This window comes from Mugil cephalus, chromosome 14 (assembly GCF_022458985.1).
Source record: "Mugil cephalus isolate CIBA_MC_2020 chromosome 14, CIBA_Mcephalus_1.1, whole genome shotgun sequence".
Taxonomy (NCBI): Eukaryota; Metazoa; Chordata; class Actinopteri; order Mugiliformes; family Mugilidae; genus Mugil; species Mugil cephalus.
The window spans coordinates 15,535,036-15,660,255 of record NC_061783.1 but is presented as its reverse complement, the minus strand read 5'-3'; the positions used below and the strand labels follow the sequence as shown (position 1 = coordinate 15,660,255).

At 44.8% G+C, this 125,220-nt stretch overlaps 3 protein-coding genes across 3 annotated transcripts; 1 reads left to right on the top strand and 2 right to left on the bottom strand.

The window, feature by feature from the left end:
* Window positions 1–5,612: 5,612 nt before the first annotated feature.
* Window positions 5,613–6,647, top strand: dpm3 (dolichyl-phosphate mannosyltransferase subunit 3, regulatory). The gene has a single exon (XM_047605134.1). The coding sequence runs from the start codon at window positions 5,613–5,615 to the stop codon at window positions 5,889–5,891; it is 279 nt and encodes a 92-aa protein (XP_047461090.1). The 3' UTR covers window positions 5,892–6,647.
* Window positions 6,648–13,832: 7,185 nt separating this feature from the next.
* efna1a (ephrin-A1a) lies at window positions 13,833–28,119 on the bottom strand. The gene is made up of 5 exons (XM_047605852.1): window positions 27,619–28,119; window positions 16,607–16,902; window positions 15,807–15,872; window positions 15,596–15,691; window positions 13,833–15,503 (listed from the first exon to the last, which is right to left on the bottom strand). The coding sequence occupies exons 1-5, from the start codon at window positions 27,714–27,716 to the stop codon at window positions 15,376–15,378; spliced, it is 684 nt and encodes a 227-aa protein (XP_047461808.1). The 5' UTR covers window positions 27,717–28,119; the 3' UTR covers window positions 13,833–15,375.
* Window positions 28,120–66,528: 38,409 nt separating this feature from the next.
* Window positions 66,529–122,235, bottom strand: efna3a (ephrin-A3a). Its single transcript, XM_047605920.1, has 5 exons — window positions 121,586–122,235; window positions 76,684–76,985; window positions 76,333–76,398; window positions 74,673–74,750; window positions 66,529–68,961 (listed from the first exon to the last, which is right to left on the bottom strand). The coding sequence occupies exons 1-5, from the start codon at window positions 121,693–121,695 to the stop codon at window positions 68,843–68,845; spliced, it is 675 nt and encodes a 224-aa protein (XP_047461876.1). The 5' UTR covers window positions 121,696–122,235; the 3' UTR covers window positions 66,529–68,842.
* Between the last annotated feature and the right edge of the window lie 2,985 nt (window positions 122,236–125,220).

Genomic DNA, 125,220 nt, shown 5'->3' with positions numbered 1-125,220 from the left:
TTAAGTTAAACTACATGTCCATGGTTATATTCAAAGACACAGATATGAAGGCAAATCCACTGCCTCCACTGCATTCCAGTGACAGACGAGCCTAGAGGCATTATGTTATCAGGTTGTCTGCTCTCATGTTCTTGTGGACGCAATATCTAAAGGACAACTTGATGAAATTACTTCAAATTTGGGGGTAAAAAAAAACAACCATGCACTAGGACTCAAGGACAAACTAATTTGATTTTGGTGGTAACGTGTCAGCATGACCTCTTTTTGGCAATAACCCAAGAACTTACATATGCTAATTATGACAACATTTCACAGAAACGTCTAGTGGGATAAAAGTGATCATATTTTATATCCAGAAGGATAACTATTGGTCCCAACAGTGTAAACATCTAACAACCAGTTAACTTAATATGGAAATCGCAAAGGTACAATGAAGGATGTTGGGAATATAAACATTTTAATTAGACTATACAACTAAATTACTCTATAAGTTGTGGCTATTTGTTCAAACTTCCACCTGAAAAAAATCCTCAAGTTCCAGTTCCACTACTCTGAGAACAAACTAGGCCAGATTAAAATTTGAATAACAATTAATGTCTGATTAAAATGTGTAGTATGTGATGCTGACGTTGCTGGACCTGGCCTAAAAGTCTAACGCAACAGAAGCAGTGGTGCATCCATGTGAAGTCATAACATTGTACGACATGGTCTGGGTCTGGTTCAGGGGCCTGCGGGGATTTAACTTTATCCTCCACCTCCGTCATTCCTGAAAGTGTCAGCAGATGAGAACTTGTAAACTCTGACCTTATCAAAAATGGCCACAATTTAATACGTTAATAAGACCCGAAGGGGCCATCACTGGTCCATTCTTCATGTATTTACACTACATAGCCTCCTTCACAGTTTGGAGACAGTGTGACGTTTTTTGATGGGCGGGGCTTAGGTTATCTCAAACTTCTCAAACACTGTAGCCTGTAAACGGTGGTTAGCATATTTCAACAGGCAAGAATGGATGAGGAAAACGCATATTTCAGAGAATATACTATACACTCACTCCCCAAGACCATGAGTGTAATTTTAAAAAGTTGCCTTATGTGACTATATTCACCGACCCCTACACTCTCACTCACTGGATGGACAATTTGACCATCCAGTGTCTGTCTTTATCAAGTGAAACATCCCCAATAAAGATATTCCAAGGAGTAAGTGGAACCACTGTGGTTGGGTAACGTAGTAAATGCAGCTTCAGGTTGCACTGGAAACAGAACTAACGTTACGTTAGCTCACAGTTAGCATTAGCATGTATCAAGAATCCACCAAATAATGATTAACATTATTTCAGTCACAATTCAGTCTAACTCGCAACGTTATCCAGGCTAAAAAAATATTATGTATTGGATATTAATCTTGCCTAATATCAAATGTGCGCTGCAAACAGAGAGTTGTTGATGATCGTCTCACTCCAATCCTTTCTTTTCTTAGTTGTCTATGAATGGCAGCGGCTGGTCTGCAATAAAACTTCAAGTTAGTGTTTTTGGCACCAAAAATACAGCAAGATGTCAATTTTCACAGTTGACAGTGACAATGTTTGGCTCAAGCTTCTCTCTGTTCTGCCTCCAGCTAACATTGTGAGGTCACAGTGACATAGGCCATGAAAGGACCTATATGAAAGTACGGATTTTGTGGTAAAAATTAATGCCTGAATAGGACAGAGGTCCTAATGCAAGGCTTTCACTTTCACCAACTCGACGTAAATTGACTTTGACTGAGTGTGGAGTTTGCTGATTGTCCCGGTATTTAGCTGCCAGACTCATTCAACGTGAGCTCATTCCTTCCAGAAGTTCCGAGCAAATTGTGAACTTGAAGGGTTTTGGCAGTTGTTTCCACCTTGTTTGGGGACTCGAACACGAATCAGTTCTCTCTGAAACCTGGGAACGATGACGCATTAAAAGTCACCCTTTCCTGTTCCCAAACACATCTAAACTTACATCTAATGACAACATAACACACAGCTACGGTCTCCAGCTCAGGAAACAGAGGGTTCCTGTTTTCGAATCCAAGCACTATTGTTATCTTAAAGAGTATTTTGACAGTCTCTCTCTCCCTCTCTCTCCCTCTGTCTCTCTCTCTCCAGCTCTTGCTTAACTAACTTGAGACATTACACAATAATTATTTAGTCAAATCTCGATCCCTATATAGCCCTTTAGCAGCACACATTCTTATCTGGACCTTTCACTCTACTAATATTGACAAAGTCAGAGAGATAGAGTCAACACAAATCCCCATTACGACTTTTCCTGTTTTATCTGTACTTCTTATCTTTTGTTCTCCGGTTCGAGTCACACAGTCACTCCTACTTCTACGCTTCAGGATCAAGTGTCTCCTCTGCCATCGCTCGGTCTCTGTCAATCCCCTCTCACTCATGTTCCCCCACCCCCCCTTCATTCCTTCTGCATGCACATATATTCTTCGGTCTCCCTGTCGTCGCTCCCCATTGTGGGAACCCGAGGTGCTGTGCAGCTGAAGGTGTTAGGTGGATTGAAGAAAAGTCTGGATAAGCAACAGCTGGATTTAATGCACCATTAAGGTCATTGGTTGTTCAAGCTGCACCTGCAAATCCCCTGATTTCACCCCCCTGCCTAAACCTCTCTCCCCTGTCTGCTCCCTCCCTCCCATCATTTCTTTGTGGCCCTCTCCTCTTTCCTCCACGTGCTTGGTCACCACTTCTTTTCATTCCTGGTCCTTTATCAAAAACAGCTTCCACTGCTTCCCTCCTCACTCCTTTAATTTTGTATTTATTACACTCTGCATGTCCCTCTTTGTCTCTCTATCTGTTATTCTCAGTTTCAGTGTCTCTCCCTCTTTCATTCTCTCAGTTTCATGCCCCTCCTGCTCGCAGGCTGTTGTGTTGTGTCTGCCAGGCCTTCTCGGCTGGAGCACAGGTTTCCTGAGTACTGGAACGGAACAGGAGCTGGCAGGGAGACACACTGAGAAAAGCCAGCTCGGCCGTTCCCACTGAGCGTTGCACGCTGCTGCTCACACTGCTGCTCATACTGATGCATTTCAGTCGGGAAAAAAAAAAAAAAAAAAAAAAAACAGAGAGCACACATTATGATGTATGCAATGATGTGGCATGTTATGGGTAATCCCACCTGGATTCGGTTAACTGTATCAGTGCAGTGGAGTAACCTGACCTTAATGTTTTCATCATAAAACATCCAAGCTAACAGTGGGCCCATGTATGACAGGGCTAATAGCTGATTTTTGGCTATTTGCTATCAGTTTGACCCTGACGCCGTAGCTAACATGCACCTCCCCAGAAATGTAACTAGGCACTGCGGCGATGCAGATCACGAGAGCTGTGATTGATCCGCTTGGTGGTAGCGTGTTCCCGCTTTAGTATTTCCAGCTGTTTCTCCATATCTCAATTTCCTAATTGATTGTTTCAGATCAATAACCTTCTGAGACTCTGTGTCCTCGTATGTGGACATCACATTTTACCTTTGTTCACTTATTCTGCTTCATTTAGACTAATCCTCAAACGTGGATGCTTCAGTCTACCATCTACAATAGGAAAGGGTCAGTTCACTAGTCGGTGTAAATAAAATTATTGCGTTAACTTCAGCGAATTCATTCTGCAAGGACAAAAATGTACAAAACCTCATTAAATTTTACGGTTCTAACTTGTTCATTTATGCTTATTAACCCTTCTAGTTTGATATGATGCACAAATTTAACAAATTCTATCAATAGTAATGAGCCACAACGTCAAGTACTCATTTGAGGACATTGGGATTTCGTTGTTTGTAATAATGTACGAAAAGTAATTTCCCCCGGGGATCAATACCAATCATTCTGATCCTGAATTCTGCTTTTTCTCCATCACATGTTACTGTATATGTTTTTACACACTGGAGACTTTCTTATAATATATAGTGAAATAATCCCCAAACAAACAAAAGCTTGGTTCTCAGGAGAAGGAATGAGGGTGAATTACATTTGAGGGATTTTATCATTAGAACATTAAAAGGTTAGTGAAATGATTAAATTTAGCCTGATTTGCCTTCTTGTGGATACATATTGCGGCCTTAAAATAGCACTGGCTGTTTTCCAAAACCAAAAATGTTCCCTAAAGCAAACATAGGACAATAGAAATTGCTGATTTTCTTGACTATTTTCCATTTTCCAGTCTGGCATATTACTGCCTCCATAAACAGAAGAAGCAGAGTTTAGCCCTCTGGCAGAAGCGCAGATCGTCACTCACACTATTAACACTAATGCAGACAAACATAAACACCACCGTTCCAAGAATAACTCTCCATTTTTCCCCAAAGAATGATGTTTATTTCTCAGTGGCTCTTTAGCGTATCCCACTCCCTAGCTAAGTGAATAATGTTTACATCTCCTCCCACAGCTGATTTCACCCTGGAGAGATCACTGCAATCTGCACCTGGACAGTTCACCACCCCGAATGAAATGGACATGGCCCATAGCACCTAGGGAGAGACTAGGATCAAACATCAGCGAGCTCCCGGTGGCCCCTAATGAAACTGTTTCTGGATTCCTCACTTCGGAAAAAAAAAACATTAGTATTTATGGATCGCTTTTAGCTAGTGCTAATGGTAATCTAATTTTCAAAATGGCTTAGCTAAATTAAGAGGTTGGCACAGAGAAATAGAGGTCTAATGTGAGTTAAAAGCCTGACTCTGGGCCTTATTAAAGACTCAGTTGAAACTAATTGTTTTCTCACTCTCAGCTGACAGGGCGCTGATGTTGCTAATTCATCTGACAATAGTCTGGTGAAGTGTTTCAATGACTAACAACAGTGAGATAAGTATAAAAACAACGAGGAGTTATAGTAATTACCTTTCTGACTGATGTCTTCTCATTCCTCTCTGGCTCCTCTCTAACTGCTGCTAACTGCTACATTACTGCTGGGAATTATAAAATATAATAAGAATGAAATGTAAAATTACATGAGGAGTGTGAAATTTTTTGATAATTACAGAAGTAATAGTGAAAATAATTATTAACACATAAACACATAAAGCATACGAATTATATTATATTATATTATATTATATTATATTATATTATATTATATTATATTATATTATATTATATTATATTATATTATAACATTGAATTTGAGTGAAAAGAAAGTAGCCAAATTTATTATTGAAATTTCTTAGTAATAAAACCATTGCCTATGAAATTCTTTGGATTTATTGAAAATGCTTTGTCGGAATTTCTGGAGAAACATACTATTTCCTCGATTTCCCATAAGGCACCCGGCTTTCTACGTCATAAATCGGCGCAGAGCTGAGGTGTCGTTAGAAGGAACAGGAGGTAAATATGTCATATTATTGTAATAAAAAAACGCGTTGGACTGAATGCCTTTTAATGTAGTACTTATTTTCATTGAATGTTGTTTTCGTATCACTTATCTGCCGTTAATATTTTGTTTTTCGTGTGTTTTAGCTCCACAGCTAACGCGCTGCTACGTTATATGCTAAAGCTAAGCTAGTTGAATGACGAGCTTCTCACCTGTTGGTTTCTCTGTCAGGTTGTTTTCCGGCTTCTTCCCTGTTCTCCCGTCAGCGGCTTTCATCATGACGAAGCTCCTGCAGTGGCTGCTCGGTGTGTCGGTACTGGGCTCAGTTTGGGCTCTGGTCACTTTCGACCTGTTGGACCTGAGCCTGCCGCAGACTTACAGAGAGGTGGCGTGGCCGATGCCTCTCTATCTGCTGGTTTCCTTCGGCTGCTACTCCCTGGCCACGGTGGGATACAGGGTGGCCACCTTCAATGACTGTGACGAGGCGGCGAAAGAGCTCCAGGAGCAGATAAAAGAAGCCAAAGAGGACTTGAGGAAAAAGGGATTAAAGATGTAGAAGAAAGACTATGTAGAGACATTTGAAATGAAAGCATGGACCACTGTCACACACACAAACACAACTCATTGTCTGCGCCCGTGATGTTCAAGTTACTGAACGAGGAAATATGTGAAATGTGCTGGATTAAAAGTCACTCAGTGAACACAATCTGAACATCAGTCATAGTAACGCGTCATACAGTCTTATCCACCAGTCGATATTGATCGGCTGTGTTCAGTGTTTTCTTTTTAGGTTATTTATAACATAAGTCAGTATGAACCTTTTACATTTGTTACCCACTTCTGTGTAAAAAGCAACTGAAACATAGTCACCATAAGTTTCTGTTTGTAACGCTTGGGTCAATGATCACATCTTTAACTAGATAAAGAAGCTAAACCTTGAACGCACGCCGGGGTGTGTCTGAAAACTACACCCAGTTCGTGTCTCTGTGGAGCTAAACTCTCATCTGCAACCAGTTGCCATTCACCGAAATGCCAACAAATGAAACCTAAAGGTCACATTGTTGCAATCTGACTAAAGACTGTTTCTGCTGGGAATTCTCAGATGCTTTCAATCTGACTGCGCTCCAAAGAAGTAACTTCACAGGCTGGACCTTGTTGTTGTTGTTGTTGTGTGTGTGTCTGGAGATTGTTGCTTGTCAGTGTAGGTGGACTAGATTTTATCTGTAAAGAAGTGTACATTCCAGTGCCCAATTTCAGACTTGCACCCTGCAGGTATTGCTGAGAATTAATTAAATGGGAATCTATTTCTTCATTTTTTCTGTGTGTGTGTGTGTGTTTTTTGAGACGTGCGTCTGTGGTTTGGGAGTTCAGATGGGACCGGGAGTTATGTGAGTATGTGCGTGAGTGTCTGCATATACGACGCATTCCTTCTCCATGCATACCCCCCGACAGCCCGAGGGCTTTATATCAACTTCTCAATGCCCCCCTCTGTGCAAAAGACAGATCTCTATTGTCTGATGTTGTAGTTAACGACACGAAATACACATTACGCCGCATTTCCCTCTCTACCCTCGTAGAGATTCGTTTCAGAAAACCTGCGCTAAGCATGTAGCCCTGAAGTAATGTGATGCTGGCAGTTGCAGTTCTTTTGTGTGAGCCTTTTAGCTTCATTTTCCGTGAGTCCCTGCTGTGCATAAACAAAGCGTAGCCTGGCCAAAGGCATCATTATAGGGCTTCAAAAGCTCCCATAACTTCTGAACAAATGCAAAAAAGAGTTGGCCGCTCTCTGCGTGAAAGCTCTGCCTGTTGTGCTGTTTGGCTTCAGCCTCATCGCTCCTTGCAACGTCACCCGCCTCCCCCCACCACCACGAATGTCTGCAAGCTGTTGCCTGAGCAGACTGGATGAAAGACAACCTGTTATTTACCAGAAAATGTTCTCTGCTTTGGCGATTACACCAAAGGCATCCCTCTGCAGGCAGTTATGTTCTTACTCGCAGCCACATGCAAAATACTTAATCACTTTTCTTTGTCTCCATCCCCCCAAAATGTAGTTTTGATCTGTTCTTTAAGACAAAAGTACACATCGGATTAGGGAACACATTTTATAGGTCATACATTTATTAATAGCGCGAGCATTTATGTGCATCTTGTTAATTCCTGGTTTCGAACATAGCCACTGAACATATGCTTCATCCCAGACTGGTCCATTTACATAACAGTCAGTGTAAGTAGGCGTAATCTGATGAGATGTTTATGAAAGCTCCATATATCAAGTGACCTAACACACTGACTTTTTTTTTCCTTTTTCATACATTATGTTGTGACATCCTTGAAGCGACACCACTGTCGCAATTTTGGCGGATGAGCGGCAATATTCACGAGACAAAATGGCCCAGCGCATTAACACAAAGCACCGAGCAAAATCCACAATAATGACTGCACGGTAACTCAGCTGAGTATCTTTGCCTGCATACTCCTTTTTACTTTGTGGTGGGAGGCTCGCTCCTCTCGTGAGAAAAGCCGCACAGAGAGCTGCCTTTGCATTTCAAATGACTCCTTAAAGATTTGGCCTTGTCAACTTTGGAGAGCCGTTATTAGGGAGCAGCAGCATCTCAGATGAGTGGAAGCAAAAGAGACCTTGAATTGTTACCTGAGCTCTGCAGCTGCGAGATGAGGGGAAGGAGCAAAGCTAAGTCAGGGCGCATTGTCTGTTGTTGGTTCGAAGACTCAAGGTTTTTCTTCGCTGATGTAGGGTGAGCGCTCGCGGATAAGGATTCAGCGAAACGTTGTAGGCAATGGGTGTAACTGCACAACCCTTTGTGTGGAAAACCATTCATAGCTTAAAACTTATGCAAAATGAAAATATCAAATCTGCATGGTGCATCTAACTGATCTCTGCCTGGGTTTTCTCCAGGTGCTTAATGGCTTTTTCCTAAAGGCATGCGTGTCACGTTATCAAAATTTCCAGCATCTCAGTGTGAGTGCTTGTTTGTGTCTTTGCACCGGACCTGTGATGGACTGGTGACCCCGTCGACGTCTCTCACACACGGCGGAAACGGGGATAAACCTCAGTTCCTCGTGACCCCGTGCAGGATGAACCGTAAAACACAATGGATGGATGTCAGACTTATGACATGCTAACAATGCGACAAGGTGCTTTTGTGTTGCTTCAGTGGATACATGACACGCAGTCCAGGAATTCCCTTTGAATGCAGATCCAAGAGGCCGAGACTTCTCAGACGTCATAACACCGCACAGGGGGTTACAATGCACACATTCTTGTTAAGACCTTTCATCTATTGTTGTGAGCACTGCGAGATAGAAATGCTGTGTTCCCTTTACTTTCATGCATGTGGCGGACCGTGTCTTAGTGCTTGGTAAGCTGAACCAGTGCGATCTTTTGTCGGGGTAAAGTCAGCCTGAACGTGGCTTGAGTGAGTTTAGATTTAGAGTCACTCTGATTGTTCATATGTTTGCGCATCAATTTCACTTTGGTGCTGTCAATTAGCAAACTTTCTCATATAAATTAAACCTCTGGTCTTTCAAGTGAAACATTATTTATTCAGTCATGTGGCAGAGTGGTAAGTAATGAACACCCGTTCGTGTAACAGGTAACATGTAAGCACTGAATCTTCTTGCTGCGGATTCTGGGCAGGTGTTTTGTCCTTTGGGTGGTTTTGTGGTAACACCGCCACTCACAAGCATTTTATAACTGCTCTGTGTGCCTTCTGCAGAGGGGGGCGTTTGACACTGAGGGAGGCTGGGAAAGAGGAAGCACAGATCATTCTTCAACCTCTACTCCGAAGTGGCAAGGTGAGAGGCGTCAACTAAATTGGTAGAGGAGGTGCAGAACATGAGGAAGCCTAAAGGGGATTAGGGCTGTGAGAGGGGCAGGCTGCAGGGTTGTGCCCGCAGCGTGGCCCCACTGAGACCTTGAGACACTATAAAAAAAAAAAAAAACATTTCTAGAGACACTCAGTGACACCGCCGGGAGCAAATCCATCTCGACAGGCTGAGAACCAAGACTGAAAAATGATAGGTTATCATTTTTCTGCACAGAAAAGACTTCTTTTTCCCCACCCACACATTTCACAGCAAAACCTCAAACCCATCGAGAGGCGGACGGAAAGGGAGATGGAGTCAGTAATCGAGTCCCGGAGCCGAGAGAGATGAAGATTTGATACATTTGATGGAGAAACGGTGGGACGAGAGACTGACGCGTGGACAAACAGAAACGGGGGGACAGATGCAGAAAAAGGGGAGCGAACTAGAGAGCGAACAGAACAAAAGGAGCGTGGAGTGAGAGAGAATGAATAAAAAAAAGAAAAAAAAAAGGAAAGTGACTAAGTGACGCAGACAGGAAACCAAAGCATGAGCTGGAACGAGACAGATGACCCTGGCGGCGGTGGTGCCAGAGAGAGAGAGTGACAGGACTTTTCGGGAAGAGGAGACCACACCCCGACCGCCACCGATGGCGGGGGACCAAAATGTGCCCCGATTGTTCCCAAGGGTCCTGTTAATTCAGTATAACTAAGGTGTTTCATTCCCATCTGCCCCGTCTAACCCCGCTGTCACGTAATGCTTCAATGGGCACTAATGCAGAAGAGGTATTAAAGGCTCTTCCGAGCATGCCGCTATAATAAAGCTACATTTAATCCCAGCATGCATCATCGCCACATAAAACTGATGTGAAAAAGGCTAAAAAGTCACACACGGGTCAGCCTATTGTTCTTATGCTGAGGAACAGCTGCTTCGATACTTATAGGACACCGGGTTCCTATTCCCGGGCAGCATGGAAGCTTATAAATGCTACAAATAGCTTCAATAACATTAGGTAACCTCCCAGAGGCCCCGTAGTCCTTGCTCTTCTGAGGAGAAACATACGCTAGCAGGCAGACAGGGACTGGTCATCGTGTGCCCTGCAGATAGGAGGTTTGATGCAGAGATACACAAGCTGCTCACGCCAAACTCACTCCGATTGGGGGCTTTGATGGCTTCCTGTCAGGTTGTAGTGTCACACAGTGTTGGTACAGCTTTTGTTCTGTTACGCTCAGACAAATGATAAACTGACAAATCCGGTCATTTGGCTGGACAGCCCCAGTTTATGCTTCTTGTTTTGCATCTGAATCGTCTAGCCAAGCTGCAATTCAGCATTAAGCCTCTGTGACTATATGACATTGTTGTGTGTGAACAGGCTAACATTTGCAGCGTAATGCGTGGTTTTTAATTCTGCGTCAACTTGGGGCTGTAGTGACGGCATCAGACCCTAACGACGTAGCCTGATGTGCACCTCCCAAGAAAAGAGCTGATTGGTCCGCTGGGTAGAAGGGTATTTCCGCTTTGATATTTCTGGATCAATTAAGATGGAACATAAGAAAAACTGAGAAGGTTCGCAGATACAAACCTTTGCGGCAAAATTTCTGCAAAGGTTTCAGTCGCCATTGTTGAAAGTGAATCAGGAAGTAGAAACAAAAATGACCTCGACTGGCAAAAAAAGAAACAGCGCCAACTAGAGTTGCAGAGTGAGACAAACTGATGAGTCAATATGTAATTGAGGGATTTTTGAAGTCCATGGGATATACTTTGTATACATTTTTATTAAAAGAAAAAAAAAATGTTTTTACGAAATTAGTTATTTATTATGGAAACGATCAATTATCAATAAAAAATTACTAAATATCTCTAAAATGTCACCTTCTAATTAGCTAAACAGTAATAAAATTAGCTTATTCAAAATTGGCTTTGTTGTTTTTGTGAAGTTGAACTACTCGTGACAGATATTTCTTTCTTGGCAATATATCAAATTTATATGGAAAATTACATCCGTGTCCGAGAAATCACTTACAACAAATAAGTTACATATTACAAGCACATTACATTCCACCTCTCAAGGAAGTGTGTTAAATCCAAGTCACATGACCTGCTCTTAGGTATGTTCTTCCTCCTCTTTCTTAGTTATATCAGTCTAGCATGGATTTATTGCGTGTCAACGGTGTTACTACAATATAAATAACTTTCCTTAAAAATGCATGTGTTGATTTTGGGCCTGAAAACAGCCAGAATGTGATCAACTATGATACCTATCGACTACGTTGAACTCAAAAAGTCCCACAATTATATATTGACCCAAATGGCTGGCACTGGCGTAGGCTACGTCCATAGATTGCGCCTCCTGCAGAAGTGTGAACTGAAGAATCTGTGCAGGATTTTGTTGCAAACCAAAGCACAAATAAAAGGAGGATCAAAGGAGTAAAAGCCCATCATCTGGGTAGATGTGAACAATGTGACATGCTAATCAAAATATTATTTGCTGCAGCCATGCTGCTGGCTTTCATAAAAAATACAACTTGGATTTATTCCAAACTGAATTACATGTTTTTGTCTTGATGATTAGGGGAGTTTTTGAAGATGCTGCAGGTACAGAAAGATACCTGTACATAATGATATACTTCTTTGGTTGTAATCTCAACCTGCAAAGACCTGATCATCGTGCCCTGGCTTCTGCTCGGAACGATCTACGAATGTCTCTTCCCAGAAAGCCTGTTAAGACCTCGTCCCTGTCCTCTTTGCTCCGTGTTTGTGCTGGCCCTCCCCCTGACCGACCTTCACATTTACTGCGGCGTTAAAGGTTTCACACTCGCCGTTTACATTTACTGAAAGCTGGTACGTGGAACGAGCGAGTAAATAAAAAGAATTGTTTCCCCTGGATGAGCTTCTACTCAGTGGAGCCTCTGCCAGGGGTCGGGCGGTTAAGGGGCCTGTCCGACAGTTTTAATTTACAGCCTTCTCTTTGAAAACATCGGGGAGCTGCGAGGCTGTGGCACCAGTTTTTTGGTGCTACAGCTGTTTTTACTGTCACGGCCGTAAAGCTCCCCTGGGAAGGGTGAGACAGGAGGAGTCGGGAGGAGGAGAGAACAATGGCTTGTCATGCGGCTCAAGAAAACCATCATGGCTGAAGAAAGGAGGAGGTGTTCAAACTGGGGGTGAGTGTGGAAAAGCAGCGTAAGGTTGAAATGAAGATAGCACCGAGATCCTTAATCCTCCTGACAAAAGCCTGTGCTAATGGTTATAATAAACATAGCCTACACCTAGTTTCTTCCTTTATCTCTCCCTTTATAAGTCTTCCTGTATCTGGCCACCTTGGCCTTGATTCTATCTGCCTCCTGTCACATTAGTGCGTGCGAGCCATTATCTGTGATACTGGCTGGAGATCTTTCCGGCGTAATCAAAAGGAGAGAGGGGTTGGGCTTCCTGAAAACTTTTTTAGAATAAAATCACCCTAATTCCAAGGGGAAAGTGATTTTTCATTTGGGTTGATGCGTGAACATTTAATTGTTGGTTTTCTTTAAAAGGTTTATATGAATATGTGCCCCATTACCCTTTAAGAGTCTAACTAAAGTTAATGTGCTGTTGCTGGATGCTGAGAATATGTTCTGTACACTTACTCCGGGGAAAGGAGTTCACTCGGGGAGAAAGCTTCAAGTCACTACAACTTTCTCCAAAATGTGGTAATGTGGTTTTCTAATGGGGCACGAGGAGTCGACACACACCGATCAGCCACAACTTTAAAACCACAGGAGAAGTGAATGACGTTGAGCGTCTTGTGACGATTCAGTGTTCTGCTGGGAAACTTTTGGAGCTGGCATTTGTGTGGATGTTACTTAGACAGGTACCCCCACCCCATAGCGACGGCGCTCCTTGATGGCAGCAGCCATCCCCAGTAGGAGGCAGCCTGACCCTGACGCACACACAAAAACTTTTTAGGAGAAACTCCAAGAACAGCACAAGGTGTTGACCTGGCCTCCACATTCACTAGATCCCAAACTGATCAAATATCTGCAGGATGCACTGAAACAAGCCTGATCCACAGAGACCTCTTCCCTCAAACCATCGGACCCAAAGGCCCCCACTAACAGTAGACACCCTCAGAAGGCCCACGTCCATTCTCTGATGAGCCAAGATTGTTTTGAAGGCACAAGGGAGACCTGTGTGAATACCATTCATTTTCAAGAGTTACTGCACGTAGCACAGTAGCACATCCACTTCATGTGAGCTTTTTGGTACAGGACCTTACGGAAGTCTGGTACATGCAGCAATAGCATCTCCTAACAGGGCGAGCAGCTGAACAACTACCTGTTAAGGTCGGTCTGTAACGGGTTTGTGGCATTGTGTTGCACCGGGTGTACTTTACAGGTCTCTGTTTGGATGGTGATGAGGTGGCGTCCACAGCCGATTTATAATTTTGTGTTTTAACGGTTTACTCCTGCTTGTTATTGTGGTGGTGACATGAAAAGTGGATTTCAGTGTGCCTAAATAAATAATTAAAGATATGTGGTCACAAATCAAAGATCTGAAGACGTTAATATTTGGACCTAATGATGCGACTTCGACCACAATAGGCTTGAGGTTGACGTCAAATATAAAGTTACTGATGGCATTTGTGATTAGGTAACTGTTTTTCTAGGACTCGCTCAGAATAACCAGACAAAAGCTCCTCTACTTTTCCAAAAATATCTTTTTTTATTTCACATGAAAATCTTTCACATTTATCATATTTATCAAACAGGTTTTTATATAATCTATATATATATAATATATACATATTATACACTTCTTACTTACACATGTACAAAATTAGGCAACCATTCAGATTTTCTTTTCTTTTTTTTCTTTTTTTAAAAAAAAGGATCGACTTCAATGGTAGTCATACACTGTTGTGCTTTGTTGATCAAGCCAGCCTGTCGGGTGAAGATGTGCTTGGCAACACGGTTTGATGCTGTGTCGTTTTGTCTGCTGTGAACCGGTGACTATAACATTTTCTAACGATTAACAAATAAAAAGAAAAGAAAAAAAAAAAAAAGAGGTTGAGAAGTTTGTTTTCAACATGATGGAAAAAAAAAGCACCATGGCACACAGGGTTGAGTCCTGCACCGTCAAAGAGACGTCACCGTCTCTTTGTGTCGCACTGTCGAACCGATACAGGGGCAAGATCGGACAAAACAGAGAAGTCCAGCCTCTCTGCGCTACACACAACATCTCAGTGTTCGCTTTTGGCAGAAAAAAAAAACAAAAAAAACAACAACCTCCAAAACATTTTCGTCTCAACACTCTTTCAATCAAACGCTCGACAGCTCACACGCAGTCTGTTCAACACACACGTCTTTCACGCGGCTCCTACCTCCGGGAGAGGGAGGGAAAAGCCCTCTCCTCCGCCAACAGTAAACATTTCATCTCGCGAGCACATGGTATATACAGTAAAACTTCTCAGCTGCAAATGTCATAAATTATCTTCACAGAATGTACACGTAACATAATTCATTTCTCATGTGTGTGGTACTGCGGTGGAGTGTGTCTGTAGTGTGTCTGTTGTAGTGCTACAGTATATAAGCACATGGTCTGCAAAGGAATGGTTATCATGAGAACAGCTCCCGTGTCTGTCAATGCTACATTTAGAGAAAGTAATCACTTGGGACATTAATGTCACTCAATACCATTACAATAACAATACAAGAAATAGTACACGATACTCAAGGGTGGAATAGTGTACAAGTCGGAGAGATGATTGATCTTTGGCTCAAACGGTCGGAGAATCGTTTTTCTTTAAACGCCGATTAATTTCATCGGAACACGAAGTCCAAATATGGTTGCATTGGTGCCTCTGCTTCTGATTGTTCTTCAGCCATTTTACGTTCCTCCTCGGTTTCTTCATATTTTCTCGTAGGGATGTCCTCCAAAGAGGTTTCAACCAATCAAGGAGAGCTTTGTCTTTCAAAAACGCACACACACACACACAAAAAAAAATAAAAAATCTTCCGAAAAATAAGACAAAGCAAAATTGCTTGTCTCAAATCCTCAACGTTACTCAGCACGTGTTGTGCAATCGAGTCCGTGTGTACTTTTTCCAGCTCCAAAAGTCTCTCCCTGTGGCCAGCACTGGGCATCGATTTCTGAGTCAGTGGTTTTCCGAACCCCACGGACCGTCTTCATTGTAGTCCCTGAAAGAAAAGCGTCTCCCAACAGAACTCCTCTCTGGTGCGCTCTCAATGCAGCAGCAGCAGTAATGAGAAGGGCACTAGCAGTGAGAGGATTGAGAGGGACGTGGCTGCCGCCGCGGAGTTCGTCCGTACGCTCTTCTGGACGTCTGGCAGGATTACCACCGGGTCGTCCGCTTTATGACGGGACACAAAGAGGACACACGTTAGCGCCGCAATCTTGAATATCCCTGCATTGCTCGAAAGGAGGCACGATTGGTCAACATACCTGCAGGCAGTCTGTTGGACGGGTTGTGAACCCCTCCTCCAGCTCCGACTTCAGCCCCACCCGTGCCTCCCTTGGCCACTCTGGCCTCTTGAGAGCCTGAGAGAAAAAAAAAAGCCATCAATCACTCCGCTCATGTCTTGCAATAGCCTAACAGGGCCATTCCAGGTGATTGCGACGGTCTCTTTTCATGCAGGTGTGTGGTTAAACTCACCATCGGCGGCTACGACGTCCACCCTGAGCCTGAGGCACTCCTGGCCATGGTGGTGCAAAGGTTTGGCTGCAGGGAAGAGGAAAGAAACATCACAGGCGTTAACATCCTAACTAATGCACTTATCCTCTTCTGACCCCTTAATCCACCTTCATGCATGGGCGCATATAAACACACACACACACACACACACACACACACACACACACACACACACAAATACTTGGCAACAGGAAGACGCAGGGACAAATCCTTAGGAGGCCATCTGCGACCGGGCAAAGTGTGTCTTGTCCCGCCGTTTATCTAATTACAACCGCGGTCAGGGTGACAACATTGCTTGTGCCCGTGTGGTCACATTCTAGCAGGGGTAGCGTTCCGCAAACTTGGCGAGCTGAGCCGACGCCCCCGGTTTACGCACGCGTCGAGCTCGGCAGGGGTGGCCAACCGGAGAGCTCCAGCGCGTCGCGGCTGGTGCACAAATACGCATCGAAAACTTCCCCTGCTCGCACTTTTTTGTGAAAGGGACTTTCAGCCGTGGCAGCAATTACACGCGATGAATCACAGTGAGTTCTAGTTAAGCTCTGGTTAGCTCTTCCAGTAAGGCAACCACAAAGTTAACACTTGAGTATATGACTGAAATATCTCCATAACTATCGCATGGGTTGCCATTAAATCTGGCGCAGATGTTCGTGTTTGCTGTGGGATAACTTGCTTTGCTGATCAATAGACTGAAAAGCTAATGACGTCCCCTTAATTCCCTAATTCCCTAGACGGGTGTTAAATAAAGTCAGAGTGACACTTACAGATATAATAGTAGCTTTCTCCTTGGCGAAACTCCTTTCCCAGCGTGAACGGCGTGAAGCGCTGGAACTTTTCGGAGAACTTCTCAGGAGCGTGAGGCGCGAAGGGGTGGCCGCACTCCCAGCGCATCTGGTCGTACGACTGGGGCTTGCAAGACTCGTAGTCCTCGCGCTCCACCATGTAGAGCACGTATCGCTCGGCGTCCAGCATGGCCTTCTCACCCTGAGGGTAATGGGGGCAGACGATGTCCAAGTAGTCGTTGAGCCTCACCTCTACGGCGTAGTTGTGCCCTAGAAACCTGCAGCGGAGAAGCAGAGGAGGGAGGTTAGGCACGTGGCGGGAGACTGATAACTGTGGTTATAGCAGTGGAGCAGTAATAAATACAAGCCTCAAAACCTGTGATTATATATCGATTGGCTACACGCCGGCGTACGACAGGGAAATCAGAGGAGCGGCTGAGAGGCCCGGAAAAGGGAGATAGAGAGGTTGTTTGCGCGAGAAAATTTGTGTGTGCGCTGAAGTGGAATGAAGAGGGGAAGGCGCAATGAGAGAAAAAGCGATCTGCAGAGAACATGCGCATAAATATGGATGAACGTGCGGTCGGAGTAGCTGCCGCGGCGCGCTGCTGCGCTGCGAGTTAGCTCCGAGTGCACATTGATCTGGCGTCCCCCGGGATTGGAATGATGTTTACAGAGAAACATTAGCAGTCAGTTAGCCCGTCAAGACGGGAGATGAGTATCGACATCTGCAGGGCGACACGCACCCACACAGACAAGAGCAGCAGAATGCATAATGACCGAATTCACCTCGAGCGAAGCAGAAATACACCTGAGTTTAAAAGAGAGTCAGGCAAGGTTAAAAATAAAGGACATATATATATGTATATGAGTGTTTTAACCCTTTCATTAGCGTCAGATAGACGGGCGCACATACAACACGAGTCTGGTGACAGTCTGTAACTGTCTTCCACCACACTCCCTCTCATTACAAACACAGAGAGAGACAGTCAGACTGTCTGCAGGCCTCCCTTCCATTCCTCCCTTCGCTCCTCCGCCCTCTTTACGATGCTCTTTAAGTAAACTAAACTTACACCCTCTCCTCTTGGACGCGGCTCAAGGAGCACTGGTGCAAAAGGAGTACTTTAAATGGCCACGCATAAACAATCCAATTATTACCAAAAGTTTTGACAAGTTAGATACCAGCTTAGCATTATTTTAAATTGACTTTATCTCAACTGTCCATGATTCTTTCCCCCTTCCAGATTCACTTCCAGAGATATTATGAGTTTATCTCCAGGGAATTGTATTTCGGCTCTCGCCCCCTTCCTCCCTAACTGAGTGAGTGCTCCTGGGGCGGCTCACGGCTAATGCTCTCTCCTCGGCCAAAGCCATCTATCACCAGCCAGGAGCGGTAGCTGACCGCTAGAAACACACATAAAGTCACACACACTTCCCAGTAATTCCCATCTATCAACAACCTAAAGCTGTTGCTACCTACTATTCGCACCCACTGAATCCCCACACAGACACACACAGACACAGACACACACAGAGACAAGACAGACACACATGTCCTCCCCTGGTACTGTGCTCCCAAAGCGATGCCAGATCAGTTTACCGTCTCCTACTGTTCTGGATCAGCGGGTGTTCCCCGAGAATGGATGAAATTTGACAGACTTTAAATATTTTCACAACACACGAGGAGAATGTGTATCTAATATAGGGTTCTGTTGCTCTTGTAATCAATATGCAAGTCGTTCGTCGGTCTTTCAACAGCTCCTCCCAAAAGAAAAAAGAAAAGAAAAAGAAAAAATGAGCCGTCCAAGTGACTGCTACTTAATCAGATCTACACATCTCAAGGAGTTATGAGTTCTCTAAAGCCTGCCGGGTGTTAAGCTGACACCTTTAGCGTGAGGCAAAACTCTCCACTCAAGACACTTCTTTCTATAAGTAGATTTTTCTTTGGGAACTCTGACATTTCTCATAAAACCCTCCGAATGCAACAAGTAGCATTTGGGGGGAGTCTGTGTTCGTTCGACAGGGCCCATATGTGTGACTAACGATCAAAGCGAAACAGACGCGGGGCCCCGGTCGCTCTTTAGCTGGTGTTGTTGTTTGTTGCCAGGGGTCTCCCTGGCACCCCCTGGTAGAAGGACAGACGCAGTGGCTCCAAACTGCAGTGGCCCTGACTCCTGCTTCCCCCGACCGGCCCCCTTCCCCCATCCTTTTACTCCTCTCTGCCTCACTGCATTCCCTCAATAGTGATGACCAGATAAGCCAGCAACACAGGCCCCCGTCAGAAAACAAGCATCTTTTTGGTGTACCGACGAAGCCTCCATCTAACCGTGCTAATAACAGTGTGTTTCAGCCAACTTTCATGGGGTAGAACAATAATTATCGTTTTGCCGCGGTCCAGACAGCTTAGTGCTTATCTCCAGTTTGCCTGCCACGCTCTGTTTACCAGATTGGAGCTAAAGTGTTTTTTTCCCCCTGCCACTTTCAATTCCAGTCGAATCGATAACACTATTGAGCAAACACCGTTGTCTGCTTTAGCCCGGCAGAGCTATCATGGCCCCTGCAAACACCGAAGACGCACACAAACAAACTCCCCGCGCCCCAAGCCCCCCCCTCCCCCGAGGCCTGATTGCAAACTGGTCGTGGTATGGTCCCAATGTGTTCATCAAAAGGGGGGTGGAGGGGATGGGGTGGGGGCGCAATTAAAACACAAAAAGGGGTATTAAAGTTGCCCCGGAGGGGGGTAATTATGCCCTCCTGCTCCCCACTTCCCAGCCCCTTTAGGATCAGGCTGGAGGGAGGGGGTGGGCAGGGAACATGAATAGGCGTGGGTAAGGGAGGGGGGCGGGTCAAAGGGCTCGAGTTGGGAACGGCTTTTGAAGTTTCCTCTGAGTAAGTGTTTCTACGCGAGTGCTACAGTTGCTTCATCAATGCCACCATTTCATACGGTGCCCGTTCGTGCTGATGGAGTGCCTCGCTTAGCGGGGGGAGCATTTGCTGAATACGCACCGGGGGGGGGAGCCTGGCTACCGCCTTTTATTAATGGCAAATACTTTTAATTATCCCGCTGCCTTTTGTTCCCCCCTCTAACGCCTCAGCATTGAAACGTCCCGCATCATCAGCTTAATTATCCGATTGGAGTTAACGCGCTTCAAAGAGAGAGGGCTTTGGCCTCGGCGTGAAAAAAAAAAAAGTTTAGCTAACAAAGTCAAATCATGCCGCATTCACTTTAACGGACATAATTCACTCTCTTTCACTCTCCCCCAGTGTGAGTCCTTTGTTCTTTCCCTCTCCCAGACTGTTTCTCCCTCTGTGTCAATAATGTCCACACTCACCCCCATTGTTTACCCCCGGATGCTGTCTTTGGACGACAGCGAAGCTTGAGGCTTTGGCAAACGGCACCACAGCATACATCGTTGAGGCCGCGGCAGATGTGCACCGTGGACTGTGCGCGTGTGTGTGTTCCTCGGCCTGATATCTTCAGCCGATTGTTTATGTCTCGGTAGGTGCGTATCTGTTGCCTCCCTCAGGCCCTGAGGAATCTGGGAGGGTTTCAGCCACGATAAGGTGGATAACGCACGGCAGTAATGAGCAGCAATGATAGCAGCACGGGAATGTCAAGTGGTCAAAATGTATGAGCGCAACATCTGGCTTAAAAAAAAACAAACAAAAAAAGAAAACACTACAAACCGTTCCTGACCACTCTCCCTCTTTTCCTAAGAAGGAATTCCTGATTTATTGGGAGGCTCTTCGGTAGTAAGAGTCTAATCTCTTTTCTTTAATCTCTCCCTGGCCGGCGTTTTGCTTTCTTCTCCTCCACCTCCGTACCCTCCTTTCATCCATCCATCACCCTCTCATCTCTACTCTTTATCACCCTTGCGGAATGCCGGACCTCTGAGGCTAAAGGGATGCGGATCAAAGGTCGGACAATCGGCATAACCTGTCACCCTAAAACAAGAGCGATCGTCTTCCTCCCGAAGCTGTATACATGCCACAAATGTGACCCAAAAGTTGACTGGTCAACGTCACGGATGAATGAACCTGAATGCGGGGAACCGCCTAATCGGCTCGTCCAAGCCTGGATTACTGGGTGGAGCAGAGGCTGAGCTGGGGTCCATTCACCAGCACCAGACCCTGCTTAATACAGGGGCTTAGGGTGGACGACGAGGCCCAGAGCAGGGGCTGACGGTTGGGGACAGAGTAATGGGTGAGACAGGCAGGGTGGAGCTTTATTTTTCTCCACCTGCATTGTTCTCACATTGAGAAGGGGTATTACTCCTTTACACAGGGTTCAAAAGAGACTGTGTATGTATATGTGTGTGCCTGTGCGTGTAAGTGTGTCTGTAGCTGGGAGGTGTTAATGGAATAATGAAAGTCACTGGACTCAAGGGAGCTGGATAAATCTGCAAAAACCTCATGACTTTGCAAAGCAGAGGCGCCGCACCGGGGGAAAGGTGAAGCCTTTTAGGGACGCACCACGAGCTCAGTTCAGCAGGAATGTTTGATGTTATTGCACGAATTCTTCTTCTTGTTTCATCCGTCTATGTATTCATCAATCAACGCCGGCCGTCCCCTCCCACTCCCTGTCCGTCTTTCATCACTCAATAAGCAAACCAGATCCTCGTGTCAACTCAGTCCTTCCCCCCACCCAGACTTGCCGAGCCAATCACGACCTGTCCTGGTGGCATTCCAAATATGCGACTCCCTGACCCGCCGTTTGCCGAGCCAAGCACAATGCGTTGCGGGCGACGCCGGGCGTCACCATAGAAACAAATATGGTCCAACTCATTCGGCTCCTCCCCATTAACATAATATTCCAGCCTTTCATTCTTCGCACCATGTGACTTTTCGCCATCCATCTCCATCAGCTTTCCCTTGTCCGTCGTCCAGCCTTTGTCACTGGTCATTCAGCTGGCGTCATTGGCTGAACTGCCCCGACTCGTTTAGCCATACCGCAAAATGACAAAACTTTAAGTCCAGCAGAGGAATAACTGGCCGACTCTACTGCACTAAGGCGGGTTAGATTAATACGTATGCTCTTTCCGACTGTCTCAAGCCTCCCCCTGAGCCATTTGTATCTTGTAACGGCCTAGAGCAGAAAGGTCACCACTGACATTACATTTCCCAGGAGGCAAATATCTGTACAAGAAGATCGATTTTGCTGGTTTGCTCTCCAAAGAAGGTACTCAGTATTATTATTTTCTTGCTGCAAACACGATCTTGGAATGTAGCTTAATTAATTCTGGCGGGGATTAACTTTGTCCAGGGCTACATTTGTTAAAAAAAAAAGACTTTTCGGATTTAGTGGCACCCTTTGCTTACTGACATCTAGCAGTACAGGGGTCTTCAAAGTTTTTTCAAGGAACCCCAAACTGTCGGAGAGATGCAGTAGGGATCTCCTACCTACTTACATACTTATAAATATACATTATTATTAACATTTTGCATTAATGTTAAGCTGTAAAACTAATACATGGGTTCATATATTCACATATGTATATATATAGCGCTGCACTGTTAGCTTCTCTTCTGCTAATATTGCAGCATTGTTCTAGGATTTCACCTGGGGGCTGAATAGGCTCTCGTGCAATTGCCGGGGAACCTGACAGAGTCAGCGTGTAATATGCTGCCTTGTGATTGGCTCAGCAGCGATAGGGGCGGGGCCTACTGTGTACAGGAGGCTTAGATTGACAGGTGTAGCGTGACGCACTGTGAGAGAGTCGCTGACTGAACGATAACATCTTCTGCCTCCATTTATCCCTTTACTAAACTGTGTTGGTTTCATGTTAATGTGTATTTAAATATATGTTTATATGAAAAATGTCTAATCAACCAAAGATTTTGCAACCCCGCTGCAGTACCTCCCCTCCCGGGGGGGGGGACAGTGGTTTACCGGTAGTAATACAACTTGGCCTCAAGGGGTGACAGCAATTGCCGTGTTGCTGACATGTTGCTACACCAACATCTTGACTTTCAACAAACAGGACAAAAGGAGGGAAGAAAAAAAACAAAAGTTACACAATAGCCCGTATTTACGCAACAAAACAAACACAATGGAACATTTGATAGATAATATCTGACTCTTGCAGACTAATTCTTCCTCATACAGACACATATACAGTGAATGTCACCAAGACCTGACAAACAAGTCTGGGGGACAAACGTACACACTATCTCTGGCTCACACATTAGGGCGAAAAACAGAAACGTTAACTTGTCCATAAATCTGTGTACTAATAGAGCCTTTCTTCCGCTCTGTGACTTTTGCGCAGGACCAAACACTTGGAAGGTAGCACAGAGTGGAGGAGCATAGTGGGAAAGATCAGGGGAAGTCTGCTGTGTAGATAAAGGGGAGGCAAAAAGTATGGGCAGGGGGCAAAGAAACTTGTGGCGGGTTCGACCGGGATGACACAAATCAGAGGAGCATCCGCAATGGAGACGTACAGAGATTTGACAGTGGGGCAGGCACAGTGGGCGGCCCCCGAGTCACCATTAAAGCCAGCCACTCGAAAAACAATTAATCACCGCTAATCTCCGCGCCTTCGCCCTTCCAGAGTATTAATTTCTCGTACGAGCCTGGGAAATTCAATCAACTCCCGCGTCCACACTTTTACCGCCTCGCGTGTGTTGCTGTGTGAGAAATGTATTGTTTATTGTGTGGACAGGATACGCTGTTTTCCCGGGAAAAGCTGTAACCAGGAAGCGCAGCAGCTCACAGGAGACACACAGCAGACAGCGTGCAGACTTCGGTAACACCGACAGCACGCCTGTGGGAAGTTGAGACCTTTGCCCTGATTCACTATCTAGTGCAGTCAATAAAACAGGCCCTTACTGCCTCCGACAAGAACAAGTGGGAATATTGAACGAGGGAGAAAATCTGATTTTGGAAGAGAAAAAATTAATATGGTCACAGAGGTACAGTGTTCTTAGGGTTGCAGACAGTAAAGATAGGATATGTCAACAAACCCCAGTGATCGCTGAGCCTATAAGAAGCGATTACATTCCTCTGGACAATCTCTCAGAGTATTTTCCCCAGATTTAATTCACCAGACAGATTAGCGGGTCAGATTAAGAGTGGGGTGGCGGGGAGGGGGGGGCGGACGGTTTAAGAGAAATGTGGAGACAGACGTAGGAATGTTTCTGAAGGGACTCCTGACCAAATGAAGGTAGGGAATTTGTGGCAGGGTTTTAAAAGCCGAGCCCGGATTAGGAAGCGAAGTGGGAAACCTGGATATTTTTCGAAGAAAGTGGCATTGGGTCAGATTACTTGGAAACTGCAAAAATCCCTTATCTACTGCACCCAACTAATCACACCCGCTGATGTCTTATCTATCATGTCTCGCGTTGCACATGTATGAGGGACAAGCGGTACAACTTGTACACTTGTTTCATATATTTCCTCATTCCGTTAATTGGCTCTGATGGGGGCTCTGCCACTTCCAAGGCCTCAGCGAGACACTCAAGAGGGGACGGGCATGTGAAAATCTCGGGAAGATGGTAAAAAAAATAAAAAAAGTAAAATAAAGAAGGTTTGCTGGGAAGATTGGAGAAGCTTTTCATGAGGAGGCAGAAGGAGGAAGCGTTAAAGGAGGGAGTGAAGGGGGGAAAAGGCGTGAAGAAAAGGGCAAAGTGCCTTGTGACGGATCGCCATGGGTGCCAAGAACGATAAAAAAATTCCACACCTCTTAGCATGCTTCCCTTCTTTCTCCCTTCTCTGAGACCCGGAGTTGGAGGTGAGGAAATAATAGACTGAAAAGGGACAGCTTGTAAAGTTGAGATAAAAGCTGGTGAAGGAGCGAAGGGGACTCAAAAAACAGGAGGTGGGGGGGGGGAGAAAGAAAGTTTCCCAGAGGCAGAGCCACGGCCGTGTGAAGAGAGGCTGGCCTGAGTGGCAGCCAGTATTCAGGGACCACCGCCGTGACAGGATGACTGACAGACTGATAGAGGCCGTGCCACTTCATCACATGGCGAACTCCGACCCCCGATCGGTCACACCAGTTACTATTCTCTTTCTGTGGCCCACCGTGAAGACCATTCCCCCAATTTGTATGGGGCACATCACAAAACAGCCACATTGACTGGATAAATACCAAGAAAAATCCTTCGTGTGGGTGAAACATACCTTAAATCACTCCCTGTTTGAGCCAGCGCGGCACAAAAGCATATTCAGTTAAATGAACTAAAGCCGGGCTGCGTTAAGCTAAAAAACAACCCCGGAGACGCTTGCGGTTTCATCAAAATCAAACAAGCTCATCAGAAAGGAAAAATCAAAACAGAATCAGGGCGGATTAGCTCGAACATGTGTCGCGATAGGCGACGGAAAAGGGGAGATGACAGAGATGCGGGAACAAGTTTGCTCAAACAGATGTGAACGAGCGAGCCATGAAACAGTTAACAGACGCACAGGGCTGGAGACCACAGAACCAAGCTGAAAAGGGAACCTGGCCAAGAAGAGGGGGAGGGAGGTGCTGGAGAGAGGGAGAGACAGGTACAAAGCAGAAGAGGGGGAGGAGGAGGAGGGGAGGTGGAGGTGCTGGAGGTCCACTCATGCTCTCTTAGCAGGGAAAAAAAGCAGAGAAGGGAGAAAGAAGCAGTGAAAGAGCAGATTATTGCCTCACATTCGAGTTGTAGAGTCCAGAGGACTCCTGGGACCATGTTAACATCAGTCACAGCTATGTGTGTGTGTGTGTGTGTGTGTGTGTGTGTGTGTGTGTGTGTGTGTGCGTGCGTGTGCGACTGGGTTAATGTGTATGAGACTGCGTGAGTCACTTGAATCCGGTGATGCTGTGTATGTGAGTGAGCTCATACGCAGACACTCCCTTAACAAAAAAAAAATGCACTGGCATGCAGGGACTGAAGCCGACTGGGAACACCGATGTGCCTCTTTCTGGGAATCTCGCCGGTGATTAAGCTGTTACTAATCAGAAACAAAGGTTGGAGCTAAAGCAACAAGCAGAAGGTCAGAAAGCGCTCGGATGCACGCTGCGTCGGAAACAGACAAAGTAGTCGGTAAAGCGCAGGCAGATACAAAGTCTGCGGGCCCCAAGGCGTGTTCGCGCACATGCTGAAATTAGAGTTGAGCAGGGAAGCTGTGCATGTATATGTATGAGCGAGTGTGTTGCTAAATCCCTCAACAAAACACACAGAGAAAGAGGAAATGAGCCTCTACCACATGGACCGAAGCGATCAATCTGAGATCAATTTGATTAACGGCAGCTTCCTGACCAATGTGATGGAACAATATTAATCCAGACCCCCACCATTCCCCTCCATCTCCTCCTCAATAAGAGGAAAACACATCTCAGGAGGTCAAGGTGGACATCGGTCACACCGTATCAAGTATCGGGTCAAATGGGAGCAGAGATTTCTGGGAGTGATGAAAAGTACCAAATGAAAACATCTCAGAAACCCGTGCTTTTTCTATGAATGCGGGATTAAGAGCAGCCAAAGGCAGAGATTTAGCACGGTCATCTGGAAAAAAGATAGCAAGTGCAAAAAGGAAGGATTACCAGTATATATATACGAGAGCGATCGCTGTCATTGCACTGCGGGGACACAACAAAACGCCCTTCCATCTGGGACTTCATCCTCATTTTCAGTGAAAAGCCTTTGTCGCTGTAATTATGGACTTTTCTGAGAACAGTAAATGCTGCAGTTTTAACCACAGGGGAGATCAGGAGGAGGAGGGGGGGTGGTTTAGCTTGTGGGTGAAGATTTGGATATTGGCGCACTGGAGAGTTCGAGCCCTACGCTGATTGATTTCGCTGGCGTCAGGTGCTGTGATTGAGTGACTGTGTGCCAGGAGTCTCCTGTTTGCGCTTGCCCGTCCATGTGTGTCAGACAGAGGGTGCGTTTGTGTAAGGGTGCGTGTGGAAGTTTGTTTGTGGAGCGCAAAAAGAAAAAAAAAACCAACCCTCTCGTCGGCCATTTCGCCCCAGCCATCATCAACCATACTTCTAATTGACCCCCCACTTATTCCAAATGGCCCCTAACCCCCGACAATTTCGAGATCCAATTTCTCCTCCTTGAGCAATCCATCTCTCTCCCGCGGAGTGACCTACTGGGCAGGCCTCGAGTTACCTCCTCTGTCTCTGTCACACACCATTATTACTCGTCTTACCACCTGAAATATGAACGGCCCTATGTCTCCCTGACAGTCACGTAAAAACCCCATGCGATATCACTTGATTTAGGGGGATGCAGCAGCCTCCCACTCCACACGGAGTCTCTCCGTCAGATAGGGAGGATATTGCAACAGATATTTCAACACGTCCTACGGAGACAGAGTCAAGCCTATAAAATCAACACAAAATATATGACCCATGGGAGGGGAAGAACTTGAGCACTGCTTTATTAGATTTCAGCACATGAAAGAACGGAGACTTTTTTTAAAAAAAAAAAAAGTAAAAATGTATTTTTTGCTGCAAACAAATCTATAGAAAAGATTCACACGTGCACGCATGAGATGATGAAGAGGTTTAAACTCATGGGTGCCAATATGAAAACGGTGCTGCCCTCTGTCTACAAAATTTACACTAAATGTGGGTTAATTCCCTCCAGAGCATGAGCCTGATAAACTACCTGTGCGTGAATCCACAAAGATAAATAGGTGACAAGCAACTAATCCTGCAGCTCAGGTTGCCACGCGGATTACATCTGAACAGGTTCGACAAAGAATTACAGGTAAACAGCGCTATAATAACAGGTTCGAGTCCAGAAAGCACACGATGAGGGGGGAGGGAGGAGGGAGGGAGAGAAGGAGAGAGAGAGAGACTCCCAAATGTCTTGCATTATCATGACAACAGCAGCCAGTTGCTGCCATCACAAATTCATCACAACGAGCTCGCTGAATATGCATGAGCAGCAAATATTCATGTGCATGTGAATATGACTCGTAATGACTGCGCCTGAAACTCTATTCAATGCCAAAAAGAAACATTTTTTCTCTCCCTTTGATGTAAGGAGAAACTTAGATAGTACAAATTTAAAGAGATATTTACTTTGGGTTTGTGCTGTTCCAGTAGACGCTGTGCCGCTCCGCAGACGCAAACCAGGCGCAGACGCTCGCAACGACGCCCAAAATCCAAACCAAATCCATGGCGGGGAGGAGTGGGAGGCGTGCAGAGTGGAAACACAACTCAGGTAGGTTGTGCAAAAATGAACGGGGGAAAAAAAAGAAAAAAAAAAGGGAAAAAGTTTAACGACGAAGAGCTCGTTTGCGCGACTGAAGGCAGTGCGGTCAAAGGAACACTTTACGCATGCGGTTAATAAGAAAGAAATAAACGATACGGTTCGCAGATAGAATGAAAAAAAAAACAACAACTGTGGAGAGTCCGATTCAACTCGACAAATCCGTAGTGAATGAAAGGTTGAGCTGCGTGGAGGCTGGTTTTGTGAAACGCCCACCGCCATAGGCCACGCCCCGTGTGCAAGTGGCAACCAATCAGAAGGCTGTCCGACGGACGGACGGACGGTGGGGGTCTTTGCAGGTTTCTCTACATGTACGTGTGTATTGATCATACTCTAACAACACAACATTTAGCTCTTATATCACAAGCCGTCCCATGGAGTTCAACTGAGATGAATCTGTGTCCACAGTAACCTTATCAAGAGTCATGACATTTTTCAGTAGGATTAAATGTCACATCTTGCTGATTTCATGGTTTTCTTGCTCTAATATGGCGGCTTAACCTTTAAAGCGTTTCCTACATGGTTATAATAAATCTAGAGAGGGAAGCAGGCCATGCTTTTAGGGCTGGTCACAATCGCACAAGAGAAGCTGCTGTTTTTGAAAAACATAAATGTTGTTTTTCTCATGTGTAAAAAAGTTTTTTTGGAAACTTTCAACACACTAATTCACTTGCAAACAAAAGCAATACATACTGCTCATTAAAAGCCATACATTACTATCTTTTACAGGTGTCAACCCGTGTTTTATACCGATCAGCCACAACATTAAAACCACTTACAGGAGAACATTGACCATCTGCTGGGAGATTTTTGGGCCAAGATGTTGGCTAGGTCCCAAACTGATATGAAATATCTGTGGCATGCACGGCAGTTTTGGAGGGTGACCTACACACTATTAGGCAGCTGGTCATGATGTTATGCCTGATCGGCTTATGCAGCCATTCCAGTCACTATGTTAAGCAAAGTTTTTCTCCCGAGCACCTTATCTCTCCCCGCAGTACACCACCCATGCTTGAGTGCTTGTTGGGCAACATCTGGTTTGTTTGCATAGTGATTTCTCAAACTGAAGGTGGTGTTTTATCTTATGATCCTTTTGTACAATGACAGGCATTAGCAGACCTTATCTTTGTGTCAATCTGGCAGTGTAGATGTGAAGTATTACCACAGGAAAAAAACAAAATCCACCATAACTGTTTATGAGCTTCAAGGCTTTGAATCAGGTTTAAATGTCAAAGACGCAAAGATTTTAGCTTCAACTTGAACCTCGGTGCTGTCTGACACACTGCAAATCCTGATTTTCATTTTTTCGGACCCCGAGCTGCTTCTTCAGCGTGGTGAGCCATCTGCCAGAGAGGCTTTACGGGCCTGTTTCTGCTTGACTTACCACTTTATTTTCTGGGCCTGCTTAGCATCGTAACAACTTTCAAAGGTGTCATTAGTAAACGTGGGAAAAGTAAAAACAAAAAAGTATTCTGGATGAAGAACCTGTTTCTAGACACACATATGAGGGATGTAATCACATAAACTGTGCGGTCGACATTTAAGGAAGCGGTGTAGGAATGCAGAAGACACACCTGATGTAATCAGAGCATAACATTTAATCTGAAAGTTTGTCCTACTCCACAGAAAAGAGTGAAATAAATCACTGGATCCTTGGCGTATATTATTCACCGAGCAGAAAGGTAAACCTTTCAAGGTCTTATATGTTTATGTGTTGTTGTTTTTTTATGAAGATTGCCTTAGCCATGAGAAAATACATGAAATTTAGAAGGCTGCAGCTCACAGTTTCACAGGATAATTAAACTCTCAAGTAGACTGTTGATTTATGCGACGGTTTAATTGTCACAGTGTGGTTAAATCCCACTGCCCCAAGTGGATTAAAGCAACTACTGATATATATATTTGCATCTCCCGATGAATCTTTTTATTTATTTTTTTTTACTGTGTCTTTGACTTGTTGAATAATCACCTCTATGAGACATCCACACTAACCCTTTGTCAAGTGGTTTACATAACTCTTTTTATTTACTTTCCGCAGCCAAACTTGCAGGCTGAAGGCTTTTGTATATCACAGACAATGCAGTCTAGGTTCAGTGTTTGCGAATATTCACCGTGCAGTCTGCATTTTAGAATTCTGTCCAACATGACAAACAGTTCTTCAGCACAAACATGGGAAGGCATATATACATGGTAATTGTGTGCTAGTCGGTGTCAAGCAGGTCACCTAAAATAATGTGGTTTATATTCATGAAAAATGCTCATCCCAGTGGATCTGTTTTTTTCTTTTACCAATTGTTTCTTCTGGCTTGGTGCAGTTGAGAAGGTGAGAGGGACCGGGCGACGCAATTGTGATTTGCATTGCAATCAAAATTTGTTGTGAAAATCCTTTCGCCACGCCGACATCGATGTCAAAACTCCATCAGGAGTCAAATGGATAGACCTTTAATTTCATACCGGCCTGAATTTCTGAAGGAGTAAACAGAAAAACAGACTGGAGCAAAAAAATGAGCCCAGATGTATGGTTTATTTATTTTTATTTTTTTTATTTTTTTCATTTTATTTTTTGAAACGGCAGACAGACACACACGCACGGACCTCTGAAGGGCCTCCACGTCCGCGCAGACACCAAGGCGGACGCACACACACACATAAACACAACCCTTTTTGCCTCAAATCCTGACGGAATTTGCGCTGAGCCTGTTCTGCGGCATGAAAATAAGATATAGGAAAATGATAGGGAGAACCGTTGCATGTAGGCATGGGAACTCGACTTGTCCATAATTTGTTTTTCTTCAGCCGGTTCAACCAAAGTAATTAGATGATGTCATAACGATGCACTTTCCGTGATCCTGAAAAGAGAAACCAAAACATGGGAGACTTTTTCTCTAAACTCTACAGAAAGAATAAAAGTAATCTGTGTTGGGAGAAGTTCTAATAACCCGTTGCATGATTTAATTCCGTGCTCCCATCTGCTGCTCTTCTCCTCCTAAACCTGAGCTGGATAGTTATGCAGTGAGTTGCCTCCTGATGTTCTCCCGCGCATAACCATTAAAGGAGAAGTGTTTGTTCTCCTTGCTGCGAATACAAATGAGGGGTTTAATGATAGACTGTCATCATGTTTCCATCACCAAACAACTCTCGCTCTCATCTATTTACATAAGTGGACTGCGCCGGTGTGAACTGCGGAGCAGCCCGGCCATGCTCAGTCCAGGGTGTTGCGCTGCATTGGCCTCTTTGGCTTTTGTCCTCCATTGTCAGTCAACGCAACTCCTCTGCTGGAGTCGCTCCCGAACCTATGAGCTCTTCCCTCGCAAACAATGAAGGCGAAGTGTTTCCTGTAATTAGCATTGCGCAGGTTTACCTCGCCTCGCGAAATAGAGCCCGTGTAAAGATAGCACAGCCTGTGAAGAAGTTTGCCCATGTTCTTGTTTTTGCCTGCTCCAGCACAAATGATTCGCCTTCGACTTTCCTTCAGGCAGTCGAAGGCAACGTTACTTGCCAGGTGGAGCAATTTTAAAAACGAAATCTTAAAGCAAAGCGGCGAGTAAGCCTAGCGTTGCAGCAAAGAGGTGAAGTGGTAGGTGCCGGTTTCCAGTTAGCCAAGGTTAACTATCAGAGGTAAACAAAGAGGTGATAGATTGCACGCAACCGTGTCCAGAGATCAGCACATCTAGTTCAGGTAACGCAGTCACAGACAACATCTCTCCCATCTCAGTGTCTTAGCCGCTAGCTGGACAGTCGCTGTGCTCGGACTCTAATAAGGAAAGCACACACACTCACTCAGGCGCACCCACGCTCACAGACACACAAATACGCACGCCTGCATACCCACCATGCGAGCCAAGCCGAGAGACAAAGAGCAGCTGAGAAGGAGGCGGACGAAGAGGAGGAGGACTGGGGAGAAATGCAAACACAATCTTAGATAACAAGAGCGTACGACCAAGAATGAAAGCAAAAGTGAGGAGGCGTGCGAGATGAGAGTGAAGAGCTTAAAAAACAAAAAAAACAGACATTGTTAAAAGGGACAACATGCAAAGTAAAAGTATCCAGGAGGAATGAAGCGGGGATGGGATAGAATTAGGTGGGGGGGTTATATACCGTAAGGCAGCAGTAAACATGTTGCACCGATAAATGATGCAGGGAGACCTTTGGGCCTGTAATTAGCCAACACGTTACGTTTACTGACCTGTAATTATGCCTGCTTCCCCTGAGCGAATTGAAATTTTAGACTGCAATGCATCATTTCCCTAAAACTGTCAAAACCTAGCAAGTGGCGCCGGAGACATTGCAGGTGACTCACAGACAAACAAATTAACAATGCAGGGTCCTCTCTGGGGAGAAGACAGAGGCATGTGAAAACAGTGGAGACGGAGTCCACCTCATCCTCATCCTCATCCCATTCAGTTTGGGCAGCGCACAAAAAAAAAAAAAAAAAAAAATCCTACAAGTGAGACAGAAATTTACAGGAAACTCAATAAGGAGGAGGAGATATGAAGGAGGAAGGACAGGAGTCAAGGTGAAAATAGAATTAATGTGTACACAAATATATCTGAGGAGTAGGGAAGCGGCAAAGAAGCGGAAGGAGGGACGGGTGCCAAATGAACAAGTGGGGGCTGGCGAGAGGGTGAGAAAGATAGAAATAGACGGGGAAAACGAATGAGGACGGAGGGAGCGAGGAGAGGCACGGGATGTAATAAGATGTTCGGATGAGGCACAACATACAAATGCAGGGGGGGGAGATGGAGGCGGGATGCAAGAGCGAGGCTGGAATGATGGAACAAAATAATGAATAGGAAGTGAGGAGAAGTACGAGTATGATTTCGAAGAGCAGAAATAGATTATTACTGTATTTACTGGAGGAAATTTGGAGCGGAGTGGAGACCGGGCAAGAAAAAATGACTCACAGATCGGAAGGGAATGGCTTGAGAGATGCATGAAAGGTATCATTCTGAAGGCAACAGTGAGAAAGAGGTAAGTAAACATATGGAGAGAGGAGAGAGCGTGAGTTACTGTAAGGTAGAGAGGCTTTTTAATCAACAACACAAAGGCCAGAAATATTTGGGCAGTGGAAAGATTCGGAGCTGAGGCTGAGTGGTGTGAGAAAGGAAGGTGAGGGGGAGGGGAAGGGGGGCGTTAGAGTGGGCAGGTGGAAAAGAGCGAGAAAAAAGGGAAACTGAATAGAGGAATGCAAAAAGTACTAGAGAGATACAGACAGAAGCAGAGAGAGAGAGAGAGAGAGAGAAGGAGGGAGAGGCTGACACTCAAATGTAAATAGGGAGAGGAGTATGAAAAAGGCGCACACTGGTGGATTCCTCAAAAGCCCCTTCAATATGTATGAGGGCAGCTCCATAGACAGCCACAAACAAGCGAGGGAAACAGAAAAGGAGAGGAGAGCGGCGACGCAGGTTGTGCTGAAAAGGGAGCGCTCTTCGCTCCTGTCAGCAGACTTTACAGTGTGTCCGGGGAGTCTGAGTCCACAGAAAGGAGACCACCCAGAGGCTCTGTTTACCGTCGCCTGCTTTTTCCTTGACACAACAACACAACAGCCCGGGAGTGCAATGGGAGTAGGGGGGGTGTGGTGTGGGGGGGGGGGGGGGGGTCCCGTGCGAAAGAGCTTCAGACTAACTTACAGCGGTACGCCAAAGCACGATCACGTCACTACGAATGGTACAAGGCCGCGGGGAGGTGGAGGCTGAAATCATATCGCTTCCCCACATTACAGTCTCGCGGGGGCCAGCTGAGCACCTTTCTCCGGAGGAAATGGATAGAAGGGAGGCTAAACAGCAATGGCAAGTTCTTTTTAATGGGAGAAGCTGCAGGCTACGCGCACCTGATCCCAGAGAACAGTAACCGAATTTTAAACCGGGAACGGCACGTCAGTCCAGAAGACGCCCAAGCCATCCACGTTTGCTCGTTACGCCCCTGAAACATGTTGAACTGAAAGTGACAAGCTCTGCTCTCCCCCCAAAGAGGAGCGATCTGTCTGAAGCGCCCGGGCCTTCCCCGGCACCACAGCGCCGATTGGCCCCGGGGAGCCTTGAGGGAGGAAGTGAGGAGACATCGGCAGTTGGCGTGCCCAGAATAGTGCCATCCTGCCCGTCACACTGATAGCAACAGCAAGTGACACCGCAGCTAACGAGAGGTTATGCTACACATGCACGTTCGGGCTGCGATGACACCGCTGCTGACTGCAGCTGACAGATGGGGAGGAGCAGCGTTGATGCAACTTTCCAACTCTGAAGTTGCCTTTTGCAACTTGTTTTGCCGCTAGTGAGAATGTGGAGAGGAGGCGGGAGTGGGGGGAGATGCACTGACAGAGTGTTATACAATTGAAGATGGCTCGGGGTTTTGCAGCTGAAACATAGAAATAGATGGCGTGAAAAAAATATGCGGCGCAGAGGTCGGAACGTACACACTCTGAGAGACAGTGCGGTAAATAGATGGCTCTGGGCTTTTCAGCTCAAACGAGACAGTGTGGAATAAAAGAAAAAAAACAACAAAGAAAGAGAGAGAGAGAGAGAAAGAAAAAGAGCTGCTGCTCGGAAGTCTGGAAGAGCACGGAGGCAGCGGTAAATCCGACTGACATGGATGGCGCGCCCGTGTGCATGCTGAAGATGTGTTTACATAAGTCTGTTTATGAATGGCCGAAGAGCACGCATGTGTGGTCCACTGCCGTAAACAGCAGACGGCGGCTGTGTCTCAGTGCAAGTGTGCCACTTCTAAAAATCAGATTAATACCAATTACTCCGCCCTCCATTCAACGGGCACATGCTGCCATTCTGCTTTATTACTCGAGGCAATAAGAGAGAGACTTTTACGGCCTCTGACCTCCTTCCCCTTTTTTCCATATGAACAGCCGCCCCGCTGCCACGGCACACTCCGCTAATCAAACCTCTCTCCCTCTTAAGAAAATACAGAATAAAGACTGAGGAAATGAATTTTATTACCCCATTTCCCTCCTCCTGCATATTGACAAAGACCCCGCGCTCACCCTCAGCGACGTCGGCTTTGCCATTACTTAAACAGCGGAAGGGAAAATGAATTTTACAACGTTTGGTCCTATCTGTCTGCCCATAACCCTCCCTCTCCATATGCCTCCCACCTGAAGTGGCACACTCCACCATTCCCCCTCTCTCTCTCATTACTTAACACATAGAATGGAAATGAATTTTACAACCCACGCCCTTTCTTCTCTCCTCGGCGCTGTCCTGCGTTCGCTCATCCACGCTGCTCTTATTGTCTCTTTGCTTCTCGGCTTAAAAGGACGAGGAAATCAATTTTACAGCGCCGTCTCCCCCGTAAAGTGGCACACTTCACACTTTCCTTGTTTCTTACCTTTTCTGTTTCCAAAATCAATTTCTGGCCTCTGCTTCCACTTTTACGGCCCCGGGTCTTCCTCTAAAGGAAGCGGCACACTTCGCCCCCTTCTGCTCCTGCGCGGCCGCCCTCCCTGAAAGCCGCGCGGCCGCATTAGCATACAGGTGCCGCCTTTTGTCTCCTTCTGTGGCACACTTGTGTGCAGCGCCGTCTATTGCCCATGTGTCCACTTTGAACGCCCGCCAGTGGAGGCATTGTGAAAGGGCTGAGGGTATTAAAAGGTCACTTAAGATAACTGGCCCTTCTGTTGCCACACCTCCTTCGACACCTCCCTTAGATAAGATGAAGTCATTAGTCTGGGGCTGCCTTTCACCCCCAACCTCAAGCCCATTTCTGCACCAGAGCACCAGCCTCTCCATTCAGCGCAGAGGGGAGGGTGACTGTGGGGGTTACTGGGTTTATTTGGCTTTTTGATCTTGGTACATAATGGTAAATGTTCAGACCTAAGATGTGAGCGCTCACGTTCGACCTTCCGCAGAGCCTCTTTTTACAAAGATCATTATTATGATTACGGGTATTTACATTTGATACACTCGTACAGTGCATTTGCAAGCAGGCAGGTCACAGAGAGCAGTGGCTTCAAAACAGATCTTTTGAATCCTTGCCTCCCCCCAAGACGTGCACTGCTACCGCAATCTCTTTTACATGACTACACACATATCTGCTGCCCAGATGCTGCCCACCCCTTATCCTCTCAGCCTTTCCCCCTCCCCCTCCTCTCCCTCTTCCAGCTGCCTTGCTCCACTTGTGGCTTCTGCTCCAGCACCCTATTCATTAACAGCTTCTTAATGCTCCCAGATGGGATGACTGTAATTTACAGTGGCCTCAGTGTGTTTACACATGTGTGTGTGTGTGTGTGCAAAGGTGTGTTTATCCTTAAAATCTATGCACGGCCAGCGAGATTTGTTTACGCGCGCGACTGATTAGAACCAACGGAAAAAAGCGTCATCTTAATTGGACCTGCACCTACGGTTGTGTTTGATCCGCACGACGTTCGCCCTCGCCCTAGAGTAAACTGGGAGCACATGCAAATCTGTTTGCGCAGATCTCGCTCCTCGTCCTTTGTTTGACATGGGCAGGAGCACGTATCGCTGGAGGGCAGCGCGAGGACAGCGATTAAGGCACATATTTCAGGTTTCTACTTTGCTCGCTCGACACGAGGCTCGTCTCCAGGACTGACCTCAGCCTCAGCAGTACGGTTTTTCCATTCCATTTTGCTGTGTACCACTTTGCACTTTGGTGGCGCGGGATTAAGATGTCACGAGCCCCCGGGGTGGGAAGTCCCTACATTCGCGCAAACATTAACATGTGTGTGCGCGTGCACGCTTTAGTATGTGTGTGTTTATGTGTCATTGTTGGAGCTTTCAAGCATCTGACTGATGTTCGGCGCCCAAACCTCAGCTTACGGATGCTGGCACGCTCGCTGCAGATCCTGGAGTATCAATTCCCAGCTTCTCTCCTGGAGGGTTGGTGGAGGTGGTGGTGTTGGTGGTAGTGGGTGGGGGTTAGAGAGGTTGCAGCAGATTTGTTGGCTGCCTGCTTTGCCAAGGAAAGCCTGTTTCCTAGAAATGGGGAAGCAAACACACACATGCACACACACACACAAAGCCGCACAAACAAACACACGGACGGTCCTCTTCGCCTGAACGCACGCACACTGTACAAGCCCACCCGCGTCTGGTTACGGTGCAGTGTACACGCACACACACACACAAGAAAGACACAAACACAAAGCACGTCTGTACAAACACTCTGACTGATGCACGGACATGACAAACGCTGTCTTAAGAGGGAACTTTCCCACTTGTCTCTTTAACCATGTCGCACTTCCTCCACTTCTCCCCTCTCCTGCCCGTCCGAAGGAACTCCACACATGGCAAAAATAACCGCGTCGAGGGCCAGTCAGCATTTGCCGGGGCCCGCTCTGAAAACACAGGATGCCCGCATCGCCTGTTAGCCGGGCCGTTTCTATTTGCGGAGACGTGCGCGTTGGGCAACAGTCAGAATCAGCGGTGGGAACAGCGACCTCAGAATGCAGCAAAGGATTGTGGGAGGGGATCTTTACGGTGGGGCGGGGGCAGTTGCGGGGTCCAACGGTTGCACCTTTGAGCACTTATTCCTAATTACTCAGTTTGCGCTCGACGTCGCTAATGGTTTGCAGACGTGACACACATGTGGGGACGCGACGAAGGGGCAGGGATGACGGAGTGCCGCGCGGGGGGGGGCACACACACAATACGCACCAACATCCTGCCCGCTCGTGCGCCCGTGCAAGAAAAACAGATGGAAATGAGTGGCGGCACACTCCAGCAGACATGTAAATACACACGCAGATGGGCACGCAGGTGAGCGCAAAGGTAACACAAACGCTGGAGGGCAATGCAAATGCAGACGGTAGGATTTTCGGTAGCCTCTGCACTCCCTTAAGCGCGCGCGAATAGGCTTGTCACATCCAAACACACACATATTCACACAGGCCAAGTATGTCCTCATCGCCAGCATGCGTAGATAAGTATATGTGTGTGCGAGTGTGTCCTCTCTCGAGTCGACCACAACGCACAGCTGGCAAGAAGAGAGGGACCCGAGTGTGTCAGTGTGGTCAGGTCAGAGGCCCCGTCTCGATCCACTTTCTCCACAGTCCCTGTTCCCTCTGCCTTTTCTTCCTCTTGTCCTCCCTTGTTTTTCGACATTGCCTTCCTCTCTTTTGGTCACATTTTGGCATGTTCGCCTGTCTGTCTGCCCATTCCGTCCAGACGCTGGCCCTTCCGAGGTTTTTCCCATCGCGAATACACAAACACTTGGGGATGGAAATTTAAGAGAAAGAAAGGAGAGAAAGAAAGCACGACAAGCACTTCCTAGAACTCCAGAGACACATGCATTTAGAAATGTGGATATATATATGTGTGTGTGTGTGTGTGTGTTTTTGACAGATCTCAACACCAAAAATGCAGATGAATTCATTTCGCCCGGCCCGAGTTCTCACACACACTCCCAAACGCCCGCCCGTTCCCACTCCGCTGCTGGACATAGCTTTCGTGTGAGTGCTCACCACATTACAAATGCTGAAACAAAACACTCACTGTGCAATACCAAACACAAACGACCACAAAACACTGAAAACCAACTTATCTAAATACAATCATGGGTCAGAAAAAAATAGTTGGGTATATCTTCAATAACAAAAAGACGTGGGGGTGTCACTAGGAGACGAAACACAAACTCAATCTCCTGAAATGTCAGTGGAGCTTTGGAAACATGTGTGGAGGGGTGAGTGGTGGTGGGGTGGGGGGGGTTCTCTGGACAAATCTTTTGTTTTCGCACAGGCTTCCTGGGATCTGGGATTTATTCTTTGAACCCTTTAAAAAGTTTATTGACATGGTGGAGTGTATTCTGATCAGATTAAAAGTGTTAAGCGGCGCCGGTGTCAGAGGGTCCGCGAAAGCAGAATCGATGGAAATGAGTGTTTCCGGGAGAACGGGTTCAATTCAGTCGTCAATTTTGATTCATGTGAGTGTTCGTGGAAGTGACCGGTGCCAACATTCACTTGCAGCGGGGACCGAATCGGGACACAAATGACGTGACCTTTGAGCACAGTTTTGGACGCATTGCGTTCGTGTACTACAGAGAGATGAGTTGCGCTCCTTCGCTAAGAATAATCCATTTTCACCGGCTGCACAGTTTTGGGGCATGAATATTAAGTGAATATGAGGAGTGTGTTTATTGGACCGTAATTCTTGAATTCCATGCGGGCACGTATATGAACACGTGAGGACAATAAACGTTGCTTGGTCGGCTCGCGTGCGCCTTTTGATTTGCGTGAATTCCCTGCAGCACCTTTACAGGCAGAGCAAACACACCTGAGCACATTCGGCTTTATGATAACAATCTCTCATCAAGACAGGGTTTTTAAGAGGTCCTGGAAACGTGCGATGATGGGATCCCCAGATCAAATGTAATTATCCTGGACATTTGGCTCAAAGCTGCATGAAAGCCACGAAAAAGATTGCGACTGTCAGCGTGCGTGATTATAATGATTTATTCACATCCCAGCGTGGTTCAGGGCTTGCCAAAAACGTCTTAATTTCTGGAGTGAAGAGCAAAATGACCTTGGGAACCGAAATAATTGGTTGTGTATGTGGGATTTGTATTGACTCAAGTACAAAATGTCACTGCGTGTACAGACAGCAAAAAACGATGCGGTCGAATCTACGCAAAAAGAACTGGAAACAAAAGGGTCCTCCGCAACAATTTAGGTACATATCACGACTATTAAATGCACAACATTGCCTGGATGACTAACAGAAAGCCAGCACATCATTCAGCTTACCCATTGCATCCCCTTGCCGATTTTGGTGTCTTGGCAAAAGAGCAATCAACACAAAAATGCAGAACCAAATAGGAAAAAAAAGAATAAAAACGCACATCTGTTTTATTTTTTATCCACCAGCGTTTTGGCTGATGATGTCCCGCACGTTTTGCTTAACAATGCCATCAAAACCCGTCTCCATGATTCGCCAAGACAACCGCGGCTGCCTCCTCCAGACGCGGAGTGCGCCCTCCAGCTTGTTCTCTGCTGGTAAGAAATTCAATCTCACATAAAATCAATCCGGACAAGTGGAGCCATATCTGACTCATCTGTGTGGCTACAACCCCCCCGATTCTCTACCTTTAGGTTGTTTGCTTTGCTTAATGAAGGATGAACAATGCAGATGTGATTAATATCTTTTAATATCTGTAAACACGACAAAGGACGGCTGCAGAGCGATGACAGGAAGGACCTGGGAGTGCGTAACGACACATAGCCGGTGGTGATACGTGCTCTCTTCCATTGGCGAGCTTGGTAGCCAATGATTTTTTTTTTTTTTTTTCCTCTAGAAACCATAGGGAGCTTTGTGGTAACGACACACACTCTTAAATGTGATTTAAATGTGTTTAAACAAGTGGATATGTTCCCACAGGAAGGAAGGGTTTCCTTAGTGGTAAAAGCTGCAAATTAATGAAGTACTGAGAGGAAATACTGAACTAATGAGAGCTCAGTGTGGATACCATCCATATACTCATTAAAAGCCATTCTTAATGTGTTAAAGAAATCTAGAGAGAGATCTAGACCAAATAACCGATACACGGATCTACTGAAGCATTACTGTTGACGTTAAGTGACTTTAAAAGTTGTAGTTTCAAACCAGGTTGTAACTTGGTTGCACTTCAACCAACTGACTTCTGGCTCAGAGAGTGCTGCCTCAGGTCGCCTGTGCCTCGGCCGAAATGTTGCACTTGAAAACACACCGCAAAAACTACAGCGCAACGCAACAAAACTAGGGCCTCGAAACGACCTGACACCACCGAGCCAAAGAACGGCTGTTGGCCTCAACTCGCAGCCAGAAATAACTATTTCTTTAACCTATATTTAGTGCCAGATGGGAGATACGTCGTGCAGTCCCTATGTCCAGCCAGATTTCTTTTCCCTGAATGAGTGATATAAATAATGATATTAAAGATTTAAATATTGCATTTCATTTGTTTGGCTCATCCCCGCTGACAGAGCTGTAGCATGACCCACAAAAGTCGAGCCGCTATAATGTAATAAAATAACCCTAGATGATCCAGGAACTGGAGCTTATGCCAGCCCGTGCTGCATGAGTAAAATGGAAAAATGTAAATGAACTTTAATCTCCGTGTTATCCTTGAGCCGCCCTTTAGTTTTAACGCTGAAAATGGCACTTAGGTCCAGTCATCAGGCAGGATCACGGGCTGATAATCTGGAGTGAAAATTATTGTTTGCTAATGAGGGCAGCATACGCTTAATACCCACGCTGCCTGGCTCGAGGGCCGCCAGCAGCAGGCCAGCGCGTCCCAATTTAAACCAACAGCTGACCTACTTCTTCCGCTCGACTTGCTGAAACGCAACACGGAGCCGAATAAACTGACGACACCGTTTGTTAGCTTTGCACGTCCAAACCAGTGATTAGATGTTAATGCACAATAAGTCAGATCAAAATTAATACAGTTGTACTCCACTGAGCATATCCGGGATGGTGTGTACGTTTGTGCCAGAATTTAAAGCCAGCACGTACTCTGGGAATAGATAAGCACGCTGCGTGTTTATCTTAATGGCTGTGGGTTACCACATTTATGGCAACAACACGTAGATATGAATCAAGAATACATTAGACATAATTCTGGAGGATGTGATCTCCAGGATTGCCACGAATGATGTTTAGTCTTTTCCTCACATTGCATTGTGTTTTGTCCGTTACAGGAGTTACAGTCCATGTGCTTTGTGATTACTTTATTCTTTGTTTCCTTAGAGTCATAAAAAAAGAAGAAAGAAAGAGAAAGAGAAGCATTCACACAGCTGTACCAAAGGCGGATGCGGTGTTAAAAATACTTTTAATTTACCCCTTTATCAGTGGAAGCAAAGCGTACCACTGTTTTGCTGCCTTACTTCAATTATACCCACAACATGCCACAACACGCTGTTAAGCAATAACACCTTAGTCAAAGGCACAGCAGCTGCTGGAATTAAAGCGAGCAGCTTTTATTGTTTCATATTCTTTCCCTTTGAGAGTTTCTGAGGTGAACCAGAACCAAAATCAGAGGTGAGTGATCTCCACCTCCACCCCGGTTGATCAAGGACCAAAGCTGAATTTAAACCAGACAAGCAAAGGCTTGATATTAGAGCTGATTTTGAAACTTTTTCTGATGGCTGTGATGACTGACACTTTGTTTATACGTCTCTGCAACCCATGCTGTTAGTGTTTCGGAAAGCATGTCAGATCCTGCAGAGCCCTTCACAACATCTGTGTCCAGTTACGCCGAGTCCATGTATATTTAAAGCAGCCACTGGGTTTGAGCGACGGCCGCTGGAAGCCATGCATGTCTGTGCATTGTCCGCACAACTGACACGCAGCTGAAAGTGTCCGGATGAGGACGTAACCTCCGCGAGATGGATATCTGGAGCTCACTGTGTGCGGTGGTGTGCAGAAGTGTTAAACGCTAAACCGTAAATCAGCCGTGGCACCGTTGCCGCTGATGAGATTATTGGTTTCAGCTGTTTCAGGAGGAACCAGAAGTTCTTGTGGAAGTTGCATGATCGGTTGCCGAGATAGATCTGTGTCAGCAAAGAACAACAATGACCTCAAAAGAAAAAAAATTAACGAAAACTGAAGAAATGAAGCCTGTGTCAAGGGCACTGTTATCGTTACAAAAACAGCTAGAAAGCCTAGTTGTAATTACAGTTCCCTGAAGAAACATGTGAAAGTCTCAAGAGGTCTATGCAGAGAAGAATGTTGTAACCTTAGGCCTCTAGGTTGCAGGGGAGAAGAAGAAAAATGTTGAAGGAAATGTTCAACATTTGGAGAAATGTGCTGATTTCCTCTCTTGACAGGAAAGGATTGATAACCGCCCACGACACAGGTATTATAGCTTAGCTTGAAGTAACTTCACCCACAGCTTTGAACCTAATTAATTCACCCACAGTGCAATTTTGAAAAATGATAAAAGAGTGGGCCTGAGGGGGCTGTTTTTTGGGAGGTTGGATATGCGAGACGGTAGTTTTCAGTATTTTTTAATACGACCAGATTCCCAATAAAGCTACTCATACTTTTCGGTTTCTGCTGTCGTCTGACATTGTGGAAAGGATTGTTTCTGATCCTGGACTGTATGAGGCACAGCCACAACATTAAAACCAGCAACAGGAGAAGCAAATAAGACTGAATGAACAATTTTCCAACAACTGAACAGATTACACATGTACGGTACAGTCAAATGGATGTGTCTATGAGACATGTGAGTTTATTTCGCTCCTCCTGCTGCTTTCTCTTTTCTGTCTCAACCCGACTGGCCTCAGGCAGATGAGTCCCTCCATATGAGTTTTTACTTTCCACCGTCGCCTTCTTGCTTGCTCTGGGGGTTCAGGCTGGGTTTCAGACTGGATTTGTTAACTGTTTCGAGACAATTTGCATTGTTACTGACACTATATAAATAAAATTGAGCTGAATTAAATTGAACTTTCTTGTGATAATACAAGATGTTGTGCTGGGAAACTTTTGGACCTGGCATTCATGTGGATGTTACTTAGACATGTGTCACACACCTAGACCAGGCAACACTCTGACACTCAACGCGTTTAGATGCAGCGCAAGAAAATCGAATAACTGTTCTCCTCTTCCACACTAGGTGGCGATACGCGTCTTGTCAGCGGGATAATACCACGTTAATACAGCCCGATTTCCGGGTGACCTATTACGTGATATAATAAAGAGTTGTTCATGCGGCAGACCAGCATTTCAAACAACAACCAGACGGATAACAGTACATTGTTTAATCTTATACGTAATGTTCGCGCTACTTCTGATGCAGGTAAGATCCGCGCTATCTATCAGACGGTCCCGTTTCTCTTCTTCTTCTTTTACGCCCGGCTTTCTTGGACGTGTTTGTTCCGGGGTCACACGCCAGCACAGCGGTGGTGGAGCATGCGCTGATACTCCGATACGTGTTTACATGCAAGTTCTCCTGTTATAGTCCGACTAAGGCAAAAATTCTTTTTTTTCCCGTGCATGTAAACGCACTGAGTGTTGATTGCAAAGCTCTGACACAGACACACACAACAACACTTTAGGAACAACAACAAAAATCCACTAGATCCCAATCTGGTCAAGTATCTGTTGGATGCACTGGAACAAGCTCCTCCATAAAGGTCCCTCCCCTCAAGACCCTTGTCCATTCTCTGATGAGTCACAACTGTCTTGCAGGCACAAGGGAGACCCACACAATATTAGGAAGGTGGTCATAATGTTACGCCAGGAGTACCAGTACGGAAACTGAGCAAAGAAGTAGCATGAATGAGGTCAGCAGCGAAACAAACTGTGTTTTTACCGCATAAAACTAGATTCATCTCAAAAGACAATCTATATTATTTTAAGTGTACACTGTAGTTAGAACATTTTCACAGCTTTAACTTTTAGTCCGACAGACTTTTTCTCAAGAACTCAAGACTTTATCGACCCGTGCTCCATTCTCCACTGGCAAAAGCAGTCATTTTTATCTTGCAGAAAACAGGAGTTGCTGGTCTTTAACATGATGGGAGTTACAGCACATGGTCTACATGTTAAGCAGGAATCAACTGCAAGCCATTTGCCAAGCTGCCGCTCCACGCCGTTAAAATCCAGATTTAATCAGCGCATATGCATACTGTATGTTAAATATATACATACATGTAAACTGAACCCTCAGAGAGTAAATTAGTAGCAGTGTCTTCCTCAGCTTTTGTTTCATGTAGTCTCCATTGTCTTTTCCAACTGTTTTGCATTGTGCTATTGTTATGCAAAACGCGTGGGGCAATGCAAGTGGTCACCACTGCTTAAAGATCTTTTATTGCTTCGCTTTTGTAATCCACCACGAAGGCCTAAAGATGGTATTGTTTTAGGGCTGAATCACTGCCTTAGTTTGTACACTGTTTGCATTTCAGACAACAACCTGCACCGGCACAGCTCAGTAGTGTATACCACCCATATCGGAGCGCTTGGTTCCTTCAACGCGCCGGACACGGGGCAGCCTTGCTCAAAGGAAAGCTAATATAATGGCACATTTACATTCAAGGTCCAGTTCGCCTTCTCTCTGGAGTTACACAAAAGAGCTGTGGTGACTTCACAGAGTCGAGTCATTGTGACCGGGCCAAGAAATAGTCCCCTGCAAAACCACAACATGTCGTGTTTATGCTCTGGGTTTTGGACCGATTAAACAAACATGAGTGAGCTCTAGAGGTGCTGGTGAGGGGATATTGTTACTTTGTGACCGACATAGGCGAGCTGTTTCCATGCCTCCATTCCTTGTCCCTATATCCAGTCAATTGAGTGGTATTGATCTTCTCATTTCACTCCTAGAAACATGTAGAATTATACCTTTAATGTTCTCAGCCACCATCCACATTTAGCACGTGAGCATGTAATCCTTGTCCATGTGAGTGTACCGTATGCAGACATGTAACCAAGTAAGTATAGTGGTGCATGTATACGTAAATTTGTGCCCCTATATGCAAGCATGTGTGTGTGTGTGTGTGTGATAAGATGACCGTCCTGGGGAGTGTGTTGTTGTTGTGCGTGTTGCGTGCTGCTAAAGAGTTTATGTTATTCTGTCCCTCCTCTCTCCCTCGTTTACTGGCTATTCTGGGAAAATCCAAATTACAGTCTTTCAGCGTGTGGTTGGCTTGTGCGGTTCCAAATTTGTACTTTACCTACCCCTCCTGCTCCGTCCCTTCTCTCTGCGCCTTTCTTTACTCACCCCCCCCCTTCCAATCTTTCTATACCTCCCTTGACTCAAATGACACAAATCCTTCTGTCCTTCCTTTGCCTTCTCAGTTTTCCCTAATTTAATTTAAATGTACTTGCGAAGTGAGTCTCATTTTCGCAAATGTGCTTTAACTCGGAGCCCAATGTCGCGCAGGACCACAACTGACAGGATAACATATTGAAGTCATGAGACACTCCAGCCGCTCCATTCTCTTCCCGTCCTTCCCACATTCTGTCACCTCGTCTTTTTCCTCTTTTCTTTCCACCATCCTGTTTTTCTTGTTGTTTTGTTCTGGTGCCTGTTGCTGTGCGGATGGAAGTCCTAAACACATCCATGTCTCCTCTAAAAACATATCCTCCCTGCGGCTTTACTCTCCACTCTCCACTTTCAGTGCTTCCTGTCTCCCCTTCTTGCCCTACTGTAATTACCATCGTAACCTATAGATTTGCAACAACCCCTTCTCCATTCACAAAATACTATTTTTAGTCTGAGTGACAGGGAGTTTTTTTTTCTGTTTTTTTTTTTTTTTTTTTCACATGATGTCTGTTTAGGTAAGGATTTATGTAAATGCTCATTTAGCAGGTCTTGCTGTTTACACAGTTGCTCAACTCTATTTCTGATACCTGTTAAACCTTTCCTGGCCCTGAGCTCACGCACGAGAGCTTGCGAGATATCAGACATTTAATGGGTTCAGTCACAGGATTAAAATGACAGAAGGGAAATTAAAACTCCGCAGACACTCCACCTACGAAGACGGCTCATTGCTTTGGCACCCCGACGTGCCCTCGGTGGCTTTTAGCTGTGCTTTGTAATCATTACGGAATATTTTTAACACTTCAAAAAGTTAACTTTTTATCCTGATCCTAAATGCTGCGATGCAGCAGGCTGCTCAGAGCTCCCTCTGATGAGGCTCCGCAAAGCAATTTGTTAGTTTTCTACTGGCAGATGTGGTGAACAGTTAAGCTTTAAAAATACCCAAATAAGAGCGTTCAAGCTGGAGTCACAGGCTTTGATTTGCTTTTTTTATATATATATATATTTTTTTACAGTATCTCATCTTCATATTAAGTGTGGAAACAGACCGGCTCTCAGGGGACTTTCCCCGTTTTGCTTTTTCCGTATGTGTTTATACATTATAGATGGACGTAGTTATTAATGCGTGACGCCTCGTGTTCAGGCTGCTGCACTTTGACGTGAACACTGAACTTGGCTCAGTGCGGATTACGTTATGATGGCCACCTCTGCTGCAATGCATCACATCAGAGGGCTCAATCTGAAAATAGTGCACACAATCTGCCTAACACGCTCTCATGGTTAGAGCATCTAATTTTAGATTATTACGTGCTCCAGACACATTGGTGGGTGAAAGGTCTCATTAAATCTTAGGCAAATCTGCGCTCAGCTCAAGTCTTTTTTATTCCTGGTCACTTGCTTTTTTAGTCGGAGTGAAACGCGAGTGACCAGCTGCCTCGTTCTTTACTTGTCCTTCCACGGCCTGTGGCCCCGATCCACGTCTTCCTGTGGCACTTGGCTACTGTTTACCATTTCTGACTGCTTTTCCTGCTTGTGACTTTTCCCCCGTGTGTAGCAGGCTAGTAAAAAAAAAAAAAAACGCGCGACCGCGATGAGTGCTCACCATTCACCCCCTCTAATCCTGCGGAGGAGAAAGAGGAGAGGCTGCCTCAAGGCCAAGCCCTGCTGGTATGACCGAACACTGTGTGACATTCTCAGCAGCATCCCCTCCGGCTCTGCATGACAGCAACGGCGGTCAATCGTTTTTTTTTTTTTTTTTTGTTTCTTGCCTCCTCCTCCTCCTTCCCCTCCTGTTTTTCTGGGCAAAAAATGACATGTTTGGGTTCAGTTGCATGGTTACTCACAATAAATAAATAAATCTGCATAATTACGTAAGCCATGTTTTGCTGAACTGCAGCCAATAGTATTGCGAGCGAAGCACTGATGTTAGATGTCATTAAGGGTTGCATGAAGCTCTCTTTAAAGTTCAGCTATTTTTTCCCCCTTTTTTTTTTTTTTTTTTTACTTTCATGCAGCTATGGAAAAGGACTCGTGCATGCACTCTGCATCTGATCTGGGTTTAACTGTACAGTGTGTGACTTTAATGGCTGGAAACAACCAGAGAGACCAGAGCTTCTGTTCACCTGATGGCTGATGTCAGATCAGCAGATGAGAGTCCTTTCATTTTTTTTCTCATCTCCAATCCTGTTATTCTTTTGTTCTATTCTTTTTTTTTTTTAATTTTCTTTTATTCCAGATCTCACTGTTCACCCTTGCAGAACTCTCTCCCCCATCACGACTCCTTCTTTTCTGCCTTTAACCCTCCGCTGCTGCTCGCTGAGTCTCTCCATCCCATCTCCTTTGCCTTTCCACACTTCCATCACTGCCTTTCCCTCCCCTTTCTCCCTCTTTCCCTCCGTCTTCCCCCTGCTTTGGTTTTGTGAAAGGGGGCTTTATCAGCGGGCCTGAATGGTCCACTGGAGGCAAGCACAATGGGCACATCATCAGAGGGAAGCAGAGCCCATGAAAGAGGAACAAAAACCCTCAGCCCAAGTGGGCCCCTCTTAGCACCTCAGCAACAGCCTCCACTGGCCATGCAGACCGTTGTGTGTATGTGTGTGTGTGTGTGTGTGTGTTTTTTTGCCTGCATAAGATGGCAGGTGCGGCCCCTTGGGATTCCTGCATCATGGATCTGCCCCCTAAAATGGCTTGGCTTTCAGCTATCATTCTTAAACAGGCTGCATTCTCCTGCTGGCACTAAGCATCCATCATGACCGACGTCCATCTTTCTGCATGGCCTCCCGTGCACCTTCACGACTCCCCATCACTTCAGCCTCTGCTGGCGTGACATAACGTGGCGCAATTTACCAAAGCAAGGGTTACTGGGTGCATGTTTTCTTGCCGTTTTTCTGAGACATGACAATACACGCAGCTGTCATGAATATGCACGCTCACTTACCGTCTTCTCGGGGGAGTTGGAGGTTCTTTACTACCGAGCGTGTTTGCGCAGGGGAAAAGCCGTTAGTGTGAGCGGAGCGCAAGACGAGTCCTGTCTGCTGAACGTTTTTTTTTTTTTTCAGACTGGACATGACAGATTTGGCTGCTCTTCCATTTGCCATTCCCGTTGCAAAGGTTAACGCTGACATGCTGTGCATCCTTTGGAGTAAACATCCTGACTTGTTAACGGTTTCACGTGCACATGTGGGCTCTCTCCTCTGCTAATGCCGTCACTAATCTCTAAGCCACTCTATTAAGACCCGCCACGCTTTCATCTGCCAAGGTTTCTGCAAAAACACTAGCACTTTCAATCATGTAATCTTCACCGGTTGCCATGGAGATTGATCTGCGTGATTTTTTTTTGTTGTGTAACTATTTAAATGTCACAAATGTACTTGTTGTGGAGTCGCAATGTTCTTACAGGGAAACATTTGGACCTGGAATTGTGTGGATGTTACTTAGACACGTACCACCCACCTAGACCAGACCAGACACCACCACAGTGATATTTTAGGAAAAACAAAAATGGTTTAGGAACAAGTAAATAAGAAAAAAAACAAAACATGAAAAACAGCACGAGGTGTAGCCCCAGATTCACTAGAACTGATCAAGTGTCTGTGGGCCTCTCAACTCATAGAACCCAGAGGCCCCCACTAGCAACATCCTGTTGCCAGACACCACAGGACTCCCTCAGAAGGCCCAGGTCTATTCTCTGATGAATCACAACTGTTTTGGAGGGAGACCTACGCAGCATTAGACAGGCAGTCATAATGGTGTGCCTGATTAGTGTATACCTAACTTCTAAAAGCAGATTCAACCCCGAGGCTGTCATGATGTGGCCGGTAAACCGCATCGTTAATTTTTCACCAGCATTCTTTCAAACTTCTCACATGACTTCATTCTGTGCACATCTGATACGATGATGAAAGCAGGTATGCAGCATCTCATGTCTGTCAATGCCAAAGGCACACTGTTGACCTGTACTGTACGTGTGTTCTCTCAGCTCTACACCACAGGAATTTTAGTGCGACTGTGTCTAACAGCTACAGTTGCCACTGCCACAGCAGAAAGATTATTTCTTTTCCGGTCTGTTGACATTGTGCAGTCGCATTTGATAATTATGGGGAGTTAGGTTCACGTTTATGAGTTGACCTTAATTGGCTGAGCTGTATTCCTACATTGCAACACTCATTAATTTCCATTATGCAGGCAAATGCCTCTAATGACCTAGTGTGAATTATACACTTTTTCCAGAGTTTGCCAGAAAGTCAGCCTCAGCCTTTAAATGTTTTTTTGTTTGTTTTTTCACAGTATTTCTGAGTGTATGTATGCGAATTACACCATACATATTAATTTGTCACACTAGTGCTTCCAGCCCGGGCAGTTGTGGTGTGAGGGCAGGTCTTTGGGCGTCGACCCGGACCGGAGGTCGGTCGATTCCTGCAAATAGACGGGACACAGGCAGCGTATTATTCCGCCCACAGAAAAGCACACACGCAATCAACCTTTGACCCGGGGCTATTTCAAATCATTATCTCCTATCTTAAGAGCAGGGGCTAATCTTTGTTTACTACACCACAACTGGCACCACAGCTGGATTGTGTGTCTGCCTGTCTATCCTGGACCTCTTGGTGGGATGGTACTTATTGATATGGATCTGACATCACGTGGCTTCGTTTGGATTTCCGCCGACGGCATTAGGCGTTAGCAGATACATGTACATGTCATGAGGGGCTCAGCCTTGTCTGCTGCTGCTATAAAGTGATCCCGTTGCCATTGACAATTTTCACTGGTTCTTTGAAAAATCGTATTAGTGCTGGATTAATCCATGTCCGAGTGGGATAGTGAGTATTACGAAGCTTTGATAGGCCTGCCTTGCTGGTGGTCTGCTACTAATGGGCTCGTGAGTATCGAGCAGCAGGGTGAAGGCTTGTGAATGCCTCATCACATTGGCACGGGCACAGTAAAATTAATTAACATGTGCTCACGAAATAGTGGTACTCGATGTAGCGGCAACTTGGCAGTCATGGGACACGGCTAATATGCAACCCTGCAAATACGTACGTTATAGCCGACACACTGTACGTCTGAATCAGGGAGAGGCAATGCTTTTTGATCAAATTGTAATAACAGGGTTGAAGAAGTTGAGGAAAATGTAGGATTTGGTTTTGCTTAGGCAAGACTGCACATACATTTTGAAACTTTGTACTTTGTAAGTCAGATTACCGCATATTGTTTCCTTAGTGACCAAAAGTCTGTACAAGCACATCATTTGTTCTAAGATTGGATGTTCTAGTGCATGGGTCTTTAACAGGGGGTATTCTTTGAATACACATTAACATGAAACCAACATATTTTAGTAAAGGGATAAAGGCAGAAAATGTTATCTTTAAGTCAGCACATACCTAAACAGTGCATGTTTGAAATAAAAAAAATTAAAAAATAATATATATATATATATATATATATATTATATTTTGTGGGCAAACATTGAAGACCCCTGTTCCAGTGGAAGAAACTACTTTAGACATGCAGTAGTTGAAAAGGCGTGCTTGTGGATAATCAGCTTGTACAAAAACATGCTGAAACTTAACAGAAGTTGTAAAAGCTTTTTGTTGTTTGCCACTTTTACGCAACACAGAACAGAACATTTTTGACTTGTCCAATATTAAAAATGTTGAGTCGAGGATCAACTTTTTGGAAATATAATTTAGTTTAGTTTATTTCAAACATTCAAAAGAAAAGAAATGCATCAAATGCATATACAATTGATCAAGTAACTTACATTACTGGTAGCGTTCAAAAAGGAATTGGAGGAAGCAACATGCTTATCTGGCCCCAACACTCGTCATAGTTCAGTGTTTTCTTCCTCCTCTGCTAAGTAATAACAACAACAACAGCAGCCATAATAATATTTAAAGTGCCTTACATACTTCTTCATTCCTTTATCTGGGGAACATCATCTCTTTATACCTCTGTGTGTAACATTTTCCCTGTGCCTGATTTCCTCCTCCAGTGTGTTCCATAGAATCATGCCACAAACGGACACGCACATTGCTTTTGTGCGAAAACGGTAAATTCCCTCTGCCGGAGTCTGACAGTTTGAAAAACACGTACGGTAGGCTACATGTCATCAGACCGTGGCTAATGGAAAAACACCGCTGATGAAATTCCTAATGCCAAGGCAGTGAACTGAGTGAGTAAGAGACTCTTTCTTAAACACAATAAACATCTGTTAGTCAGGGGGCGGGGGAACAAAAAGATGACAAACTCACCTGGAAAACAGGTGATGTACGACTACAATGCAGACGGGGATATTTGTTACAGCACAGTTTTAGTTTACCGCCACTATCTATACATCTAGTAATATGACGACAGGGTGAAGTTAATAACTCGGCTAGAACATTGGCTGAAAGTTGGGGTTACTTTATTCTTTTTCTCTGAGATGTGTATCTATCCGAGCGGGGATTGTGTAACAGCTCTGCCAGGACAGGTGAACCATGCAACTGTGTTCTGACTTGTTTTCATTCTGTGAATAAGTACTGCCTTAAGCATGCATCCACACACGCACCCATTCGCACTCTGCTCCTACTGACACATCTTACACATCATGCCTTAACTCATCCTGCATTAACTGCGCTTCCTTTCTTTTTTTTGTTTTTCTAATATCCATTTAAATGCGTAAAGAGCAGCTGAGTGCTGCGGATGTGTGTTCGCATTCGCTTCCACTCGACCCCACTCTGTGAAATCAACATTTATTTTATGACGCATCGCGATGGTTTAAGAAGGCTTAGCCCTCACGCATGTCCGATCATGGGTCACGGCCGCGGACTTGCCGACTGCGGACGTTCCATCATAAGCGAGTTGATTACGGATAAAAGGCCAGATAAGGTCTTTTAATCAGTCGATCTGTCTTCACCGCGGTTTCCATTAAAAAAAAGCCCCCAAACTCCAGTTAATAGGGTGTAGTTGAGGATAGCAGCATTAGCAGTTCAGGGATAAACCGAGGCTGTGCCTGGAAGTCATCAGTGTCTGTCGACGCAGACTCTTGTGCCCATTCCAGGACCTCGATGCCACAGCAGGGGTGACGTTTGTTCTCGGTCATTTAAGGGGAAATGAACTAGGATGACGGTCTCCTTTTATTTAAATAGCATCGAAATGGATGCTTGAAAACCATTATCATTCTTCATAAAAGTGAAATAAGATACGTTAGGAGAAAGAAATTCGACCCATTAGAGGCGGCTTTAATTAAAATGGCGAAGTAGCATTTAGCAGCAATTAATCTTCAAAATTACTTTACAGATCACGGTTGTTCGGCGTAAGTTGTTAAGGGTTTAACAGTATTTTACAATGGCTGCTCGCAGGCCGAGTGAAAGTGGTGGGAAAAGAAAGTCTTAACGGTCTTTGTTGGGGTGAAAGAAACACACATGCACACGCGCAGCGGCAATTGCTCCACGGTGGCAAACAAACTTCTTCCATAATCACATTTTCTGTAAGATACCAGGCACAAAAAATGTCTTCCAATTAAACCTAAATGCAATGAGAAGAAAAGAAAAAAAAAGCTCTCCTACAATTAGGCAGTACACAGAAACCAGACAATGTAGCTGGTGAACACAGCGGAGCATTTAGCTATTTAGGAACGAGCTGGTGGCGACCGAAAACAAAGCTAAGACTTCAAATTAAAGAGGCACGTCCTGAAAAGTACCAGTGAAAGGCCCTTGTGGATCCACAGTGTATAAACTGTGTAAAATGTGGTAAATCTGAGCTTTGGTTTGCCGTGACATGGAGTCTCTGGAGCAGATAGGCTTAAGCTTCTTATTAGTTAACTCAAAGTCGTAAATGTTGGGCGGGCAGCAGAAAGACAGGCCTCCTCTGCTAGCACCCTCAAAACTCCAAGCACAACAGGGACAACCCACACATGCAGGGCGTAATGTAGTGGCAATGTGTCACCTTGACAACTCCGTCACCTTGGAGGCCGCCTCAGAGTCCCACCACGCAGTCGTTGTAGCGAGAAGGAAGAATGCGCGGATTAAAAGAGATTTTACCTCTGGCTCCACTGCCTTGTTTTTTTTCCGCTCATGTTAAACCACTGCAACTTTGATGCATGTTACAAGTGATAAATGAACGCAGTAATCCCTTTTTTATGCAAACCTTAACAAATCTGAACAAGCAACTGTTGGCCAACACATTCTTTATATCAACTTTATAAGATCATAATATATCACTATGTGCAGTGGCTTGACATGAATATTACTCATGTTATTGTAGTTTTGAGTTTACTTTCAGCAGCAAACACACGCATGCACTGATAAAATGTCATTTACTAGCGTTAACTAAAGACGGGCATGAACGCTCTAAAATATACTGTGCACGCACTATATATGTCTCTATATATTTATATATCAAAGCGTTTAACAGAATCTTGGAATAGACGTTCAAAAACTTCACTGTTGCTTGGTCCAATTCACTAAACCCTTTGATTGTCTTCAGCGCGTTGGAAAAAATGTTGGACTGGATCCATTTTTCTGTATATCAGCAGGATATCTCTTAAAGAGTCGGTTTGAGGGGGGGGAGTGATTAATGTCTGCGTTGATTTTATTGGCTGATACTTAAAATATGAGCCTCCTGGCGCACTGCGGATGAGTTTTTACAGTACGAAACATGCCATATGTGCCACAGTATATACATGGCGTGTGTAAAGTGAAAGTCGTTCCTTACTTCAGGCCCAGCCTCCCTCTGTGTTTACTCAGACTCAAAGATATAAAGGCAGGGGTTTGATTAGGTACAGGTGTGGCTTGTTAAAGGCTGAACCTCTGCTGGCTTCCAACCAGCAGTCACGCTGCGTTCATGTCATGTTGGGTTTACCGTAAATGTGAGCTGCCAGCTGGGGTACATTTTAAGTAGGCCATGCAAAGACTAGCTATATACCATGGGTTTTCAACATAGGTCCGTGACCCCTACGGGGTCCAAAGAGGTACTGCAGGTGGGGTTGCAAAATCTTTGGTTGATTAGTTAATTTTTATAATTTATTTATTTTTTTCACAAATTGAAATTTCTTTAAAAACACATCAACATGAAACCAACACATTTTAGTAAAGGGGTGAAAAGGCTGGTGAGCGAGAAACCAGTACCAAAGGAAGGGTGAGCAACGGTACAGAGTCCACAATCCAAACAACTTTAATCAGAGCGAAGCAGCAGGTCATACACGGCAGGGCAGGCAGAATCAGGCAAACAAGCAGGTAAGGAACAGGCAAAAATCCAAAAACAAAGAGTGCAAAACAGGTCATACACCACAGGCGAAAATGGAAGCACTAAGACGGCTGGAAAGCAAAGACACAGGGAGCTAAGACAATCTGGTGGAGAACCCACAGTGCCGTGGGCTTAAATACATAGGGGGACAAGACACAGGTGAAACACATCACTTATCAACCAAGGCGGGAAAAGGAACAAAGACGGGAAGTAAAACTGTTAAAACTTTTCGAAATAAAGCAGGAAGTGTACAACAAAACAAAAATAGACTGACGAGGGATAAATGGAGGCAGAAAACGTGATCTTTCTTTCAGCTCTTCACCCATTCAGCGATACAGAGCTTCACTCTAGCCGAGACCTGTCAATCTAAGCCTCCTGTACACAGGAGGCCCCGCCCCTATCGCGCCCTACCCTATAGCCAATCACAACGCCGCATGTTACACTGTGACTCTGTCAGGTTCCCTGGAATTGGCCGAGATCCTATTCTTTCCCCAGGTGAAATCCTAGACGCACGCTGCTATGTTTATGTCAGGTATGTTTAAGTTTAGGGGAGTTGGCAACTCTACTGTTGCACATTAATATTGAATGCAAAATGATTATAATGATGTATATTTATAAATAGCACTAGGCCGCTTTTAATATAGAACACATGTTGTTGGTAGGGGGTCCCTACTTTATCTCTCATCAGTTAGGGGGTCCTTGGCCTAAAAAACGCTGCAGAACCCTGCTATATATAGATCTTGCTAGTCCAAAGTAAGAAAACTAGTTTTACAGAAAGCACAATGCTCTTCATGGCTGATTAATAAAAATAACTCTTGACGTGTGCATTTCCAACACTTTCAAGTTCTAGCAACAGCATGTCACTCTGGTGAAGAATCCAAATGAAGTGAAAGAACAGTCTGTGTTAACGTCTCATCCATCATTGTGTGTTGTGTTAACGCTGCGGTGCACGCTGGTGCAATGTGGCGCTCACAAGTCTTGTGTGCCGCGAACGGGCATTTGGCTTCAAAGGACTATTTCGGCTGCACAATAGAAAAGAGCTGTTTCTGCTGAAACCACTTCACAGATGTCGGTGAAATGTGATGGAAATAGTGACAACCTATAAACATAGTTTGTTTAAGTTATTTTGCGAATTCATAAATGTTTTCATCAAATCGTGATCTGTCTTTCATTTGGAATTTTTTATTTTTTTTTAAATGAAAACAAATGTCCATCTGAGTTTGGATCAAAGTTTGCGAAACCAGAAAGATAACGGGGAAACTGAAAGGCATTCGCAAGATTAGCTTGTCAATATGACATTTGAGGAACCGATGCCTTGGGGAGGTGAGTCAGGATACCTTGTGACGTCTGAAGCAGCCAGTTGAAGTGAGCTGATCTGACGCGTGCTCACTCAAGGTACAAAACGTTGATATGAAGCCCGGAAAGTTTTGGCTTTTAGTAAAATTCTCATAAAATATCCAAAACCTGCTTCTGACAAAACATTCATGCCGTTTTACCAACGTATTCTTTGTGGTTTAAATCATTTTTATGTGCTGAATGCATAGTGATCAAAAAAATAAACTCTGCTTCTAAAAACATGATAAACTCATGCCCAAACTTATTTGTAAAAACCTATATACAAATATTTGATCAAGATTTGTCATTTCCATGCATTTCTGAAAAGGCCTGACGCTATAGTTCTGAGTAGGCATGGGTAGGTGTCGATAAGATTTTTATTGATACCAATGCCATTACCGATTTCAGTTCCTCTTGTGAATTTTTGGTCCAGTAAAAGTAGGTGTTTGTGGTTTCGTGTAAACAACAGCAATTTTATTTAGTTTCTAAACAAGAGATAAGAGCTCGTGTAAGAAACAATGAAAACTGGTCCTTGGCTCCTCAGTAGTGCTGCTCTGCTGAGACTTAGCGATGACTGCACTCGTTGACCAGAGATTATGAAACACTCTTGGTATTTAATACGTGCGTTGTCAACAAATGCTTCAGCTTGTTGGTGGTGTCGCCATCCTTGCTTGAAATGACGGTGCTGCATAAGTTGCACGTTGCGCTGCTAACAGTTCCTTCTGATGAAACGAAGCCACGCTTTCGACTGTTTCAGTCTCTCTGCCATCGCGTCTTCCTTGTCAAATGATGTATGATGTCAAAGTAAAGATTAAAAGTAAAGATTCTTCTTCTTTTATTTCTTGGCGGTTGGCAAACAACTTTTAGATGCATTACCGCCTACTTCTGGACCAGGATGTAAAGATTCGGCAAGAAAAGTATCGATAAGGGGAATCGATAAGCATGAAGGGTAATGACATCAATGAATTGAACCAGTTGAAACCGGTTCTTTAAAAGGACCGATTATCGATGCGCATCTGATTCTGAGAAAATAAAAATGTTGTTTTTTTAGGTTAAACAAATTACATGGCTCCCATAACTAGTTTCATTTGTCCTTTGCTCTGTTGCTCTAATGCAGTGGCTTCGGAACCCACCATCACCTTCTCAAATTTAAGAAAAGATTGTGCTGTTTGAACCTGGGATAGTAGAATAGAATATCAACAAATGTAATGATAAACCAAAACGTCCAGCTAGAGAGGGAACTATTCCCTTTTACCCTCAGTTAGCTGCATTTTAATTAAAACCAAAACTCTTCACTTCAGTAACTTCAGCCTTTCTTTTTTTTTTTTTTTTTAACAGGCTCAGCAGAGCTGTCATGTACAAACACGAAATAAGAAAGTCCAACCACTGAGAAGTAGTCAAAATATGTAGCTTCAGCTGAGTACCCACAACAATGTGCTATTAAAACTATCCGGTCACTTACTCAAGCATTAATCAGAAGGCTGACATCACAGTCAGAACATTTCACGCCATTTTTAACACACTCAGTTGGTGTTTTCATGCAAAATAAATGAAGTTTGGTATAAAGTGGTTTGGTATTTGGGATGTTGTGAGTGAAAATTTTCTGAAAGATCAGATAAGATGTAATGTGTATGCTAATGAAACGGCGAAGTGGACGAAGGCGCCTGAGGCGAATGTTGATGTTTCCGCCGGCCTCATCCTTTCGTCAGATCTTTGCATTTTCCACACTAAGTTAACTAGTTTGACAAACTGTTATCCTCAGTGGATTCTAGACGGCTTCCTAGCTGTGGATTTTTATTAATTCACAGCTGATGTCATCTCTTGAATGCCATCCAGTTCCCATATCCAAGCCATGAGCTTGCAAAGTCCATCCAGAGACAGCATGTGAACGCCCCGACATATCAGCTTGCATTTCCTTTAATAGTAGGCTCATCGTGAAATTAACTGTGCCCATAAAGATAATAAACATCTTGGCTATCTGAAATGCAAATTTAGTTTGTCTAATTTGAGTCAGCCCGCTCTATAATCTGTCATTTGATGGCAAAGGGATGTTTACTCTGCTGTTTTTGAAAAAAATCACGAGCCAAACAAGATTTAAAAAAAAAAAAAAAAAAAAAAGTCCCTAGTGATAAATTATGTCTTCTTAAGGATGAATTTCTAGATTTGTTGACAAACCAGACAAGGCTTAATCCTTTCACAGCTTTGTCTACATTTTAAGCAGTATTATCTATTTCCTTTGTATTATCTATTTCCTTTGATACTTGTCAGCCTGCAACATGCCGGATCGGGGCAGGAAAACACTGTCACAACATATTTTTTGGAGACGAGCATTAGCTATTCCTGGGCTGAGGTTTTGACCAGATGCCCAAAGTCTGTGCACGTGTGCGTTGTGTGCACACGCGTGCACCAAGTCTGTGTCTGTTTGTGTGAGCGGGTCCCCAGCTGTTGAGTGCGGCGCAGATGTAACGACCAGAAATGAGGGATTACGGCTAAATCTGGAGGTTAGCGAGGCAGAGGAGGAGGGCGATTAGGGAAGAGAGTGGAGACTGGAGGGAAGGTACGGCTGTCCAACATGAAAATAAGGGCTGAGACGGGTAAGAGGAAATGCAACGCGAACGATTAGCCAAGAATAACAAGGGGCCGCAGGCAGGGCATGGAGTCGGATGGAGAAGGGGAAAAAATGTGGGGGATCTTTTGTTTTATTTTTGTAACTGATTACAAATTCGATGATTTATGTGATGTCTTTTGTGTAATGTGAAAAGAGGGCTAAGTGTTAATGCATACATCCATTAATTCACTGGCACATGGAGACGTCCTGGATGATTTTTCTCACAGAGTTTCTGCAAAAGAACATTTCATTAAAATGTGTTTTCTATAATTCATAAGACACTTTATCCTCCTAAATGGAAAAACAGACAGTTTACATTAGAATTTTGTTTTTCAGTGACGTGCTTATGAATATAATCCAGATGGAAGATCTCAACTAACGCAACAAATTGGCTATTTTACAGCCTCGTCGCTGAATCTCCATTCCTTGTAGCCCGGGGTCGCAGTCGAATCGCGCCCTCTTTAATATTCAAAACGGTTTCACACACACGCTGTCGCAGCGGGCACTGGAGGCTGCTGCTGCACACGCCAAATGTGGCCTGTTTGATATTCTGTGATAACTTTCCTCCACTTGTCAACACATTAGTCAACTGATCTGGAGAGGATTGGCAAGAGCCCAAATTAACGTGCGCAAAAAGTGAAGCCCTCTAGGAAGCTTAATGCCTGTCTAATTAAGATGAACGCTCACATTTTCTGACTCCTCTAACAACGTGTCAAAGAAATCCTTAAAATCCTAAATTAGTGGCCTGTCACTGTAAAATAACAGGTTTTCATTTGGTTTGGGTCCATTTTAGCTATTCAACACGTGCAGGTTTGAGCCGGTCTTGGGGACAATTTCACATTTAAATCTTAACTCTCGTTGCTCTGAGGGCCAGTCATCAGCTCAAAAGGGAGTAATAATGAGATTGCATGTCAATCCCGCAGATTCTTCTCACCCTGAGTGCTGCGTGTATCAGACCAGCAGCCGTGAAGCATAATAAAATGACATGTCAAGGTGGTTAACTGCTTACATAGATTGCTATTACGTCACCTGTCAACCTCTCCCTTCCGTGCATGTTTCGTTGCCAGAGCTGGCGTCGTATTTCCAGGGGGATTCAGCGATGTCGTCTTTGAATCCTAAAGACGTCTCCTCGCCTCCTCCTCTGCGCGGATATCCACCTGGGTCTGTTTCCGTCTGTGGAGGAGGAGAGTTGACTCACAGTGACCTGAGGCTGGAGAAGCATCAAGTCCCGAGAAGATTCGAAGAGATTGCGTTGTGATGCCTCCGAAGAAGAGAACATTCATGTGATTGATCCTATGTGATAACATGAGCAGGTACATACTTCAGATATGGAACTGAGATTGTTAAGGTTCACTCAGTGTCACATTGCATGGAGGACTTTTGCTTTATTCAAGTCTGGTGGAACTGAGAATCAATACATCGATGACCACCTTCCTAATATTATATAGGTCACCCTTGAGCTTCCCTTGTTAGTTGGGTTATATGTTCCCATTGTTTTTAGCAAACTCTAGTCTTAAATGTTACGTTAAAATAAGGAGAAAAAGACATCCTGCTTGATTTGACGCTTTTCACAATGAAAGCTACACCCATCAGGCATAACATTATGACCGTCTGGCAGTTCAGAGAATGGTCATTTGGGCCTTCTGAGGGCATCCTTTTTCATTTGGGTCCTATGCGTTAATGGGAGGGGCCTCCGTGGATCATCCCACAGATACTTGATCAGTGTGGGACCTGGTGAATTTGGAGGCCAGGACAACACCTTGTCCCGTTTTTCATGTTTTTTGAGTTGTTAACCATTTTTGTGCCAGGCTGCATCCCACTGTTGCCATCAATGAGTGTCATTGCTATGGGGTGGGGGTTCCTGGTCTTGTCTAGGCGGGTGGTACATGTCTAAGTAACATTGTATTTTGTATCTTGATTTGGTTCTCCTGTCAGTGGTCATAATGTAGTGGCTGATTGGTGTACAGTCGTTGCCAAACCCTACAGTGTTTTTAGGAAACTGGGTTAATTAATTCCAGTAGTGAAATTTAACCACGTACAAAAGCACTCAGCTTTCTTGCTCAGGGTCAGATGAGAAGACTGATACAACCAATGTGTCTGTGTGCTGTACTGTCAAGCGACAGAAAGCAGCCATTTAGCCACTTAGCTTAATATGTTTTTTTTTCTTGTTCTTTTTTTTTTCATTTTTCTTTCAGGGGATAATGAGCCAGAAAACGTTTTGTCGAGTGCTGCGACTTCCTGGGGTTTCGGTAAAAGGGCAACTTGTCACTTTTGTATGAATTATATAAACAAGATAAAATGTGTTAATTAGTGAGGCTTAGAGGTGCTGGAGGGCGGCATAGCTATGCATAGCTGTCTCGCAAAAATAACAATAATGACGATGATATAAAAACAAACCCATGTAGAACTATTCCTCCGAGTACAAGTTTGAGGTACTTTCAGTTTATGTGAACATTTCCATTTCCTAAAGCTTTTTGTCTTACTGTGCATTCCCCTCTATGTTTCTGACAGCCATAGCGTCACATACTGTTGAATATTTATGCCTCGTGCCTTAAGATGTCCTCAGAGAGCACTGAACGTCATGTTAAGGAATAACCAGAAATCTGCCTTTTAATCACCCATCTGTTACTTTTATATTATTTCAAATTCTCAGAAGAAGGAGTTCTGGGTGGTAGCTTGAAACTATAACATTTGCAGTGTAAAAAGAACATTCTGTTTGTGACAGCCTGCCCCCAATACGCACAGATTACAACAAGAATAAACAGAAATAGCTGACATTATAATACAGTTGTCGTCGTCCCTGAATCAATATAATCTTTCTGGGCTGAGAAAAATTGTTTGTACAGTAGGTCAGCTCATCCATTCAGCGGTTACATAATATGCAATATTATAAGCAGCTATTTTTATTTTGCGCTGCGCAGCCCTTGATGGTTTATGTTTCTTAACCGATTCAACATGTTGTTAATAGTGCATGCCCCCAAGCTGAATCACTGACTTCATTAAATATGAATCAAACATGGTCTACAACGATGGCACATTTCACATCTGAATGAGTTACTAGATATCAGATTTTAGGCTTTAGACTGAACTGATCATTACAAACCCGCTGGAACTATAAACCAAAATCTAATCGGGGCACATATCATAAAATATACAAACCATTTCAGGGCAATCATCACTGCTTTTCAGAGTTTGGTATTCACGTCCTAGGCATACATGCTTCAAGTAAATCTGATGCATATGGTTTGCCTTGCGTGTATCTCACCGATTTGGTGACATCTATGGGTGGAAAGCTGTGTAGCTGTCTGCACACACACTGTCTGTCTGCTGTGTGCCAACATGTTACCCACCAGAGATGTTTAATTATACGTCTTAACACCTTTTTCTTAATGTGCAAGCATCTGAACATCAAGACAACAGAACATATGAAACTGATGCCATGTACACACAATAAATTAATGGTGGAGTATCATATGTATTTCATCTAATCAGGATTACAATGAAGAAATGTGTCAAGCATGTGGACATGAAATATGCTTAAAGGGAAAAGGTGCGGATTTGCAGCTGTGGACTGTGGACAGACATTTTTAAAAGTTAATTTAGAGAGATGTATGTGAAATGTACATGTTTGTATGTTTTGGTCATTGGGTTTTCCGTTCAGACATTATAAAACTAAAATTTTAAAATTCAAAAATTTAAGCTGAAATTCAAGGCATTTTTATAGGGGTCAAGAATGGATGGACAAAACTTAAAAAAAGTAGTTTCTAAAAACAAAAAAATAAAATCGTTAGAAGACCGAAACCGTTTTTTCATATTGTGCGACCGGAAGTTTTCGTTTTCAAAGTAAGAGCACGTATGCGGACGGCGCTGTGTAACAGAAGTTGATGGACATGGATGAGTACGTTGTTTTTCGAAACAACAAAAGAATCTCAGTGAAGAGAACACGCATGAAAGGGAAGAGAGAAACCGCGCATGCAGAAACCGCATATTTCAGGTAAAAACTAAATATAAATGTATCAGGGAGTAGTTAGCTACTAGCTAACATTAACGTTACTCTGACATGCGTGCAGAGATTTCTGCAGATGGCAAGCTTTGTTTTGCCATTTTGTCAAAAATTACGTCAGAGTTAGGTTCCAAAGACATTTTAGCCTGGGCTAAAGAAGTCATATTTAGGTGCCCTTGCCATAAACACAGGAGGTCGACTAAACATTCCGTCTCACCTGCGGCTACCTCTGAGTGTTTTCAAAGAAAGTAACCCTCTTATAGCACAAGTTACATCAAGCTAAAGAGTGCAATTTATTACATTACAAACATTATAGCCTCATACGTGCTCTTACTTTGAAAACGGCAACTTCCAGTTGCAAAATATGAAACAACGGGTGCCATTTTTGTTTCTGTCTTATAACTATTTATATGTTTGTTTTTAACGGCAGAAATTCAACAAGTTTTTAAAGATTTGTTTGTCCATTCTCGACGATGATAAAGAAAAACGCCTTGAATTTCTATTTGAATTTTTGAATTTCAAAATGAAAACCAAATAACTGCTCATTTTTTGTTTTTTAATATCCTTTAATGAATGGAAAATCCAATGACCAAAACGAACAGCAATCCAACACAAAACCCCCAAACTGGTAATGTGTCACAAGGCAAGCTAGCGTAAATAAGCTAGCAGAGTGAAGGTTGTGAGTCAGTCCCAGCAATCAGAGGCTGTGGCACCGCTTTAAACACCACTGTGTTATTACAATTCAAACATTCGGCCTGTGCAGTGAAGCATGCCTTTGTCCTCAAAAGTCAGTATTAATGTTGACTTATGATGGCTGAAGTGTGTGAAACCCATTAGCAATTTAGAATTTTAAATTAGTGCAAAAGGAAGCGAACCCTGAGCTGCAATCTTTAAACCAGAGGTGTCAAACATTCGGTCCACCAGAGGGTCAAATCTAGCCTGTAGCATAAATTTGCAAATTGCGAAAATGACATAGAAGATATTAACCGCATTTTTTCAGTAAAAATAATTGCTATTCCTTGCCTATTATTTTAGTATACACAGTTTCACTGTTTCTCATGAAATTTGAGGTTAAAAGGTTTCGCATTAGGATAGTTCATTTAATGTAGATGTTTCCGTCATGCACTTCTTTGCACTAAAACAATGTGCTATTATGTTAGTGGTCCGGCCCAGTTCAAACCAAATTAAAAGGGCAACTAAAATGAGTTTGACCGGGTTAAATGAAGAAATAAGATTCAGCTGGGACACTGCTTAATTATTCAATCAAAGGGACCAATAAAATGAGAGATCTTTATGAGAGCAGCTGGACGGCACCGATTCGAACTGAGAAGAAATCAGGCCAGTTTACTGTTACCAAAGCATACCTGCTCGAATGCCGAGAGGAGAGGAGATTTTAGAGGACATCAGGGAGGTTAGTGAGAGAACATCAGTCTAAGGAAAGCCAAAAATATACTAAAGATCCAAAGCTCCATCCATCCTCTGTGAGGCAAATGGAATCATTCGACGTGACTGCCACAGCTTCTAGAAGAGGGCGCCTTTCTTCTTCTTCTTCTTCTAACATCAAAAAGCTGATAATTCTGGCAAAAGTCTGTCTATAATTCAACTGTTAAGCGACAATTCAAACGCTAGGCTGAATGCCACCAAACTACCCTTTTTTTTCCCCCCCACATAAACGGGAAAGCCACGAGCAGCCACAACAGAAATTCACGCCATCAGTCTTGGAGCTGAGGCTGAGGCCAAACACGAACTCAGAAAACGAGATAACAACCCAAAGCATTCCAGCAAAACAACCAAGGAATGCCCGGAGGAAAATGGAAGATCAGTGTTCTGGACAGGCCAACTAGAAACCAATGGAAACGCTGGAGCTGGACCCAAAGTGGATAGTTCATGCCAGACGTTCATCCGACTTCATTAAACTGTGTGCAAAGAGGAGTGGGCAAAGACCCACCCCCCCAAAGCAGAAGCAGGAGACAACTTGCTAAGTAGACATTTAATGATGTAACTGCTGCTAAAGAAGATGGCGCCAGCTACTGACTGGAGGGCTTGACATATTTTTACACTCAAAATAGAGTGCTTGCTGTTAAGGATGACATTGGCAATTTGTCTGTGTCCACTGATTTTAAATGTCTGAAACGTTTAAAAGGCAATTCAGGGTACGTGTTTATGTGATAGGGGAAGCAGCATTTGTCAAATTTATTTCTCGCGCCGTAACACAAATCATTTTTTTCTTTTCTTTTTTTTATGACTCTCATTCTCGGAATAGGAGTTTCCGTGCAGCACTCGAACGCCGCAGTATTCTCAGCGAGTGTGTCATTGATGTCCTGAGTTATAACGAGTTCTCTGAGGAGGAGGCATCTGTTTCATTGTTCAGGCCAGACGGCGCGGTTTGTCAGGGGAATTTCTTCTCGACAGCACAGACCTGCCCGTGATACAGATGGTTTATCTCACCGTAAATGATTCAGAAAACGATAATATGCCTCCAAACGGAGAAGAGGTCATCTCCCTTTGCTAATGGAGTGTCTTCCTTCGTTAGGGTCTGGACAGAGCACTTGTTAGATATCCGTTTCATGGTGGAAATGTGAAGCTCTGAGTCAGCTGCTCAGGGAAAGGAAGGCTTTTTTTTTTTTTTTTTTTTTTTTTAATCCGCTGGCAGCACTCCTGATCCTCTCATTTGAATAGTAAGCAGATCAATTAATGTTTCATTTAGGCAATAGCAAAACATAAGCTTTTCCAGGCAGGAATTTAAGGTGTAAATATGACAGCGTTAATTCCCTTACGCAACTAACCAGGGACATCCTCCGCTGCCAAAAAATAAAGCCGGGCTAATTTCCAGAAGGAAAAAAAATAAATAAATAAAATATGAAGTTGTCAGCTCAGACCCCAGAGCAGAAGCTAAAACCACTGTTTCACGGTGTCAAAACACTGAAGTGTTTATGAGCAAGTCCAGGCCTATTAAAAGGCAAGGGACTGTAAGCCAAAACCTACTGTAATATTCAGCAATTATCTGTCAGCTTAGCGCACAGATGTCAGAAGGAATTAGGAGTCGCGGAGTCAAACAGCTGTGAAACGGACATTAATAGATGTGATCACTTCGCCGCAATCTGCTCGGTGGTGTGTGACTCACATTATGTCAAATGAATTGTCAATCATGTCAAGTTAGTTTGGCACAAGCCCTCAGCGCACAGACTCCTTGACCCAGGTCTGGAAATGAAAAGCCTGAGTAGACGGCCGAACCTGCTCCGCTCTGCTCCTCTCTCTGTCTCTAATGTGATTTCAAGCCCGATGTGAAACATCAAAGACGAAATCTTATCTGGCCCCTCTGTCCTTTTTTGACACGGACATTAGTGCATCAGAGACGTGTCCCTCCCGATTGTCAGCTTGTTTTTGTTCTGTGTGCAAAGATTAGAAAGAGTCTGACAGGGGCAGAGGGAGAGGAGAGCGACGTGGAGAGACAGATTTGTGGAGACATGAATGGCTTGCAGGTGTTTTTCTTCTCCTTTTTTTTTTTTTAAAGAAAAAAAAGAGGGTTGGTTATAGAGGAAGATTTGGAGCCGTGACTTTCCCCCCACGCTGTCATTATGTTTTATGGCAGACGAAGTGTTTGTGAACTCTGAAGCGTGGTGCTGCAGTGAGGACTGGGCCATGTGAAAAGGAGCGTTTCATGTGCTTCAGGAGTGTCGTCTGTTTGCACGTCGGCTCGCAGCCCGATATATCCAAAAGTGGAGTGCGAGAAAAGAGTGAGAGCGTTTGCTTTCAGGTAGCGCGTCAAGGAAAACAAACAGAAGCGAGTGTCGGGCGAGTGAAGGTGAAGGAGTCACCGCGCCGAGCTTCTAAATAAATGCACGAAAAGAAAATTTGCAAAAAGATTTTAATTGGCATCGTTTTAATCATTCTTGGTTCAATTTACAGTTGCTTATTCATTCTTGTCAAAGGTAAACACATTTCTCGTGGTTGTCTTCAACATCAGTAAATGCTTTTTTTTTTTTTTTTGTTGCCCGCCTCCCAAACCCTGTAACATAAACTAACATTACAGAAGAGCACATTCTCTCGGACACGCTTTGCATATTCAGATCCTACAAATGACTTCCTCGACGGGTACGAAATTTCTAAATGCCACATACTTGAAAAGCGCGGACGAACACATTCTACATACATACGCACCGATGTGCAGACATATGTTTCCCCTCTTGCTCACTCATACACTCACACACGCTCTGTGCTCGCGCGCACACACACACACACACACACACACACACACACACACACACACACACACATTCCATAACCGGCATGTATTATAAATATACATCACAATACAGACTCGCTTGTTTTGCAAGTGCAGCACTGGAGGAATGCTGCCCTTCCATCAACATCGGCTCCGTCTGCGCATTCACAGTTGGTTTATGACATGCTCTTCGGCAACATAATCTAGTTAGCAGTATCTGTTACATGAGAGCGGGGCTGCTGAGTGCACGCCCCGTCCGATTAGTCATAACCAATGACCCTCTCTTTGTATCAGGCTGAATTACATCTATTTATCTACACAAGCGAAATGCTGCAGTAAAAATCCCACTGTTTTAAAAAAAAGAATAAAAAAATGGCACGGTAGCTTATTGAGCGAAAGGCCTACGAATGCACACTAATAAATAAGGTAGATAAATAATAGACCTCGATGTCAAAATAAATACGTCTCAAAAGGAAATAAACCAAACGAAGCACAACGTTGTAATCAGGTTTAACGCCAGCCTACGTCGTCTCGTATTACAATATAAAAAAGTGAACTTTATTTGCACATTCACACGTGTTTGTTTTTTCCTCCTCCTCTCCCCCTTTTTTTTATTTTTTGTTTTTAACAAAATGCCGGCAGCGTCACTTTGAAACTCAAAGAACAATTTCTCCTCAGGCACCTGCCGCACTTTGGCGACTGTATGGGGTAGTTTCCATGGTGACTGTGACTGCTTTAATGGCCATCAGCACTGATTGGCTGTGAACCTCTGAAGTGGAAAAGGAATACGCAGGGTTGTCTGGGATTAAAAGGGGACTTGCTGCTGAGAGAGTTATTTAAGAATTGTAAATTAGTGGCATTCTGAATGACCGCGCTGATTGCGGCGAGAGCGGAAGGGTCTGACATCCGGAAACTCTGCGCCAAGTGCTGAAGGTAAATGCATCGGAACAAAACACACATCTAGCACATCTACCACGTCTAAGTGCCGTCAAATTACTAGCCCAGGGTCTGTATTTTTCTAGGGTTGTTACAGTGCGAAGGCAGGAAATGCAGACAAAAGACTAGTTCTAAGAGGGCACTTGCTACCTTCTAAGAAACGCGGGTTCCGCATCTGCACCGATCACAAAGCCAGGGGTATTTTTGATGTCTGGAGAAAATGGATTCTTGAAAGGCCTACGGATATCCTCAGAAAGTCTTTCCTCTTTTTCTCAAGCTCTTATTACCAGCAGCTCTCTCACACTAGTGTGAAAACATTCTTCAGTGTCCGGGACACTGACCGATCATATAAATATCCTGTATAACTCAGGTGAGATCAGCGCAGTTCTGGAGTCCATCTGGCTCTTCACTACATCAAAGTTGGGTTTAATGCATCAGCAGACTCTGTCCGTGGTCCAAGGCCTAAAAATCCACCGCAGAGTTTTCCATCTTCTTCAAAGCTTGCAGTTGCAGCAACCTACTTTCATCAGCTGAAGACAGTGCAGCGTAAATTCCTCAGGGTGGTTTGATATCCATGCTACAATAAGACTGTGTAGTCCAGCTCATTAGAAGTCTGATTCCTCACTTACAGCAGACGCGAGGGCAGCACAGAAGTCTGATTTTGAGTATTGGTTAGTGGTCTCCGTGGGGGCGCCACACCTGTATGAAACGTTGCGGTGTTCATGTGACGATGACGTCCGACAACATTTTAAGTGTCATAATTCACACGTGTAAATGTGACAGCAAAAAGGCCTCTCTTTTTTTCTTTCTTTTTTTTTTTTTTTTTTTTTAAGTCTGTTGAGCTGAGTTCCAGATTCCTAATTTTCCCGTTTGATTGTGGTTCTGCCGCACCTCTGCCCCTCGCTTCTGTCAGCTTTCACGTCGTCAAAAAACTTGGTGGATACAAAGCCCTTTTGGACAAGGCGGTCCAGCCGAGCGCGGAGTGTCACTCGGTGACGGTCGCTAGGACAAAAGGACGGCGGACACGAGCAGCATCGCCACGGTGAGGAGAAGGCGGTCGCGTGATGGGCTGCTGCCGCTGACACTTTTCTCCAGCTTGGGAACCTCAGGGTTGAATTCATCTGGAGGGCGAAAAACAGAGACGGCAAGGGAGTGAGAAAAGGGAGGACACGTGCGGTAGACAGAAGGAAACAAAGCATTACTACATTATCTAATCATCAATCTAAAGGCAATGTACGATACGTGCAATGTGTGCTTTAACATGTGTAGCGGAAGAGAAATGACACAATTATCAACAAACCCCCAATTATCATCAGCTACATATGGCCATCTCCCCCGCGGGATGGATATATAAAAACGTATTTGTTTCTGATCTGTTATTTTTTTTGTTGCTGTTGTTTTTTTATATGTATTCCTCTTTTCACACTAATGATGTTTTTATCCTGGAGGGGTTTCAATCAAACTAAATTACTCTGGCCTTGCCATTGATTAGACACAACAAAACATTAGCTGGAGGGGAGAGACGGAGAAAAGGCTGAGAGAACACATTTGTATTTGGTAAAAAAAAAAAAAAAAAAAAAAAGTGAATTACATTGAGTCATTATGCTCTGTCTCGACATAATGCGTCCCATTATATCTAGAGGGTTAGTACGCACCAAAATAAAGCGAACCAAAACAAGGCTCACACATCCATCACAGTTGTACGGCGACGTGAGCGCCATCCGCACTGAGACGTTCAAAAAAAATACTTTTGTTCCCCCTGCAAAGTAATCTATCTAAGTACAGAAGAAAGCCGCAATTTTTCTGCTGATGACAGACAACATTAACCCGCATCAGACATGAAAGAGAGATGTAGCTGATGGGCATGACGGCGTTTAAAGTATGTCTCATGAGCAAAGTTTAAGGCTTTGATGAGAGATATACTGGTGCTACATTGTATTCATATGATTTTCTGATTTGGTACCTTGAAATAGCACAGACGAGATGAAATACGTATGTTTTGATAAAAGAAATTGAGGCTAAACAAAATATCCCATGACTTGACCCATAAAAAACTACAAAAATCAGCACTGACATGAGAAGTGAATAACTTTTTAACAATTCATTGTTCTGCTGGGACAATTTTGGACCTGGCATTCGTATGGATGTTACTTAGACATGTACCACCCATCTAGACCAGACCAGACACCCCCACCCCATAACAATGACACTGCTTGATAGCAGCAACAGCCATTCCCAGCAAGATGCAGCCTGACACAGACACTCAAAAACATGGAAAACCGCACAGGGTGTTGACCTGGCCTCCAAATTCACTAGATCCCATCCACAGAGGCCCCTCCCCTCAGTCAATAGGACCCAAATGAAAAAGGATACTCTCAGAAGGCCCATATGACCATTCTCTGAACTGTGTTGGAGGCACAAGGGTGACCTATACAGTATTAGGAAGATGGTCATAATGTTATGCCTGATTGGTGTAGCTTTCATTGTGGAAAAACCTCAAATCAGGCAGGGCGTCTTTTTCTCTTTTAACGTCACATTAAAGACTTGTCTGGAGTTTGCTAAATAGAATGGGGACATACAATGCAGGGATTACCTAGGTACACAAACGCTTTGATAACAGATAACACGTGGAGACGACAACGTCACCCACGTTTGATGAATGTGTGGAATTTTGTTTTTCGCCGCCTCCGCCTGAGACTAAACCATCCGACCGCTCAGGTTTGCCCTGGCTGTGTGTGACTAGGGCCCACGTCAGAGGTGCTCTTAAGGAACACAAGGCATCTGTCTGCTGTGATGACACACAACATTGACATCCACACCGCGGTGCACCTGGGTGACCTCAAACATTAAACAGTGAGCGAAGGCAGGGGGGAGAGAATATAAACCGCTGCTGCCTCGGGTAGGGCTCGCAGGTCACAGCGGGGGCACCACCGCACCATGTGGATTGTCTCTCCAGAAGGTTTCACCAGACCTGTTCCTGAGGTAAAAATGGACCTTCTTTCCCTTTACATAAAAAAGTACACGCAGCAACAACTCTATCTCCACAGTTGCTCTTACTTTTTTTTTTTTTGTGGGGAGCTTCGACAATCACCGCGCTGCGCAACATGCACCTCTTCAAAACCCATGCTATTTAGGGAGGATGGCCTTGGAAGATGAATGTGGGGGACGTTGGGTGCCTCGGGCTGTAACAAGTTGTCAGAGGTTCACGGGATGGCACCTAACATCACAGCGCAATTGTGGGATACAGGCAATCAATTTTCAAGCACACAATCCGGTGCGGCCTCGTCTGTATGGGGTCTAACAGCAGACAGGCATGCAGGGTAGCTCTCTTGTCCGCAGTAAACCGCCCAAGGCATTTACAGTGAGATAAGAAACATCAGCGGCAGACTGTCGATGAGTGGAAAAAGGTTGTCTGGTCTGATAAATCCTTATGCCAGCTATGCAGCAGCGATGGTAGACCCGCAGTGAGGCGTAAACAACGCGGGGCAATGGACCCGTCAAGCACGCCCACAGCTCCGCAGGTCAGTGAGGTAGCCACGCTAATGGCTTACACTGTGTCTACACAACAATCAACTGATTGTTTTCCCAATAAAACAAATGGAGAAATTATCTTTCAATCATCAACCTGGAGAAATTTCACAAAACATTTTATTGCGTTCTTAAAAGCTGACTTCAGACCTTTGAAACGCTGCTACATCTGTGACATTTTCAGGATTCAAATAGGTCAGAGTGGTGGGTTCAGTAAGATAGGGGGTGTCATCTTCCTCGCAGCCAACTAAAATAACCGCCACCAAAAAAAAAAAAAAAAAAAAAAAATGACATAAAGCATGGTTGACATTTAAGCTTTTATGTAGTTGTTCATTGTTCTACTTTGAGAAGCACAATTCAGCTCTTTAGGCAGCATACGTATTCTGTTGTCAGGTTTATGGCTGCAAGCGACCACTGATGTGTAGCTCAAACCTTCTGCGGTCTGTCAGTTTGATGCTGTAGCTCAGTCCAGACCCTATCCAGGCCTGTTCACAGACACTAAAGCAGGGGTCTTCAACATTTTTCAGGCCTATCAGGTCTATATTAAACTTGGCCTAGTGCTATTTATAAATACATGATTATTTTCATATGTTGGATTCATGTTAATGTGTATTTAAAGAAATTTTAATTTGCGCGGGAAAATATATATGAAAAATGTCTAATCAACCAAAAATTTTGCAACCCTCCTGCAGTGCCTCAGTGGACTCCCTAGAGGTCGTGGACCCCCTTTGAAGACCTATGCCCTAAAGCTTTAGCCTGACGTTCACCTCCCCAGAAATGTATCTGTGTGTCACGGTGACACAGACCCCAAGAGCTATGATTGGTCCACTCGGTAGTAGCATAGGACATGCCAGGCCAGGTGGCTCCACCTCTGTTGGTAACGCTGCTACTAAACAATGGCAGCTATAACTGTGTGAGAACCAGGGTTTCAGTTCTTTTGAAGATGTTGGAAGAAGCATTTTTGGCTAGCTCGGTCTAACACAACTATGTATTTTTTTTTAGACTGAAACAGGACATGTATTTAAAAATACACACATCATGCTACATTGCATGAAGGAAGATGCAATAAATTTGCGTTGCACATTTGCAAAACTATTTTGAGTTTAGACTTTAGATCTTAAAACAGAAAAATAAAGTCATTTTATACTCGATGCATATTTTTGTGTCATGCAGTGGACCCACCAGAGTAATTGCAGAGATCTGGATGCTTTTTTTTAATGGGGCAAGAAAAGCAAGCGAATCAGACGTTCTGACAGACTGGAACCAAGCCAACAGCGGGCCGTTCTGTAAAAAGTGATTCGTAAGCGGTACTTACTCGCAGATTGCGAACGGTAACAGCGGCTCATTTCACAAATAATTAAAGTCCGATGTTTACAGTAGACAGCCTGGATAATATTTTATTGTGTCGCCCTTAATTTTCTCTTCGCGGTGAGTTCGGCCGACATGGGGGCTTGTTAAAAAAGCAGCATCATCCAGGTTCAGTTTCTTGTTCCCTCTGAATAATACGTCGGCCTTATTCCTAAAACACTGTGTTAAGTAAGAACCGTGTGACGTAGGAGGTAAGGAGGATGACAGGAAGTCCAAATGTAAGTGAGGAAAGTCTGTGGGCTGGGCTGGTCCTTAGGGTGAGTCACGGAGTGGGTGTCCAGCGGTCGTCAGGGGTTGCTTTTAAGAGTGTGTGCGTGAGCATGAATCTGTGTGCCCTGATTTCGTTACTCCTCCAAATGTATTCAGCAAAAATGCATCACAACGCCAGAGGCTACGATTTCTTATGATTCCCTGCCAGTGTGTTTTTTTTATTTTTTTTATATTAAATTCTACGTAAGCCTGAGTTACTGCTGAGCAATTCGCCCACCGCTGAGCTTTTCTTTCTTCCTCTGCCCCCCCTCACTTGCTGTCCCCACTCTGTTTTTTTTTTAATCTTTTTCTGCCTGTTTCTCCCGCTTTTGCCTTATCTGTCCTCCTTTTTATCAGCCTTTCTGCTCCTGCGTGTCTCTTTCGCCTCCTCCGTCCTGTGTTTTATCTCTCTGACTTTCTGTCTCCCTTTGTCTCCCCCTCGTTCCAGTCCCCCCCCCCCCCTCTCTAGGTAGGACTAAAGGTGGTCGGTCGTCAGCTGAAGGGCTCAAGAGCTCGTCTCCGTCGGTCTCAGGCCGGTCACACTCTCTTAGCCCTCGTCACAGTCTGCCTAGAGCTCCCAGAAACAAGCATGTTAAATGATTCCCGGCAAGAGGCTTTTGTTTGAGATGGGGACGGAGAAAGAAAAGAGAAGGGGGGAAGAAAAAAAATAGAAGGTTTATGTAACCACTCAGCTGCACAATTGACTTGCTGGCTGACATGCTTTCTCCTTAGGTAAACACGGGCCTTTCATTCCTTACAAGACCTCTACTGACCTTGTGGATTGTGCGCAGCAGTAGAAGGAAAGTTTTACCTATGTGTGTGTGTGTGTGAGAGCGATATAGATTGATAGATTTAAAAACAATGAATAATGTTTTTTTTTTCATAGTATTAGATGAAACTGTGGTAGTTAATAGCCGGGAGCTAAGAATGGAATAAACACAAGATAATAACCCATTGTGCAAATCCCTCATACTCCCTCAATACTGACTGTATTTATAATGGTTCTGAGCAGTTTTCTTATACAACGAGGGGCACTTTGGGTGCAGTAGTTCTGATAATCATTGCTGAACAACAAATCTTTATATATTTTTTTTCCTGAATATGTTATCTGCACACACCTCACCATGTGCAGCTGATTAAAAATGAATTTTTACGTCCGATAATGTGAGGTCAGGGACTGCTGTGTAGCGGCGTGACCGCATTAATGCGGCTGATGCGGGAAACGATTAATCTTACAAAGACACTGACAAATGATCAGCGTAATAAGGCCGCTATTGAGGGCCAGTTCGGTTCTGGCGTAACGGCTCGGCGCTTCCGCTTTACGTCCTGTGATTATCGTGGTATCGTAACCCGTGGAAGTGATGGAGAAAACACCAAAAGTTTTTTTTTTAAAAAAGTGAGATGCAGTAAACATGGACATAGTGCTTTCTTCTACCACAATGCTGCTGAGTCTCTTAAGCCGCTGTGTCCACGGCCAGATTGCACAACTCTCAAGGGCAGAAAATATAGTTTTTACTCATCGACCGCTGTTGGCTTGTGGATTTTCCTTTTTTGCCAACCTCAGAAGAAGAAAAAAAAAGAAAAAGTATTTCCACGATGATTGGTACACGAATCGAGCTTTGCGGCCAAAGTCAGATATCGAAAGGCATCCGGCAATTTCACTTCTCGGCAGCTCAGAGTCACTCACCAATGTTGTGTATTTTGATGTTTGGCCTGACTGTGTAGTCGGGAGACGTCTGACTGGAGTCATCATCTGCCTGGGAGACTGAGGAACGGGAGAGAGAGGTGGTCAGAAGGAAAGGAGGCAAGAGGAGGAAACGGCAGAGAGGGACGATGATGATGATGATGATGATGACGAGGGAGAAACAGAAAGTGAGTCACAGACGAGGAGAGAAAACGTCCCATTAAAATGACAAGGCGGAGAAAAATGTGTACTTTATGCGCCATAAAATTTCTGTACAGTTAACAGAACTTGGAGGAGTTAGTGAACCCCCCTGTCCTGCCACAGAGAGAAGGCAAAGAAATTGTGGAGCGTGAATCCAAATTGCCTGTATGAAGATTAAAAGCATTTGGCGGCAGTTGCATTTACTCCTGGTCTAGACGCGGAATTAGACTCGTTGCCAAATTTTCCGCGAATGAAAGCCGCGTGGGTTTGCTTGATGTGTACGCGCGCACATCTTTGTTTGCTTTTTCGGTGCTTTTTAAGCTAAACGTCTGCGTGAGCGTGTCGCTGCGGCGCTTCAGCTGGGAGGATGAAACAACACCGTCGAGAGGATGCAGACAGATGTTGGTGGCAGTCAGTTTGCCGCTTCTCGCATATGCAGAGCACATGCCTTGAATATTCACGTCTATCTTGTCTGGAAACCTTGTAAACGTTATAGTAGGTGGGAGACACAAAGAGAGATATTTGCAGTTTTTTGATGGCAAGCTGTTACAATAACCTTGCTAGGTAAAGGTTGCGGAAAAAAAAAAACGTACGCTCATACCAATTCATGCTCACGCACGCATCCGGCCGTTAGAAGAACTCGCGGCTACCGGAACACACGTGCGCTCGAAACTCCTACGCTTTAAACGCGCAAACACGCGGGAGCAAAACGGAGGCGCGGTGGACACATCAATAGATTAGCAGTGACACCGGGATAGGGTGGAGTGTTGAGGTGATGTGTACACAGGGGCTGACACCGGCCTGAGTGTGGGATGTATTAGTGCTGACAAGGTTAGAGGAGAGGGGGGAGGCTTTCAGCGCCGGGGCTGCCTGATCAAAGGCCTGCAGGGGAGAGAGCAGGCTACCAGGGTAAAAATAACACACGCACTGTAGAGAGCAGCAGGCATCAGAGAGCAAGAAAGGGAGAAGAAGGAGAAGAGATAGGCAGCGAGGGAGGAGGAGGGGTGGTCGGAGAGGTATTGGGAGTGACAGGGAGAGCTGCATCTTGCATCTGAATCTATTTATTTTCTCTTTTCTATCTTTTGTACGGCTTCGCGAGAGCATGTCACTCACGGGGAGAGAGAAAGAGCATTACTGTAATAGCGCTGAGACAGAGAATAACATTAAGCCATCACTCTCAAAGCAAGGCTTTCGAGGTGGAAACGACGCCATCATCAAAACCTTGCCAAGAGAGCACGCGGCAGAAAAAAACCTGTCTCTGAAACGAGACCGTCAGATCTTAGTTTTTCTCCCTCTCTGCCTGTGACTCTTTGTCTTCTGTGTGTTTGCGAGATACAAGGAGATAGGAGGTGGGTGGTGGTGGTGGGGGGGCGGGATAGTGGAAATGAAGTGACACGAGGAGTGAGGAAATTGCTCAGAATGAGTGGAGGAGACTTAAGGCCAAGAAGTTGTCGGGTCTCACCAGTGGAGCAGCAGACGTACACCCTCAGTCTCAGGCAGCTGTGGCCGTGGTGGTGGGTGGGGGTGGCTAAACAGAGAGCAAACACATACGACATGTCAACCATGTGCCCTCTGCAGGCCGCGTCACGCTCAGCAGCCTGAACCGCAGCGCTGCAACAAGCCGTCCTCGGCTGAACTTCCAGAATCTATTTGCAACACCCACATGCCGTCGATAGGCCGCATGTGGGTTTGAGAGCAGCTGAGGAGAAGATCCTCATTACCATCTCAGATCAAAATATTGGATGTGCAGCACCCTTGAGGGTATTCTATCCATCACAATAAATCAGTGCCAGTGTATACAGTCCTGACTCACAGATATAGTAGTACTCCTGGCCCACGTTGAACTCGTAGCCCAGCGAGAAGGCGCTGTAACGCTGGAACTTCTCAGAGAACTTGATGGGCGCGTGGGGCGCCAGGGGCCGGTTGCACTCCCAGCGCTTGAAACCCAGCTGGGGGTCGCAGGTGCGGTAGCCGCGGTAGCTGACCATGTAGAGGATGTACTGCTCGGCTATGACGCGCTCTAGCTTCCCCTGCTGGCTGGTGTTGTAGTGCGGGCAGTAGATGTCCAGGTAGTCGTTGACGCTGACTTGCACCGTGTAGCCCTCCCGTCGAAGCCTGAATTTAAAAAAAAAAAATAAAAAAAAAAAATCAGACAAAAAGGTAAATTGTACATGGCCACAGCTTCAAATAATACATGATTGTCCTCATCCATTGAAGCAATAGTTTAACACTTGGAGATTTTCTTGTCACTGTGCGGTTGCCAGGCAACCAGCCTGCAGGAAATCACTTCTCTCTGCCAAAAACTGGCCGTGCACATTTCCCCGGAAAAACTGCACCTCAGACAAATTAACATGTTGAAAAGGCAGTTTACACTTGTAGACTGGTATTAGACCAATATGAGTTCTCGTTTAATTTTCAGGAATGATTTCAATTCCCTCAGTGCCTCAAATGTCTTCATGTTTCTGTGCACGGTGCAAACAATAGAGACATGTAATACACATGTAATACAATATTAAAAGAATCAAGAGTCTTTATTGTCATTATGAAAACATTACGAAATTTTGCAGAGGCAGTCTGTGTGCAAAGGCACGAGGATATTTAAATAACACTTATGAATAAAAAAACACCCTTAGAGTAAAATGTATATATATATATATATATACAGAGAAAATGTAAATACTGCAACATTGCACATAAAGTGCAGCTTAGTGCAAGTTCCAGTCTGAAATGAGTAATAATAAAAGAGAGAAAATCGGCAAATTGTCCCATTTGAGAAGCTTGAATGAGGAGTTTTACTTTTATACATGATTAATCAACTGACAGTTCATTTTCTGCCCACCGACCAACAGCTTCACTGCTAATTTCAGGACTAAAAGCGACACAAACATTCTCAAGAGCTGCAGACTTAACCGAAACTTTTCCTTCAACAGACGAAACACTACAATTCCAACATCCTCCTTGCAAATACAGTAAAAACACCGCGTCCTCTCACTAAACGCCCGGTGGCGAGAGCCGAGAATGATAATCTGCACTCCTTGTCTCTCCACCCCCGAGCCAGCTACAGGCCGGGTCACTGAGGTGGAAGGAGAGCCTGTCAGTGGCGATGTATGCTCCGGCCGCGGGGGAGCTGGCCTGCACGCGGTACATATCATGGACCGATCTCCCCTGGCAACCGTCGCTGATGGACGAGCTGGGTTGTTAGCAGCTAAGGAAAGCCACTCCGAGGTCGAGTGTGTGCGCTCGTTGCATGGGGCCGATTTAAAACTCCTCACTGAACAACTGAGAGGATGATGCGGTATGATTTCCAAAACAGCTGCCACGCTGTTCGCTTCATTGTTTATAATACTAAGTACACTTATTATGTAAATCACGCAATCTGTAATTACACAAAGTAGGAGTCATCAGAAGGTCTCCTGCAGGTGAGCTGATGAGATGGGAATTGTCCTCGGCTGCGGTGATGAGCAACCCGCGCCTACGCCAGCTGTAATGACTCACTTGCGCCATTAGGTGGAGGTATTGGGCTGTATTACGCGAGCAAACCTCCAGATAGATGGCATAAACATCTAAACATTTATCCTCTGCGCCCAGTTTTGCTCTTGGTCGTCTCCTCTTTGTTGCACATTATCTGCTACACACGTACAAAAGAGCACACACTTTCCCACAGCCGTAGCCATTCCTCACCGTGCACACACTCGTGCTCGCACAAAGCTGTTGACAGGCTCACGCGGCCGCGCGCCCCTCGTGCATGTGTTAGTAGGTCAGGCCTCCGGAGGGATTATTATTCAATTACAAAATGAAGATCAGACGTGTCGTAACACCTTTTTCTCTTCCTCCGGCTCGCCGTCTTCCTTTCACATACACACCGATCTCCTTGTTTGTTTGTTTTTTTCATTATTTCCACCACTTCTCTTCAATTACACACATGCTGCAGCGGATGAAGATCAAATTCTCTTAACCAAGGTTCTTTTGAGGCCATCAATCTTATCTATGCTTTCTATCCCTACTGCTCAGATGCGAGATGACAGACTTTTGTCTTGCAGTGTTGCGGGAAGAGACAACACAGCGATGCTTCAAAGGGACTATATTTAGAGAAGGGGGTTGGCGGTGGAGGATGGGAGGAAGGCAGAGACGGGGAGGTGGTGGGGGGGGAAGAATGAAGGGGTAGAGATAGATAAAGAGGTACAATGGGTGCGGGATAGAGAGGATGGTAGATAGACCTAAGATGAAACTGCGAGAGAGACGCGTGGGGGGGGTTGGGGTTGCGCTGAATATGAAAATACGCGTTGAGGAGAATCCTGGATGCATGCAGCGTGTGAAAAGTCAGTCAGTGAGAAACGAGCGGGAGGACAGCAGTGCGCAAGAGGATCTGGTCTGTTTTGGAGCGTTCGATGGCGTTCGCGGATGAAAGGCCGCCGGTGACAGTAAAGCAAGTGCAGCAAACTTGTCAGCGAAGCATTTAACATTTCCCGCACGAGGGTGGAAAAAAAGAAAAAGAAGAATATGCAAAGCGAGAGGCAGCTGAAACAAACGGCCTTGAGTGCACAAGCTGGGGATGAACGATGAAAATGAGCAGCTCACAGACACACTGTATTAGCTGATAACTAATTAGTTCTCGTTCGGCTGATCGTTTCGGCGCTAGTTGAAGATGCCGTCCTGTTACTGTTTACTGTTTTGGTTATCACTAAGCCTGACTAGCCGTAGCTACACAGCGGGAGCACCGTTCGCATCCAAACACAGTCGGCAACAGAGCTAGGAAGGAAGGAAGGAAGGGAAGAGAAGAGAAAGGAGGAAAAACGACTCGGCGTGAAGAAGAGAAGGTAAGGTGGAAGGGAAAGGGCGGAGTGACATGAAACAGGGCTGGCTGGGCGAGAGGAGGCGGGGAGTCCCTCAAGGTGTACACTGTTATATAAGCAGACCACTTAGTGGCACAAGACAAAAAAGGTTGCAGGGCAGAGAGGGATGGAGGGAAGAAGGGGAGACGAAGAGAAACAGACCGAGCGAGGGGGTGAGAAGAGATTTAATAACTTAAGGTAAGGGGAGGAGGGAAGAAAAAGCACTGAATGGTGACAACAAAGACAAAAAGGCACGGAAACAGGGGAGGCAGAGGCCTAGACAGAGACGTAACGCTCCCGGGGGGAAGGACATATATGTGGTAAAAGTGCATAAAAAAGACGAATGGCTCTCATCTGCGCACTATTCTCCCGATCTGACTCTCTTCCTCCTCCTCCTCTCTTTTCACCGTGCACCGTCTCTGTGGTGGTTTTGCTGTCTCATCATGATTTCCCTACGAGTGGGAGTGCACAGCTAGTTAGTAGAGGCTGCACAAGCTGGTGAATACTGCCGGGGGAGGCAGATAGGAAGAGGAGGAGGAGGGAGGCCGAAGAGAAAGAGAACGCAAAAGCAAGGAAGAATAAGACAAAGATAGCACCACTGCACCTTTCACATCTGTGCTAAAGGGAGTCTTCGGAGAATACTGCCGGCAATAAATAACAATCGTGAGCTAGAGCTACAGCGGAAGACACTTTAAAACATGCAGCGGACAGAAACGGAGCACTTACTACAGCCTCGGAAAATCTATAATTCTTGTAGTAAAAAAAAGAAAAAAAAATGGAACATAAAGAATCATTTGCAAGCAGCGTGGGGAAATGAGGGATTACTAATTACAGTAAAGTACAATTCACATTCCCCACACTAATGTGAGTAACACTCTGTCTTACTGGGAGCTTGATAAAGTTTTCTCTGTGGGCGGACAGGATGTGCCAGTCAGGTGCAGGAGCTTGAGGTGGAGGAAAGCACTCCACGGAAACTTCCAGTGACTCCAAAAGTTGTCATATTTGCACGTTGCGTCACAGGTAAGCGTGTCCATTGGGCGTGTGTGCAGCTGGGAGTGAGTTATGTGCATTCCCTGAAGCTAAGCTAAGCTAAGCTAAGCTGCAGCACAAATGATGTATTCAGTTACTTTAGTTGCTAAGTAATTCAATAATATATAATGTATAATATGTAAGTGGTTTCAAGTAACTTGGCGCCCACAGTTTTTAAATAATAATAATAATAAAAGAGCAGAAAAGTATTTCCCCCACTTTCCACATGAGTACCGCCAATCATTTCTTTGTTTCGCTTTACCGACCTCAATACTACAGATCCAGGTCCTCTGTCGTCTCTCTCCGCATAATCACTTTTGTCATATTGCATCAAAAAGGAAAGCTGGTGCTCGACTGCTGCCGACTTTCAAGGAAAATAAAGCCGGCGCGGTTGTATTTGTTTATTTTGTTGTCTGCTGACATGAATGGATATGAAAAGTCTGAACCCACGAGGTGCTCCTCACAGTCACGGGAGTTAGTGCTTTTCGCTCGGCTGCAGGTTTGTCCTACATTATTGCCGGAGGCTGCGGCTGTTTTCAGAAAATCCATTAAAAACAGCCGGAAGAGACGAATCGCTGCTCTTGATGAACGTAGTCCAACCTTGCAGCGGAAAAGACAGTAATAGCTTCTGATGGCGGAGCGATGCACTTGTTGTTTTCACAAGTATTAAGGCTGATAGGTATTATTACACCAGTATTAGCCTTTGTGAAAGCGCATTTCAACAACTGTAAAAGGCTTATTTGTGTGGAATAGTACCAATGACACATGGACGGTAAATAACATAATTTTGTTGTATTCAGCTTTCTCATAGATACCAGTATTACCAGCACCAGTAACAGCACAGCAGTGTCAATATGAGTCGATTTAAATGAAATGAAAGGCCTGACACTTCACACCGACAGTAATTAGTCAATATCTAATTAACAGTGCAACACAAGTGTCTGCATCGGTTGTCGTTCCCAGTGCGACGGCCACGAAATATTAGTTAACAGAACTTTTTTTTTATTCAAGTAATTAAGCAAAACCGTGTACTTGCTGTGTACCTGTGTACAGCGTTGCTCAGAGGTACACTGTGTTTCTTCTGACTTGTAGAAGCTTCACTCAGTAAAAGATGAGGTCAGCACGCCACCATCATTGATGACCTTAAAAACACTCTCTGGGGTAATCAACATCAGCCTCATCGGGAGGATAAGCCACCGATGCGCGAAATGCCGTGACTTAAATGCCATTCACCAGTCGTCTGTTTACCACCGACGAGACTCCTCCAATCAAGTCCCCTGGCAGGGACAAGCTACACTCGGCTGTTTTTCCTCTGTACCTCAGCACCAAAACTCATTACTCGCGCACGCACGCGTGCACCTGAAAAGACACAGACAACCGCCGGACGCGCACGTCGGTGCGCGCGCACGCGAAACACTACATCTCCTGTGAGTCGTCACTGATTGAGTTAACGCTGCAATTAACGGGCCGCTTTACAGCGTTTCGATCCAAATCGGAGGATTGAGGGAGAAACAAGTGCTGAGCCAGTGTGGGGGAAGAGGCGGACCCTGCAAACCTCTTCTGTTGCTATTAGAGCACTGGGAGTTGTCCGCCGCCTCCCACCACAACCTCCGTCCACTCTGGTCTCCGAGAAATCGAGACATTTTCTTATTTACCCATTTCTCCCAAAAATGTCATATGTGCATAGTTTACTCCCTGTTCTGACACATTTTTCTTGCCTCATTTAAAAAGGTCTGCCACATTCCTTCTTCTTCTTGTGCCTGCATTTTGGGAATACTTAGCAATAACCTTTTTAACATTCACAGATATCCACAACAATGATTTATCCCACAGAGCTGCCGGGGTCCATCTGTTGACCCCAAATCACTTACAGTAATATATATGGTCTGCTAATATATATATCTGCCAAGCTGGTCTTGCTCAAGGACACCTTGACTGAAATTACCTTTCCAAACCAATCACTTTAACTGCAGTTTATTGATTCAAACCAATCGCATGTTAGCTTTTCAGTGTATTGGCTGACCTTAGCCTAGAAACAGCAGGTTTTTCTTATATTTTCATTTAAAGCAAACCCAAGTCTGAAGCAGGACCGTAAAATTGCTTAATGAACCAATGAATGGACCGGCTGTCATTTTATCCACTGTGGTGGGATTTGAAATGATGAAACGCAGAAAGCTGCCTGGAGACTCCCTCTTCCTCTGAATGCCGAAATGCCAAAGCTTTCAAATGAACAAATCATTTTGCTAATTAATACATTTGTGTCGATGTTTCCAGGTCATGACATTTACACCGCGCGCCAACAACAATGGGGAGGAACAACTCAGCCACCGCCGCTGCCGCTTGACCACGCCGAGAGTTTGAGATTTCAGCTTTTAAAGGATATTGTATTGATCTCCTGTAAGTGAAAGGGGTGTCACGGTGCAGAATCAGCTAAAGCACGGCCTCCAGCAGCTGGAGGGGACGATTCTTGCCAGAGCACGGCCTGAGAAATGGATCTTGAAGTAAAGTTTAAAGATGGCTCTCTGCTCAATCCTGCAGTTCAGGTGCTTTGTGCTTCCCCCAGCCGCGCTCTGGGCGTTCGTAAAGTGGGTGGAGGGAGCTTTAGGGGTCCATTCCGAGATGCTTAACTTTAACAGAGAGGAATGCACCTATGAGAGCGATATGCAGGCGGCAACACTGGAAATATTCCGCTCTCAATATGATTTGCATGAGAGCAGTTTAGAAAATGAAACATTCAATATCCCTCTAATCCCTAAGGACTGTGAGTCACCAAGTCAGCGGTGGATCACTTGCTGGTGTTGTGCCATGGATGAGTATCTATGACCCTAGTTTTGGAGGGTGTCCCACACCATTGGTTGGCAATAACCAGATCTTTGTTAGCAGCTTTTCAGATAGTTCAATATTAGTGTTTGCACATAGGCATAGAACTTTTGTGTCTGCTGGACCCGGGCTACACGATGCAGGGATGGTTAGCAAATTGCTAGCTTTGACTAATAACCCCAAACAGTCACTTCTGAAGGCAAATGTCTGGCATATCATCCTCTACTACCGCTTATCTTCCCTAGGGTTACGGGGTTTGCAGGAGGCTATCCCAGCCGTCATTGTGCAAGAGGCGAGGTATATCCTGGACAAGTTGCCAGTCTACTCCAGGGCTAACACAGAGACAAACAACCATTTACACTCGCTCTTAGGTTTATTGGTTAATCTAAACTGACCCTAAGGAGTATGTACTGTATTTGGAGGGTGGGAGAAAACCAGACTACCTGGAGAAAGCGTGAGAACTCCACCCAGAAAGGGCCGAGTTGGACTCTAACCCAGTTCTAACCACTGTCTGGCATCTGTGCTCGATAAATATCTCTAAGATTATCAGATGTGAATCTCACCCTTTGGTTCGACTTTTCATTATTAGCAAACCCAATAGGTGAAGGACGCCAACACCAAGTGATCCATTGCCGTGAGACATTGTCCTGAAGCAAAGGGCATTCGTTGTTTGCTATTTGTCTCGCGGGGAATTCTCGTTTGACTTGTAACAGCGAGGGAAACAAAACTGATCACGATCAACATAATAACGCCATTTCCGCAGCTCCCATCGCTGATTAAATCACTCGCCGAGCATTACACGTTGCCACCGCCGGCTCGTTCAGGGGAAATATGAACAGGCATACATTTCATTGATTAATCTATGTGGCTTAAGCTGCTCTTTAGTTTCTAGACATCCACAGAGGAAGTTTAAATATCAAACAGAAATATGGATGACACAGTGGAATATTAAACTGTGGCTCTTCCCCAGCTAGACTTCTTAGAAAATGAAACATAACAGAGGCCAGTAGGCATCCTTTTCCCGCTTTTATTACAGGGGAATGTTTCCAAGCACCACTTGGGAATGTGTTTTTTTTTTCTCTCTCTCTCTCCTGCTGTAATTGGCCCCTGGGCTTTGGGCTTTGCATTGGTGTGGCAGCAATATGGCTCACACTTTAGTGAGCACCCCAGATCCGGCAATTAAACCCCCTATGTTAATGACTATGGTTCAGTTTAATGCAGCTGGGGGTTTGAAAGGCTAAAATACCGGTGCTACGGTGCCATGTTGAAATTTTAATTACAAAATGGGACGAACGACACAGAAATAAAACACACAACTAAAATGGAAAAATGACATGGGAATCTCCCCGCTCTCTGTCCGAATGACAGCAGATAAAGACTTTCAGAGCTATCACAAGCTGACAGCGGTCCACAATAATGGCCGGTCATGAAAGTGATCCATCCCGCTGGGTTCTTGGTGATTATATGCTCCAACATGCCGTGGTAAAAAGGGTCCATCTCTCTCAAGGTGAGGCTCTAATTGCACCTCACTATTAAGACTTGACTACCCGCATCTGCTTCCTCCGTGAGCTTTCACTCCGCCATCATTGTTTATCAGAACATGAAAAGCATCACTAACTCCCTCCTTCCAGCCCGCATCCAGCAAAGCTCGCTCTCCTCAAAAGGTCCAAACCTGTGAAAAATGCGTGGGCACGCGTGCGCGCGCGTGTGTGTTAATAGACAGTAAGGGCTCAGTACACTCTAAATATGATTGAATGTGACATGTTCTCACGCCATTGAGTGTGTCGCCGGGTGCAAATCTGTTCGGGAAATGGTGCCAAAAAAATGAATACGATTCAAAACACATGACGCCGGCTACGGCTGGGATTCATTTTTCAAGAAGGATGATTACTTAAAGAGGAACTGACCGGGTAGCGCTTTTCAAATAGACACATGAAAGACGGCCTGTTGCCTAAATCTAAAAGGACGTGGAGATTACTGTTTAAAAGCCAAACGCGACGAGCACGCATGAGTTGATCACACGCGTGGATGCTTCAATGTGCGATGATTACCTTCTTTCCTTCCTTCTTTCTCGGCAATCTTCCAAAATCAGTGCCTTAAAAAATCCCTGAACCATCACGTTTCTAATCTAGATGCACCACACTGAAAAACAAGACATCACCGGATCAGTGCAATTTCTTTAGAAAAAAAAAAAAAGACATCCTGTTTCAAGTCAACATCATGGTACACGATCTGCCACAACATTAAAACCATCGTGGAGAAGCAGATAATCATCTTGTGACAATACAATCTTTTACATCTTTTGGATCTGGCATTCATGTGGATGTTACATAGACATGTAGCACCCACCCAGACCAGACCCCACCCCATAGCAATGACCCTCCTTGACACACGCAACCAGACACAAGAACACGCACAAAAACAGTTTAGGAACAACTAAAAAAAATGAAAAACAGCACAATGTGTTGACCTGGCCCCCAAATTCACTAGATCCCCAAACTGATCATATCTGTGGGATGATCTGGAACAAGTCTGATCCACAGAGGCCCCTCGCCTCAACTCATAGCTATGAACATCACCACAGGACACTTTCAGAAGGTCCATGTCCATTCTCTGAAGAGTCACAGCTGATTTGGAGGCACAAGGGAGAGATGTGAGTAGTACCTATACGCAATGGACCTCACAACCAGCGAGTTAGTGTAAAAATGTTAAAAAAAAAAAAAAGTGATGTATATGAAAGCAAACATCCAACACTTGCTACTGTTCAACCTCAATCAAGGACAGAGTCTGCTCTTGGTTTTCGTTATGAATCTGCGACAACACAATCTCGGGGTAGTTGAAATGACAGCATTCACGATCAATTCCTGCTCAGCTGAAACTGATTCATCTTCGTGCAACAGCTAGTCCGTTCAGCCAAAGTGGAAATGTGATTGCTCGAAATTTTTCACAAGTTCACGGAGGCGGCAGAACGCCGCGGCAATCAAAGGCTGAGGCGGGCCGCTTTTCCTCGTGAACACCAACACGTTACCTGCTAGAACAGGTCAATACGGGGTTTATTTATAGCGGGCTGCCTCTCAAAAAAGGAAAGGGTAGCCGGATTTAGAGGGAAAGATTCAGGCGGGCAGCGGAGAGACGGCGGAGGAGATGTGACACACAATAGAAGCTCTCATCAGGATGAATTCTCCACAGTACACACCCACAGCGAGGGTGCCAGGCAGCTCCCGCTAGCCCACGTCGCCAATTCCAAAAACAAAGAGCTCATCATGCCAGTCTCCCGCTGTCTGGCTACTGACAGAGCAAGAGGACACACTCAAGAAGAAGACGGTGAAAGAAAAATCCACAAGAAGAAAAAAGTGCACATGAGGCAACGTGCAGAAAAAAGTCAACGGAGCACATGAGAAAATTTAAGTTAAGAATACAAGACGACTTTACCACTTAAACTATCTTTATGAAGTGCAATATGCACGCTTTGAAGTTGGGCACGTGAGGGGCTTGTCTGCGCTCGCAGGAAGTCAACCTCGGTAGGGTGTGCATTTTCAAAAACCTCATTTTTTAAGCCCCTACTCTGGGCCGGCGCACATATCCCTCCCTCGGTAAGCACAAAAGAGAGGAAAGGGGAACAAAGACATGAGAGACGGGGAGAGACGGAGAGAGGTGGAAAGGAAGAAAGGGAGATGAAGGAAAAGTAGTTCTGGGTCAGATTTATGCCGGACGATATTCAGACGGCGCCAACCTAATGGATGCCAAGAAGAATAATCTGCTCTTTTATCTCCAAACCATGGCAACGGCGGAGTTTTGTGTGGATGTGTAGCCCCCGTCGAAAAGACCACCAAACACACAAACATGCTGGTGCGCTCACAAAACTTTGAAAGAAACCTCAAAGCAATACGATCTCTGAGGTAAAAAAAAAAATACACAATTAACTTACACGTCTTTTAACACCCATGTTTCCATTCCTATGCAAAACGCACCAAATATACAGAACCACAAATGCACAAACATTTCCTTGCAGGTCACCATAAATAATTCACACATTTTCTTAAAATAACCCGTCACCCTTTCGGAATATATCCTGTTTTCTTTGTGCAAACAACCCTTCAGCTCGCACAGCAGAGTGGCCATGGAGTAATTATTTACACGTTCCACCAGAGAGCACTGATAAGAGCCTGTAAGAGGAGAGAGCTCCTGGAGGGAAGGAGGGAAGGAGAGGAGGGGATGGGGGAGCCTGCTCAGGTAGCATGTCAATCTGCGGCCCATTAGCAGGTGATGCCAAGCAGGCATGCTCAAAGCAGCTCCCAAGGTACGACAGACCTTTCTCCTCTGAATAATTGACCGGCTGCAGCCCACGTTTCCTCCTCTCCTTCCATTGTTCCCCTTTCCCTCCACTCCCCGCCTCTCTGACATTTATGTTTTCTTTGTCTGCCTTCCATCACTCCGTGCATCTCTCGGCGCTGCGCATTGTGAAGGTTCTCAAGCAACTGAGGACGCAACGAGGAGAAGGGGAGCATCGTGAAAGCGTGCGTCGTGAGGCATCCCCAGAGAGACGGCACATCTTTCGGGCGTGTTTACTTCTTCCGGACGATTTCTAACACCACAGCTGCCGCCGCTGTTTGGGAACGAACGCAGACAGTGACAAGACGGAGAGACAAGAGAAACTAGGACAGCAGGCCGAGACGCCACATGTTTGTATTGTTTTCTGTTTAAACACTACCCACAGATTGAAGCAAGATTCGAGTGGACGGTTGAGAGCCTTGAATATTGAGCAGGCTCAGATGAGGATCACGGAGATGGACCCGGAACAGAGTGAGGGATTGTAAAGGATACGAGGAGGGCTGTTAGAGCACACAATGATACTCGGGGAAAAAAAAAAATCCACCTGCTCTCTCAATAGCTACAATACCTCCCTCTGAATATGGAAAACTCCCTTTCTGGAACAACTTTGTGATGAGGCACAATGCATTATCTTGAGGAATCAAATCAAATTCAAACCTCCCTGCCTGCCTGCCTGCCTGCCTACCGCCTGCGTTAATGAATGCCGCCTCGTGTCATCTCCTAATGGATCTGCCTTGTCTTGGAGTTCACTGCTGTGACACCAACTCAGCAGTGTCAAAAAGATTACTGGAAAGATTAAAAGACAGAATAAACCAGAAGCTATTCATGGCAGGCAGTCAGGGCCCAAGATCACACATTAGATAATTGGTGCAAAAAAAAAGAGAAGCCAAAGAAGCCCCCCCACCCCACTCCAACCCATACTCTGCTTTGTGCCAGGGTTCAGACTGGGTAATGGTCGGCAGCAGATCTCCACCTGGCGCGCTGTCACACCTCCCCAGTGAAAACCTTTTGAAGAGGCTGGAACAAAGCCCGCGCGCTGTATGTTACGTCTGTGTGAAACTGTTGCCTTTGCGGGCCCAGCGAAGGGCCTAAATCCGACGGCATAGTTAGCAGTTCTTCACGCAGCTGGTTAGATTTGGGAACGACGCGCCGTCGATCTCGCTGACATGCACAGACAGGCACAAATTCGCACAAAAACCAAACGCACGCACGCTTTCTTCCTCACTCCAAAACAAACACCCTTTCACTCCACTACACACGCACGCTTTATCTCCCCGCTCATATTGTTCCAGTGCATCTTTTTTCCCCCCCTCCTGTATTTTTTTCCCCCCCCATTTCGCTTCGCTCTACGCTATCTTTCTATCTATCTACAGTGCGCGGTTATCTCTCCCCCCATCTCGTCCCCTCTCGGCAGCCGAGCAACGGGCTTGTGCCCTTTTATAATTCATGGAGTTGTTCTTATGGCTCAGGCGGCCATGTCGGATGTGAATCTGTGCAACTCAAAGGCTCACTCAGCCTGCCCTGCCTCAGCCAGGAGGGTTACCGCTCCAGCTACTGTGCTCAGGTACCATACAAGACTAAATCAACACGCTCAATCGCCCCCGAATCACACCGCAAATGCAAATTGCTTTCGCGCGCAGAATAATGGACCTGGTCAAAAATCAAATGGTAAATTTATAAACTGTCAGCGGAATTGTACTGTGTTTACTGTCATAGTCCTGAGCTGGTTTATATTTATATACCGTGTATATATATGTATATGTTTTATTCATTCTTTCATTCGTTTTCTGTAACCGCCTGCCCTCTAGAGGGGTCCCAGCTGCCGCGAGGGGCAAAGGCGGGGGGTACACGCCGGACAGGTCACCAGTCTGTAACACAGAGAGACAGACAGACAACCACGTACATTCAAAGCCAATTTATTTTTGCCACCAGTTTTCCCTAACGAGCACGTCTTTGGACGCTAGGAAGAAGCCGGAGAGAACCCACAGTCATCTCGGTCTGAGTGGTAACCACCACCTACCCCTCACTGTGCCGCCTTGTATGCGTTTTATTTGGCTTTGGGTCATCATAACGAGCACTGGAAACAACATATTATTACACACAAAAAGTTGAGTTTGTGCATCTGGTCATCAAGTGAATTCATTATTCAGACCCATGAGGGTAGTATCTGCGTAAAGCTCCACTACATCAACTTCGCAGAGAACAACAACAGAAACAATTAGCTAAAAGAAGCTAGAATGCTAGGTAGAAAGGAATTCTCAGGATTCCTGCCAACAAGGGTTTATACATAGTTTTTGCATATATGCCAATTCTTGTATATTGTTTATTCTATTCTACTATTTTTAATCGTATTATTTATGTTTTCCATAGTCCACTCTTTATTCTTATTACTTTTCTGCACTATATGCTGTTGCAAACTGCAGTTTCTCCACTGTGGGGCAAATAAAGGTTTTCTATTCTATTGTGTTCTGTTCTTTTCCATTTTATTTTATTCTGTTCTATGACATCAGTGTTTCCCCTGCCATTATATTAGGATCAAGGTTTTTTTAAAAGATTTTTTTTCTACATATAACATAACAATACATACAACAACAAAGAATAATATGTTGCATGTATGATAAACAGAAGTATACACAATACATACAACAACAAAGAACAATACATTGTACAGACAATGCACAGGCTTAGACGTGAATATAGAAAAAACTGTACAAAATGTATTAAAGTCGAGCATCAGCAGTTCAGGTGCCTAACCCCAACCCGCTGACACTATATGTACAGCATACACAACACGTTTACAACCAATAGACACTGTCAAATGTTATATCAATGTACACTATCTATTTGATTTTTATTGAATGGGGTTGTTTCAAATGTCACAATATTTAACATATGAGCCTGATCAGAAAGAAAATATAAATGAATACAAATGTGTGCACATGCCCAGATTTCATTTAACTAATCTGTAAAGTGTTCCATGTGGCACGACAACAAAGGATGAGATTAGTCTATTCCTGTTCGCCATCCACCACGTCCACAAACGCACACGTATTTGCCTGGGTGGTATAATAACGCCTTTTAATATACAGACACTTCCACCTCCAAGCGCTCACAGCTGGACTTTTCTTTTCTCATCCAGATGAGTGACAGCTTTATGGACATGTTCTGAACACACAAAAGGCAAAAAAAAAAGAAAGAAAAGAAAAGGAAGTCATGCACACAGAGATGCACTGAACACGTACTCGGAACTACAGCCGCGCACACACAGCTTCACGCCAACAGAAAAAGAAGACTCGTTAGCCACTTTAATCAATGTTAATCACTGCAGACTCGCCTCGCTGTCAAGACTGCGGCAACGTCTGTCTGGGAGGGAGACGGCGAGAAGGAGCGGAGCAGACCGAGGGGCAGAAGCTCAGACAGACTGGGTGGAGCAGGGCTGGGACAGAGTAAAAATGTGAAATGGTATCCAAAAATATACACTGCCCACGGAGCGGTGAACCCATTCCAGTTTTGATGTACTTTATCTTGTTTTTCAAGGTCTGTTTTCTTGGGTCCGCGAGGCCGGGCCTCGGCAGGAGACGTGGTTCGGGGCATGCTCGGCGCCGGCGGAGTTTAATTTCAGCCGGGGGGCGAGGGGGGGACACGGAGGGACAGAATAGAGGGTGAACGCGAGCAGAAAGATAGAGAAGAGGGATAGGGAAAAAGAAGAAGAAGATGAAGGAATACAGAGGGTACGATAAGGATTGTTTCGAATGGGGGGGAAAGCGGGCCGAGGCGTGGAGATAGTGGAGAGGTGAACCGCTTTAAGCGGGCCGGAAGAAAGGGAAGCGGAGACGGTAGGGCGGCAAAGTAGCGAAAATTGAAAGATGAGAGAGGAGATTATGAGGGAAAGATGTGTAACGCATAAAAGGAGCGGGCCCGCTCGACGAGCTGCGAGTGCGGGGCCCCGGAGTTGGAGCTGCTGGGGCCGGTGGAGGCCGGAGTGAGGGGAGAGCGAGGCAAACAGCAGATTGGGGGCAGAAAGTAACAAGCAGATTGTGTTTATCAACATGTAATACAAAATGTGAGCGTTATGAAACGCTCGCCGGCCTTCACGGTTTAACCGAAACTTTAGTGCAAAGCTTTATCCGCCGTGCAGGCAGTCAGCGGGAGCACGGAGTGAATAGTAATGTCTGCGGAGCCGCGATTAGAATTTCAGATACGGACAGGAAGGCCCGCTCCGCCGTGATTCCCGGGCCTAATGCGGCCGGCTAGCGCAGTGGCGGGGATGTGACCTTACGAGCCTAATGTACTAAAAATGCGTGCGAAGCGCGACGGATGGAGGTGACGTGACTGCATTTAACAAGCGCGAATCAAACTGCAAACACGCGCCGCTCCCTCGGTTTTTGCGCCGAAGCGAACGAAGGGTTAAGCGTTGACCTGACGCCGGGGTCGCGCTAACGGGCTTCGCTTCTCATTAAGCACAAACGTGGGGTCCGCGCGCACGCTCCACGTGTCACTTCGGTGAAGTTCGTCCATCTGTCTGGGAGTGACGGCTGTCAGTGCGGGAAGAGGTTCAGCAGAAGGAGGAGGAGGAGGAGGAGGTGAGCGATGTCAGAGTAACAATGAGAGGAAGAAGCAGATGGAGGGGCAGGGATCAGGAGAGGAAGGTGGAGGAAAAGAGGAAGGGAAACAGAGAGGTAGAGACGGGAGCTACTGCAGACAGAGGGAAAGAATAAACGGGGGACGGGAATTGAGAATAACTCCCTCCTTCCATCCTTGTCAGTCTTTATGATCATCTATTCCTCCTCTCCTCTCTATCAGTGACTCGGTAACCTTCAGCACCAGACCCAAGTAGAGATGATGAATTGAGACGGAGAGCGGAGAAAGGACGGAGATTAGCAAACAGAGAAGGATGATGAAAAATGACAAACAGAGAGAGGGAGAGGAGGAGGAGGAGGAGGAGGAGGGAAAAGTAAAAAGCAGAGGGAGTAAAGGTGACATTGGGGGGAGGAGGGTAGAGGAGACTGAGCCGCTGGCTTTTAGCTGGAGGACGGCCACAGGATGACATTAGAGGAACGCACTTTGGCTGCTCCTGCTGGGAGGTTCTGCACACGAGCGCGCAAACACACAAACACACGCAACAAGAGAGGCGGCGAAACAGACACATGGACAGACAGCTCTGTAAACACACACACACACACACACACACACACACGGGTAGAAATATGCACCTGGTGCTGCATACTTATTCCTCCTAACCTGTAGGGAGCCCGCGCCCCCCCCCACCCCCACCCCTCCACCTCTAGTCTAGTTTGTGCGCCGGCCTGATAACCTTCATGGCAACTGGGCTAAACACACACTCAGGGTGACGGGTCTGCCTACCTGGAAAAACAATGATAACTTTGTCTGGGCGGGCTGCTGCCAGTCAGTCAGCCAGTTAGTGTCCTGATAAATGTATTAGCGGCAAAAAAGCAGAACATTTGAGGAGATGTAGTTTAAGCCAAGTGAACGCTATCGTACGGAAACAGGGCAGATATTGCTCGGGTTAGACGGATAAATCAGCGCACTAATATATTTGACTGATACTGACCTTTAATTAAATATCATATGTCAAGGCAGTCGGTGTTATAAAGCGAAATCATGGACTTTTGTGACTCCACAGATGCGGCCCATAAAACCAGTGATGACATTTATTCATTCATTTAGTGGTAAAATGTGTTCCTGTCCTCTCCTGCCAATCCTTTTGACAATTTATAATCACCACTACTGCAGCAAAGTGGCTTTATTTGTCACTATACTTTTACACTTTCCAAACATGGTATGAGTGAATGAATGAATGAATGGATGAATGAATGAATGAATAAGTCCTGTAGAGCACCTCTGTGTTTCAGAGCGACACATTTTTTCTTCCTCCCCAGTTCATCTCTTCATTCAATAGCAGACGACGACCAAGACCGAGCCATTTTTTTCAGCAGTGCTGCCCATTGATTCTGGCTTTGTTCATCTTTTCAAACACTTTATTGAACATCTTGTTGTTTTGCTACTGACATGTTTCTTCCCCTTCCTCGGCCACCTGCTGACTACCACATGTGAGGCAAACACGGGTAAAAAAGAATTATTCCACCTGGAGAGAAACCAGGTTTACACCACCTATCAATAATTTTATTTATTTATTTATTTCAGATGGAGGTGGTCACATCTGGTCAATCTAGTGCCGAGACAGACATCAGTTTAGTGGTTTGATCAACTGATGACAGAATTACGGTTGTAGAGGGAATGTGCTTTACGTGACGTCACAGCAAGCGGACGTCTCCGTGGTTACGGCCACCGAGTGGCAAAAAGTGACAGTTGAACATGGAGATTAGCAACATCACTATGAGTAATAGGCTTTAATGGCGTCTAATGTGTGAAATCAATTTGAAACAGATTTGAAAAGCTGTCAGAGATGTATTTTTTACAGATATCTCCGGCTGCCAAAGAAAAAAGGATCGCTGCGTTGGAATCCAGGCACAGAAAGCTGGTCTTGTGGTTCACATGTCAGGTAATATTCGTTTATGCTGTATTTTTGATGAAGTCATACCTTAACTTACTTCTTCATTTGTTGTTTTGGTGTAGTTCCAACAATAAACGGAGTATTTGCATCGCTCTTTGTCGGATGCTACAGTATTGTATGGTTAACGTTACTTCTCGGTGTAGCTTTTAGCATTAGCGTCTTCTATTCAGCTACATTTATCATAACTGAAATGACCTAAAACTAACAGTGGACACAGGGACAGTGTAGAAAAAAAAACTGATGTTAGGGGAAAGAAAGCAACTTACTGAAAAGGAAGGGTGACTCATTTGGTGATGAAAAGAGCATTACACTCCTCTTCCAAATTGCATCCATTCTCACATGAACCGCTTCAAACACTCAAGTATGTACACTTCACACACACACACACACACAGAGCGACAACTCAGTGCCCTTTACCTCTCCCTAGGAGCGAGGCATAAACGAGCAGAGTGACAGACATAGAGAGCCGCTGGGCCCCCTCCCCAGAGAGGGGAAAACGCACTCATCCGTACTGATCTTAAAACAACAACCTCCCCCCTTTGCTTGCTCGCTTTTACCTCCCTCCCTCCATCTCTTTTCACCCTGACTCCCAACCTCCCTCTGGCCTCTCTCCTCTAGCCTCCCCATAACTCACGACCTTCCACTTCATCTCCTCACTCCCCGTTTATTTTCATTTCCCTATTCATTGCCGCTCGTCGTTTGTCTGTTTGACCGCTCGAGTTCAGCTCGTTGCTTGCTCCCGTGCCCTTCTAACACTGCGAGCTCGACATCGGTCCCTCTGCCGCCTCGTCGGTAATCGTCGTTCTTTCAAACGTTCGTCTCTCGCTTCCGTCGCATCCATTTCATCACATTTTCTTGGCTATTTATGAGACATAAAGAGACTCGTGAAGGATCCTTGACCTTATTCTAGTTTCTAGCACAACCCACTTCTCTCTTCTTCTTTTGCTGACTGAATTGTGTAGTTTAAGTAAAAGATCTGAAGGAAATGTCTAGCATTTAATAGACACAAATATATCACAAATCACAGGTGGCCCAACTTTAATTAGATCAGTTTCAGCCAATCAGAACAACTGATATACAGCATTTAAGCAAGTTGTCTTTGAGAGTTTGACCACCTTCCTAATATTGTTTAGGCCTCAGTTGTCCTGTGTCCTGTGGTGTCTGGAAACAGGATGTTGTTATTTGGGAGGCTTTGGTTAATATAAGTTGAGGGTACGGGCAGACGTCAACATCCAGGTCTGAGCAATGAAGCCCATGCGCAAGTGCAAAAAACTGCAGTTCATCAAGTGGCCACTTGAAGCTCCAAAAGGGAGCAAATCCCCACAGACCCCCATGTTAAAAAGCCCAACTTTACAGCATTATTAATTGTGTTTACAGCCTGCTACAAAAAAAAATGCTTTGGTCTCAATGGTTTATTTCACTATTCATGACAACTGTATGGGTTTGTAACTGATTTGCCTGAGCTAACAGGTAGTGGAGAGTTGGGTGGGCAGGTCTCAACATCTGACACTACAGCCCACGTCCATATTTGGAGTATGCAAGTGTAAAGCTCATCTAACATGGCGACTGCAGGCTACGCCCACTTAGGGCTTAATATTCCAAGGTTCAGAATCCAATGGGGACTCTAAATTGACCCTAGGTGTGAGTGTGAGCACGAATGGTTGTTTGTCTATGTGTTAGCCCTGCGATCGACTGGCGACCTGTCCAGGGTGTACCCCGCCTTTGGGACACCTGGGATGGGCTCCAGCAACCCCCACGACCCTAGTGAGGATAAGCGGTACTAGAAGATAAGATGGGTGACTTCATGATTGGTTTGGCCATAGTACACATAGTCAATGGGTAGGGGCCTCCATGGATTAGACTTATTCCAGTGTATCATTGATATGGGTTGGGGATGCCTGGTCTGGTCTAGGTGTGTGGTACATGTCTAAATAACATCCACATGAATGCTGAGTCCAGACGTTTCCCAGAAGAACAGTTAATTGTCACAAAACGGTTAATGTTAGTTACGTCTGTAGTTACTGATCGGTGGATGTTACATGTCAAAATATCTTCTGTGAAAAAGACATAAAAAACAGATCTCACCGGTAGATTGGACAACTCTGCCTGTCAGCTGTCAACCATTTTTACTCTTGATTTTTACTTTAACTTGATCAGGCAGACTGCAGTGGTGATGTTGTTTCTTCCTCCACAAAGCACATCTTGGAACAAGCGTGAAGCAGCACGCAGAGAGCATATTAACCAGAAAGGGACGTCTTAGATGTTTACTCAATTCACTGTTTGGTCAACAATTAACGTTAATTAGCTTCAGCTGAGTAAATTTGCCATCAGCAGTTTGGGCAATCAGTGGCACAACTTTCGCCAGCACGTTGAGACACTGTCGTTTATTCGGGACGATTATTTAAATTGGGGGTTTAAAAATTTCCATTCATAATGTCGATGTAAAATCTTTCAACTCCGTAACTTTGTAAGTGTTTCGCAATATTCACCCCTCATCTCCACTTCTTCCCTCACGCCGCCCCCTATTCCACTTAAGAATCAATTCGGGAGAGAGGTGATCCGCCGCTGCCCTTAGTTTTCATTGTTTTCCAGTCCACATTTAAGACGGTACACAGGCAATCTCCCCAAGCCCGGTTCCCATCTACACTCCAGCTGAGTGAGAGAGCTTTTCTCTGCTCCACGACACCGCTGAGATGTCACTAACGCAGTCCAGCGTTTGACAAATGAGCCAACAAATTGACTTCTCCGCGTATTCCAAACAACGGAGGCAAAACAAATCTCCTTTAACTAAATACTGGATGAAATGGCGCAATAGAGCGCGCAAGCTATTACAAATGATTCCAATTGTGCGCTCCATCTCATCGCTCCCTCCCTCCCTTTCACTTAATCTCCTCCTTTCCCTCCTCCTCTGTGCCCCTTCCTTCTCCTCGCTTTGCTTTTTCCTGTTTCTTGTGGCTTGTGCCCCAGACGCGCATTGACCCACGCGCTCTGGACCCAGTAGGGGGCCTTGTTCCTCTGCGACGCTCCACTGCACATGACTGACGTTCTCCTTACGGGGGGGAGGAGGAGGAGGAGGAGGTGTACAGGGAGGGGAGGCGCAGGGAGAGAAAGGGAGAGAAAAGAGTCAGAGTCAGTCAGTGGAAAACTGAACAGGCCTGAGTTCAGGGAGGAGGGAGCCGGAGCTGAATGTGATTCATGATCAATGGTGCTTCTCCAATTACATTCCAATTAAAGGAGAGTCTCAAGCGCGGCTCCAGTACGCCACAGCACACAAGAGCTTTTGACAGGCTTTGCACTGGTGCTGCGATCCCCCCCATCCATTACGCTGACCATTTATGCAGAGGCCAGCTCTCTATCCCACACACACTTTGCTCACGCACCCTTAAGAGATCTGTCCATATATTTTTGTCTGTACACACATATATATATATATATATATATATATGTGTGTGTGTGTGTGTGTGTGTGTGTGTATGTGTGTGTGTTTGTGTCGCCAAAATAAATGTGAGTTTATTAGAGTTAGATTAAGGTCGGTTCAAAGGGCTAATGCCCACTATAACACCGATGCTGGTTTAACACCGCCTTACACTCAACAGTCAATAAAGAGCCGAGGGAGATGGAGGGAGAGCAGTGGACCAGAACCACAGAGAGGAAGAGAGGGGAGGAGGAGGAGGAGGACGAGGAGGAGGAGGAGGGTGCAGTGTTAGAGAGGGACTGAAGCATGGCTAACACGGATTGGAGCATAAAGCTTCAAATGATTCCAATTACACGTAAGTGATCAATTAGATTGTTACACTAGTTAAATTAGAGCAGGCAGAATGCAAATCGCAATCAGCATCGGTCTATTTGCGATGTGCTGGAAACGTGACGCGGATTTGTTCTCAGCATCCAAAAGCAGCCGCAAGTCAAGAGGAAACCACTTCGGATTCAGGATGGGGAAAGAGCCGGGGAGCGCGAAGCAACTACAGCACATAAACCAATGAGTCATGCTGGGTGTGACGGGGAAAAAGAAGAGGATCGTGAATTATGTCATATTCATTACGTCATGTCTGAACTGGCATTTTCTGGTCTAAAAGCACTTCCTAGTAGGGCTGGGCGCATCGACCTAATCGGCGTATCGACCTAAATATCGACAGTATCGTTACCAAGGCCATAATCGATATCAGATCGATACTGGCGTGATGAGATCGATACTTAAGTTACAGTTTCTCTTCTGCAGCAAATGAATGAGCCAACATCATTACTTTTGTTCACTTATTTAGTTGAACTGACTACTGTTACTGACTTCCACGAATAATCCGCTCATCAAAATGTTTACAACTTTTCTGATAAATGACCAACCAAACAATAAATGCCGTCTTAGTGTGGTATCAACACGCTGAAACAGAAGTCTTGTATTGGCACCTGTGGCTGAAAATAGCATCTGGGATATTTTTTTATTATTGTAATTCAGCTCTAAGATGCAGCTAAATCCAGGAAATGTATTTTTTTTCCCACCGTGTGTAGCACATAACGATGAAACAAATAGAAGTGTAAAGCCTATAATCATTCACAACAAAGATGGACGGCTTAGTTGTCACCCTTCCCTCTCTCACTCTCGCATCCCGGCAGAATGGCACTTTGGACTGATCTCGTATTTAACAGCAGAGTTAATTATCCCGTGTTACATGCTACAATGCATTATTAATGCGCGCAAACAACATGAGTCAGTGTGCTCTGGTCCGCGGGGGCTCTCGGCTCAATTCAAACTGCTCAGTCATTACTGCAAAGAAACGCGGGCCGGGCCTGAGTCGGGAGGAAACTGCAGCCGGTTTCAACCGGTTGGCTGCAGTTTAAGGCGCGTATTGATTTGCGAGGAAGTTAGGAGACCTATGACAACCCCAGTGTAAAACCGGTTCGATCAGTCTCCTTCCTCGCCGCCCCACGGCACCGCTACGTGCTGCACAGAGGGCCTTGAACCACCCAGCAGCCCAGCAGAGAGCGGAGCTGGACACGTTCCAGTCTGTGGAACGTCACACTCCACGAAACAGGTGCCGATCTCTTCTAATGTACTGTTTTTTGTTTCCCTACAACATGTCATACATGTTATCAGCAGCGGTAATGGCGATATTGTTTAGTACTGAAACAGCAGCCGCATAGCTTTAATTAATCCTAAGGAAGTGCTTTTTGCTCTGTAATACATCAAGAAATAAGATGTTTTTTTTAGCCTAAAAAAATAATAATGTATCTTCACAAAAATGCTTAGCCATAACATCCACAAAAGATCCACGGATTACTGGGCCCTAGAGCTTAATCTCAGTAGATAAGTGTAAAGCTTCAACCTGGGATTATCAAGCACATCTCATGCGGCAAAGGCATGGGAAACAGAAAGTGATAGGGCCGCTTTGTTCTTATTGTAATGCATCTCCACATGAATAAGCATCGCATATAGCAGCATGATTTGTGAATGAAAAAAAGCCCCCTACTTAATATGGTAATTGTGTCCTTTTAAATGAATAATCCATCATTTTCTGTCAGGTACAACTGGTTAAAACAGTCCCCGAATACAGCCTGGAAGAACAACTAAAACTGCCTTAATTTTTAGTTTTTTGTTTTTTTTGTTTTGCCTTTCCCACTTTGCTTTGCTTGTTTGCCACGTCTGCAGGTGCCTCTTCATTTCCCTCAACCTTTCTCCCGCTCCTGCTTTCTCCATGCTCTTCGCAAATTAAATTAAATTCAATTGCCTTGAACATAAATCGCTTGGTTGGCATGACAAAAGAACATTTGTGTTGCCAAAGTGTGAACACAAACAAACAAATTGAGCGAGGAAACAATAAGTGGGAACAATGTGCAGTGATTATAAAGCAGAATTAAACCAGTAATCCTGTGGATGTGGGAAGACAAAAAAATAAATAAATGAAAAAAACAAAAAAAAATAGAGAGAAAAGAGTTTTGACAGGTGGCTGTTTTTTCCTGCCCTACCTGCTGTTTGGAGGGTTATGACAGGTGGCGACAGGCGTTCTCTACACCTCGGTGTCGCTCTCAAGAGGGGTTCAAAATTATTGCTAAACTCGTGTTCCCATTTAGCGGCGGTTTGTGCGCAGTCAGTGTTCTCCAGCGAGGGGCAAATCATCCTCTCTGGCGAAGGCAAACAAATACACCCACGTTCTAACGGGTGCATGTAAACACAGTGACATCGCCCCCTGCAATTCACCGCGGAGAACAATGGATGAGGTGTACGTGCAAATGGCAGCCACTCCAATTGACATCTCTCGGCCCCGTAGAGCCATGTCACAGTGCAATTTGCACCCCACGCGCTTGCTCCATTCTTTGCAAGTAATTACCTGTTGTACTCAGGTTGCCTGCCTGTGTGTGTGTGTGTGTTTAAGTACCTCCCCTGCAAAAAGAAATAAAAAAAATAAACAACAAAAAGAACTCCCAAAAGCACAGAGAGATGTGTGATTGGCTTTAAGCATAGCGCTGAAAGCAGCCAAAAAATAAAAAATAAAAAAACAGGAGAAGAAAAAAGAAAAAGACACAGCGCACATAATGGGGGCAGATGGACATTTTGAGTCATATGCAGTACTGCAATCTGTTCCACTTGCTACCAGTCTGCACAGCAGTCACTCACTACAGACAAAGCTGCTAAGTACATTATTCCATTGTAGTGACTGCCTACTAACGAGGAGCAGATTATTTCTTAGAGTCGGGAAGTTGAAGCTTCAAAAACAGTGATCTACAAGGAGTTGGGTGTTCTATTCAAGAGGCTGTTTCACGCTATTGATTTTTTCGTTTGTTTGTTCCATATGGTGTTTCCCTGTGTTTCTCCAACTTAATTGTATCCGTGATGGTTCTCAACTTCATTCCTTGTGTTTGCAGCACTTATTTCTTTGTAGTGGGAGCATATATCAAGTCATAGGCTGCACTTACTGTGCAGCGACAAAAAAGAGGAATGTTAAGCTTCTTCAAAATCAACTGATTTCGCATCATATCTTTCACTCAATCCATTTGATCGGTCAAGTCATTGTGCACCATGACAACGACAACTAGCTATTCCCTACCATAGACTGTATCTAAATATGGATGACACATCCTCACGTCAAACGCCAAACTCATGCTAGTTTCTTTAACAAGTGGCACCATCTTGCATTCACAAGGCAATGTTGAATTATACATACAAGGGGTTGGCATGCCACATCCTGTTTTTCTATAGCGGCACATAAATAACTAAAACTAAACTTCAGAAAATCACACACGCTTAGGTATGTATCAGTAGCATATTAGCTACCTAAAAAAAAATAACTGATGTTTAGTGTTTTAGTTTGGCCCAAATCTGTGGACCCTATGCCCTATACTGCCTACAGCCACCAGGGGGAGCTCTACTTGCTTTGGCTTCACTTTCGAGGAGCCGTTCCGTCGTCCATCTTTATACAGTCTGTGTTCTCTGCAGTTCCCATTATTTGTGCTAAGCTAGATAATGGTCGGCTGTAAATTACCAGTCATGCAGGTGGTACATTTTTACGACACGTTTGTTTAGCAGAAAGATCCAATGAAAGAAGCTGCTGTCTTGTACGATGGGGCGTACTGAATATGTTGGGAGCGCGACTGTTTCTGTTGATCAGCTGGGCATTTCTTAATTTATGCTGCTTTTATTCAGAGCATTCTTCTTCTTCTTTTCTTTTTGTAATGTGTCCTTTCAGGTCAGGCCAATAAAAGCCTGTCCAGGATGTAAAATCCCCTGATCAACCACGTGAAAATCAGATGCACTACACAACCAGCCCACCCACCCTTATGTCTGTCTCTTGTCCACTCTTTCTGCACTGGCACTGGGTGTTGGCACATGATCTAGATTGAGAATCATCCAACATGAGCTAAATTCCCAGTGATACTGAGCTGTTTCATTCTGTTCCCTCAATGCAACAGACAAGCCGCTGTCCCTTCCACCATGAACACCCCCCCAAACACCCAGACCGTTTATCATAATTGACAGCTGCAGAGAATACAGATGTTGCGTTTGCACATCTTCATTTGCTGTAATATAGTCCTGCAGCGCCTGCGGTGGTGAGTAATGGATCAATTAAGTCGTTGTAAAGCGAGTCGACCCACATGCACCGGTTAAATATATTTGGTTTCGGTCGAGCGGGCTTTCCGGGAAATGCAGATGATGCAACATGTCGGTCTGACAGGTTGCGTCCCGTACACAGCTTGTATTCATGTGCGGTACAGATTGGCCTATAAGCTGTCAACTTGCGGCGGAGCACCGTGTGAGGCCGACAACATGTTCTGTTGCTTTTCCCCTAGCCACCTTCAACTTCCTGAGGCACAGAACATTTTTTGAAGGCAGGACTGAAAGAGGGCAGAGAAATGCAATTACTGGTAAATAGAGACTCCCTGCTACTGCAAATTTATCCAGGGTCCAGAAATTATTCCTCACAAGGCTGCTAGAGGTGTGTGCCTGCCTGTGTGTGTGTGTGTCTCACATGGTGTGAATCATTGTGGCGGTGCCATTAAAGCTTATCAGACTCCAGTGGAGCTGCCAAGCTGTGGTCAGCTCTCCAACCCTCCCCCACCCCCACCCCCCCACCTCCAGGGTGTCTCTGAGTGGCTGTGACTGCCGGTTGTTGCCCACTCACGCACTCCCGCTGACCCTCGCTGGCTCTCGGGCAGAAAGGCAGAAAGGATTTGGCAGCTAGATTCTAGGACTCTTTAAAGACAAGTCAGTCGAATTCAATTCTCCCCCAGTTTGCAGCTAACTGGCCGGTGGATATGGGGTGATAATGGCGGCGGTGTACTGCACGCCTTCTTTAACCTCACGTCCGCTTTTTTTTTTTTTTTTTACCAGCCGCTGCCCCAATAAACTCCCTCACGCCGCAGGTTTCCTCCGGGCCAAATATCTGCTCCGAGTCAACCGCTTTGCTTCCTGACACTCACGACAGAATGACTTGTAATAACTTCTGGCAATTGTCACAACATTCGTCATCTCGGGACATGTACACCACGGACTACAATGTGCTTCTGTGACAGTTCATTCAAAGGCGGAACAATAGCGACGGGAATGAAACTGCGAAGAGGTGCGCGAGCTTGCAACAGATTGAGTGGTTATCAATGTTTTTTTTTTCCCTTCTGAAGAATATTAATCAGCTTTCACTTGCCCTGTCTTGTGATTGATTAAAACAGCGTCTTAGTTTCCACGTGCGACTTTTTAAAGGGACAGTCCACCTCAAAGTCAAGGGTCTCTGGTGCTATTTCACCCAGTTGCTGAGCTTTAATAATGGAACTAGACGGCACCGGGGGTTGATTTTTCCTTTTCTTTTCTGTCTTTATTTTTGTAAAGAATACAACAGCAGCATCTCTTTCCAGAAACCATGACCCAGCTCCTCAAGAAAACCCACAGACCTTGCTGGGAACAGTAATTTCTCGTAGTAAATAAATAAGTAAATAAATAAATAAATAAAGCGTCCGTTCACCCATGATGAGAGGCAGCCTTGGGTTAGTTGCCGCAGTGGTATCCGCTGCCCCCCGTCTCAGCTCTGCCCCGGTGCAATTCTTTGTCTCTGCACTGAAGCCTGTCACCACGGGTAGATAAGTACATAAAAATAGTTGCTCACAACCTGTGGATTGGAGTAACTAGGTCATATATTGTGGAAACAGGCATTGATTTTGGGGTGTTCTTCCCAAACAGAGACGCTAATTTGCGCGCCCATTACGAACCATTACTTTTTCCCACATTCACCCTCATCTCCACTCCAAGTACAAAAAAAAAACAAAAAAAAAGAGGCTTTAATTTGTTTCTGTGCCACTGGTGCAGTAACTCATCAAGAACTCCCATCACAAAGCACTACTATCTGTCACAGATGGTACGAGAGCAGCAGGCCCTCTGAAATACTGTAAGGACGATGCAGCACATACGATGACTAAGCAATCATATTACTTGCTAAATTCACACCTATTCCCCGAGTACGAATCCTTTCCATATTTATTCCTGACCAACATCTGCTACTAAACTGAAAAGCAACCAGCATGTGGGCTAAGAAAATGTATTATTATGTGTTTAAAAGCACAACAGAGCAAAAAATATTTGTTAAACTGGAGTTTTAAACATATAAATAATACATATGTCCTCAGGCTTTGTGAAAAAAGCAGCAACCTGATGCAATTTGTATTCAAATTTCACCTCTAGCATTTCTTTACACACACAAGGCGACAGGACAACCATCACCGATGGGACGGGCGTGGGTGTGGGAGGGTGGGGGGCGTCCTCTTTGCAATCAGAGTAACGTGAGCTGAGCAGGAAGTGTGTTTACCCGTCCTGCTAATGAAAACAGAAACACGCCCAGTAATTCCTGAGTGTAGAAAAGCGGTTTCGTTCAGGTGCAAAACAATCCTGGTTCCATCTGCTCTTGATAAATTTCACATCGATTTTTCCACTGCAAATAATAAACAACTGCACGGAACGCGCGAGCCAATTTCTCCGAATGGACGCTCTGAATATTGTGCCATTATTGAGATAAAATATGAAAACAGAATAACTACATTATGCGTTAGCAGCACTCAAAGTTAATACAGGGAGATCGCTGCACGCAGTGTGCCACGTTTCATTCAGTGAGCGATTTCTCTATTATTTTAAAAGATCCTTTCTGCTAAGACAACAGGGAGAGAGAATAATTTGATTCCACCTTGTCAGGGACAAGATTTAGACAAATTTCTAATAAAATATTTTCCAATCTTACACCGTTAACCGGATTTCTTAAGCACAGTAGACTATGACATTTTTTGATTTTAAATCTGTATCTTTGACATTTCTTACAAGTCACCGTCATTACTTTCCTCCGTTGGGTACGGTGCCACATCCAAACAACGTAATCCGTTTAAAAGGTATTTGGAAAGACAAAGACAAAGCTGGAATCCCTCTTTTATTGGGAAACCTGGCATCTGAGAACCAAACCACCATCACTCTGCGACTGGAGAATCAAACATGATGTGTCCCCCGTGGCTCATCGCACAGGCACATTAGATATCAGCCAAAAGTCCGCATGTGAACGAGATGTGCCCCATGCATTATTAATTTGCGAACACAGTTGTGCGGGCAAGTGAGTCGCTCTTCTCGTGTGCAAAAACGAATCATTTTTACACGTCGCGTCGGGCGTGGCGCGCGTCCAGCCAGGCTACATTTTCAATATTTTCTGTTGTGTTCAAAGAAGAAGGACGACTACAGGGAAAAAGTTATTTTACTAGCAGTAAAATGGAGAAATAAAAAACAAAAAATAAAACACAGTCCAAGTGACATCAGGCCTGTTAATTTATGCCGTAAGAAGAGCCCCGTAAATACTCCCAGTAAAATGCTCTTGTTACTTCTTTCTTGTGATATTTACATAAGCTCAGGATGTAAAAATAAAAGGTTGCAATAAATCAAAACACATGACATTTGTGGCGTTTCATTCTCTTAAATTTGGGCCTGGTAAAAACAGGAAATGCTGCAGAGGTGCATATTTTAGATCAGCACCTCCTGTATCTATAATTTATTCTATATTATACAGATTCAACGTTTTTTAGGCCAAGGACCCCAAACTAATTGATAGGTTAAGTATTGACCCCCCTACCTCCTATATGTATTCTATATTAAACTCGGTCTGGTACTAATTAGAAATATACCTTATTATTATCATTACACATTCAATATTAAGCTATTCAAATAATGCACAGGTTCAAATATAATTTTTTCTTTTAAATTCAAAATGTGCACAGTAGGGTGCCCGTGTGACTGTCATAAACATAAACATACAACTCTTTAAATCTATGGGTGAAAATTAAAAAAATATATTAAAAAATGTCTGATCAACCAAAGATTTTGCGACCCCCTCCGTGGACATGCTAGACAGGAGTGAGTCACGGACCCCCCTCTGTTGAAGACCTATGATACAGATTAACCAGCGTTCAGCCACTGTGATCAATACAGTTACTGGCCAAACTGGCACAATGTTAGTGCAGATTCTACAATATTATGCCAGAGTCGGTTCTGAGGAGCAGATGCGTAGCTGCTAATTTTTCATATTACCTTGACTGTCAGCATCAGGCCATACATGCCACACGTCACTGACGGGGTCATGCATTTTTCATAAGGTTGTACATGTATTTTAATGAGCGGGGCTGATGAGTCGTGCCACGTCGGCATGGTGGACGGCCTTCACCACTCCCTCTCATTCGCTATGCTCCTCACAACCTGTCAGTCAGCCACTCCAAGGCCTCCTCCCATCTGTCTCTAGTAGTACTCCCGAATATCAATCACACCAGAAACTTTGCATATTTTCGTGAGATAATTAAGAGGAGATTGCAACGTGGTGCGGACGATCAATCTGCAAATCAGTGGACCAGATTAAATCCAAATTCCGACTCAGTTTCGCAGATGGCAAACTAAACAGCCTAAACTGACAGAGATGCGTTTGGATGGCAAATCGGATACCCCCCTGCCGGGTGGAGGAGCCCATGTCAGTGCCTGTGTGTAATTTGGAATTAATGGGACGGTAAAACTTTTAATTCAAAATCCCAGCCTTGGGGACAAACACATTTGCATACAAATGAACACAATTTCCTGTTTGTTCGGTATGCAAATACAAAAGAAGGAACTTGGAGAGGGGCTGCCAGAGTTGAACAAGCGTCGCGACTCCCGCCCGAGCGGAGGATGCGCAAGCACCCAACCGAGCACTTCAAACACAGCTCTGTTTGAGATATCAGACTACAGCAGGGGTGAGCCGAGACCATCCTGAAGGACTGCTCAGTCTTGTGAAGCTCAGGGTAACCTTTCTCTCCTCATCTCATTTACACGTGAAAATAACAGGCGAGGTGAGCCTTCCCCCAAACACAAGAGGCAATTAAAGACTACTGATCTGAGGTGGAAGAAGAGTGAAAAGATGGCCGTCCCAGGGGCAGGATGTGACTGAAGCGCTCACAGTAAAAGCTGGAATCATTTCACAGAGTAATTAACAGTTACACCTCTTTGGATCTTTCACCGGAAAACACTATGAAATCTCCTAAAGTCATTTTTGCATTAATTCCATTTTTTCCCCCCCTATACAATAGACCGTGATACGCTTTTCTGAACAATAAAATAAATAAATAAATAAAAAAATCACACAAGGCATCTCGTTCAGGGTTTGTGTTTCTTTCAGCAAAGGTTGAGGAATGCTCCGAATATCAATGACACCCAGGATGTGAGATCTGATAGGATTCAATTCATCACTGTAAACATTGAACAGACAGAAAAAGCGGGAACTTGTTTGCATCAACATAAGTGACTGGCATGCTAGATGAGGAACGAACCCCGAGCTCGTTAAACTTGCCAGCCGCTGCGATCTGCTTGCCAGGTTGGATTTGGTTCAGGCGCAAAGCAGTGCACTTAATGCCGCGGTGTTTGCATCGCGTGGGACGTGGAGGCGAACTCAGGCGGGCACCACATATACACAGTTACACATCTGAATGACGGCCAGGTTTGATATTTTTTTTATTATTTTTTTTTAAGCTAGACGTAGAGTAGCAGTGTCACACACACACGCCACAAAACACTAAATGGAAAGATTTGTAATTAAGGCCGGGGTTGTGACTGAAGCGACCCCAGACGCCGGGCTATGTTAAAAAGCAACCCGTTTCCCAGTGACTTCTCATTAGTAGGCTCCACAGCAGATCCGCGTGTACGATCCTCCCTTGGAACTCTGAAGGTGACACAGCAGTTACAGTGGACTTTGATGGGGCACTGGGGAGCTGTACTTCATATCACAGGACTGCTTCCTCTGCAGAGTAAAAGGTTTCAACAATCAGCAGCTGCAGCCATTCGTAGGGGGGGGGGCGAAGGAGGTAAAAATCTTCCTCGTCCAGCGCAGGTAGAGATGTTTTTCTCGAGGATTACCACACGGCCGCTGGCAGACAGGCCAGTAAATGAAAGATTAACCCCTTGCAGAACATTCCCGCCGGCCACCGATAGAATCCAATGTCTAAATCAGTAATTAATTGGGTGTTTGTATCAACACTCCTCGCACATCTTCCGCAGGGGCAGAAACTCACAACACTAAATAAGGGTTACTGCAGAGAATTAAGAAACCGCTTTGAGATGCAGTCACCTTATGATAAAAAAAAAAAAAAAAAAAAAAAAATGAAAACCAAACCTATGTGCAGATACAGTGGAGGTGCTCAATTGACAGGTCAGATAGGACCAAGGTGCCTCCTCACCCACTAAGCCAATCTTCTGGCCTGGGGGGTGGAAACCAGCGCCAATTCTGCCGGGCCTCCAGTTACCAATGGCCTGATCACATTGCGTATTCACTCGCCGACTGCGGGGCTGATTAAATCTGTATTTAATTGGATCAGATCTAGTCGTGATGAAGCGCTCCCCCCGGCGTTTAACCCACAGTCCTCTGTCAAGTGAGAGGGGAAAAAAAATACTGAGGGGGAATTAGGAGCGGGAAATGAATACCAATGATAGGCTGTGCTAATAGCCAGCGCAGGAGGAGTGGACCACACCTGCAGGGCTTTGCAGAGAGGAATTAGAGTTAGCAGCTTTTCTGACTGTGTGTGCATGCAAAGCTCCATTTCTCCTTGATTAGTTATACAATGTGTTACGCACGTCCTGCAAAAGACTTTTTTTTCTTATTTTTTTGTGGAGGGGGTTGATTAGCTGTTTTTATAAAAACACATCGCCGATAACTCAACAGCATCCGGAAAACTGTCATCAAATCAAAAGTTTAATCAATTTCTCGTGATTACTCTGCATGTATTTGAAAGAAAGTACTGGGAAATTTGCATAATTTCTCAATTGTAAATACAATTTTACAATTATTTCCTTATTGAGCATCTCCAATCAAGCTGAAAAGTGTACTGAAAATGTGTGCAAAATCCGGAGTGCGTTGGTGTGCGCGGAAGGAGTGTTACAGTGTGTCTTGATATAAATCGCGAGGTTTAAGGAAGAAAAGCAGGAAGAAATGTCATTTTGGTTTGTGTGTTCAAGTGTGAGAGGAGACGTCTTCCAGCCCAGAAACACCTGTGATCTGAGATAAACTGCTCCGTGGTTGTAACTGGATGCTGAAGTAGAGCACTGTCAGAGAATGAGTGTGTACCGTATAATGGTTTAATTCCTCCCTTTACTTTCAGACTGCATACAAACGGCTTCATCATTTTGTCCGACTCTCTGCTATCGAGACTTGTTTACATGAGCAGTGATGATTTTTTTTGTTTTTCTTTTAACGCGGCAGACTAAGTTCACGAGAGAGAAGGGTTACACACACAGTAAAACCAGGCACATATTGGTGGCTATAAAACTGTATCACTTGACAGTTAAAACTTTATTGCCTTGCTAAAGGGCACCTTGGTGAGGGTGGATTATCTCCCTCTATCTCTCTCTGTGTTTCAAGGACTCGCAGCTGGATATTTCAAACCTTCTGCTGGACTATTCTGGAAAATTACATTCCAAAGACGCCAACAACCCCCCATAGCCAGAAGTTTCATTTATGATAATAATAATAATAATAAAAGAAAAACACTTGGGTACAATTCTAGATATGCCAGATATATTATGATCTGAATTATGTGTTTGTGTGCAAACAATAACTGGTTTGTGCAACACTGTGTGTCCACAAGATACAACACGCACATTATTCAAAAGGCAGTATGGAGATGTGAATGGCGACCAAGTCTGCAATAAAACTGATTGGTACAATAGAACAGAATAAAACCATTGATTCATGTTTCCCTGCAGGAAAAGTTCAACCTGGTTCTCTGTTGTTCCCACTACCAGACTCTGGTACCATGTGTGCAACACGTCCACCTCCATGAAAGCAACATGGTTTGACACTGGATGTCCTGATCACATGCTGCATTTCCATTACCCCTAGAAATGCGTAAAACCCAAATATTGCAATGAAAAAAAAAATGGTAATGGAAACACCTACATTTCGCAGAACTTCTCAAATATCGCTAAAGTGCTCTCATGAGGTGGTATATATATAAAAGTGTATCGCAAAAATGCAAAAAACTTTTTTTGCAGGGGGCAAGAGGTGACCACTTTATGTGAAGTCAATGTCCTCAAAGTGAAGTCTTGCATGACAAGAATTTAAGAGAATTATGATGAGACTTTATGAGAGTAACAGCTCATTCACAAAACACCTTTCAACTGAACAATGGATCAAGCGCAATAGTACTTTATTGAAAATTGAGAAATATCGCCTTTATTTAGCAAAAAACTAATGGAAACACAGCTATATATATATATATATATATATATATATATATATATATATATGTACACTGAGATGGGATAAGGTGGAATATGGATGTAATTCTCATACACACTAGGACACTTTCAGTATTTCTTACCGACACACTTGGGTATTGTTGAGTTTTTTACTGGTAAGTAACCAGAAGAAATAATTGAATAATTTTGTCACCCTTGAAAGGACAATTCCTGGTGAATCAATAAACTGCCTCGTACAGTATCAAAGGAGGGAGGACGAAAATGCAGAACACTAAGGTGAGGCAGGAGCAGTTGACATAACGAGTTTGAAAAAATAAAAAAATAATAAATGCAGGAATGGCAAAAGAAAAGTGGTGAAAACCAAAAACCAACCACGAGGACGAACCACAAGGACGAACCACAAGGGGAAAAAACAAAGAGGGTACAGCACAGGGGAAATATGACAGTTGGCTTGACAGCGGTAAGAGAACAAAGGTAGGTAAAGAGGGGCACGAGAGCAGAGCTAGCTAAAGAGGGGTACGAGAGCAATGCTAGCTAAAGCAGGGGTAAACAAACAAAGGCAGATACACAAGGGTAACAGAGCAGACCACTTGACAGCAAACAAGGGGGAAGCCAGAGCTATATATATACCTGGTCAGAGGGGCTAACGAGACACAGGTGAAACTAATAAGGGCGGAGCACACAAGAAGCAACCAATCCAACAATCAAAGGGGGGAAATACAGGAAGTAAAACAAGATGAAAAAAAATGGTCACAGAAAACATTCAAAATTCAAAACCTTGAATATAAATAGAGTTTCTATTTTTTATGATGCAAACTTGCCTTCATTTAAAATGTAAAAGTTCCCAATACTGGCCCCAAATGTTTTATTAGTCAGTGGTGTTAACATAACTCAGTGATCACCACAAGATCCTCGCAGTGACCTCGGAGGTCAAAGGAATTCTGGGTAAATTGTTAAATGCCTCCGAATGAACCACAAAGTTGATTGTAAAATGGAGCAAACCTTGGCTCTCTGCTCGGGTTAAGATGGCGACACTCTGAGGGAACAAGTCACTAAATTACTTTCTCCCTCTCCCTGACACCCCTCACTTTGAAAATATAACCGATATTTAACTACAGTAACCTGTACTGCGTGTTGTACTTGGCTCATAAATTATACATATGTTGAAAGATTGCTGATGAACTGTTTAATGAAGAAGAGGTGGGGGAACAAGAGAAAGCAGGTTTTTTTTTTTTGCTGACGAAGAGCATTATTTATTTATCTTTTTTAGATATATAAAAACTGAGACCAGAACACGATGCAGGAATGCTAATGTCCCTTTTTGAAAGCGCTGTTATCTTCGTGGCACTGAACATTAGCTGGAGATATCGCTTCCTCGGCACTAATTTACCCCTCTGCAGCAGGCGCTGGAGGTTAGAATCAAAACTTAATGGAACCTCTAATTTCCCCAAAAGTTCAAAATTAAAGGCTGCTAATTAGGGATTACAACCTGGTTTATGAATTGCAAATGCAGAGGCGGGAGTTGTGGGAAATTTCTGCAACGATTTATGAAAAAACAGCTTTTCTTTGGGCGAACATAATTTGAGTTCATTTGAATTACGCCAGATCAAACGGCAAAAAGAATGAATAAGATTATTTAAAATATCTCCATTTTTCCCAGTCACAACCACAGTGTTTTTTTTTTTTTTTTTTAAAGGGAGTAAGGACTCTCAGGAAATAAACCTCTTGATATTAGACCAGTTCCCACAGGGAGAATCCATCTTCTGCGGTCGCCGCGTGTCACGCTCGCTCTTCCCACCGTACACAACAACCTCAGGCTCTGTGTGCTATTCTCTTCCTCGCTACATCGTTTAACTCTTCACAATGTGCTCTACTGACTCTATCTTTTTTCGGCCGCTACTCGAGGAACACCGCGTTCGTTCTCGCCTCCTCCTCGCAGGTCTGCTCCTGAGCCCCGTCACCGGCTGTCACCTGTGACACAGGCTTCCACCAAAGTCAGCGTGTTTCTTCCGTGTGTCATGCGTGTGAATGAACATCGGTATCATGCATGTACACACACACACACACACACACAAGCACACACCTGCAGCTCACTCTTTTTGCTGTAGTTCCCAGTGTTGACAGGTGCTGAGAGGGAATTCAGAGAACCAGCAAAGCGGCAGCTCTTCACGAAAAAATAAAAAAATAAAAAAATGGTGAGTGCGTTTGAGTATGCGCATATAATACTGAAAGAAAGTGATACAGAGGGAATGAGATAGATAGATCTCGTCTCACCACTTGTTGTTTTGGCCATTAGTTTTCCTCCTGGTAAAATATGCAAATACAGGTCACCTCATTGATGCAAATTGCCTATTCTGCTATTTTTTTTTTGCCTCCAAGCTGCTTGTTCCGATGCATGAGCACCAGAATAAAGGTTGAGGTCTTTAAAGATACTCCACTTCCTGACACACCATTAATATTCTCTCTACAGACTCTTCGCCTCTTCTACATACGAATATCCCCTTCCCCCTCCTCTTCGCCTATCCCCACTCTCTGCCTCTGTATCTCTGAACTGCTTTATATCTCCCTCCCACATCTCCTCTTTTTTTGGCATTTCCCTCCACCAGCCTCACTTTCTCCCCCTTCCTTTTTTTTTTGTCGTAACTTTTTTTCTACCTCTTCCTCCTGGGAAGTGGCACAGAATCCCTTTAAGTGCTGCAAAAGCAGATCTATTTATCATAACCATCTATCTCACGTGGAACGTATGCTGACTTTATTCTACTGAAAGACACACATCCACGCACACGAACGCTGCAGAGGAAATTAGCTCCTCTCGCGTGAGACTCCACACCGTGCTAGAAAGACAAATGCATGTGCGGCGAGCGTATCTGAATCAACATGCTACCCTAGCATAGCACTCTTTCAGCTGCCATAAAGCGGTAAATGAAAGGGAGGTAAATGGGCGGCAGTGCCCACTCTCCTCCCACGCACGGCAATGCGGTTGAGCAAAAGCAGCCTTCTGGGACTTCCCATTGACTCCACACAAGGTGAGAACGGAGCAGGAACAGAAGGCTGGGCGAAAACACTTCAAACTGCACGGCAGGAAGACAGAGAGGGGCTGCCGCTCTCCGAGGCGAAAGGCGACCGACGGCAAAGAAGCACGGGCGTGAGCGAGAGTCTGACCAAAAGAGACAGAGAGGGCCAAGAAGAGGCGACAGGATCATTACTCTGCTTTCAAAGACAATCAATCAAACAAGCATGTCGGTATGCACACGCGCACACACAGGAGCCCAGGCAGACAATAAGACATGAAAACACCTTAAATGTCACCTAAGAGCAGCCAGGCAGACGGCAGGACATTGATATTCTACCCACCCACGCACACAGCATGGAGAGGAGTTGGGTTTGTCTCTGTGTGTTTCCCAGTTTGGGAAAAGCTTAGTCTAGACACAGTCCCGTGCAGCATTACACGGGTTTTTATAACAGGAAAAAACATAATTTTCTTACTTATACTCTACACACAAAGCACACGTTGTGCAAGGGATGTGGCTTTAATGCTGTTAGTCATGAGTGCACCACTCACAGATGCCTTTTTGCACATAGCCCAAAGCTGCTGAAAATCAGCTGAGCCAACCAAGTAAATAACTTAACAAACAAGGCATTGCGGCAGATTGGTACACAGCCAAAGGAGAATGTGCACCGTTTAATCAGGGGAGGATGCTGAACAGGTAGAGTACTGCCTCTGCTGTACATTCCCTCAATAATCTAGTCATTAGTAGTGATAACAAGCAGGGCGCCACCCCTTCTCATCCCTCCACAAATCCCCCTCGCAAGCGCTACATGTGCAAATAACGGAGTGCAGCTTCTTTGACCGTAGAGGAGGCTACGGGACAAGACCGGCCGTTCCGTTATCAGTCACGTACCGTCCATATAAATCAATGGGCGAGAACACCAGGAAGTGAAATAACGCACGTGTGTGAGGAGAGAGGCATGATTATGCATCTAGCGTAGCTCATGTATTAACCATAACCGAATTTACACATCAAGGCGGCAAATGAATTCCGAATAGATTTTTGATGCAGACCAACGCGAGACCTGATTAAATGATGAGGTTAAAGATACGGATGGAAAGAAAGGAGTGAGGTGCTACTACTGGCGAGTTATATTCTGATCTACTGATTTTGCATGACATACTGAATTACATAAGAATTTTAAACAAAGCTAATATTGCGTAAGTGTCCCTTGTGCCTCTAAAAACAGCTCTGACTCATCAAAAAACAGATATGGGCCTTCTGAGGGTGCCTGTGATTTTGATGAGTACACATCAACAGATATATTTTTCATGGCAATACTATATGCATGCATCTAAGTCCAGCATCAGTCGTTTATTAAATAAACTGAAAATATTAATTGAACCTTTTAGTACAACAAGAATAAAATCAATGCCTCCACTAAGTGCTTCTATTTTGGCAAGGTAAGCAGAGGTGACGGTCAGCGTGCAGGAGGACGAATCATGGGAGAAAGAAATCAGTCTTAAGGAGCATCACTAAAGGCTAACTAAAGGTTCATATTACATTGCTATTTGTGGTTACAATAAGGTACTTAATTGCAATGCTATCTTATATATATCTCATAGTATCGTATAGTATTGCACTAATATTGTATCATGATGCATCTGGAGACTCTCGCCCCACCTCACCTGGCAGGATATCTTGTTAAGTCTGAACATGTCATGGCATTATAGCTTCTATTTATTCCAGTTTGCAGCTTCTTGTCCAATTCTTTACATCCCATTTTCAAGCTTTAAAGACTTTGCTACAATATTTGTAATAGAACAGTTTCGCTTGAAGATGCACTGATTTAAATGTTCCCTTTAACAATTTAAGAAGGATAAATTAAGCCATGTGGTGGCGGCTGCTGCTGAGGGGTCAAATTACTTTTTTTTGTCATTCTGGATGCACAGAGCAAAAGAAAGAGATATCAATTTCCCTCAAATACTCTTCTTTTGGAGACGACGCCTGGCGAAGGGTCTCGGACCCTGAGATAATTACAGCTTCAATAGGAAAAATCTCAATTATGACCGAATATGTAATTATTACGCCGCCCGCATCCGAAATTGCCCTCACATGAAAGGAAGGCTGGAGCCGTATCATCCACTAAGCTGTGAGGACAGTTTCTGCTTCTTGTAACACCGCTGTTGTTAAGCACCCAAGAGCATTAGAGGGAAGACCTGTCACGGCTCAAGACCTGAAGGAAATGAACAGAGAACAAGATATGACAGAGCATAAACCTGTGTCCTCGCTTGATGCCTTTTTTTATGAAGGGACGCTGATAACTCGGGAGGGCACCAGTAGGTGCAAAATACCACCTCAATTGCCACACCTCAGAAGAGACCTTCTGCTCCAATAAAAAAACAAATTGTTCTGACCAGCTGCTGTGGCTGCCACATTGTTTTCCGGGCCATGTAGCGTAACAAGACCCATTTCCCAAATAATCAAACGCCAGCCAGTGACCATCCACCTATCAAAAGCTTTGATCTTTTTCCTACATGGCAGCCATTTTCATCATAGCAGCACTGTAATTTCCCAGTGGGTGCCAGGCCGACTCCCAGTGTAATGTACTGTGGCGCTAGCATTCAGAAGCTGGAAGGCCTCCTTCGTAGAAAGCATTTGCATTCAAATCATTGAGTCTGAAATTGGTTCTACCTGTCTGGGATCAGCACTATCTCCTGTGGGTTACCACTGCCAGTTAAGTGCAGTTTTTATACCCTTGGAGTGGAGGAATGCTAATGGCTTTTGATGGCATACGAAGCGCCTAACCATGGCTTTCTTTGGGCTCCTCTGGAGAAAGTTCCACCCCCTCGGTCACCCAGGGTAGCTCTTAGATGAGTCCAATGGCACCTTCCCATCAGAGCCCGTGAACAGGTTATAATGGCCCACTAAACCTGGCAATTCCTCATAATAATGAAGCTCGGAAGGCTTGGAGTGCTTTGGACCTCTGGAGGAACCAGAGAGTCTAAAGATGGTAGAGTTTATTGTGATGGAGTAATAACACGAGTTTTCGCAATCTCCATTTGGCTCCTATCTATTAAACTCCAGGTTGATTAAGAGTCCCCTCCTGGGGCTTTTTCTAGTGCCCCCACCCACAATTAATTTAACCGCACTATTAAGTCAAATTAATATTTACTAATATCAGCAGCCTAGAACGAATATGAAAACATTTGCGCTATTTTCCTTAGTCTTGGAATTATTCTCATACAAATTTAAGTTTTATCATCACATCTCAAATGGCGATAATGACGGCATAACCTTTTTTTCCCCATCTTTATTTTATTAAGCTTTCTTTAAAATGAGGCATTTGTCGTTTTCACCTTGTATTCTGGTCTCATGGAAGAATATCTCATTCAGACACATCTTTTTCTGTTTTTAACTCTACAGGGAAATAAGTCACATTTTGCTTAAGACCCAGGTTTCATTCAAAACACTCTTTTTTTACATTTTTCCCCGTCTGAAGCTGCTGCTGCAGATACACCGAGACCTTGTTGAGTGCACACATAGTTAAGGGCTCCAAGGAGCATGAACCCTGGAGCAGTGACTGACAAGCCCGCAATAATCAATTCTCAAGCATGCTGTTCCAAGGCAATACTTGATCTGAGCTTCCCGAGCTGAGCTGCGAATCCTTAATGGCAATTTACTGACACCGCGAAATCAAATTAAAAATGCATTTGGAAATTGATCACCTGATGCACCCAGATTGATTGCTACTCAGAAAGAAACCTGGTTGTGTTTTTCCTCGGTCGAGGTCCATTCACCTTCCCATATGATATAAATGTATTGATCCGCACACCCACTCTTGGATCCATACACACCATTAAATATCCTTTCAGTGGTTCTCCATCCATTTTTGTGACTCATGGTTGATTTCAGTGAGATAAAAATGTTTAGCACACATCTCAGCACGCCGGCAGGATTTAACGAACAACCACAGATGTACTGTATGTTTTAATGAACCTAGGTGGTGTCAGGGATAGCTGACTCTCCATTTAAAAGCACTATTCATCAGTCTAATCTCTTGAAAGCCATGGCCAGAAAAGAAATATATAAAAGGCATAAATATTCACCAACAACTTGAACTGTTGGAGAGAGTTACTTTCATCGAAAGGTCAATTTCCACACAAATATGATCTCATTCAACACAACTGCAGCCTGGGGAAGAAACGGCACACTATTTAACGCATGTGCAGACAATTAAAGAACAAATTGAATGCTGGTGAATAAGATGCATTTGTATGCATAATCGCCAAGACAGCCAAGTGACGGAGACGCAGGTGTAATCAGGTGGCAAATCTGCTTGTCTCCTGTACGCTCCGAGTGCGCCATGTTGTGGCGGGAGCTATTGTCTTTGAGCATTGGTCCACATGAACGACCCGGCCTGTGTCCACATTAGCTCGGATCAACTCCCGTGGGTATCATCTCCTCAGAAAACTGCAGCTACAGCACATTCAGCCAAACAACCCAACTTCCACATCCAGTAAAGCCTGCGCTCTCTGTCACCCTTCCTGACTTTTAGCCAACTCAATCAATCTCTCCCCGCTTTTTTATTCTCGTAAAACGGCTGCTACACCTTCCTGCCTTTACAGCAGGTTCTCCATTACGCACGCCTCTTTCCATCACATTCTTTGCATCCCTCTTTCGCTTTCTCCACCTACATTCTGAACCCTCGTCGTCCGTCGCTCCGCATCTTCCTCTGTTTACTACATTTCTCGGTAATGACCAACAAAGCAACAACAACACAGTTGTCCATGCAGGTTCTCCTCCGCCCCACAGGGAACCACCTCCAACTCTAGCCGGGTCTGCACGCCCACACATGCCGACCTGGCGGTTAATGAGCCTGTTGAGTAAGACGGCACCTCAGCTCAACATTGATCACCGGGCCCCTGTTCCTCGAATTCTCGGGGAAGCTATTTGTCAAGGTGATAATTTATTTCGTAGCACCAGATATAGTCTGCTGAGAATTTAGTTGTTTTTTTTTTTTCTGTTTTTTTTTTATGGTCTAGGGGCTTGACAGACACCATTTCAGGTCCAAATCATGATCACAGTGTGCAGCACATGACGCGGGGAGCTGTAAATCGCTGAGGATCAGCCACAAACAGCAAGAGAACACTTTCAACTTGCTGAGCAGGCAGGGGAATGGCGATTTAGCGGAGGGTATGTGGCACATTTTCAAACTCAATTCCCTGCGATTCCCTCCAACCAACTTTCTGCTGTGGCGTTCTGCTAAGTTATAAGCATTAGTAGAGACACTGTGTGACTGTGAAGGAAGGAGTGGGAGATGGAATGAAAGCTGCAATGCTGTTTTCATCATGCTGACATGGGGTCTCCAATTACGGAGATTCGCCCTGCGTAACCAGTGAGGCCAAACACCTGATGGGAGGAGGTGGCAGGAGCATGGGACGCCGCTTGTGGGTAGGCGAGGCTACCGCAGTGCACCGCTGATCCTGCGCGCTCTCAAGATGTTCCACATCTCCCCCCTCTAATTGGCAGATGGCCTCAGATGCGAGATGATTTAATGGCCTGCGTGTGTGTTTTTCCTGCCTCAGTCAGCCATTAACAGGGACATCTGTAACGAGTTGGCCGGGCACACTGCTGAGAACGGAAGCTGAGGCCGACACTTTCTAATGGCCGGTAGTACGGTTGTGACGGACTTGGGCGGTAATCAAAGCCGTCCAAGGTGTTTCTTTGGGTCGCGATAATCGAGATATCTGGTTTCAACCTGTCTGGGGTGAAAAAAAAGGCTCTGATAAATCGGCTGGTGTTGTTTCCCTCATAAGGGCCGCGGCGAATCAAACAGCGCTGTGTTAGTGGGCATCAACATTGTGACGATCCACTTTTGACTTTCAGCACACCAGAGCAAGACATTTATAGCTGAGTGTTATCATAAAAGGCAATTTTCATGGCTTTGGCACAAACAGCTTGGCTTCCAAGTGATCCCATTTCTTGCAGCTGTGCCGTAACCATCTGTGCTAAATGCTGCGCTCAAGGGTGGCTCAAACATTAAGGCATCAACCAGAGTTTGGCTCTTAAGTCCTCTGGTTTCTGGCTTTTCGTCGCTGCCTTCATTTCATAGTGCTTCCCCCTGAGCCTGTCAATATAACAAGACCTGGACAAGGGAATGAGCTGTTGGACAAGCGAGGCCTTCAGCCAGTTTTCCATGTGCGCAGACAGAGTGGTGGAGAAGTGGCTCCAAGCCTAAGGCCCTCCAGAGCTTGATGACCATCAGTATTCCTGCCATGGCCTCTGAGGATTTGTCTGCTACCTGCAAACTGGGTCAGGTTTTGCATTATTTTAGAGATTTGTATCTCACAGCGGAGAAGGGAGAGGTTTTGCACACGCAGGCATGTAAACCCACACCTGCACTTTGTGTCCCTCTGTTTCCCTCCCTCCCTGCCTTCTCTCACACACTCGGCCTATTTGAAATTCATTAATACGAGCGCATATTTGTCACTTTAACACATAAATGTCAATATAAAGCCACCAAATGTGCTAACGCTGTAATGAATAACTTCAGTGAGCAACCGTACCCATGCTGCGAAAATCATTTTAGACAAAGCGCACGCTGGAACACTAATTAAAATTGATAGATAGGACTAATACTGATTACGACACTCAAAAACCTGTGCACCTTTACAGCACTTAAATGCAACCAAAGTCTCTAATAATACACCCCTTCTCTATTCATGTCGCGCTGATGGGATTAACTGCAGTCATAAATCTAAAATAGTTCTGAATGTGACTCTGACATTCACACATTAACATTTATGAGGACGTGTCAGCTCTGCAGCCCCCAGGTTCACGGCTTACCAGGTTTTAAAGCCATTTATTCTCCCTGTTTGCCTTCCGGAAACCTTCAAATATTTGAATCTTCCCACATTCGCATGCATTCAAATAACTTTCGTACAGTTTCTAATTCTAATCATCCGCTGCGTGTACCCCCACCCCCCCCCAGCTGACAGCCTGGGAGGTGAGCGAGGGACCAAGAGCAGATGGGGGGGCGGTAATGAGATGCAGGGGGGGAAAAAAAAGAGAATTGAGGGGGACAGGCTGGGTGGTGAGACACAGTAGAAAAATAGGAGAGGGGAGAAAATAACTAAGTATGAGATAGAGAGAGGCGATAGGAGAGACTTGCATCTGGGGTGAATACAAATGGACAGAGGATGAACACGGATAGAGGAGGGGAAGGAGGCGTGGGGGCAGGAGGGGGTGCCGTGTGAGGAGAAGAGATAAAAGAATGTGAGAAAGATGGATTCACTGTTGGTTAATGAGAAGACAAAGGCAGTAGAATCCACATCGATCTCTGCCCCACAGCGAGCTGGCTTCATGCTTTATACAGGGGACAGCCTGAGGGAGCTTACCTGAGGTAAGCAAGCTCACTGCTGCCGGAGGAATCAGGGTCCAAGGAGAGGCAAAGATGTGTGTCTTTGTGTGTGGAACAGGGATGCATGTTAGTAATTATTTATAGTGAGAGCGCATGCTGATTTATGGAAGTTTGAGCTGTGTGTAACACAAGACACATAACTGAAATGGAGGTGAATGAGGGGATTTGCGGCCCATGTGAGTCGTAACCGTGAGGCGGTGGATGGACTAAATGTAAAACACAAAATCAAATATTTATACAGCAAGCACTCTGCATGCAGGGTGAACAGAGTTTCCCAGTGGAGCTCTGCATCACTGTTCTCAGACTGATCACACGACTGGATAACACAGACTAAACTGAGGCTCAACATTTTATCAGAGCCGAGAAGAAACACTTACAGCCCTGTCTTGGGCTGATTATTAACGCTGCTGCATTGTAGCGTGCGTTACAATGCTGTGAACCAAGGAGACACGTCGCTGCAGAGGATGACCACTGCCTTTGTAAACAAGTTACTAGCACAGGTGCGCACCGAGCAACGCGGATGCGGAACGACACTTACTGTATGTTCGAGCTGTTCCAGTAAACCGCATGCCGGTTGCTGGCTCTCGAAAGGTGCAGGTTTGAGAGCACCAGCGTGATGAGGCTGAGAGAAAACGTTACGAGAGCCATAATCCCTCTGGTGCTCGTCCAGCCCTGGTTTCCCCCTTCTTCCTTCTGCGTCCCCGCTCCTTCTGTCCCGGGCTTCGTTCACAACATCCCCGCGGTCAATAAAACAAAAACGCGTTTTCAAGTTCCCAGTTACCTCAACAGCGGCTTGAACCAGAGCGACTTCTGAGTGGTTACGTGTTCTTCAACTCAAATTCCATTGCGTCAAGACCCATTCGGGCATCTTCACTTGTGCCAAATCTATTTGGACTTCTTTCTCGCACCGGCTGCGCACTCACAAGTCACTCCTTCGCCAGAGAGGAACACTGCAGGTGTTTGAAAGGCATTCACCGCTAACAGCTGAGGGTTAGGGTTTATTGTTCTTTACACAGCCTTTAAAGTCGCATCCAAGCCGCCGGGTATCTGGTGCAAGGTTTAAGCACCTGCCGCTTCTCCAATCATCATCATCATCAGCACCACCAGCAGCAGCAGCAGCAGCAGCCACACGCTGCTCATTCAACGCTACACACCCGCCCTCTGATGGTCGAGATGCGCTCACATGTCCATCTATTCCGCTGCCCCGCCCCCTCAAAACATGCTCACCGTGTGCGTGTGTCCTTAAACTGTGCAGAGGAAAATGTAATTAAAAGAAATCGTGATCAATATCGGCATTCTGCGTAATTCTTGAAGGATCGTTCGCAGTTTGGTAAACGTTATTTAAAAGTAACAGTATGAGAGTAAGGGTTGCAGTGAAGGCTTTGACTAAAGTAAAGGTGAGATTTTAGCAGAGTTTAGTTAATGGACATTCATCTCGCAAACCGTGCAACCCTGCGCCGTGCTGCGCCACACCTTAATTACTAATTAGGTCAGAGCCAATCAGTCACCGCTGCACCCAGCGGCTCTCCTGCCTTATTGTGCCTGCCACTGACAAATAATCACTAACCTTGGTGCTTAACATTTGGACAATTCATTTGTTAATTTCCTCATTTTGCTGTTTGTTAATGGCTGCCATGTGTTCACTTAATTACACTGTACATGTTATTTTGCTCTAATGTTATCAAAGTAAATTGCCTGTTGGAGTAGCCATTATGGGTTGTGTAGGAAACCATTATTCGTGTCCAACCAGCCAGCTGAACGTATGTGCCGCAGTATTTGTTGCCTGTAAGGGAGCTCCTTGAAATAGTTAAGTGATGCTATATTTTTCTGTTATTTTGAGACAACACTCAACCCCTACAGGTTGGCAACATAACCCACTCTGAGGCAAAATACTCTCCGTGAGTCACCCAACAATAAAACATGTTAAAAATACAACATGGGTCACAGTTTTAAAGTTCCACTGCTGTATTTTAAGCATTCACCACAAAATTAAAACCACTGAGAGGGGAAGTGAATAACATTGACCATATGTGACAATAAAACGTCCTACTAAGAAACTTTCGGAGCTGGTATTCATGTGGATGTTACTTGTACCGCCCACCTGGATTAGACCATGCATTCCCACCCAAGAGCAATAACACTCCTTTCCTTGGTGGCAGCAGCAGCCATCTGAAGCAGGATGCAGTCTGACACAGAAAAATGTTGAGGAACAGCTAAAAAGAACATGAAAAACAGCACAATGTGTTGACCTGGTCTCCAAATTCACAAGATCCCAAACTGATCAAGTACCTGTGGGACAATCCACAGAGGCCCCTCCCCTCAACCCACAGGACCCAAAGGGCTCCACTAACAGCATTCTGTTGCAAGACACCACAGGACACCCTCAGAAGGCCCATGTTCATTGCATGATGAGTCACAATGTTTTGGAGACCAACACAATATGGGTCAGGAGGTCATAATGTTATGCCTGATCGGCGTGGGTTATATTAAGGGTTTACTTTGGGACTAAGCTGGACGAACAGGCAGAAAGATTTAACTCCTCTCAGGCTACGAAATGACTCATTATCACACATTGAATCATTATCATAGTTAATTATGAGCACACTGTTTAAATTTCTGTCAACAACCAAAGATAAAAAAAAGAAAAAAGTGGGAGCTGCTCGATTCATAAATGGGTGATAAATTAAAGGAGGAACCAACATGATGGCCTAAAAGCATGACGTCTTATATATACTGGGTTCAGTTTGAGGACATCTGCACGTGCTCATGGGGAAAACAATGCCACAGAAACAGAAACCCGAGGTTTCGGGATGTGTTTTTGTGTGATTCGTAGAAATGAGGTTGTTCCCAATTTACAATTTAACAGGGGTTAAAGTTAAAGCTTGGAATTAAGATTCAAATTAATATTAGGAAATGAATGTAGTTAGTGGAAGGCCATCACAAGCACAGTAATAGCACGTGTCTGAGTAATTTTGTGTGTGTGCGTGTGTGCATGTGTGTGTGTGTGTGTGTGTGTGTTAAACAGTGAAATATAGACTGAGGGGGAGTGCATGAAAATGTGGAGACTTTAATTAACCTGTTTAATTTTGCCGGTGGTGGTTTAACCACTCTATCTAGCCCAACGGCAGCCGCATGTATTAATGGTTCAGTTAATTCTAAATATTAAGCATTAGCCTCGGTTTGATTAACTCTGCCAATTTCCTATCTCGTAATAGTGTCTTTTTCGGAGGCTATATCCGTGATATTCACACCCGTAAACACGGTCACGGGCTCTGTTGGTGAAACTTTGGCTGAGCAATCCAAAACATTAATCTAAATGACCTCCAGCGATGAATGAGCGTTCATTGCGTTTTTTTAGCGGAATCCCTCAAGGTCAAAAAAAAAAAAAAAAAAAATCCCCACTCCTCTGAGTGAGGTGAAGTAGTCCGCTGTATATCTGCCGTCTACTTTCCGCTCTTCCAGCTCTCATTCATACACACTGTCTAGTTTGCTCTCGTTTGCTCTCACTCACTCTCTGCCTCTCTGTTGTTTTTGTCAGTGATGACGCCTCTCTTGAGTGCCCTCCAGGCATGTTGCCGTGGCGACTGGAGTAAAGGGCTGGATGAGAGAGCAAGTACCATCACTTTTTCTCTCCCTCCCCAACTCCCTCCACAGCTCTGTCCCACCACCTATCCGTGCGGCTCCACTGGATCACTCGCCACCATCCACTCCAACATTTGTCATCCTTTTTGTCGCCTCTCACTCAGGAGGAAAGTGCCGCATACAAGAAGCATATTCCTTCAGCTCTCCATAAACTGATGATCCCTCGCCTCCCGTTGCGGAGCGGCAGCCACGCGGTGCCGCTGAGAGGGAGATGAAAATATAAAGAATGACATTTAATATGTTTCCTGTACCTGCCTCGACCACGCAGAGGCACAAATACATATTTATGATGTGATTGCGCGGATGAGCGTGTGTTCTGTACATGTGAATCTTCCCAGTGTCATAAGTTATTGAACACGTTTGCGCTATCAAGTTCAGTGCAGTGTTTATCATTGCCTTCTGGAGCATCTGCATCTGCTTGCTGCGAGCGTCGGTACACACAATGGAAACAGTAACCACGGCTCGTTACCTGTGACTCTGTTCGTGATTAATTCATGAACAGAAGCTATGGGCATATTGATTATTCAGATA

Bases quoted from the DNA above. Each gene is read 5' to 3' on its own strand.
- dpm3 (XM_047605134.1), top strand. From the start codon at position 5,613: ATGACGAAGCTCCTGCAGTGGCTGCTCGGTGTGTCGGTACTGGGCTCA.
- efna1a (XM_047605852.1), bottom strand. From the start codon at position 27,716: ATGGATTTGGTTTGGATTTTGGGCGTCGTTGCGAGCGTCTGCGCCTGG. The intron at 16,903-27,618 runs GTAAATATCTCT...TCTCCGCTGCAG, and splicing joins TGGAACAGCACAAACCCAAA to GTTTCTAGGGCACAACTACG. The intron at 15,692-15,806 runs GTGAGTTTAACC...TTTTTCTCTCAG, and splicing joins GGACGTCGTAGCCGCCGATG to GCTCTCAAGAGGCCAGAGTG.
- efna3a (XM_047605920.1), bottom strand. From the start codon at position 121,695: ATGGCTCTCGTAACGTTTTCTCTCAGCCTCATCACGCTGGTGCTCTCA. The intron at 76,399-76,683 runs GTGAGTCAGGAC...CTCTCTGTTTAG, and splicing joins CCAGGAGTACTACTATATCT to CCACCCCCACCCACCACCAC. The intron at 74,751-76,332 runs GTGAGACCCGAC...CCCGTTCCTCAG, and splicing joins GTACGTCTGCTGCTCCACTG to TCTCCCAGGCAGATGATGAC.